Raw genomic sequence first — 141,356 nt, forward strand, 5'->3', positions numbered from 1 at the left:
GATAGAAATTAGCCTTTAAAATTCCTTCTCACCAGACTTATCAGACTCAGCAGTTCTCAGTACAGACTTGTTTGTATTAGTCTAGAAAGAGATAAAACAACAAGAAAAAGTCATGTATTGTCCTGAAGTTGGGTCCAGAAAAGGTGTCAATGGTTGCAGCAAAATAGAAGTGGTGGGGGTTGGGGTATGGGGGTGGAGTGGGTAGTTGGGAAACATAGCATATCTGGTAAAGTGGAAAATGGCTCCTGTAAGCTGAGAGTGTTGTGGGAGTGTTGGGAAGTAAACCTGCTGGTCTATGGGGATAGGTCTGGGGAGTGAGATTGAGAGGATTGTTCCGCGGATAGCTGGCATAGACTTGATGGGCTAAATCGCCTCTTTCTGTGCCATAAATGATTCTATGACACCCCCATTCCACTGGCCTTGTACATAATAACATAAGAAATAGGAGCAGGAGTAGGCCATTCGGCCCCTCAAGCCTGCCCCGCCATTCAATAAGATCATGGCTGGTCTGCCCCAGACCTCAACTCCTCTTTTGTGCCAGCTCCTCATAGCCCTCAACTCCCTGATATTTCAAAAATCTATCTACCTCCTCTTTAAATACTTTCAGTGAACTAGCCTCTACAACTCTCTGGGGTAGAGAATTCCAGACATTCACTATCCTCTGAGAGAAGAAATTCCTTTGCATCTCGGTTTTAAATGAGTGTCCCCTTATTCTGCAACCACGTCCCCTACTTCGAGATCCCCCCACTAGTGGAAATATCTTCTCAACATCTGCCCTGTCAAGCCCCCTCAGAATCTTTCATCTTTGGTCAGCTATGTGGCCTGGTCCAATCTATATCTCCTTTGTTATCTCTTGCCCCACCCCCACTTCACTTGCTTATAACCTGTGACTTTTCTAATATTTGTAACTTATAACCTGTGACCTTTCTAATATTTGTCAGTTCCGATGAAGGGTCGCTGACCCGAAACGTTAACTCTGCTTCTCTTTCCACAGATGCTGCCAGACCTGCTGAGTGATTCCAGCATTTCTTGTTTTTATTTCAGATTTCCAGCATCCGCAGTATTTTGCTTTTATTCAATAGATTTTTGCTGGGTAAGGGTATCGAGGGACATTGAACAAAGATGGGTAAACAGGATTAAGGTACTGATCGGCCATGATCTTATTGTGTGGCTGAGCAGGCTTGATGGGCTGAATTAAAAGCAAAATACTGCAGATGCTGGAAATCTGAAATAAAAACAAGAAATGCTGGAAATACTCAGCAGGTCTGGCAGCATCTGTGGAGAGAGAAGCAGAGTTAACCATTATATCCTTCCTGAGATGCAGTGGGCCAACTCCGTTTCCGAAGAAGGGTCACCGACCTGAAACGTTAACTCTGCTTCTCTCTCCACAGATGCTGCCAAACCTGCTGAGTGGTTCCAGCATTTCTTGTTTTTACCTCAACCATCACCCTCTGCCTCCTGCCACTCAGCCAATTTTGGATCCAATTTGCCTGGATCCCATGGGCTCTTACCTTCTTAACCAATCTCCCATATGGGACCTTATCAAAGGCCTTACTAAATTCCATGTAGACTACATCAACTGCTTTACCCTCATCTACACATCTAGTCACCTCCTCAAAAAATTCAATCAACTTTGTTAGACATGATGTCCCCCTGACAAAGCCATGCTGACTATTCTTGATTAATCCCTGACTCTCCAAGTGCAGATTAATCCGGTCGCTCAGAATTTTTTCCAATAGTTTCCCTACCACTGATGTTAGATTCACTGGCCTGTAATTACCTGGTTTAGCCCTGCTACCCTCCTTGAATAACTACACCATTCACTGTCCTCCAGTCCTCTGACACCTATTTGTATGTCTCTCTCTGTCCCTCTATCTGCATGTGTCCTCCTATTTGCATCTGTCTTTCTATCTGTGTGTGTGTGTGTGTGTCCCTCCATTTGTGTGTGTGTCTATCTGTGTGTCTCCCTCTACCTGTGTGTGTCCCTCTATTTGTGTGTGTTTCTCGATCTGTGTGTCTCCCTCTACCTGTGCGTGTCCCCCTCTATTTGTGTGTGTTTCTCTATCTGTGTGTCTCCCTCTACCTGTGTGTGTGTCCCTCTATTTGTGTGTGTGTCTATCTGTGTGTCTCCCTCTACCTGTGTGTGTGTCCCTCTATTTGTGTGTGTTTCTCTATCTGTGTGTCTCCCTCTACCTGTGTGTGTGTCCCTCTATTTGTCTGTGTTTCTCTATCTGTGCGTCTCCCTCTACCTGTGTGTGTCCCTCTATTTGTCTGTGTTTCTCTATCTGTGTGTCTCCCTCTACCTGTGTGTGTGTCCCTCTATTTGTGTGTGTGTCTATCTGTGTGTCTCCCTCTACCTGTGTGTGTGTCCCTCTATTTGTGTGTGTTTCTCTATCTGTGTGTCTCCCTCTACCTGTGTGTGTGTCCCTCTATTTGTCTGTGTTTCTCTATCTGTGTGTCTCCCTCTACCTGTGTGTGTGTCCCTCTATTTGTGTGTGTGTCTATCTGTGTGTCTCCCTCTACCTGTGTGTGTGTCCCTCTATTTGTGTGTGTTTCTCGATCTGTGTGTCTACCTCTACCTGTGCGTGTCCCCCTCTATTTGTGTGTGTTTCTCTATCTGTGTGTCTCCCTCTACCTGTGTGTGTGTCCCTCTATTTGTGTGTGTGTCTATCTGTGTGTCTCCCTCTACCTGTGTGTGTGTCCCTCTATTTGTCTGTGTTTCTCTATCTGTGTGTCTCCCTCTACCTGTGTGTGTGTCCCTCTATTTGTGTGTGTTTCTCTATCTGTGTGTCTCCCTCTACCTGTTTGTGTGTCCCTCTATTTGTGTTTGTTTCTCGTTCTGTGTGCCTCCCTCTACCAGTGTGTGTGTCCCTCTATTTGTGTGTGTCTCTCTATCTGTGTGTCTCCCTCTACCTGTGTGTGTGTCCCTCTATTTGTGTGTGTCTCTCTATCTGTGTGTCTCCCTCTACCTGTGTGTGTTTCTCTATTTGTGTGTGTGTCTATCTGTCTGTGTCCCTCTACCTGTGTGTGTGTCCCTCTATTTGTGTGTGTGTCTATCTGTGTGTCTCCTTCTACCTGTGTGTGTCCCTCTATTTGTGTGTGTGTCTATCTGTGTGTCTCCTTCTACCTGTGTGTGTCCCTCTATTTGTGTGCGTCCCTCGACCTGAGTGTGTGTCCCTCTATTTGTGTGTGTCTCTCTATCTGTGTGTCTCCCTCTACCTGTGCGTGTGTCCCTCTATTTGTGTCTCTCCCTCAATCTGTGTGCGTGTCCCTCTATTTGTGTGTGTGTCTATCTGTGTGTCTCCCTCTACCTGTGTGTGTGTCCCTCTATTTGTGTGTGTATCTATCTGTGTGTCTCCATCTACCTGTGTGTGTCCATCTATTTGTGTGTGTGTCTATCTGTGTGTCTCCCTCGACCTGTGTGTGTGTCCGTCTATTTGTGTGTGTGTCTATCTGTGTGTCTCCCTCTACCTGTGAGTGTGTCCCTCTATTTGTGTGTGTGTCTATCTGTGTGTCTCCCTCTACCTGTGTGTGTGTCCGTCTATTTGTGTGTGTGTCTATCTGTGTGTCTCCCTCTACCTGTGTGTGTGTCCCTCTATTTGTGTGTGTCTCTCTATCTGTGTGTCTCCCTCTGCCTGTGTGCGTGTCCCTCTATTTGTGTGTGTGTCTATCTGTGTGTCTCCCTCTACCTGTGTGTGTGTCCCTCTATTTGTGTGTGTCTCTCTATCTGTGTGTCTCCCTCTGCCTGTGTGCGTGTCCCTCTATTTGTGTGTGTGTCTATCTGTGTGTCTCCCTCTACCTGTGCGTGTGTCCCTCTATTTGTGTGTGTTTCTCAATCTGTGTGTCTCCCTCTACCTGTGTGTGTGTCCCTCTATTTGTGTGTGTGTCTGTCTGTGTGTCTCCCTCTACCTGTGTGTGTGTCCCTCTATTTGTGTGTGTGTCTCTATCTGTGTGTCTCCCTCTACCTGTGTGTGTGTCCCTCTATTTGTCTGTGTTTCTCTATCTGTGCGTCTCCCTCTACCTGTGTGTGTCCCTCTATTTGTCTGTGTTTCTCTATCTGTGTGTCTCCCTCTACCTGTGTGTGTGTCCCTCTATTTGTGTGTGTGTCTATCTGTGTGTCTCCCTCTACCTGTGTGTGTGTCCCTCTATTTGTGTGTGTTTCTCTATCTGTGTGTCTCCCTCTACCTGTGTGTGTATCCCTCTATTTGTCTGTGTTTCTCTATCTGTGTGTCTCCCTCTACCTGTGTGTGTGTCCCTCTATTTGTGTGTGTGTCTATCTGTGTGTCTCCCTCTACCTGTGTGTGTGTCCCTCTATTTGTGTGTGTTTCTCGATCTGTGTGTCTACCTCTACCTGTGCGTGTCCCCCTCTATTTGTGTGTGTTTCTCTATCTGTGTGTCTCCCTCTACCTGTGTGTGTGTCCCTCTATTTGTGTGTGTGTCTATCTGTGTGTCTCCCTCTACCTGTGTGTGTGTCCCTCTATTTGTCTGTGTTTCTCTATCTGTGTGTCTCCCTCTACCTGTGTGTGTGTCCCTCTATTTGTGTGTGTTTCTCTATCTGTGTGTCTCCCTCTACCTGTTTGTGTGTCCCTCTATTTGTGTTTGTTTCTCGTTCTGTGTGCCTCCCTCTACCAGTGTGTGTGTCCCTCTATTTGTGTGTGTCTCTCTATCTGTGTGTCTCCCTCTACCTGTGTGTGTGTCCCTCTATTTGTGTGTGTCTCTCTATCTGTGTGTCTCCCTCTACCTGTGTGTGTTTCTCTATTTGTGTGTGTGTCTATCTGTCTGTGTCCCTCTACCTGTGTGTGTGTCCCTCTATTTGTGTGTGTGTCTATCTGTGTGTCTCCTTCTACCTGTGTGTGTCCCTCTATTTGTGTGTGTGTCTATCTGTGTGTCTCCTTCTACCTGTGTGTGTCCCTCTATTTGTGTGCGTCCCTCGACCTGAGTGTGTGTCCCTCTATTTGTGTGTGTCTCTCTATCTGTGTGTCTCCCTCTACCTGTGCGTGTGTCCCTCTATTTGTGTCTCTCCCTCAATCTGTGTGCGTGTCCCTCTATTTGTGTGTGTGTCTATCTGTGTGTCTCCCTCTACCTGTGTGTGTGTCCCTCTATTTGTGTGTGTATCTATCTGTGTGTCTCCATCTACCTGTGTGTGTCCATCTATTTGTGTGTGTGTCTATCTGTGTGTCTCCCTCGACCTGTGTGTGTGTCCGTCTATTTGTGTGTGTGTCTATCTGTGTGTCTCCCTCTACCTGTGAGTGTGTCCCTCTATTTGTGTGTGTGTCTATCTGTGTGTCTCCCTCTACCTGTGTGTGTGTCCGTCTATTTGTGTGTGTGTCTATCTGTGTGTCTCCCTCTACCTGTGTGTGTGTCCCTCTATTTGTGTGTGTCTCTCTATCTGTGTGTGTTTCTCTATCTGTGTGTCTCCCTCTCCCTGTGTGTTCCCTCTATTTGTCTGTGTTTCTCTATCTGTGTGTCTCCCTCTACCTGTGTGTGTGTCCCTCTATTTGTGTGTGTTTCTCGATCTGTGTGTCTCCCTCTACCTGTGCGTGTATCCCTCTATTTGTGTGTGTTTCTCTATCTGTGTGTCTCACTCTACCTGTGTGTGTGTCCCTCTATTTGTGTGTGTTTCTCTATCTGTGTGTCTCCCTCTACCTGTGTGTGTCCCTCTATTTGTGTGTGTGTCTATCTGTCTGTGTCCCTCTACCTGTGTGTGTCTCCCTCTACCTGTGTGTGTGTCCCTCTATTTGTGTGTGTCTCTCTATCTGTGTGTCTCCCTCTACCTGTGTGTGTCCCTCTATTTGTGTGTGTGTCTATCTGTCTGTGTCCCTCTACCTGTGTGTGTGTCCCTCTATTTGTGTGTGTGTCCCTCTATTTGTGTGTGTCTATCTGTGTGTCTCCCTCTACCTGTGTGTGTGTCCCTCTATTTGTGTGTGTGTCTATCTGTGTGTCTCCCTCTACCTGTGTGTGTGTCCCTCTATTTGTCTGTGTTTCTCTATCTGTGTGTCTCCCTCTCCCTGTACGTGTATCCCTCTATTTGTGTGTGTTTCTCTATCTGTGTGTCTCCCTCTATTTGTGTGTGTTTCTCTATCTGTGTGTCTCCCTCTATTTGTGTGTGTTTCTCTATCTGTGTGTCTCCCTCTATTTGTGTGTGTTTCTCTATCTGTGTGTCTCCCTCTCCCTGTGTGTTCCCTCTATTTGTGTGTGTTTCTCTATCTGTGTGTCTCCCTCTACCTGTGCGTGTGTCCCTCTATTTGTGTGTGTTTCTCTATCTGTGTGTCTCCCTCTACCTGTGTGTGTGTCCCTCTATTTGAGTGTGTGTCTATCTGTGTGTCTCCCTCTACCTGTGTGTGTGTCCCTCTATTTGTGTGTGTGTCTATCTGTGTGTCTCCCTCTACCTGTGTGTGTGTCCCTCTATTTGTCTGTGTTTCTCTATCTGTGTGTCTCCCTCTCCCTGTACGTGTATCCCTCTATTTGTGTGTGTTTCTCTATCTGTGTGTCTCCCTCTATTTGTGTGTGTTTCTCTATCTGTGTGTCTCCCTCTATTTGTGTGTGTTTCTCTATCTGTGTGTCTCCCTCTATTTGTGTGTGTTTCTCTATCTGTGTGTCTCCCTCTATTTGTGTGTGTTTCTCTATCTGTGTGTCTCCCTCTATTTGTGTGTGTTTCTCTATCTGTGTGTCTCCCTCTATTTGTGTGTGTTTCTCTATCTGTGTGTCTCCCTCTATTTGTGTGTGTTTCTCTATCTGTGTGTCTCCCTCTATTTGTCTGTGTTTCTCTATCTGTGTGTCTCCCTCTCCCTGTACGTGTATCCCTCTATTTGTGTGTGTTTCTCTATCTGTGTGTCTCCCTCTATTTGTGTGTGTTTCTCTATCTGTGTGTCTCCCTCTATTTGTGTGTGTTTCTCTATCTGTGTGTCTCCCTCTATTTGTGTGTGTTTCTCTATCTGTGTGTCTCCCTCTATTTGTGTGTGTTTCTCTATCTGTGTGTCTCCCTCTATTTGTGTGTGTTTCTCTATCTGTGTGTCTCCCTCTATTTGTGTGTGTTTCTCTATCTGTGTGTCTCCCTCTATTTGTGTGTGTTTCTCTATCTGTGTGTCTCCCTCTATTTGTGTGTGTTTCTCTATCTGTGTGTCTCCCTCTATTTGTGTGTGTTTCTCTATCTGTGTGTCTCCCTCTACCTGTGTGTGTGTCCCTCTATTTGTGTGTGTTTCTCTATCTGTGTGTCTCCCTCTATTTGTGTGTGTTTCTCTATCTGTGTGTCTCCCTCTATTTGTGTGTTTTTCTCTATCTGTGTGTCTCCCTCTATTTGTGTGTGTTTCTCTATCTGTGTGTCTCCCTCTCCCTGTACGTGTATCCCTCTATTTGTCTGTGTTTCTCTATCTGTGTGTCTCCCTCTCCCTGTACGTGTATCCCTCTATTTGTGTGTGTTTCTCTATCTGTGTGTCTCCCTCTATTTGTGTGTGTTTCTCTATCTGTGTGTCTCCCTCTATTTGTGTGTGTTTCTCTATCTGTGTGTCTCCCTCTATTTGTGTGTGTTTCTCTATCTGTGTGTCTCCCTCTATTTGTGTGTGTTTCTCTATCTGTGTGTCTCCCTCTATTTGTGTGTGTTTCTCTATCTGTGTGTCTCCCTCTATTTGTGTGTGTTTCTCTATCTGTGTGTCTCCCTCTATTTGTGTGTGTTTCTCTATCTGTGTGTCTCCCTCTATTTGTGTGTGTTTCTCTATCTGTGTGTCTCCCTCTATTTGTGTGTGTTTCTCTATCTGTGTGTCTCCCTCTACCTGTGTGTGTCTCCCTCTATTTGTGTGTCTCTCTCTATCTGTGTGTTTCCCTCTATTTGTGTGTGTTTCTCTATCTGTGTGTCTCCCTCTACCTGTGTGTGTCTCCCTCTATTTGTGTGTCTCTCTCTATCTGTGTGTTTCCCTCTATTTGTGTGTGTTTCTCTATCTGTGTGTCTCCCTCTACCTGTGTGTGTATCCCTCTATTTGTGTGTGTTTCTCTATCTGTGTGTCTCCCTCTATTTGTGTGTGTTTCTCTATCTGTGTGTCTCCCTCTCCCTGTGTGTTTCCCTCTATTTGTGTGTGTTTCTCTATCTGTGTGTCTCCCTCTACCTGTGTGTGTATCCCTCTATTTGTGTGTCTCTCTCTATCTGTGTGTTTCCCTCTATTTGTGTGTGTTTCTCTATCTGTGTGTCTCCCTCTATTTGTGTGTGTTTCTCTATCGGTGTGTCTCCCTCTCCCTGTGTGTTCCCTCTATTTGTGTGTGTTTCTCTATCTGTGTGTCCCTCTACCTGTGTGTGTCTCCCTCTATTTGTGTGTCTCTCTCTATCTGTGTGTCTCCCTCTATTTGTGTGTGTTTCTCTATCTGTGTGTCTCCCTCTATTTGTGTGTGTTTCTCTATCTGTGTGTCTCCCTCTATTTGTGTGTGTTTCTCTATCTGTGTGTTTCCCTCTATTTGTGTGTGTTTCTCTATCTGTGTGTCTCCCTCTATTTGTGTGTGTTTCTCTATCTGTGTGTCCCTCTACCTGTGTGTGTCTCCCTCTATTTGTGTGTCTCTCTCTATCTGTGTGTTTCCCTCTATTTGTGTCTGTTTCTCTATCTGTGTGTCTCCCTCTACCTGTGTGTGTCTCCCTCTATTTGTGTGTGTTTCTCTATCTGTGTGTCCCTCTACCTGTGTGTGTGTCCCTCTATTTGTGTGTGTCTCTCTATCTGTGTGTTTCCCTCTATTTGTGTCTGTTTCTCTATCTGTGTGTCTCCCTCTACCTGTGTGTGTCTCCCTTTATTTGTGTGTCTCTCTCTATCTGTGTGTCTCCCTCTATTTGTGTGTGTTTCTCTATCTGTGTGTCTCCCTCTATTTGTGTGTGTTTCTCTATCTGTGTGTCCCTCTACCTGTGTGTGTCTCCCTCTATTTGTGTGTCTCTCTCTATCTGTGTGTTTCCCTCTATTTGTGTCTGTTTCTCGATCTGTGTGTCTCCCTCTACCTGTGTGTGTCTCCCTCTATTTGTGTGTGTTTCTCTATCTGTGTGTCCCTCTACCTGTGTGTGTGTCCCTCTATTTGTGTGTCTCTCTCTATCTGTGTGTTTCCCTCTATTTGTGTCTGTTTCTCTATCTGTGTGTCTCCCTCTACCTGTGTGTGTCTCCCTTTATTTGTGTGTCTCTCTCTATCTGTGTGTCTCCCTCTATTTGTGTGTGTTTCTCTATCTGTGTGTCTCCCTCTATTTGTGTGTGTTTCTCTATCTGTGTGTCCCTCTACCTGTGTGTGTCTCCCTTTATTTGTGTGTCTCTCTCTATCTGTGTGTCTCCCTCGATTTGTGTGTGTTTCTCTATCTGTGTGTCTCCCTCTATTTGTGTGTGTTTCTCTATCTGTGTGTCCCTCTACCTGTGTGTGTCTCCCTTTATTTGTGTGTCTCTCTCTATCTGTGTGTCTCCCTCTATTTGTGTGTGTTTCTCTATCTGTGTGTCTCCCTCTATTTGTGTGTGTTTCTCTATCTGTGTGTCCCTCTACCTGTGTGTGTCTCCCTCTATTTGTGTGTCTCTCTCTATCTGTGTGTTTCCCTCTATTTGTGTCTGTTTCTCTATCTGTGTGTCCCTCTACCTGTGTGTGTGTCCCTCTATTTGTGTGTCTCTCTCTATCTGTGTGTTTCCCTCTATTTGTGTGTGTTTCTCTATCTGTGTGTCTCCCTCTACCTGTGTGTGTCTCCCTCTATTTGTGTGTCTCTCTCTATCTGTGTGTTTCCCTCTATTTGTGTGTGTTTCTCTATCTGTGTGTCTCCCTCTATTTGTGTGTGTTTCTCTATCTGTGTGTCTCCCTCTATTTGTGTGTGTTTCTCTATCTGTGTGTCTCCCTCTATTTGTGTGTGTTTCTCTATCTGTGTATCTCCCTCTACCTGTGTGTGTGTCCGTCTATTTGTGTGTGTTTCTCTATCTGTGTGTCTCCCTCTATTTGTGTGTGTTTCTCTATCTGTGTGTCTCCCTCTCCCTGTGTGTTTCCCTCTATTTGTGTGTGTTTCTCTATCTGTGTGTCTCCCTCTACCTGTGTGTGTATCCCTCTATTTGTGTGTCTCTCTCTATCTGTGTGTTTCCCTCTATTTGTGTGTGTTTCTCTATCTGTGTGTCTCCCTCTATTTGTGTGTGTTTCTCTATCTGTGTGTCTCCCTCTATTTGTGTCTGTTTCTCTATCTGTGTGTCTCCCTCTACCTGTGTGTTTCCCTCTATTTGTGTGTGTTTCTCTATCTGTGTGTCTCCCTCTATTTGTGTGTCTCTCTCTATCTGTGTGTTTCCCTCTATTTGTGTCTGTTTCTCTATCTGTGTGTTTCCCTCTATTTGTGTGTGTTTCTCTATCTGTGTGTCTCCCTCTATTTGTGTGTGTTTCTCTATCTGTGTGTCTCCCTCTATTTGTGTGTGTTTCTCTATCTGTGTGTCTCCCTCTACCTGTGTGTTTCCCTCTATTTGTGTGTGTCTCCCTCTATTTGTGTGTGTTTCTCTATCTGTGTGTTTCCCTCTATTTGTGTCTGTTTCTCTATCTGTGTGTTTCCCTCTATTTGTGTGTGTTTCTCTATCTGTGTGTCTCCCTCTATTTGTGTGTCTCTCTCTATCTGTGTGTTTCCCTCTATTTGTGTGTGTTTCTCTATCTGTGTGTCTCCCTCTATTTGTGTGTGTTTCTCTATCTGTGTGTCTCCCTCTATTTGTGTGTGTTTCTCTATCTGTGTGTCTCCCTCTATTTGTGTCTGTTTCTCTATCTGTGTGTCTCCCTCTACCTGTGTGTTTCCCTCTATTTGTGTGTGTTTCTCTATCTGTGTGTCTCCCTCTATTTGTGTGTGTTTCTCTATCTGTGTGTCTCCCTCTATTTGTGTGTGTTTCTCTATCTGTGTGTCTCCCTCTATTTGTGTCTGTTTCTCTATCTGTGTGTCTCCCTCTATCTGTGTGTCTCCCTCTATTTGTGTGTGTTTCTCTATCTGTGTGTCTCCCTCTATTTGTGTGTGTTTCTCTATCTGTGTGTCTCCCTCTATTTGTGTCTGTTTCTCTATCTGTGTGTTTCCCTCTATTTGTGTGTGTTTCTCTATCTGTGTGTCTCCCTCTATTTGTGTGTCTCTCTCTATCTGTGTGTTTCCCTCTATTTGTGTGTGTTTCTCTATCTGTGTGTCTCCCTCTATTTGTGTGTGTTTCTCTATCTGTGTGTTTCCCTCTATTTGTGTGTGTTTCTCTATCTGTGTGTCTCCCTCTATTTGTGTGTCTCTCTCTATCTGTGTGTTTCCCTCTATTTGTGTGTGTTTCTCTATCTGTGTGTCTCCCTCTATTTGTGTGTCTCTCTCTATCTGTGTGTTTCCCTCTATTTGTGTGTGTTTCTCTATCTGTGTGTCTCCCTCTATTTGTGTGTGTTTCTCTATCTGTGTGTCTCCCTCTATTTGTGTGTGTTTCTCTATCTGTGTGTTTCCCTCTATTTGTGTGTGTTTCTCTATCTGTGTGTCTCCCTCTATTTGTGTGTCTCTCTCTATCTGTGTGTTTCCCTCTATTTGTGTCTGTTTCTCTATCTGTGTGTCTCCCTCTATTTGTGTCTGTTTCTCTATCTGTGTGTCTCCCTCTACCTGTGTGTTTCCCTCTATTTGTGTGTGTTTCTCTATCTGTGTGTCTCCCTCTATTTGTGTGTCTCTCTCTATCTGTGTGTTTCCCTCTATTTGTGTGTGTTTCTCTATCTGTGTGTCTCCCTCTATTTGTGTGTCTCTCTCTATCTGTGTGTTTCCCTCTATTTGTGTGTGTTTCTCTATCTGTGTGTCTCCCTCTATTTGTGTGTGTTTCTCTATCTGTGTGTCTCCCTCTATTTGTGTGTGTTTCTCTATCTGTGTGTTTCCCTCTATTTGTGTGTGTTTCTCTATCTGTGTGTCTCCCTCTATTTGTGTGTCTCTCTCTATCTGTGTGTTTCCCTCTATTTGTGTCTGTTTCTCTATCTGTGTGTCTCCCTCTATTTGTGTGTCTCTCTCTATCTGTTTGTCTCCCTCTATTTGTGTGTCTCCCTCTATCTGTGTGTTTCCCTCTATTTGTGTGTGTTTCTCTATCTGTGTGTCTCCCTCTATTTGTGTGTCTCTCTCTATCTGTGTGTTTCCCTCTATTTGTGTGTGTTTCTCTATCTGTGTGTCTCCCTCTATTTGTGTGTGTTTCTCTATCTGTGTGTCTCCCTCTATTTGTGTGTGTTTCTCTATCTGTGTGTTTCCCTCTATTTGTGTGTGTTTCTCTATCTGTGTGTCTCCCTCTATTTGTGTGTCTCTCTCTATCTGTGTGTTTCCCTCTATTTGTGTCTGTTTCTCTATCTGTGTGTCTCCCTCTATTTGTGTGTCTCTCTCTATCTGTGTGTCTCCCTCTATTTGTGTGTGTTTCTCTATCTGTGTGTCTCCCTCTATTTGTGTGTGTTTCTCTATCTGTGTGTCTCCCTCTATTTGTGTGTGTTTCTCTATCTGTGTGTTTCCCTCTATTTGTGTGTGTTTCTCTATCTGTGTGTCTCCCTCTATTTGTGTGTCTCTCTCTATCTGTGTGTTTCCCTCTATTTGTGTCTGTTTCTCTATCTGTGTGTCTCCCTCTATTTGTGTGTCTCTCTCTATCTGTGTGTCTCCCTCTATCTGTGTGTCTCCCTCTACCTGTGTCTCCCTCTATTTGTGTGTGTTTCTCTATCTGTGTGTCTCTCTCTATCTGTGTCTCCCTCTATTTGTGTGTCTCTCTCTATTTGTGTGTTTCCCTCTATTTGTGTGTGTTTCTCTATCTGTGTGTTTCCCTCTATTTGTGTGTCTCTCTCTATCTGTGTGTTCCCTCTATTTGTGTGTGTTTCTCTATCTGTGTGTTTCCCTCTATTTGTGTGTCTCTCTCTATCTGTGTGTTTCCCTCTATTTGTGTGTGTTTCTCTATCTGTGTGTCTCCCTCTATTTGTGTGTCTCTCTCTATCTGTGTGTTTCCCTCTATTTGTGTGTCTCTCTCTATCTGTGTGTTTCCCTCTATTTGTGTGTGTTTCTCTATCTGTGTGTTTCCCTCTATTTGTGTGTGTTTCTCTATCTGTGTGTTTCCCTCTATTTGTGTGTGTTTCTCTATCTGTGTGTCTCCCTCTATTTGTGTGTGTTTCTCTATCTGTGTGTCTCCCTCTATTTGTGTGTGTTTCTCTATCTGTGTGTTTCCCTCTATTTGTGTGTGTTTCTCTATCTGTGTGTCTCCCTCTATTTGTGTGTCTCTCTCTATCTGTGTGTTTCCCTCTATTTGTGTCTGTTTCTCTATCTGTGTGTCTCCCTCTATTTGTGTGTCTCTCTCTATCTGTGTGTCTCCCTCTATTTGTGTGTGTTTCTCTATCTGTGTGTCTCCCTCTATTTGTGTGTGTTTCTCTATCTGTGTGTCTCCCTCTATTTGTGTGTGTTTCTCTATCTGTGTGTTTCCCTCTATTTGTGTGTGTTTCTCTATCTGTGTGTCTCCCTCTATTTGTGTGTCTCTCTCTATCTGTGTGTTTCCCTCTATTTGTGTCTGTTTCTCTATCTGTGTGTCTCCCTCTATTTGTGTGTCTCTCTCTATCTGTGTGTCTCCCTCTATCTGTGTGTCTCCCTCTACCTGTGTCTCCCTCTATTTGTGTGTGTTTCTCTATCTGTGTGTCTCTCTCTATCTGTGTCTCCCTCTATTTGTGTGTCTCTCTCTATTTGTGTGTTTCCCTCTATTTGTGTGTGTTTCTCTATCTGTGTGTTTCCCTCTATTTGTGTGTCTCTCTCTATCTGTGTGTTCCCTCTATTTGTGTGTGTTTCTCTATCTGTGTGTTTCCCTCTATTTGTGTGTCTCTCTCTATCTGTGTGTTTCCCTCTATTTGTGTGTGTTTCTCTATCTGTGTGTCTCCCTCTATTTGTGTGTCTCTCTCTATCTGTGTGTTTCCCTCTATTTGTGTGTCTCTCTCGATCTGTGTGTTTCCCTCTATTTGTGTGTGTTTCTCTATCTGTGTGTTTCCCTCTATTTGTGTGTGTTTCTCTATCTGTGTGTTTCCCTCTATTTGTGTGTGTTTCTCTATCTGTGTGTTTCCCTCTATTTGTGTGTGTTTCTCTATCTGTGTGTTTCCCTCTATTTGTGTGTGTTTCTCTATCTGTGTGTCTCCCTCTATTTGTGTGTGTTTCTCTATCTGTGTGTCTCCCTCTATTTGTGTGTGTTTCTCTATCTGTGTGTCTCCCTCTATTTGTGTGTCTCTCTCTATCTGTGTGTTTCCCTCTATTTGTGTGTGTTTCTCTATCTGTGTGTTTCCCTCTATTTGTGTGTGTTTCTCTATCTGTGTGTCTCCCTCTATTTGTGTGTGTTTCTCTATCTGTGTGTTTCCCTCTATTTGTGTGTGTTTCTCTATCTGTGTGTTTCCCTCTATTTGTGTGTGTTTCTCTATCTGTGTGTCTCCCTCTATTTGTGTGTGTTTCTCTATCTGTGTGTTTCCCTCTATTTGTGTGTGTTTCTCTATCTGTGTGTTTCCCTCTATTTGTGTGTGTTTCTCTATCTGTGTGTTTCCCTCTATTTGTGTGTGTTTCTCTATCTGTGTGTTTCCCTCTATTTGTGTGTGTTTCTCTATCTGTGTGTCTCCCTCTATTTGTGTGTGTTTCTCTATCTGTGTGTTTCCCTCTATTTGTGTGTGTTTCTCTATCTGTGTGTTTCCCTCTATTTGTGTGTGTTTCTCTATCTGTGTGTTTCCCTCTATTTGTGTGTGTTTCTCTATCTGTGTGTTTCCCTCTATTTGTGTGTGTTTCTCTATCTGTGTGTCCCCCTCTATTTGTGTGTGTTTCTCTATCTGTGTGTTTCCCTCTATTTGTGTGTGTTTCTCTACCTGTGTGTCTCTCTCTATCTGTGTGTCTCTCTCTATCTGTGTGTCTCCCTCTATTTGTGTGTCTCTCTCTATCTGTGTGTTTCCCTCTATTTGTGTGTGTTTCTCTATCTGTGTGTTTCCCTCTATTTGTGTGTGTTTCTCTATCTGTGTGTTTCCCTCTATTTGTGTGTGTTTCTCTATCTGTGTGTCCCCCTCTATTTGTGTGTGTTTCTCTATCTGTGTGTTTCCCTCTATTTGTGTGTGTTTCTCTACCTGTGTGTCTCTCTCTATCTGTGTGTCTCTCTCTATCTGTGTGTCTCCCTCTATTTGTGTGTCTCTCTCTATCTGTGTGTTTCCCTCTATTTGTGTGTGTTTCTCTATCTGTGTGTTTCCCTCTATTTGTGTGTGTTTCTCTATCTGTGTGTCTCCCTCTATTTGTGTGTGTTTCTCTATCTGTGTGTTTCCCTCTATTTGTGTGTGTTTCTCTATCTGTGTGTTTCCCTCTATTTGTGTGTGTTTCTCTATCTGTGTGTTTCCCTCTATTTGTCTGTGTTTCTCTATCTGTGTGTTTCCCTCTATTTGTGTGTGTTTCTCTATCTGTGTGTCCCCCTCTATTTGTGTGTGTTTCTCTATCTGTGTGTTTCCCTCTATTTGTGTGTGTTTCTCTACCTGTGTGTCTCTCTCTATCTGTGTGTCTCTCTCTATCTGTGTGTCTCCCTCTATTTGTGTGTCTCTCTCTATCTGTGTGTTTCCCTCTATTTGTGTGTGCTCCTCTGTGCGTCTGTCTCTTAATGTGTTTGTGTGACCGTGTGTGTGTGTCTTTCGATGTGTCTGTGAGTGATCCTTTCGCTCTGTGTTTGTCCCTCCATGTTGTGATCGGTTTATGTTGGAATCTGCGGAGGTCGCTCTGCCCCTGAACTCACCCTTTGGCCCCTCCCATTAATTAAATCGGTTCTCTCCGCGTTTCGTTCAGTGAAGCTGCTTTTTTCCGCTAACACTCCGAAGTTGAGGATTTCCAAGTTGACACTGAGCTACTTTCACTTAACAGCTAATAAACTCTGACACTCTGATTAAACTTGAAACTGATTGTTGGGCTCAACCTTCGGGTGGGGTCAGAGAGCACTGCCTCCAGTTTCTGACACATTCCTCTTACATGAGGTGAGAGAATGAGAGGTTTCAGCTCTTGAGAAGGGAGGTTTCACTAATCAATGATTTCCACTGGAGTTAGATGGGCATCTTGATCCAGAATGATCATTTGATTAAGGGGCTAATCATTTATTCTGACAGACTGATGTGACAATGTGTGAGTTTGAGAGGTTTGTGTGGAGTTTGTCCTTTAGGATGAAAGATCGATGTAGCACATAAGAAGGCTATTCGGCCATCTCTTTGAGTTATCCAATTAGCTCCACTCTTCAATAACAAGGAAATAGAAATAAAATACTGCAGATGCTGGACATCTGAAATAAAAACAAAAAGTGCTGGAAATACTCAGCAGGTCTGGCAACATCTGTGGAGAGAGAAACAGAGTTAACGTTTCAGGTCAGTGACCTTTCTGATGACCTTTCTGATGACCTGAAACGTTAACTCTGTTTCTGTCTCCACAGCTGTTGCCAGACCTGCTGAGTATTTCCAGCACTTTTTGTTTTTACTTCAATAACAAGGGTTTGGAGTCGAATAGTTGACCATGGTGAGTACGGTATGAATTTAAAGCTTATTGCGAGTGGCCTTTATTACATGCTGTCCCATCGAAATAAGTCACAACCCCCAGTGTCCAAACCTGCAGCACCTGCATTGTTCTTTGTTGTGGAGCCTCACCGTCCGGTGTTCTAGATGAAGGTCCATCCAATGAATAAGCAATTCCTTTCCTCTTGAGACGCTTCCAGATTGACCCGAGTCCCCTCTCGCATTCCAACAGCTCATCAATCTCCCTGCCCACTTTCACAACACAATGGGGCTTTTCTGGCAGGGACAAGCTGACATTCTTCACACCTTTACTTGTGTGAAGATAAAGGACTCGAGGTATTGTCCAGCTCGCTGCCCCTATTACCCGTAAAGAGGACAGCATCCTTTCATTCTGACAAGCTTCCACTTATCTTGTCAAAACACACCGACATCTAAATAACAATTACTGCTGGTGTAATATATTCATGAGCTCTCACCATCCGAACCGTGCCGACAAGCTATTATTTCTCAAGTTTCTTCCGCTCGATTAGCAGAAACATCTGTACAAAAATCCCGAAGATCCCCTTTCAACCTTCCCATATTTTCCCAATCCACAGCAGTACACGGATTCGAAATAAAGTTATTTCGGCCATTCGGTCTTTTGCCAGCAAACTATCCCGAGAAATAACTCAGTTCGTCATATTTAGCCTTAAAATATTTATTGTCCGATATAATTTCATTTCGGCTGCAGGTCTGCCTGAGACCATCCATAAATAACAACAAAACCTAATCATTGGCATTTTGAATCGAGACATTTCCACTCACTGCACAGAAATCTGACGAATAAAAACAGAAAATGCTGGAAATTCTCAGCAGGTCTGGCAACATCTGTGGAGAGAGAAATGTTTACCCCTTGTTGATACAGTTAGGTTTTTGGTGAAAGAGTTTTGCAGACTCCGACCTTGCGGTCATTTGAAATTCTAACAGGTCAGCAGAACTGGGCGAACCATTGACAAAGGCATTTTTCAAAATAGTGACAAAGTCTGAATTGTTTGTTTCCTGGATTTCAATTTTCAAAGGAATCTTTGCTGGTTAATTTGATTATCTCCTTGTTGTAAATAGACAATTTTTTCCCTAGACAATGAGCTCATTATGTCCCATCAATGAAAACTGAAATTTAGTTTAATTATTAGACTGGTACTGACTATTGTTCTGTTAACTGTTTTTATGCAGAGAGGTATATTTCATGTATTTAAATATTTAATTGATAAGTGACAGCGATATCAGTAAAATTATTGATGGTTTGAGTCTGTAAATCTCTCTAACATCCGCCATTTCAGTGGGGGTTCGTTGTAAAAATCTCTTAAATGCAATGGACCGACGGCTACACTGAGCTGAGTATTAGTTATTGAGGTAAACACCTGTCTGAACAGAACATTTGAATCACAGACGGAACACGGTATTAAAACCACAAACTATACAATTATTCAGAAGCCAATCTTTACCTGGGAAACATTCCCTAATTCTGCACTACTCAGCCTCTGCCTTCACAATCTTATACAACCCGATCTGGATCACTTAGTTCTCTATAGGAACCCAGTCCATTCCCAATGTCCCACTAGATTCAACGGTCAAAGAGTTTTATCCATAAGACCCTGACATGTACATTTCTGATGGACCCTGTACCCTCTCCCGCCTTTGGACAGGACCAACTTGTTAGTGAAACCACCCCCACTCCCCATTTCCTCCACGATGGTCCCTTCACAAACCCAGAACACACAGACCGAAAGAACTGATTAGCCTCATTCATCTTCCCATCTATAATAACAGCCACGATAAGAACAAAGCTGGAAGTGAAGTCAAAGAATGGGCGCTCTGGTCATAAATTAGACGGAGTCCCTCAGAGGTGTCGCATTATTGAAATGTCAACAACGAAACTCAAATCATTAAGTACAGGAAAATAGAACAATTAAAGACTTCACTGCATTTACTACATTCATTCGCGGTGGACTTGCTCCAATATCCAATCATAGGGAGCAACTGCCAAAACGCGATAAGGTTTGAGAACATTGAGAACCCATGGACATTATCTCAATCTTCGTCACGCCGGTAATGATTGGGTTGGATTATATGTCTGAGCTGTACGTAAATGCTTGATCTCTCTTGGGAGCCCTCCTCCTGACGTGTGCTCAGGGTGTGAGAGCAGCTTTAAAAGGACCTCCCCGGATAGAGGAGTTAGAAGAAGCGGAGCTGTCCACAGACCGAGTGCTGAAACTCCCGCCAAATTTCAGTTTGCAAGCTGTGCTTCTTTCTTCCTCCCTTTCCAAGTTGTCTCCCTTTGTGCAGAGATGTGGTGCAGTCGTGTTCAGTGCGCCCTGGCTCTCCTCTCCATCGCCCTGGCAGTGCTGAGTGTGGGCTCGGCCCCCACAGCCGACAGGTATCGCGAAATCCTCCAGAGATCGATGGTAGCCGCAGGAGCCAGGGGTAAAGCGGTAAGAATGCAGCACAGAGAACTCATAATTAGTAGAACAAATGAAATGTTTGAAATGTTCATGCAGTCTATTTGGAATAGAGCTAAGGACCGATAGTTAACTGTATTTCATTTCTAACCTGGTTAGGAAGATCTACTCTGAATGCGATGATATATTAGATTAGTGACTCTGCTTTTTGCATGGATTTCTCGGGTTTAGGAAAGGATCTGACCGGTCTTGATTCCACCGAGAGGGTTTCAGGAGATCACTCGGCTTCCTAGATCAGTTCTCTTTCTCTCCAGTCCATATTCGCACTCCACACGAGTATCAGACTAGAAGCGAAGCCTTTTGCATTTCTCCGCAATTCCAGGGCGACTGCTCCAACCGACACAGCCCCCCCAATCCCCCTCCCCACCTAACCCCGTGACTCCGACCCCGATCCATTCCGTCCGTTCCAATATATAATTGCATGAATTTCGACAAGCGCCTGGGCTTTTCTCAGGCGCCTCCAATCACTCATCTAGAATCGGGAAGATTGACTCCAAACCTAGAAGTGAAGCTACCTTGGTTGAATCAAGAATTTATTCAAATGACATTATCAGTTGTAGATTTTCTATATGTTGGAAAGAACCTCCCAGCCCCAGCATTTAGCTAAATTGCCTTTTCTCTCTAATGTTTCTGCATCACCATGAAAACAAAGTATTAGGAAACCGATTCTCCCAGGGTGTTCTGTCTTTGCAATGTCCTTACTGAATCTGCCTTTCCGTTCACACTTTGGTCGGAGTTGCACTTTTTTAAAATTACTATTTATTTGCTGATTTGGAGGTTGGAACCCGGCTGGAGTCGGGAAATATGAAGAGGAATGAAAATAGTTGTAAAAGTTTGACACTAGTGTAGACATCTCCCGCAGCTACAGGTTCAATGACAGAACCCAGGGTTCCCTGCATTTATTCGTGCTAATAGGCGGGAATTCCTGCCCTAATTTCTTAACTGTGCTTGTTCACAGGAGTTGACAAAATACACCCTCGCCCAACTTCTGTCCGAGCTGGCGAACGCCGAGAACGAAGCGCTGGAAGCGGACGATATGCCCCGAATGGGCGAACAAGACGAGGTGAGGGTCGAGCTCGAGAGATCCGCCAACCCCAATTTGGCCCAAAGAGAGCGAAAAGCGGGATGCAAGAACTTCTTCTGGAAAACCTTCACATCCTGTTAATCTCAGACCCTTCCATACTATCACACGCGCACCTGCTCCATCTCAACCATACGGTCGGATGTGACATTAGCAGAACTGTAAATAAATAATGTGATGGATGATTCCATTTGATTTATGTAAGAGAAGATCTTTAGTTTGAATTGTACCAGACCAGTCTGGATTGTGACTAGGTAGAGTCCCACCAATCACGCTGGTTAAAGAGGTACTATTTTTCATTGATATGTTGCAATAAAATCTATGTTTGAAAGTGGAATGCTTGTTCGCCTTTTCTCTCTGACAGTTTCCGGCAATGTAACTTGAATGGGCAAAAACAATTCAAGTACTTCCACAAACATAGAAATATGGAAAATAGGAGCAGGAGTAGGCCATTCGGCCCTTCGAGCCTGCTCCGCCATTCATTATGATCATGGCTGATCATCCAACTCAGTAACCTGTTCCCGCTTTCACACCATATCCTTTGATCCCTTTTGACCCCAAAAGCCATATCTAACTCCTCCTTGAAAACATACAATGTTTTGGCCTCGACTGCTTTCTGTGGTAACGAATTCCACAGGCTCACCACCCTCTGGGTGAAGTAATGTTGCCTCATCTCAGTCCTGAAAAGTTTACTCTGTATCCTTAGACTATGACCCCTGGTTCTGGACTCCCCCACCATTGGGAACATCCTTCCTGCATCTACCCTGTCAAGTCCTGTGAGAATTTTATAGGTTTCTATGAGATCCTCTCTCACTCTTCTGAACTCCAGTGAATATAATCCTAACCGACTCAATCTCTCCTCATACGTCAGTCCTTCCATCCCAGGAATCAGTCTGGTAAACCTTCGCTGCACACCCTCTATAGCAAGAACATCCTTCCTCAGATAAGGAGACCAAAACTGCACACAATATTCCAGGTGTGGCCTCACCAAGGCCCTATATAATTGCAGCAAGACATCCCTGCTCCTGTACTCGAATCCTCTCACTATGAAGGCCAACATACCATTTGCCTTTTTTACCACCTGTTGCACCTGCATGCTTACCTTCAGCGACTTGTGTACGAGAACACCCAGGTCTCGCTGCATATTCCTCTCTCAGTTTATAACCATTCAGATAATCATCTGCCTTCCTGTTTTTGCTACCAAAGTGGATAATCTCAGATTTATCCACATTATACTGCATCTGCCATGCATTTGCCCACTCACTTAACTTGTCCAAATCATCCTGAAGCCTCTCTGCATCCTCCTCACAACTCACCCTCCCACCCAGTTTTGTGTCATCTGCAAATTTGGAGTGGATACATTTAGTTCCCTCATCTAAATCATTAATATATATTATGAATAGCTGGGGTCCTAGCACCGATTCCTGCGATACCCCACTAGTCACTGCCTGCCATTCGGAAAAAGACCCATTTATCCCTACTCTTTGTTTCCTGTCTGCCAACCAATTTTCTATTCATTGCAATACACTACCCCCAATCCCATGTGCTTTAATTTTACATGCTAATCTCTTAGGTGGGACTTGGTCGAAAGCCTTCTGAAAGTCCAAATAAACCACATCTACCGGCTCCCCCTCATCAACTCTACTAGTTTCATCCTCGAAGAATTCTAGTAGATTTGTCAAGCATGATTTCCCTTTCATAAATCCATGCTGACTCTGCCCGATTCTACCACTGTTCTCTAAGTGCTCTGCTATAAAATCTTTTATAACGGTCTCTAGAATTTTCCCTACTACCGATGTCAGGCTGACCGGTCTATAATTCCCTGCTTTCTCTCTACCTCCCTTCTTAAATAGTGGGGTTACATTAGCTACCCTCCAATCTGTAGGAACTGTTCCAGAGTCTATAGAATCTTGGAAGATGACCACCAATGCATCCACTATTTCTAGGGCCACTTCCTTAAGTACTCTGGGATGCAGACCATCAGGCCCTGGGGATTTATCGGCCTTCAATCCCCAATTTCCCCACCACCATTTCATTACTAATGCTGATTTCCTTCAGTTCCTCCCTCTCACTAAACCCTGTGTTCCCCAACATTTCTGGTATGAAACACCTGTGTGTCTCCAAAAAAGTTGTCCAGAAGTGTAACATTATAGATCCGCATTATTGACCCCCCAAACAGTCAGAGGGAGATAAAAGAACAGATATGTAGGTAAATCTCTGAGAAGTGCAAGAACAATAGGGCAATAATAGTAGGGGATTTTAATTACCCCAATATTAACTGGGATAGTTTTAGTGTGAAAGGAATTGAGGGAGCAGAATTCTTGAGGTGCATTCAGGTGAACTTTTTTGCCCAGTCTGTAGCAAGTCCAACAAGAGAGGGCACAGTTTTAGACTTAGTTTTAGGAAATGAAGATGGGCAGGTGGAAGGAGTGGCAGTGGGAGCAGGTGGTAGTGATCATAATTCAGTCAGTTTGAACATAATTATGGAAAAGGACAGAGATAGAACAGGAGTTAGAGTTTTCAATTGGGGCAAGGCCAATTTTACTAAACTGAGGAGTGATTTAGTGAAAGTGAACTGGAAACAGCCACTTGAAGTAAATCAGTGTCAGAGCAGTGGGAGGCATTCAAAGGGGAGATTGAAGGGGTTCAGAGTAAACATGTTCCCACAAAGAAAAAGGGTGAGACGATCAAATCTACAGCCCCATGATTGTCAAGGAGCTTACAGGGTAAGATAAGGCAGAAAAGGAAAACTTATGTCCGACACCGAGAACTCAGTACTACAGAAAGCCGAGAGGAGTATAGAAAGTGGAGGGGTGAAATCAAAAAGGAAATTAGGAAAGCAAAGAGAGGCCATGAAAGAATATTGGCAAGTAAAATCAAAGTGAACTTAAAGATGTTTTATCAATACATTAAGAGTAAGAAGATAACTAAGGAGAGAGTAAGGCCCATAAAAGATCAAAATGGTAACCTATGTGTAGGGGCGGAAGATATTGATATGGTTCTTAATGAATACTTTGTGTCTGTCTTCACAAAAGAGGGGGATGATGCAGATATTGTAGTTAAGGAGGAGGAGTGTGAAGTATTGGATGTGATAAACATAGGGAGAGAGGAAGTATTAATGGGATTAGCATCCTTGAAAGTTGATAAATCACCAGGGCTAGATGGAATGTATCCTAGGCTGTTAAAAGAAGCAAGAGAGGAAATAGCAGAAGGTCTGACCATCATCTTCCAGTCCTCACTGGATACAAGTGTGGTGCCGGATGATTGGAGAACTGCTAATGTTTTACCTTTGTTTAAAAAGGGAGGGAAGGATAGACTGAATATTTACAGGCTAGTCAGTCTAACCTCAGTAATGGGCAAATTATTGGAATCTGTTCTGAGAGACAGGATAAACTGTCACTTAGAAAAGCACAGGTTAATCAAGGATAGTCTGCATGGATTTGTTAAGGGAAGATCTTGATTGACTAACTTGATCGAATTTTTTGAAGAAGTAGCAAGGAAGATAGATGATGTTGATGTGGTCTACATGGATTTAAGCAAGGCTTTTGACAATGTCCCACATGCCAGACTAGTCAAAAAAATAATATCCCATGGGATCCAGGGAAATGCAGCAAGGTGGATACAAATTTGGCTTGGTGGCAGGAAACAAAGGGTAATTGTTGACGGCTGTTTTAGCGACTGGAGGGCTGTTTCCAGTGGCATTCCGTAGGGCTCAGTACTGGGTCCCCTGCTTTTTGTGGTATATATTAACGATTTGGACATAAATGCAGGGTGCACAAAGATTGACCATGTGGTAGATCGCAAAGAGGATAGTTGTATGCTGCAGGAAGATATTGATGGTTGGATCAGATGGGCAGAAAAGTGGCAAATGGAATTCAACCCAGAGAAGTGTGAGGTGATGCATTTGGGGAGGTCAAACAAGACAAAGGAATACACGATTAATGGGAAAATACTGAGAAGTGTAAAGAAAGTAAGGGACCTTGGAGTGAATGTTCACAGATCCCTGAAGGTTTATTAGCTGAGGTATAGAATATAAGAGCAGGGAGGTTATGCTGGAACTGTATAATTCATTGGGTAGGCCACAACTTGAGTACTGTGTGCAGTTCTGGTCACCTCATTACAGAAAGGATGTAAATGCACTAGAGAGGGTACAGAGGAGATTTACGAGGATGTTGGCAGGACTGGAAAAATGCAGCTATGAGGAAAGATTGAATAGGCTGGAGTTGTTCTCCTTGGAACAGAGAAGGCTGAGGGGAGATCTGATTGAAATGTACAAAATTCTGGATAGAGTGGAGGTGAAGGGTTTATTCACCTTGGCAGATAGGTCAGTGACGAGGGGGCATAGATTTAAAGTGATTGGTAGAAAAATTAGAGGGGAGATGAGGAAAAACTTTTTCACCCAGAGGGTGGTGCGGGTCTGGAACTCACTGCCTGAAAGGGTAGTTGAGGCAGAAACCCTCAACTCATTCAAAAGAAGTCTGGATATGCACCTCAAGTGCTGTAAGGTGCGGGGCTACGGACCAAATGATGGAAGATGGGATTAGGATACGTAGATCGTTTTCTAGCCAGCACAGACATCATGGGCCAAGTGGCCTCTTTCTGTGCCTTAAACGTTCTATGATTCTATTCTATCGGTGGGAATTGCCTGGGGCCACATACCCAGATGTAGCAAATGTGGAATTGCAAGTTCCTCCTCAGAAGGAGATGGAGACAATCAACGTGCCTACATGAAGGAGGATCCGCCCCATGCCTGTGTGCACTCTGTGGACTGCAATCTGCAGCAGAGCAACCCATTCAAACAGGCGCCAGCAACAATCTTGGAACAGCCCAACCTGGTCAATGAAACTAGTAATCCGCAAACAAAAAATCGGCAAATCCCAAACCGGCTCCGAGCCTTCAGCTGTAAACTTGTTTTCCAGTAAAACCTGTCAATTGATTTTGCACCATGTATAACCAGTCAGTGCAGTGCTGCACAATATTAGTGCTCTATCGTGTTATCATGCTCTATCGTGTCATATTCTGGTCCATCGTCTTCGACAATTCCCCATATTTTATATAAAAGTAGGCGGAAACATAGAGAAAAGAAAACAGACGGGCCTATCAGCAATTGCCCAGGCATTGAATGAGGGCATGAATCAACACAAGACTTCAGCAAGTTCAACTCATTGACTCTTAAAACGCCTCCTCACTGACAGCTGGAAATTGGTGGTCAAATTGGGAGACTTGTCCCAGAGATGAGCTCGGCAACAGCCTGACATACTTGCACCAATAGAATAACATCTAATAATAGACTTCTCCAACATCATCTCTGGGTGTGTCCTGCGCCACCAGCAGGACAGACCCACCAGTGACAAAGTTATGGGTGTGCGGGGGGAGGGGCGGAGCAGGAGAATGTCCTCTGGAGTTCACAACATTGACTCCAGTCTCTATTAAGTTTCAGGACTTCAGGTCAAACAAGGTCAAAGCAACCTCTTGATAACTATCATCCACCTCCTCCCTCAACTAACTAATCAGTACTTCACTATGTTGAACAGGACCAAGAAGAAGCTTTGAGGGAAACAAGGGGATAGAATGATTTCAATGGCTTGGTAGTGCCACCACTCACATGTATCATGAGAGATGACATTACAACCGATTTTACCCTATCGGCACCAACATGCATGTCACAGACACATCTGTCCATGATACCATTGGTTGGAATGACCACCACATACTCCTTGTGAAGACAAAGTATTCTGCTTCGAAATTCTTCATTGTGCATTGTGCATTACACTATCACTGTGTGTAGTGGAACAGGCTAATAGCAGATCTTGCCATCCTTTATAAAGCTCTGGTCAGGACCCAACTGGAATATTGTGTCCAGTTCTGGTAACCACACTGCAGGAAGGATATGAGGGGCCTTGACAGGGTGCAAAAGAGATTTAACAGAATGGTTCCAGCCATGAAGGATTTTAGTTACAGAGATAGGTTGGAAAAGCTGTGTTTGTTCTCCTTAGAACAAAAGAGATTGATGGGAGATTTAACAGAAGTGTACAAGATTATCACAGACTTAGATAAGTTAGACAAGGAAAAACTGTTCCCATTAACAAATGGTACAAGGACTAGGAGACACAGATTGAACGTTTTGGGCAAGAGATGCAAGGGGAATGTGAGGAAGAGCTTTTTTACGCAGTGGGTGGGAATGACCTGGAAATCACTGCCCACAAGGGTGGTGGCAGCAGAGACAATCAGTGACTTCAAGAGGAAGTTGGATGGTCACCTGAGAGAAATGGGGCGGCACAGTGGCGCATTGGTTAGCACCGCAGCCTCACAGCTCCAGCGACCTGGGTTCAGTTCTGGGTACTGCCTGTGTGAAGTTTGCAAGTTCTCCCTGTGACTGCGTGGGTTTTCGCCAGGTGCTCCGCTTTCCTCCCAAAGCACAAAGATTTGCAGGTGATAGGTAAATCGGCTGCAGAAAATTGCCCCCCGTGGTTCAGTTTGTAGAACTCTTACCTCCATCTGTAGCTCAGTTTGTAGAACGCTTACCTCCATCTGTAGCTCAGTTTGTAGAACTCTTACCTCCATCTGTAGCTCAGTTTGTAGAACTCTTACCTCCATCTGTAGCTCAGTTTGTAGAACTCTTACCTCCATCTGTAGCTCAGTTTGTAGAACTCTTACCTCCATCTGTAGCTCAGTTTGTAGAACCCTTACCTCCATCTGTGGCTCCGTTTGTAGAACTCTTACCTCCATCTGCAGCTCAGTTTGTAGAACGCTTACCTCCTTCTGCGGCTCAGTGGGGAGCACACTTACTTCCAGCTGTGGCTCAATTTGTCGAACCCTTACCTCCAGCTGTGGCTCAGTGGGGAGCACCTTTAATTCCAGCAGTAGCTCAGTATGTAGAAACCTTACCTCCAGCTGTGGCTCAGTAGAGGACACCCTTTCTTCCTGCTGTGCCTCAGTTTGTAGAACCCTTACCTCCATCTGTGGCTCAGTTTGTAGAACCCTTACCTCCATCTGTGGCTCTGTTTGTAGAAAAGTTACCTCCATCTGTGGCTCTGTTTGTTGTACCCTTACCTCCATCTGTGGCTCTGTTTGTAGAACCCTTACCTCCATCTGTGGCTCTGTTTGTAGAAAAGTTACCTCCATCTGTGGCTCTGTTTGTTGTACCCTTACCTCCATCTGTGGCTCTGTTTGTAGAACCCTTACCTCCATCTGTGGCTCTGTTTGTAGAAAAGTTACCTCCATCTGTGGCTCAGTTTGTAGAACCCTTACCTCCATCTGTGGCTCTGTTTGTAGAAAAGTTACCTCCATCTGTGGCTCTGTTTGTTGTACCCTTACCTCCATCTGTGGCTCTGTTTGTAGAACCCTTACCTCCATCTGTGGCTCGGTTTGGAGATCCCTTCCCTCCATCTGTGGCTCAGTTTGTAGATCCCTTACCTCCAGCTGTGGCTCAGTGTGTAGAACCCTTAACTCCATCTGTGGCTCTGTTTGTCGAATCCTTACCTCCATCTGTGGCTCGGTTTGTAGATCCCTTACCTCCATCTGTGGCTCAGTTTGTAGATCCCTTAACTCCATCTGTGGCTCTGTTTGTAGAACCCTTTCCTCCATCTGTGGATCAGTGGTGAGCACCCTTACTTCCAGCTGTACCTCAGTTTGTAGAAACCTTACCTCCATCTGTGGCTTAGTTTGTAGAACGCTTACTTGCAGCTGTGGGCCAGTGGGGAGCACCCTTACCTCCAGCTGTGGCTCAGTTTGTAGAACCTTTATCTCCATCTGTGGCTCAGTGGGGAGCACCCTTACTTCCAGCTGTACCTCAGTTTGTAGAAACCTTACCTCCAGCTGTGGCTCAGTTTGTGGAACCCTTACCTCCAGCTGTGGCTCAGTGGGGAGCAACCTTACTTCCAATGTGGCTCAGTTTGTAGAACCCTTACCTCCAGCTGTGGGTCAGTGGGGAGGACCCTTACTTCCAATGTGGCTCAGTTGTAGAACCCTTACCTCCAGCTGTGGGACAGTGGGGAGCACCCTTACTTCCAGCTGTGGCTCTGTTTGGAGAACCCTTACCAGCATCTGTGGCTCAGTTTGTAGAACCCTTACCTCCATCTGTGGCTCTGTTTGTAGAAAACTTACCTCCATCTGTGGTTGTGTTTGTAGAACCCTTACCTCCATCTGTGGCTCAGTTTGTAGAACCCTTACCACCATCTGTGGCTCAGTTTGTAGAACCCTTACCTCCATCTGTGGCTCAGTATGTAGAACCCTTACCTCCATCTGTGGCTCTGTTTGTAGATCCCTTACCTCCATCTGTGGCTCTGTTTGTAGATCCCTTACCTCCATCTGTGGCTCAGTTTGTAGAACCCTTACCTCCATCTGTGGCTCAGTTTGTAGAACCCTTACCTCCATCTGCGGCTCAGTTTGTTGAACCCTTACCTCCATCTGTGGCTCTGTTTGTAGAACCCTTACCTCCAGCTTTGGGTCAGTGGGGAGCACCCTTTCTTCCAATGTGGCTCAGTTTCTACAACTCTTACCTCCAGCTGTGGCTCAGTGGAGGGCACCCTTACTTCCAGCTGTGCCTGTGTTTGTAGAACCCTAACATCCAGCTGTGGCTCAGTTAGTGGAATCCTTACCTCCAGCTGCAGCTCAGTTTGTCGAACCCTTACCTCCAGCTGTGGCTCAGTGGGGAGCACCCTTAATTCCAGCAGTAGCTCAGTTTGTAGAAACCTTACCTCCAGCTGTGGCTCAGTTTGTAGAACCCTTACCTCCAGCTGTGGGTCATTGGGGAGGACCCTTACTTCCAATGTGGCTCAGTTGTAGAACCCTTACCTCCAGCTGTGGGACATTGGGGAGCACCCTTACTTCCAGCTGTGGCTCAGTTTGTGGAAACCTTACCTCCAGCTGTGGATCAGTGAGGAGCACCCTTACTTCCAGCTGTGGCTCAGTTTGTAGAACCCTTACCTCCATCTGTGGCTCAGTTTGTAGAACACTTACCTCCATCTGTGGCTCTGTTTGTTGAAAACTTACCTCCATCTGCGGCTCAGTTTGTAGAACCCTTACCTCCATCTGTGGCTCAGTTTGTAGAACCCTTACCTCCATCTGTGGCTCTGTTTGTAGATCCCTTACCTGCATCTGTGGCTCTGTTTGTAGATCCCTTACCTCCATCTGTGGCTCAGTTTGTTGAACCCTTACCTCCATCTGTGGCTCTGTTTGTAGAACCCTTACCTCCAGCTTTGGGTCAGTGGGGAGCACCCTTCCTTCCAATGTGGCTCAGTTTCTACAACTCTAACCTCCAGCTGTGGCTCAGTGGAGGGCACCCTTACTTCCAGCTGTGGCTTTGTTTCTAGAACCCTTACTTCCAGCTGTGGCTCAGTTTGTAGAACCCTTACCTCCAGCTGTGGCTCAGTGGGGAGCACCCTTACTTCCAGCTGTGGCTCAGTTTGTGGAACCCTTACCTCCAGCTGTGGCTTAGTATGTAGAACCATTATCTCCAGCTGTGGCGCAGTGGGGAGCACCCTTACTTCCAGCTGTGGCTCAGTTTGTAGAACCCTTACCTCCAGCTGTGGCTCTGTGGGGAGCACCCTTACTTCAAGCTGTGGCTCAGTTTGTAGAACCCTTACCTCCAGCTGTGGCTCAGTTTGTAGAACCCTTACCTCCGTCTGTGGCTCTGTTTTTAGAAACCTGACCTCCAGCTGTCGCTCTGTTTGTAGAACCCTTACCTCCATCTGAGGCTCAGTTAGTAGAACCCTTTCCTCCAGCTGTGGCTCAGTTTGTAGAACCCTTACCTCCATCTGTGGTTCAGTTTGTGGAACCCATACCTCCATCTGTGGCTCAGTTTGTAGAACCCTTACCTCCATCTGTGGCTCAGTTTGTAGAAGCCTTCCCTCCTTCTGTGGCTCAGTGGGGAGCACCCTTACTTCCAGCTGTGGCTCAGTTTGTGGAATCATTACCTCCATCTGTGGATCAGTTTCTAGAACACTTACCTCCAGCTGTGGTTCAGTGGGAAGCACCCTTACTTCCAATGTGGCTCAGTTTGTAGAACTCTTACCTCCAGCTGTGGCCCAGTGGGGAGCACCCTTACTTCCAATGTGGCTCAGTTTGTAGAACTCTTACCTCCAGCTGTGGCCCAGTGGGAAGCACACTTACTTCCATCTGTGGCTCAGTTAGGAGAACCCTTTCCTCCGTCTGTGGCTCAGTTTGTAGAACCCTTACCTCCGTCTGTGGCTCTGTTTTTAGAAACCTGACCTCCAGCTGTGGCTCTGTTTGTAGAAACCTTACCTCCATCTGAGGCTCAGTTAGTAGAACCCTTTCCTCCAGCTGTGGCTCAGTTTGTAGAACCCTTACCTCCATCTGTGGCTCAGTTTGTAGAACCCTTACCTCCTTCTGTGGCTCAGTGGGGAGCACCCTTACTTCCAGCTGTGGCTCAATTTGTCGAACCCTTACCTCCAGCTGTGGCTCAGTGGGGAGCACCCTTAATTCCAGCAGTAGCTCAGTTTGTAGAAACCTTACCTCCAGCTGTGGCTCAGTAGAGGGCACCCTTTCTTCCTGCTGTGCCTCAGTTTGTAGAACCCTTACCTCCATCTGTGGCTCAGTTTGTAGAACCCTTACCTCCATCAGTGGCTCGGTTTGGAGATCCCTTACCTCCATCTGTGGCTCAGTTTGTAGATCCCTTACCTCCAGCTGTGGCTCAGTGTGTAGAACCCTTACCTCCATCTGTGGCTCTGTTTGTAGAATCCTTACCTCCATCTGTGCCTCGGTTTGTCGATCCCTTACCTCCATCTGTGGCTCAGTTTGTAGAAAAGTTACCTCCATCTGTGGCTCTGTTTGTTGTACCCTTACCTCCATCTGTGGCTCTGTTTGTAGAACCCTTACCTCCATCAGTGGCTCGGTTTGGAGATCCCTTACCTCCATCTGTGGCTCAGTTTGTAGATCCCTTACCTCCAGCTGTGGCTCAGTGTGTAGAACCCTTACCTCCATCTGTGGCTCTGTTTGTAGAATCCTTACCTCCATCTGTGCCTCGGTTTGTCGATCCCTTACCTCCATCTGTGGCTCAGTTTGTAGATCCCTTAACTCCATCTGTGGCTCTGTTTGTAGAACCCTTACCTCCATCTGTGGATCAGTGGTGAGCACCCTTACTTCCAGCTGTACCTCAGTTTGTAGAACCCTTACCTCCATCTGTGGCTTAGTTTGTAGAACCCTTACTTCCAGCTGTGGCTCAGTTTGTAGAACCCTTATCTCCATCTGTGGCTCAGTGGGGAGCACCCTTACTTACAGCTGTACCTCAGTTTGTAGAAACCTTACCTCCAGCTGTGGCTCAGTTTGTGGAACCCTTACCTCCAGCTGTGGCTCAGTGGGGAGCAACCTTACTTCCAATGTGGCTCAGTTTGTAGAACCCTTACCTCCAGCTGTGGGTCAGTGGGGAGGACCCTTACTTCCAATGTGGCTCAGTTGTAGAACCCTTACCTCCAGCTGTGGGACAGTGGGGAGCACCATTACTTCCAGCTGTGGCTCTGTTTGTAGAACCCTTACCTGCATCAGAGGCTCAGTTTGTAGAACCCTTACCTCCATCTGTGGCTCTGTTTGTAGAAAACTTACCTCCATCTGTGGTTGTGTTTGTAGAACCCTTACCTCCATCTGTGGCTCAGTTTGTAGAACCCTTACCACCATCTGTGGCTCAGTTTGTAGAACCCTTACCTCCATCTGTGGCTCAGTATGTAGAACCCTTACCTCCATCTGTGGCTCTGTTTGTAGATCCCTTACCTCCATCTGTGGCTCTGTTTGTAGATCCCTTACCTCCATCTGTGGCTCAGTTTGTAGAACCCTTACCTCCATCTGTGGCTCAGTTTGTAGAACCCATACTTCCATCTGCGGCTCAGTTTGTTGAACCCTTACCTCCATCTGTGGCTCTGTTTGTAGAACCCTTACCTCCAGCTTTGGGTCAGTGGAGAGCACCCTTACTTCCAATGTGGCTCAGTTTCTACAACTCTTACCTCCAGCTGTGGCTCAGTGGAGCGCACCCTTACTTCCATCTGTGCCTGTGTTTGTAGAACCCTTACCTCCATCTGTGGCTCAGTTTGTGGAACCCTTACCACCATCTGTGGCTCAGTTTGTAGAACCCTTACCTCCATCTGTGGCTCAGTTTGTAGAACCCATACCTCCATCTGTGGCTCAGTTTGTAGAATCCTTTCCTCCAGCTGTGGCTCAGTGGGGAGCACCCTAACATCCAGCTGTGGCTCAGTTTGTGGAATCCTTACCTCCAGCTGTGGCTTAGTTTGTAGAACCCTTACCTTCAGCTGTGGCTCAGTGGGGAGCACCCTTACTTCCAGCTGTGACTCAGTTTGTAGAACACTTACCTCCATGTGGCTCAGTTTGTAGACCCCTTACCTCCATCTGTTGCTCAGTTTGTAGAACCCTGACCTCCTTCTGTGGCTCAGTGGGGAGCACCCTTACGTCCAGCTGTGGCTCAGTTTGTAGAACCCTTACCTCCAGCTGCAGCTCAGTTTGTCGAACCCTTACCTCCAGCTGTGGCTCAGTTTGTAGAACCCTTACCTCCAGCTGTGGCTCAGTGGGGAACAACCTTACTTCCAATGTGGCTGAGTTTGTAGTACCCTTACCTCCAGCTGTGGGTGATTGGGGAGGATCCTTACTTCCAATGTGGCTCAGTTGTAGAACCCTTACCTCCAGCTGTGGGACATTGGGGAGCACCCTTACTTCCAGCTGTGGCTCAGTTTGTGGAAACCTTACCTCCAGCTGTGGATCAGTGAGGAGCACCCTTACTTCCAGCTGTGGCTCAGTTTGTAGAACCCTTACCTCCATCTGTGGCTCAGTTTGTAGAACACTTACCTCCATCTGTGGCTCTGTTTGTTGAAAACTTACCTCCATCTGCGGCTCAGTTTGTAGAACACTTACCTCCATCTGTGGCTCAGTTTGTAGAACCCTTACCTCCATCTGTGGCTCTGTTTGTAGATCCCTTACCTGCATCTGTGGCTCTGTTTGTAGATCCCTTACCTCCATCTGTGGCTCAGTTTGTTGAACCCTTACCTCCATCTGTGGCTCTGTTTGTAGAACCGTTACCTCCAGCTTTGGGTCAGTGGGGAGCACCCTTACTTCCAATGTGGCTCAGTTTCTACAACTCTAACCTCCAGCTGTGGCTCAGTGGAGGGCACCCTTACTTCCAGCTGTGGCTTTGTTTCTAGAACCCTTACTTCCAGCTGTGGCTCAGTTTGTAGAACCCTTACCTCCAGCTGTGGCTCAGTGGGGAGCACCCTTACTTCCAGCTGTGGCTCAGTTTGTGGAACCCTTACCTCCAGCTGTGGCTTAGTATGTAGAACCATTATCTCCAGCTGTGGCGCAGTGGGGAGCACCCTTACTTCCAGCTGTGGCTCAGTTTGTAGAACCCTTTACCTCCAGCTGTGGCTCTGTGGGGAGCACCCTTACTTCCAGCTGTGGCTCAGTTTGTCGAACCCTTACCTCCAGCTGTGGCTCAGTTTGTAGAACCCTTACCTCCATCTGTGGCTCTGTTTGTAGAATCCTTACCTCCATCGGTGGCTCAGTTTGTAGATCCCTTACCTCCATCTGTGGCTCAGTTTGTAGATCCCTTACCTCCATCTGTGGCTCTGTTTGTAGAACCCTTTCCTCCATCTGTGGATCAGTGGGGAGCACCCTTACTTACAGCTGTACCTCAGTTTGTAGAAACCTTACCTCCATCTGTGGCTTTGTTTGTAGAACCCTTACTTCCAGCTGTGGGCCAGTGGGAGCACCCTTACTTCCAGCTGTGGCTCAGTTTGTAGAACCCTTACCTCCATCTGTGGCTCAGTTTGTAGAACACTTACCTCCATCTGTGGCTCTGTTTGTTGAAAACTTACCTCCATCTGCGGCTCAGTTTGTAGAACACTTACCTCCATCTGTGGCTCAGTTTGTAGAACCCTTACCTCCATCTGTGGCTCTGTTTGTAGATCCCTTACCTGCATCTGTGGCTCTGTTTGTAGATCCCTTACCTCCATCTGTGGCTCAGTTTGTTGAACCCTTACCTCCATCTGTGGCTCTGTTTGTAGAACCGTTACCTCCAGCTTTGGGTCAGTGGGGAGCACCCTTACTTCCAATGTGGCTCAGTTTCTACAACTCTAACCTCCAGCTGTGGCTCAGTGGAGGGCACCCTTACTTCCAGCTGTGGCTTTGTTTCTAGAACCCTTACTTCCAGCTGTGGCTCAGTTTGTAGAACCCTTACCTCCAGCTGTGGCTCAGTGGGGAGCACCCTTACTTCCAGCTGTGGCTCAGTTTGTGGAACCCTTACCTCCAGCTGTGGCTTAGTATGTAGAACCATTATCTCCAGCTGTGGCGCAGTGGGGAGCACCCTTACTTCCAGCTGTGGCTCAGTTTGTAGAACCCTTTACCTCCAGCTGTGGCTCTGTGGGGAGCACCCTTACTTCCAGCTGTGGCTCAGTTTGTCGAACCCTTACCTCCAGCTGTGGCTCAGTTTGTAGAACCCTTACCTCCATCTGTGGCTCTGTTTGTAGAATCCTTACCTCCATCGGTGGCTCAGTTTGTAGATCCCTTACCTCCATCTGTGGCTCAGTTTGTAGATCCCTTACCTCCATCTGTGGCTCTGTTTGTAGAACCCTTTCCTCCATCTGTGGATCAGTGGGGAGCACCCTTACTTACAGCTGTACCTCAGTTTGTAGAAACCTTACCTCCATCTGTGGCTTTGTTTGTAGAACCCTTACTTCCAGCTGTGGGCCAGTGGGAGCACCCTTACTTCCAGCTGTGGCTCAGTTTGTAGAACCCTTACCTGCATCGGTGGCTCAGTTTGTCGAACCCTTACCTCCATCTGTGGCTCTGTTTGTGGAAAACTTTCCTCCCTCTGTGGCTGTGTTTGTAGAACCCTTACCTCCAGCTGTGGCTCAGTTTGTAGAACCCTTACCACCATCTGTGGCTCAGTTTGTAGAACCCTTACCTCCATCTGTGGATCAGTTTGTCGAACCCTTACCTCCATCTGTGGCTCTGTTTGTAGTTCCCTTACCTCCATCTGTGGGTCTGTTTGGAGATCCCTTACCTCCATCTGTGGCTCAGTTTGTAGAACCCTGACCTCCATCTGGGGCTCAGTTTGTAGAACCCTTACCTCCATCTGGGGCTCAGTTTGTAGAACCCTTACCTCCATCTGTGGCTCAGTTTGTAGAACCCTTACCTCTAGCTGTGGCTCAGTTTGTAGAACCCTTACCTCCAGCTGTGGCTCAGTGGGGAGCACCCTTACTTCCAGCTGTAGCTCTGTTTGTAGAACCCTTACCTCCATGTGGCTCAGTTTGTAGACCCCTTACCTCCATCTGTGGCTCAGTTTGCAGAACCCTTACCTCCTTCTGTGGCTCAGTGGGGAGCTCCGTTACTTCCAGCTGTGGTTCAGCTTGTCGAACCCTAACCTCCAGCTGTAGCTCAGTTTGTAGAACCCTTACCTCCAGCTGTAGCTCAGTTTGTAGAACCCTTACCTCCATCTGTGGCTCAGTTTGTAGAACCCTTACCTCCATCTGTGGCTCAGTTTGCAGAACTCATACCTCAAGCTGTGGCTCAGTGGGGAGCACCCTTACCTCCTGCTGTGGCTCAGATTGTAGAACCCTTACCTCCATCTGTGGCGCAGTTTGTAGAACCCTTACCTCCATCTGTGGCTCAGTTTGTAGAACCCTTACCTCCATCTGTGACTCAGTTTGCAGAACCCTTACCTCCAGCTGTAGCTCAGTTTGTTGAACCCTTACCTCCAGCTGTAGCACAGTTTGTAGAACCCTTACCTCCATCTGTGGCTCAGTTAGTAGAAGCCTTTCCTCCGTCTGTGGCTCAGTTTTTAGAACCCTTACCTCCGTCTGTGGCTCTATTTGAAGAAACCTTACCTCCAGCTGTGGCTCTGTTTGGAGAACCCTTACCTCCATCTGAGGCTCAGTTAGTAGAACCCTTTCCTCCAGCTGTGGCTCAGTTTGTAGAACCCTTACTTCCGTCTGTGGCTCTGTTTGTTGTACCCTTACCTCCATCTTTGGCTCTGTTTGTAGTACCCTTACCTCCATCTGAGGCTCAGTTAGTAGAACCCTTTCCTCCAGCTGTGGCTCAGTTTGTAGAACCCTTACCTCCATCTGTGGTTCAGATTGTGGAACCCTTACCTCCATCTGTGGCTCTGTTTGTAGAACCCTTTCCTCCATCTGTGGATCAGTGGGGAGCACCCTTACTTACAGCTGTACCTCAGTTTGTAGAAACCTTACCTCCATCTGTGGCTTTGTTTGTAGAACCCTTACTTCCAGCTGTGGGCCAGTGGGAGCACCCTTACTTCCAGCTGTGGCTCAGTTTGTAGAACCCTTACCTGCATCGGTGGCTCAGTTTGTAGAACCCTTACCTCCATCTGTGGCTCTGTTTGTGGAAAACTTACCTCCCTCTGTGGCTGTGTTTGTAGAACCCTTACCTCCAGCTGTGGCTCAGTTTGTAGAACCCTTACCACCATCTGTGGCTCAGTTTGTAGAACCCTTACCTCGATCTGTGGATCAGTTTGTCGAACCCTTACCTCCATCTGTGGCTCTGTTTGTAGTTCCCTTACCTCCATCTGTGGGTCTGTTTGTAGATCCCTTACCTCCATCTGTGGCTCAGTTTGTAGAACCCTGACCTCCATCTGGGGCTCAGTTTGTAGAACCCTTACCTACATCTGTGGCTCAGTTTGTTGAACGCTTCCCTCCAGCTGTGGCTCAGTGGGGAGCACCCTTACTTCCAGCTGTGGCTCAGTTTGTAGAACCCTTACCTCCAGCTGTGGCTCAGTTTGTAGAACCCTTACCTCCAGCTATGGCTCAGTGGGGAGCACCCTTACTTCCAGCTGTAGCTCAGTTTGTAGAACCCTTACCTCCATGTGGCTCAGTTTGTAGACCCCTTACCTCCATCTGTGGCTCAGTTTGTAGAACCCTTACCTCCTTCTGTGGCTCAGTGGGGAGCTCCGTTACTTCCAGCTGTGGCTCAGCTTGTTGAGCCCTAACCTCCAGCTGTAGCTCAGTTTGTAGAACCCTTACCTCCAGCTGTAGCTCAGTATGTAGAACCCTTACCTCCATCTGTGGCTCTGTTTGTAGATCCCTTACCACAATCTGTGGCTCTGTTTGTAGAACCCTTACCTCCATCTGTGGCTCGGTTTGGAGATCCCTTCCCTCCATCTGTGGCTCAGTTTGTAGATCCCTTACCTCCAGCTGTGGCTCAGTGTGTAGAACCCTTAACTCCATCTGTGGCTCTGTTTGTCGAATCCTTACCTCCATCTGTGGCTCGGTTTGTAGATCCCTTACCTCCATCTGTGGCTCAGTTTGTAGATCCCTTAACTCCATCTGTGGCTCTGTTTGTAGAACCCTTTCCTCCATCTGTGGATCAGTGGTGAGCACCCTTACTTCCAGCTGTACCTCAGTTTGTAGAAACCTTACCTCCATCTGTGGCTTAGTTTGTAGAACGCTTACTTGCAGCTGTGGGCCAGTGGGGAGCACCCTTACCTCCAGCTGTGGCTCAGTTTGTAGAACCTTTATCTCCATCTGTGGCTCAGTGGGGAGCACCCTTACTTCCAGCTGTACCTCAGTTTGTAGAAACCTTACCTCCAGCTGTGGCTCAGTTTGTGGAACCCTTACCTCCAGCTGTGGCTCAGTGGGGAGCAACCTTACTTCCAATGTGGCTCAGTTTGTAGAACCCTTACCTCCAGCTGTGGGTCAGTGGGGAGGACCCTTACTTCCAATGTGGCTCAGTTGTAGAACCCTTACCTCCAGCTGTGGGACAGTGGGGAGCACCCTTACTTCCAGCTGTGGCTCTGTTTGGAGAACCCTTACCAGCATCTGTGGCTCAGTTTGTAGAACCCTTACCTCCATCTGTGGCTCTGTTTGTAGAAAACTTACCTCCATCTGTGGTTGTGTTTGTAGAACCCTTACCTCCATCTGTGGCTCAGTTTGTAGAACCCTTACCACCATCTGTTGCTCAGTTTGTAGAACCCTTACCTCCATCTGTGGCTCAGTATGTAGAACCCTTACCTCCATCTGTGGCTCTGTTTGTAGATCCCTTACCTCCATCTGTGGCTCTGTTTGTAGATCCCTTACCTCCATCTGTGGCTCAGTTTGTAGAACCCTTACCTCCATCTGTGGCTCAGTTTGTAGAACCCTTACCTCCATCTGCGGCTCAGTTTGTTGAACCCTCACCTCCATCTGTGGCTCTGTTTGTAGAACCCTTACCTCCAGCTTTGGGTCAGTGGGGAGCACCCTTTCTTCCAATGTGGCTCAGTTTCTACAACTCTTACCTCCAGCTGTGGCTCAGTGGAGAGCACCCTTACTTCCAGCTGTGCCTGTGTTTGTAGAACCCTAACATCCAGCTGTGGCTCAGTTAGTGGAATCCTTACCTCCAGCTGCAGCTCAGTTTGTCGAACCCTTACCTCCAGCTGTGGCTCAGTGGGGAGCACCCTTAATTCCAGCAGTAGCTCAGTTTGTAGAAACCTTACCTCCAGCTGTGGCTCAGTTTGTAGAACCCTTACCTCCAGCTGTGGGTCATTGGGGAGGACCCTTACTTCCAATGTGGCTCAGTTGTAGAACCCTTACCTCCAGCTGTGGGACATTGGGGAGCACCCTTACTTCCAGCTGTGGCTCAGTTTGTGGAAACCTTACCTCCAGCTGTGGATCAGTGAGGAGCACCCTTACTTCCAGCTGTGGCTCAGTTTGTAGAACCCTTACCTCCATCTGTGGCTCAGTTTGTAGAACACTTACCTCCATCTGTGGCTCTGTTTGTTGAAAACTTACCTCCATCTGCGGCTCAGTTTGTAGAACCCTTACCTCCATCTGTGGCTCAGTTTGTAGAACCCTTACCTCCATCTGTGGCTCTGTTTGTAGATCCCTTACCTGCATCTGTGGCTCTGTTTGTAGATCCCTTACCTCCATCTGTGGCTCAGTTTGTTGAACCCTTACCTCCATCTGTGGCTCTGTTTGTAGAACCCTTACCTCCAGCTTTGGGTCAGTGGGGAGCACCCTTCCTTCCAATGTGGCTCAGTTTCTACAACTCTAACCTCCAGCTGTGGCTCAGTGGAGGGCACCCTTACTTCCAGCTGTGGCTTTGTTTCTAGAACCCTTACTTCCAGCTGTGGCTCAGTTTGTAGAACCCTTACCTCCAGCTGTGGCTCAGTGGGGAGCACCCTTACTTCCAGCTGTGGCTCAGTTTGTGGAACCCTTACCTCCAGCTGTGGCTTAGTATGTAGAACCATTATCTCCAGCTGTGGCGCAGTGGGGAGCACCCTTACTTCCAGCTGTGGCTCAGTTTGTAGAACCCTTACCTCCAGCTGTGGCTCTGTGGGGAGCACCCTTACTTCAAGCTGTGGCTCAGTTTGTAGAACCCTTACCTCCAGCTGTGGCTCAGTTTGTAGAACCCTTACCTCCGTCTGTGGCTCTGTTTTTAGAAACCTGACCTCCAGCTGTCGCTCTGTTTGTAGAACCCTTACCTCCATCTGAGGCTCAGTTAGTAGAACCCTTTCCTCCAGCTGTGGCTCAGTTTGTAGAACCCTTACCTCCATCTGTGGTTCAGTTTGTGGAACCCATACCTCCATCTGTGGCTCAGTTTGTAGAACCCTTACCTCCATCTGTGGCTCAGTTTGTAGAACCCTTCCCTCCTTCTGTGGCTCAGTGGGGAGCACCCTTACTTCCAGCTGTGGCTCAGTTTGTGGAATCATTACCTCCATCTGTGGATCAGTTTCTAGAACACTTACCTCCAGCTGTGGTTCAGTGGGAAGCACCCTTACTTCCAATGTGGCTCAGTTTGTAGAACTCTTACCTCCAGCTGTGGCCCAGTGGGAAGCACACTTACTTCCATCTGTGGCTCAGTTAGGAGAACCCTTTCCTCCGTCTGTGGCTCAGTTTGTAGAACCCTTACCTCCGTCTGTGGCTCTGTTTTTAGAAACCTGACCTCCAGCTGTGGCTCTGTTTGTAGAAACCTTACCTCCATCTGAGGCTCAGTTAGTAGAACCCTTTCCTCCAGCTGTGGCTCAGTTTGTAGAACCCTTACCTCCATCTGTGGCTCAGTTTGTAGAACCCTTACCTCCTTCTGTGGCTCAGTGGGGAGCACCCTTACTTCCAGCTGTGGCTCAATTTGTCGAACCCTTACCTCCAGCTGTGGCTCAGTGGGGAGCACCCTTAATTCCAGCAGTAGCTCAGTTTGTAGAAACCTTACCTCCAGCTGTGGCTCAGTAGAGGGCACCCTTTCTTCCTGCTGTGCCTCAGTTTGTAGAACCCTTACCTCCATCTGTGGCTCAGTTTGTAGAACCCTTACCTCCATCAGTGGCTCGGTTTGGAGATCCCTTACCTCCATCTGTGGCTCAGTTTGTAGATCCCTTACCTCCAGCTGTGGCTCAGTGTGTAGAACCCTTACCTCCATCTGTGGCTCTGTTTGTAGAATCCTTACCTCCATCTGTGCCTCGGTTTGTCGATCCCTTACCTCCATCTGTGGCTCAGTTTGTAGAAAAGTTACCTCCATCTGTGGCTCTGTTTGTTGTACCCTTACCTCCATCTGTGGCTCTGTTTGTAGAACCCTTACCTCCATCAGTGGCTCGGTTTGGAGATCCCTTACCTCCATCTGTGGCTCAGTTTGTAGATCCCTTACCTCCAGCTGTGGCTCAGTGTGTAGAACCCTTACCTACATCTGTGGCTCTGTTTGTAGAATCCTTACCTCCATCTGTGCCTCGGTTTGTCGATCCCTTACCTCCATCTGTGGCTCAGTTTGTAGATCCCTTAACTCCATCTGTGGCTCTGTTTGTAGAACCCTTACCTCCATCTGTGGATCAGTGGTGAGCACCCTTACTTCCAGCTGTACCTCAGTTTGTAGAACCCTTACCTCCATCTGTGGCTTAGTTTGTAGAACCCTTACTTGCAGCTGTGGGCCAGTGGGGAGCACCCTTACTTCCAGCTGTGGCTCAGTTTGTAGAACCCTTATCTCCATCTGTGGCTCAGTGGGGAGCACCCTTACTTACAGCTGTACCTCAGTTTGTAGAAACCTTACCTCCAGCTGTGGCTCAGTTTGTGGAACCCTTACCTCCAGCTGTGGCTCAGTGGGGAGCAACCTTACTTCCAATGTGGCTCAGTTTGTAGAACCCTTACCTCCAGCTGTGGGTCAGTGGGGAGGACCCTTACTTCCAATGTGGCTCAGTTGTAGAACCCTTACCTCCAGCTGTGGGACAGTGGGGAGCACCATTACTTCCAGCTGTGGCTCTGTTTGTAGAACCCTTACCTGCATCAGAGGCTCAGTTTGTAGAACCCTTACCTCCATCTGTGGCTCTGTTTGTAGAAAACTTACCTCCATCTGTGGTTGTGTTTGTAGAACCCTTACCTCCATCTGTGGCTCAGTTTGTAGAACCCTTACCACCATCTGTGGCTCAGTTTGTAGAACCCTTACCTCCATCTGTGGCTCAGTATGTAGAACCCTTACCTCCATCTGTGGCTCCGTTTGTAGATCCCTTACCTCCATCTGTGGCTCTGTTTGTAGATCCCTGACCTCCATCTGTGGCTCAGTTTGTAGAACCCTTACCTCCATCTGTGGCTCAGTTTGTAGAACCCATACTTCCATCTGCGGCTCAGTTTGTTGAACCCTTACCTCCATCTGTGGCTCTGTTTGTAGAACCCTTACCTCCAGCTTTGGGTCAGTGGAGAGCACCCTTACTTCCAATGTGGCTCAGTTTCTACAACTCTTACCTCCAGCTGTGGCTCAGTGGAGCGCACCCTTACTTCCATCTGTGCCTGTGTTTGTAGAACCCTTACCTCCATCTGTGGCTCAGTTTGTGGAACCCTTACCACCATCTGTGGCTCAGTTTGTAGAACCCTTACCTCCATCTGTGGCTCAGTTTGTAGAACCCATACCTCCATCTGTGGCTCAGTTTGTAGAATCCTTTCCTCCAGCTGTGGCTCAGTGGGGAGCACCCTAACATCCAGCTGTGGCTCAGTTTGTGGAATCCTTACCTCCAGCTGTGGCTTAGTTTGTAGAACCCTTACCTTCAGCTGTGGCTCAGTGGGGAGCACCCTTACTTCCAGCTGTGACTCAGTTTGTAGAACACTTACCTCCATGTGGCTCAGTTTGTAGACCCCTTACCTCCATCTGTTGCTCAGTTTGTAGAACCCTGACCTCCTTCTGTGGCTCAGTGGGGAGCACCCTTACGTCCAGCTGTGGCTCAGTTTGTAGAACCCTTACCTCCAGCTGCAGCTCAGTTTGTCGAACCCTTACCTCCAGCTGTGGCTCAGTTTGTAGAACCCTTACCTCCAGCTGTGGCTCAGTGGGGAGCAACCTTACTTCCAATGTGGCTGAGTTTGTAGTACCCTTACCTCCAGCTGTGGGTGATTGGGGAGGACCCTTACTTCCAATGTGGCTCAGTTGTAGAACCCTTACCTCCAGCTGTGGGACATTGGGGAGCACCCTTACTTCCAGCTGTGGCTCAGTTTGTGGAAACCTTACCTCCAGCTGTGGATCAGTGAGGAGCACCCTTACTTCCAGCTGTGGCTCAGTTTGTAGAACCCTTACCTCCATCTGTGGCTCAGTTTGTAGAACACTTACCTCCATCTGTGGCTCTGTTTGTTGAAAACTTACCTCCATCTGCGGCTCAGTTTGTAGAACACTTACCTCCATCTGTGGCTCAGTTTGTAGAACCCTTACCTCCATCTGTGGCTCTGTTTGTAGATCCCTTACCTGCATCTGTGGCTCAGTTTGTTGAACCCTTACCTCCATCTGTGGCTCTGTTTGTAGAACCGTTACCTCCAGCTTTGGGTCAGTGGGGAGCACCCTTACTTCCAATGTGGCTCAGTTTCTACAACTCTAACCTCCAGCTGTGGCTCAGTGGAGGGCACCCTTACTTCCAGCTGTGGCTTTGTTTCTAGAACCCTTACTTCCAGCTGTGGCTCATTTTGTAGAACCCTTACCTCCAGCTGTGGCTCAGTGGGGAGCACCCTTACTTCCAGCTGTGGCTCAGTTTGTGGAACCCTTACCTCCAGCTGTGGCTTAGTATGTAGAACCATTATCTCCAGCTGTGGCGCAGTGGGGAGCACCCTTACTTCCAGCTGTGGCTCAGTTTGTAGAACCCTTTACCTCCAGCTGTGGCTCTGTAGGGAGCACCCTTACTTCCAGCTGTGGCTCAGTTTGTCGAACCCTTACCTCCAGCTGTGGCTCAGTTTGTAGAACCCTTACCTCCATCTGTGGCTCTGTTTGTAGAATCCTTACCTCCATCGGTGGCTCAGTTTGTAGATCCCTTACCTCCATCTGTGGCTCAGTTTGTAGATCCCTTACCTCCATCTGTGGCTCTGTTTGTAGAACCCTTTCCTCCATCTGTGGATCAGTGGGGAGCACCCTTACTTACAGCTGTACCTCAGTTTGTAGAAACCTTACCTCCATCTGTGGCTTTGTTTGTAGAACCCTTACTTCCAGCTGTGGGCCAGTGGGAGCACCCTTACTTCCAGCTGTGGCTCAGTTTGTAGAACCCTTACCTGCATCGGTGGCTCAGTTTGTCGAACCCTTACCTCCATCTGTGGATCAGTTTGTCGAACCCTTACCTCCATCTGTGGCTCTGTTTGTAGTTCCCTTACCTCCATCTGTGGGTCTGTTTGTAGATCCCTTACCTCCATCTGTGGCTCAGTTTGTAGAACCCTGACCTCCATCTGGGGCTCAGTTTGTAGAACCCTTACCTCCATCTGGGGCTCAGTTTGTAGAACCCTTACCTCCATCTGTGGCTCAGTTTGTAGAACCCTTACCTCTAGCTGTGGCTCAGTTTGTAGAACCCTTACCTCCAGCTGTGGCTCAGTGGGGAGCACCCTTACTTCCAGCTGTAGCTCTGTTTGTAGAACCCTTACCTCCATGTGGCTCAGTTTGTAGACCCCTTACCTCCATCTGTGGCTCAGTTTGCAGAACCCTTACCTCCTTCTGTGGCTCAGTGGGGAGCTCCGTTACTTCCAGCTGTGGTTCAGCTTGTCGAACCCTAACCTCCAGCTGTAGCTCAGTTTGTAGAACCTTTACCTCCAGCTGTAGCTCAGTTTGTAGAACCCTTACCTCCATCTGTGGCTCAGTTTGTAGAACCCTTACCTCCATCTGTGGCTCAGTTTGCAGAACTCATACCTCAAGCTGTGGCTCAGTGGGGAGCACCCTTACCTCCTGCTGTGGCTCAGATTGTAGAACCCTTACCTCCATCTGTGGCTCAGTTTGTAGAACCCTTACCGCCATCTGTGGCTCAGTTTGTAGAACCCTTACCTCCATCTGTGACTCAGTTTGCAGAACCCTTACCTCCAGCTGTAGCTCAGTTTGTTGAACCCTTACCTCCAGCTGTAGCACAGTTTGTAGAACCCTTACCTCCATCTGTGGCTCAGTTAGTAGAAGCCTTTCCTCCGTCTGTGGCTCAGTTTTTAGAACCCTTACCTCCGTCTGTGGCTCTATTTGAAGAAACCTTACCTCCAGCTGTGGCTCTGTTTGGAGAACCCTTACCTCCATCTGAGGCTCAGTTAGTAGAACCCTTTCCTCCAGCTGTGGCTCAGTTTGTAGAACCCTTACTTCCGTCTGTGGCTCTGTTTGTAGAACCCTTTCCTCCATCAGTGGCTCTGTTTGTTGTACCCTTACCTCCATCTTTGGCTCTGTTTGTAGTACCCTTACCTCCATCTGAGGCTCAGTTAGTAGAACCCTTTCCTCCAGCTGTGGCTCAGTTTGTAGAACCCTTACCTCCATCTGTGGTTCAGATTGTGGAACCCTTACCTCCATCTGTGGCTCTGTTTGTAGAACCCTTTCCTCCATCTGTGGATCAGTTGGGAGCAGCCTTACTTACAGCTGTACCTCAGTTTGTAGAAACCTTACCTCCATCTGTGGCTTTGTTTGTAGAACCCTTACTTCCAGCTGTGGGCCAGTGGGAGCACCCTTACTTCCAGCTGTGGCTCAGTTTGTAGAACCCTTACCTGCATCGGTGGCTCAGTTTGTAGAACCCTTACCTCCATCTGTGGCTCTGTTTGTGGAAAACTTACCTCCCTCTGTGGCTGTGTTTGTAGAACCCTTACCTCCAGCTGTGGCTCAGTTTGTAGAATCCTTACCACCATCTGTGGCTCAGTTTGTAGAACCCTTACCTCCATCTGTGGATCAGTTTGTCGAACCCTTACCTCCATCTGTGGCTCTGTTTGTAGTTCCCTTACCTCCATCTGTGGGTCTGTTTGTAGATCCCTTACCTCCATCTGTGGCTCTGTTTGTGGAAAACTTACCTCCCTCTGTGGCTGTGTTTGTAGAACCCTTACCTCCAGCTGTGGCTCAGTTTGTAGAATCCTTACCACCATCTGTGGCTCAGTTTGTAGAACCCTGACCTCCATCTGGGGCTCAGTTTGTAGAACCCTTAGCTCCATCTGTGGCTCAGTTTGTTGAACGCTTCCCTCCAGCTGTGGCTCAGTGGGGAGCACCCTTACTTCCAGCTGTGGCTCAGTTTGTAGAACCCTTACCTCCAGCTGTGGCTCAGTTTGTAGAACCCTTACCTCCAGCTATGGCTCAGTGGGGAGCACCCTTACTTCCAGCTGTAGCTCAGTTTGTAGAACCCTTACCTCCATGTGGCTCAGTTTGTAGACCCCTTACCTCCATCTGTGGCTCAGTTTGTAGAACCCTTACCTCCTTCTGTGGCTCAGTGGGGAGCTCCGTTACTTCCAGCTGTGGCTCAGCTTGTTGAGCCCTAACCTCCAGCTGTAGCTCAGTTTGTAGAACCCTTACCTCCAGCTGTAGCTCAGTTTGTAGAACCCTTACCTCCATCTGTGGCTCAGTTTGTAGAACCCTTACCTCCATCTGTGGCTCAGTTTGCAGAACCCTTACCTCCAGCTGTGGCTCAGTGGGGAGCACCCTTACCTCCGGCTGTGGCTCAGATTGTAGAACCCCTACCTCCATCTGTGGCTCAGTTTGTAGAACCCTTACCTCCAGCTGTAGCTCAGTTTGTAGAACCCTTACCTCCATCTGTGGCTCAGTTAGTAGAAGCCTTTCCTCCGTCTGTGGCTCAGTTTGTAGAACCCTTACTTCCGTCTGTGGCTCTGTTTGTAGAAACCATACCTCCAGCTGTGGCTCTGTTTGTAGAACCCTTACCTCCATCTGAGGCTCAGTTAGTAGAACCCTTTCCTCCAGCTGTGGCTCAGTTTGTTGAACACTTTCCTCCGTCTGTGGCTCAGTTTGTCGAACCCTTACCTCCGTCTGTGTCTCTGTTTGTAGAACCCTTTCCTCCATCTGTGGCTCTGTTTGTATTACCCTTCCCTCCATCAGAGGGTCAGTCAGTAGAACCCTTTCCTCCAGCTGTGGCTCAGTTTGTAGAACCCTTATCTCCAGCTGTCGCTCAGTTTGTCGAACCCTTACCTCCATCTGTGGCTCAGTTTGTAGAACCCTTACCACCATCTGTGGCTCAGTTTGTAGAACCGTTACCTCCATCTGTGGCTCAGTATGTAGAACCCTTACCTCCATCTGTGGCTCTGTTTGTAGATCCCTTACCTCCATCTGTGGCTCTGTTTGTAGATCCCTTACCTCCATCTGTGGCTCAGTTTGTAGAACCCTTACCTCCATCTGCGGCTCAGTTTGTTGAACCCTTACCTCCATCTGTGGCTCTGTTTGTAGAACCCTTACCTCCAGCTTTGGGTCAGTGGAGAGCACCCTTACTTCCAATGTGGCTCAGTTTCTACAACTCTTACCTCCAGCTGTGGCTCAGTGGAGCGCACCCTTACTTCCAGCTGTGCCTGTGTTTGTAGAACCCTTACCTCCATCTGTGGCTCAGTTTGTGGAACCCTTACCACCATCTGTGGCTCAGTTTGTAGAACCCTTACCTCCATCTGTGGCTCAGTTTGTAGAACCCATACCTCCATCTGTGGCTCAGTTTGTAGAATCCTTTCCTCCAGCTGTGGCTCAGTGGGGAGCACCCTAACATCCAGCTGTGGCTCAGTTTGTGGAATCCTTACCTCCAGCTGTGGCTTAGTTTGTAGAACCCTTACCTTCAGCTGTGGCTCAGTGGGGAGCACCCTTACTTCCAGCTGTGACTCAGTTTGTAGAACACTTACCTCCATGTGGCTCAGTTTGTAGACCCCTTACCTCCATCTGTTGCTCAGTTTGTAGAACCCTGACCTCCTTCTGTGGCTCAGTGGGGAGCACCCTTACATCCAGCTGTGGCTCAGTTTGTAGAACCCTTACCTCCAGCTGCAGCTCAGTTTGTCGAACCCTTACCTCCAGCTGTGGCTCAGTTTGTAGAACCCTTACCTCCAGCTGTGGCTCAGTGGGGAGCAACCTTACTTCCAATGTGGCTGAGTTTGTAGTACCCTTACCTCCAGCTGTGGGTCATTGGGGAGGATCCTTACTTCCAATGTGGCTCAGTTGTAGAACCCTTACCTCCAGCTGTGGGACATTGGGGAGCACCCTTACTTCCAGCTGTGGCTCAGTTTGTGGAAACCTTACCTCCAGCTGTGGATCAGTGAGGAGCACCCTTACTTCCAGCTGTGGCTCAGTTTGTAGAACCCTTACATCCATCTGTGGCTCAGTTTGTAGAACACTTACCTCCATCTGTGGCTCTGTTTGTTGAAAACTTACCTCCATCTGCGGCTCAGTTTGTAGAACACTTACCTCCATCTGTGGCTCAGTTTGTAGAACCCTTACCTCCATCTGTGGCTCTGTTTGTAGATCCCTTACCTGCATCTGTGGCTCTGTTTGTAGATCCCTTACCTCCATCTGTGGCTCAGTTTGTTGAACCCTTACCTCCATCTGTGGCTCTGTTTGTAGAACCGTTACCTCCAGCTTTGGGTCAGTGGGGAGCACCCTTACTTCCAATGTGGCTCAGTTTCTACAACTCTAACCTCCAGCTGTGGCTCAGTGGAGGGCACCCTTACTTCCAGCTGTGGCTTTATTTCTAGAACCCTTACTTCCAGCTGTGGCTCAGTTTGTAGAACCCTTACCTCCAGCTGTGGCTCAGTGGGGAGCACCCTTACTTCCAGCTGTGGCTCAGTTTGTGGAACCCTTACCTCCAGCTGTGGCTTAGTATGTAGAACCATTATCTCCAGCTGTGGCGCAGTGGGGAGCACCCTTACTTCCAGCTGTGGCTCAGTTTGTAGAACCCTTTACCTCCAGCTGTGGCTCTGTGGGGAGCACCCTTACTTCCAGCTGTGGCTCAGTTTGTCGAACCCTTACCTCCAGCTGTGGCTCAGTTTGTAGAACCCTTACCTCCATCTGTGGCTCTGTTTGTAGAATCCTTACCTCCATCTGTGGCTCGGTTTGTAGATCCCTTACCTCCATCTGTGGCTCAGTTTGTAGATCCCTTACCTCCATCTGTGGCTCTGTTTGTAGAACCCTTTCCTCCATCTGTGGATCAGTGGGGAGCACCCTTACTTCCAGCTGTACCTCAGTTTGTAGAAACCTTACCTCCATCTGTGGCTTTGTTTGTAGAACCCTTACTTCCAGCTGTGGGCCAGTGGGAGCACCCTTACTTCCAGCTGTGGCTCAGTTTGTAGAACCCTTACCTGCATCGGTGGCTCAGTTTGTAGAACCCTTACCTCCATCTGTGGCTCTGTTTGTGGAAAACTTACCTCCCTCTGTGGCTGTGTTTGTAGAACCCTTACCTCCAGCTGTGGCTCAGTTTGTAGAACCCTTACCACCATCTGTGGCTCAGTTTGTAGAACCCTTACCTCCATCTGTGGATCAGTTTGTCGAACCCTTACCTCCATCTGTGGCTCTGTTTGTAGTTCCCTTACCTCCATCTGTGGGTCTGTTTGTAGATCCCTTACCTCCATCTGTGGCTCAGTTTGTAGAACCCTGACCTCCATCTGGGGCTCAGTTTGTAGAACCCTTACCTCCATCTGTGGCTCAGTTTGTTGAACGCTTACCTCCAGCTGTGGCTCAGTGGGGAGCACCCTTACTTCCAGCTGTGGCTCAGTTTGTAGAACCCTTACCTCCAGCTGTGGCTCAGTTTGTAGAACCCTTACCTCCATCTGTGGCTCAGTTTGTAGAACCCTTACCTCCTTCTGTGGCTCAGTGGGGAGCTCCGTTACTTCCAGCTGTGGTTCAGCTTGTCGAACCCTAACCTCCAGCTGTAGCTCAGTTTGTAGAACCCTTACCTCCAGCTGTAGCTCAGTTTGTAGAACCTTTACCTCCATCTGTGGCTCAGTTTGTAGAACCCTTACCTCCATCTGTGGCTCAGTTTGTAGAACCCTTACCTCCATCTGTGGCTCAGTTTGCAGAACCCTTACCTCAAGCTGTGGCTCAGTGGGGAGCACCCTTACCTCCGGCTGTGGCTCAGATTGTAGAACCCTTACCTCCATCTGTGGCTCAGTTTGTAGAACCCTTACCTCCATCTGTGGCTCAGTTTGTAGAACCCTTACCTCCATCTGTGACTCAGTTTGCAGAACCCTTACCTCCAGCTGTAGCTCAGTTTGTTGAACCCTGACCTCCAGCTGTAGCACAGTTTGTAGAACCCTTACCTCCATCTGTGGCTCAGTTAGTAGAAGCCTTTCCTCCGTCTGTGGCTCAGTTTTTAGAACACTTACCTCCGTCTGTGGCTCTATTTGAAGAAACCTTACCTCCAGCTGTGGCTCTGTTTGGAGAACCCTTACCTCCATCTGAGGCTCAGTTAGTAGAACCCTTTCCTCCAGCTGTGGCTCAGTTTGTAGAACCCTTACCTCCGTCTGTGGCTCTGTTTGTAGAACCCTTTCCTCCATCAGTGGCTCTGTTTGTTGTACCCTTACCTCCATCTGAGGCTCAGTTAGTAGATCCCTTTCCTCCAGCTGTGGCCCAGTTTGTAGAACCCTTACCTCCATCTGTGGTTCAGATTGTGGAACCCTTACCTCCATCTGTGGCTCTGTTTGTAGAACCCTTTCCTCCATCTGTGGATCAGTGGGGAGCACCCTTACTTACAGCTGTACCTCAGTTTGTAGAAACCTTACCTCCATCTGTGGCTTTGTTTGTAGAACCCTTACTTCCAGCTGTGGGCCAGTGGGAGCACCCTTACTTCCAGCTGTGGCTCAGTTTGTAGAACCCTTACCTGCATCGGTGGCTCAGTTTGTAGAACCCTTACCTCCATCTGTGGCTCTGTTTGTGGAAAACTTACCTCCCTCTGTGGCTGTGTTTGTAGAACCCTTACCTCCAGCTGTGGCTCAGTTTGTAGAACCCTTACCACCATCTGTGGCTCAGTTTGTAGAACCCTTACCTCCATCTGTGGCTCAGTTTGTAGAACCCTGACCTCCATCTGGGGCTCAGTTTGTAGAACCCTTACCTCCATCTGTGGCTCAGTTTGTTGAACGCTTCCCTCCAGCTGTGGCTCAGTGGGGAGCACCCTTACTTCCAGCTGTGGCTCAGTTTGTAGAACCCTTACCTCCAGCTGTGGCTCAGTTTGTAGAACCCTTACCTCCAGCTATGGCTCAGTGGGGAGCACCCTTACTTCCAGCTGTAGCTCAGTTTGTAGAACCCTTACCTCCATGTGGCTCAGTTTGTAGACCCCTTACCTCCATCTGTGGCTCAGTTTGTAGAACCCTTACCTCCTTCTGTGGCTCAGTGGGGAGCTCCGTTACTTCCAGCTGTGGCTCAGCTTGTCGAGCCCTAACCTCCAGCTGTAGCTCAGTTTGTAGAACCCTTACCTCCATCTGTGGCTCAGTTTGTAGAACCCTTACCTCCATCTGTGGCTCAGTTTGTAGAACCCTTACCTCCATCTGTGGCTCAGTTTGCAGAACCCTTACCTCCAGCTGTGGCTCAGTGGGGAGCACCCTTACCTCCGGCTGTGGCTCAGATTGTAGAACCCCTACCTCCATCTGTGGCTCAGTTTGTAGAATCCTTACCTCCAGCTGTAGCTCAGTTTGTAGAACCCTTACCTCCATCTGTGGCTCAGTTAGTAGAAGCCTTTCCTCCGTCTGTGGCTCAGTTTGTAGAACCCTTACTTCCGTCTGTGGCTCTGTTTGTAGAAACCATACCTCCAGCTGTGGCTCTGTTTGTAGAACCCTTACCTCCATCTGAGGCTCAGTTAGTAGAACCCTTTCCTCCAGCTGTGGCTCAGTTTGTTGAACACTTTCCTCCGTCTGTGGCTCAGTTTGTCGAACCCTTACCTCCGTCTGTGTCTCTGTTTGTAGAACCCTTTCCTCCATCTGTGGCTCTGTTTGTATTACCCTTCCCTCCATCTGAGGGTCAGTCAGTAGAACCCTTTCCTCCAGCTGTGGCTCAGTTTGTAGAACCCTTATCTCCAGCTGTCGCTCAGTTTGTCGTACCCTTACCTCCATCTGTGGCTCAGTTTGTAGAACCCTTACCACCATCTGTGGCTCAGTTTGTAGAACCGTTACCTCCATCTGTGGCTCAGTATGTAGAACCCTTACCTCCATCTGTGGCTCTGTTTGTAGATCCCTTACCTCCATCTGTGGCTCTGTTTGTAGATCCCTTACCTCCATCTGTGGCTCAGTTTGTAGAACCCTTACCTCCATCTGCGGCTCAGTTTGTTGAACCCTTACCTCCATCTGTGGCTCTGTTTGTAGAACCCTTACCTCCAGCTTTGGGTCAGTGGAGAGCACCCTTACTTCCAATGTGGCTCAGTTTCTACAACTCTTACCTCCAGCTGTGGCTCAGTGGAGCGCCCCCTTACTTCCAGCTGTGCCTGTGTTTGTAGAACCCTTACCTCCATCTGTGGCTCAGTTTGTGGAACCCTTACCACCATCTGTGGCTCAGTTTGTAGAACCCTTACCTCCATCTGTGGCTCAGTTTGTAGAACCCATACCTCCATCTGTGGCTCAGTTTGTAGAATCCTTTCCTCCAGCTGTGGCTCAGTGGGGAGCACCCTAACATCCAGCTGTGGCTCAGTTTGTGGAATCCTTACCTCCAGCTGTGGCTTAGTTTGTAGAACCCTTACCTTCAGCTGTGGCTCAGTGGGGAGCACCCTTACTTCCAGCTGTGACTCAGTTTGTAGAACACTTACCTCCATGTGGCTCAGTTTGTAGACCCCTTACCTCCATCTGTTGCTCAGTTTGTAGAACCCTGACCTCCTTCTGTGGCTCAGTGGGGAGCACCCTTACATCCAGCTGTGGCTCAGTTTGTAGAACCCTTACCTCCAGCTGCAGCTCAGTTTGTCGAACCCTTACCTCCAGCTGTGGCTCAGTTTGTAGAACCCTTACCTCCAGCTGTGGCTCAGTGGGGAGCAACCTTACTTCCAATGTGGCTGAGTTTGTAGTACCCTTACCTCCAGCTGTGGGTCATTGGGGAGGATCCTTACTTCCAATGTGGCTCAGTTGTAGAACCCTTACCTCCAGCTGTGGGACATTGGGGAGCACCCTTACTTCCAGCTGTGGCTCAGTTTGTGGAAACCTTACCTCCAGCTGTGGATCAGTGAGGAGCACCCTTACTTCCAGCTGTGGCTCAGTTTGTAGAACCCTTACCTCCATCTGTGGCTCAGTTTGTAGAACACTTACCTCCATCTGTGGCTCTGTTTGTTGAAAACTTACCTCCATCTGCGGCTCAGTTTGTAGAACACTTACCTCCATCTGTGGCTCAGTTTGTAGAACCCTTACCTCCATCTGTGGCTCTGTTTGTAGATCCCTTACCTGCATCTGTGGCTCTGTTTGTAGATCCCTTACCTCCATCTGTGGCTCAGTTTGTTGAACCCTTACCTCCATCTGTGCCTCTGTTTGTAGAACCGTTACCTCCAGCTTTGGGTCAGTGGGGAGCACCCTTACTTCCAATGTGGCTCAGTTTCTACAACTCTAACCTCCAGCTGTGGCTCAGTGGAGGGCACCCTTACTTCCAGCTGTGGCTTTGTTTCTAGAACCCTTACTTCCAGCTGTGGCTCAGTTTGTAGAACCCTTACCTCCAGCTGTGGCTCAGTGGGGAGCACCCTTACTTCCAGCTGTGGCTCAGTTTGTGGAACCCTTACCTCCAGCTGTGGCTTAGTATGTAGAACCATTATCTCCAGCTGTGGCGCAGTGGGGAGCACCCTTACTTCCAGCTGTGGCTCAGTTTGTAGAACCCTTTACCTCCAGCTGTGGCTCTGTGGGGAGCACCCTTACTTCCAGCTGTGGCTCAGTTTGTCGAACCCTTACCTCCAGCTGTGGCTCAGTTTGTAGAACCCTTACCTCCATCTGTGGCTCTGTTTGTAGAATCCTTACCTCCATCTGTGGCTCGGTTTGTAGATCCCTTACCTCCATCTGTGGCTCAGTTTGTAGATCCCTTACCTCCATCTGTGGCTCTGTTTGTAGAACCCTTTCCTCCATCTGTGGATCAGTGGGGAGCACCCTTACTTCCAGCTGTACCTCAGTTTGTAGAAACCTTACCTCCATCTGTGGCTTTGTTTGTAGAACCCTTACTTCCAGCTGTGGGCCAGTGGGAGCACCCTTACTTCCAGCTGTGGCTCAGTTTGTAGAACCCTTACCTGCATCGGTGGCTCAGTTTGTAGAACCCTTACCTCCATCTGTGGCTCTGTTTGTGGAAAACTTACCTCCCTCTGTGGCTGTGTTTGTAGAACCCTTACCTCCAGCTGTGGCTCAGTTTGTAGAACCCTTACCACCATCTGTGGCTCAGTTTGTAGAACCCTTACCTCCATCTGTGGATCAGTTTGTCGAACCCTTACCTCCATCTGTGGCTCTGTTTGTAGTTCCCTTACCTCCATCTGTGGCTCAGTTTGTAGAACCCTGACCTCCATCTGGGGCTCAGTTTGTAGAACCCTTACCTCCATCTGTGGCTCAGTTTGTTGAACGCTTACCTCCAGCTGTGGCTCAGTGGGGAGCACCCTTACTTCCAGCTGTGGCTCAGTTTGTAGAACCCTTACCTCTAGCTGTGGCTCAGTTTGTAGAACCCTTACCTCCATGTGGCTCAGTTTGTAGACCCCTTACCTCCATCTGTGGCTCAGTTTGTAGAACCCTTACCTCCAGCTGTGGCTCAGTGGGGAGCACCCTTACTTCCAGCTGTAGCTCAGTTTGTAGAACCCTTACCTCCATGTGGCTCAGTTTGTAGACCCCTTACCTCCATCTGTGGCTCAGTTTGTAGAACCTTTACCTCCATCTGTGGCTCAGTTTGTAGAACCCTAACCTCCATCTGTGGCTCAGTTTGTAGAACCCTTACCTCCATCTGTGGCTCAGTTTGCAGAACCCTTACCTCAAGCTGTGGCTCAGTGGGGAGCACCCTTACCTCCGGCTGTGGCTCAGATTGTAGAACCCTTACCTCCATCTGTGGCTCAGTTTGTAGAACCCTTACCTCCATCTGTGGCTCAGTTTGTAGAACCCTTACCTCCATCTGTGACTCAGTTTGCAGAACCCTTACCTCCAGCTGTAGCTCAGTTTGTTGAACCCTTACCTCCAGCTGTAGCACAGTTTGTAGAACCCTTACCTCCATCTGTGGCTCAGTTAGTAGAAGCCTTTCCTCCGTCTGTGGCTCAGTTTTTAGAACACTTACCTCCGTCTGTGGCTCTATTTGAAGAAACCTTACCTCCAGCTGTGGCTCTGTTTGGAGAACCCTTACCTCCATCTGAGGCTCAGTTAGTAGAACCCTTTCCTCCAGCTGTGGCTCAGTTTGTAGAACCCTTACCTCCATCTGTGGTTCAGATTGTGGAACCCTTACCCATCTGTGGCTCTGTTTGTAGAACCCTTTCCTCCATCTGTGGATCAGTGGGGAGCACCCTTACTTACAGCTGTACCTCAGTTTGTAGAAACCTTACCTCCATCTGTGGCTTTGTTTGTAGAACCCTTACTTCCAGCTGTGGGCCAGTGGGAGCACCCTTACTTCCAGCTGTGGCTCAGTTTGTAGAACCCTTACCTGCATCGGTGGCTCAGTTTGTAGAACCCTTACCTCCATCTGTGGCTCTGTTTGTGGAAAACTTACCTCCCTCTGTGGCTGTGTTTGTAGAACCCTTACCTCCAGCTGTGGCTCAGTTTGTAGAACCCTTACCACCATCTGTGGCTCAGTTTGTAGAACCCTTACCTCCATCTGTGGATCAGTTTGTCGAACCCTTACCTCCATCTGTGGCTCTGTTTGTAGTTCCCTTACCTCCATCTGTGGGTCTGTTTGTAGATCCCTTACCTCCATCTGTGGCTCAGTTTGTAGAACCCTGACCTCCATCTGGGGGTCAGTTTGTAGAACCCTTACCTCCATCTGTGGCTCAGTTTGTTGAACGCTTCCCTCCAGCTGTGGCTCAGTGGGGAGCACCCTTACTTCCAGCTGTGGCTCAGTTTGTAGAACCCTTACCTCCAGCTGTGGCTCAGTTTGTAGAACCCTTACCTCCTTCTGTGGCTCAGTGGGGAGCTCCGTTACTTCCAGCTGTGGCTCAGCTTGTCGAGCCCTAACCTCCAGCTGTAGCTCAGTTTGTAGAACCCTTACCTCCAGCTGTAGCTCAGTTTGTAGAACCCTTACCTCCATCTGTGGCTCAGTTTGTAGAACCCTTACCTCCATCTGTGGCTCAGTTTGCAGAACCCTTACCTCCAGCTGTGGCTCAGTGGGGAGCACCCTTACCTCCGGCTGTGTCTCAGATTGTAGAACCCTTACCTCCATCTGTGGCTCAGTTTGTAGAACCCTTACCTCCAGCTGTAGCTCAGTTTGTAGAACCCTTACCTCCATCTGTGTCTCAGTTAGTAGAAGCCTTTCCTCCGTCTGTGGCTCAGTTTGTAGAACCCTTACTTCCGTCTGTGGCTCTGTTTGTAGAAACCATACCTCCAGCTGTGGCTCTGTTTGTCGAACCCTTACCTCCATCTGAGGCTCAGTTAGTAGAACCCTTTCCTCCAGCTGTGGCTCAGTTTGTTGAACACTTTCCTCCGTCTGTGGCTCAGTTTGTCGAACCCTTACCTCCGTCTGTGTCTCTGTTTGTAGAACCCTTTCCTCCATCTGTGGCTCTGTTTGTATTACCCTTCCCTCCATCTGAGGGTCAGTCAGTAGAACCCTTTCCTCCAGCTGTGGCTCAGTTTGTAGAACCCTTATCTCCAGCTGTCGCTCAGTTTGTCGAACCCTTACCTCCATCTGTGGCTCAGTTTGTAGAACCCTTACCACCATCTGTGGCTCAGTTTGTAGAACCGTTACCTCCATCTGTGGCTCAGTATGTAGAACCCTTACCTCCATCTGTGGCTCTGTTTGTAGATCCCTTCCCTCCATCTGTGGCTCTGTTTGTAGATCCCTTACCTCCATCTGTGGCTCAGTTTGTAGAACCCTTACCTCCATCTGCGGCTCAGTTTGTTGAACCCTTACCTCCATCTGTGGCTCTGTTTGTAGAACCCTTACCTCCAGCTTTGGGTCAGTGGAGAGCACCCTTACTTCCAATGTGGCTCAGTTTCTACAACTCTTACCTCCAGCTGTGGCTCAGTGGAGCGCACCCTTACTTCCAGCTGTGCCTGTGTTTGTAGAACCCTTACCTCCATCTGTGGCTCAGTTTGTGGAACCCTTACCACCATCGGTGGCTCAGTTTGTAGAACCCTTACCTCCATCTGTGGCTCAGTTTGTAGAACCCATACCTCCATCTGTGGCTCAGTTTGTAGAATCCTTTCCTCCAGCTGTGGCTCAGTGGGGAGCACCCTAACATCCAGCTGTGGCTCAGTATGTGGAACCCTTACCTCCAGCTGTGACTCAGTTTGTAGAACACTTACCTCCATGTGGCTCAGTTTGTAGACCCCTTACCTCCATCTGTTGCTCAGTTTGTAGAACCCTGACCTCCTTCTGTGGCTCAGTGGGGAGCACCCTTACATCCAGCTGTGGCTCAGTTTGTAGAACCCTTACCTCCAGCTGCAGCTCAGTTTGTCGAACCCTTACCTCCAGCTGTGGCTCAGTTTGTAGAACCCTTACCTCCAGCTGTGGCTCAGTGGGGAGCAACCTTACTTCCAATGTGGCTGAGTTTGTAGTACCCTTACCTCCAGCTGTGGGTCATTGGGGAGGATCCTTACTTCCAATGTGGCTCAGTTGTAGAACCCTTACCTCCAGCTGTGGGACATTGGGGAGCACCCTTACTTCCAGCTGTGGCTCAGTTTGTGGAAACCTTACCTCCAGCTGTGGATCAGTGAGGAGCACCCTTACTTCCAGCTGTGGCTCAGTTTGTAGAACCCTTACCTCCATCTGTGGCTCAGTTTGTAGAACACTTACCTCCATCTGTGGCTCTGTTTGTTGAAAACTTACCTCCATCTGCGGCTCAGTTTGTAGAACACTTACCTCCATCTGTGGCTCTGTTTGTAGAACCCTTACCTCCATCTGTGGCTCTGTTTGTAGATCCCTTACCTGCATCTGTGGCTCTGTTTGTAGATCCCTTACCTCCATCTGTGGCTCAGTTTGTTGAACCCTTACCTCCATCTGTGGCTCTGTTTGTAGAACCGTTACCTCCAGCTTTGGGTCAGTGGGGAGCACCCTTACTTCCAATGTGGCTCAGTTTCTACAACTCTAACCTCCAGCTGTGGCTCAGTGGAGGGCACCCTTACTTCCAGCTGTGGCTTTGTTTCTCGAACCCTTACTTCCAGCTGTGGCTCAGTTTGTAGAACCCTTACCTCCAGCTGTGGCTCAGTGGGGAGCACCCTTACTTCCAGCTGTGGCTCAGTTTGTGGAACCCTTACCTCCAGATGTGGCTTAGTATGTAGAACCATTATCTCCAGCTGTGGCGCAGTGGGGAGCACCCTTACTTCCAGCTGTGGCTCAGTTTGTAGAACCCTTTACCTCCAGCTGTGGCTCTGTGGGGAGCACCCTTACTTCCAGCTGTGGCTCAGTTTGTCGAACCCTTACCTCCAGCTGTGGCTCAGTTTGTAGAACCCTTACCTCCATCTGTGGCTCTGTTTGTAGAATCCTTACCTCCATCTGTGGCTCGGTTTGTAGATCCCTTACCTCCATCTGTGGCTCAGTTTGTAGATCCCTTACCTCCATCTGTGGCTCTGTTTGTAGAACCCTTTCCTCCATCTGTGGATCAGTGGGGAGCACCCTTACTTCCAGCTGTACCTCAGTTTGTAGAAACCTTACCTCCATCTGTGGCTTTGTTTGTAGAACCCTTACTTCCAGCTGTGGGCCAGTGGGAGCACCCTTACTTCCAGCTGTGGCTCAGTTTGTAGAACCCTTACCTGCATCGGTGGCTCAGTTTGTAGAACCCTTACCTCCATCTGTGGCTCTGTTTGTGGAAAACTTACCTCCCTCTGTGGCTGTGTTTGTAGAACCCTTACCTCCAGCTGTGGCTCAGTTTGTAGAACCCTTACCACCATCTGTGGCTCAGTTTGTAGAACCCTTACCTCCATCTGTGGATCAGTTTGTCGAACCCTTACCTCCATCTGTGGCTCTGTTTGTAGTTCCCTTACCTCCATCTGTGGGTCTGTTTGTAGATCCCTTACCTCCATCTGTGGCTCTGTTTGTAGTTCCCTTACCTCCATCTGTGGGTCTGTTTGTAGATCCCTTACCTCCATCTGGGGCTCAGTTTGTAGAACCCTTACTTCCAGCTGTGGCTCAGTTTGTAGAACCCTTACTTCCAGCTGTAGCTCTGTTTGTAGAACCCTTACCTCCATCTGTGGCTCAGTTTGTAGAACCCTTACCTCCTTCTGTGGCTCAGTGGGGAGCTCCGTTACTTCCAGCTGTGGTTCAGCTTGTCGAACCCTAACCTCCAGCTGTAGCTCAGTTTGTAGAACCCTTACCTCCAGCTGTAGCTCAGTTTGTAGAACCTTTACCTCCATCTGTGGCTCAGTTTGTAGAACCCTTACCTCCATCTGTGGCTCAGTTTGTAGAACCCTTACCTCCATCTGTGGCTCAGTTTGCAGAACCCTTACCTCAAGCTGTGGCTCAGTGGGGAGCACCCTTACCTCCGGCTGTGGCTCAGATTGTAGAACCCTTACCTCCATCTGTGGCTCAGTTTGTAGAACCCTTACCTCCATCTGTGGCTCAGTTTGTAGAACCGTTACCTCCATCTGTGACTCAGTTTGCAGAACCCTTACCTCCAGCTGTAGCTCAGTTTGTTGAACCCTTACCTCCAGCTGTAGCACAGTTTGTAGAACCCTTACCTCCATCTGTGGCTCAGTTAGTAGAAGCCTTTCCTCCGTCTGTGGCTCAGTTTGTAGAACCCTTACCTCCGTCTGTGGCTCTGTTTGTAGAACCCTTTCCTCCATCAGTGGCTCTGTTTGTTGTACCCTTACCTCCATCTTTGGCTCTGTTTGTAGTACCCTTACCTCCATCTGAGGCTCAGTTAGTAGAACCCTTTCCTCCAGCTGTGGCTCAGTTTGTAGAACCCTTACCTCCATCTGTGGTTCAGATTGTGGAACCCTTACCTCCATCTGTGGCTCTGTTTGTAGAACCCTTTCCTCCATCTGTGGATCAGTGGGGAGCACCCTTACTTACAGCTGTACCTCAGTTTGTAGAAACCTTACCTCCATCTGTGGCTTTGTTTGTAGAACCCTTACTTCCATCTGTGGCTCTGTTTGTGGAAAACTTACCTCCCTCTGTGGCTGTGTTTGTAGAACCCTTACCTCCAGCTGTGGCTCAGTTTGTAGAACCCTTACCACCATCTGTGGCTCAGTTTGTAGAACCCTTACCTCCATCTGTGGATCAGTTTGTCGAACCCTTACCTCCATCTGTGGCTCTGTTTGTAGTTCCCTTACCTCCATCTGTGGGTCTGTTTGTAGATCCCTTACCTCCATCTGTGGCTCAGTTTGTAGAACCCTGACCTCCATCTGTGGCTCAGTTTGTAGAACCCTTACCTCCATCTGTGGCTCAGTTTGTTGAACGCTTCCCTCCAGCTGTGGCTCAGTGGGGAGCACCCTTACTTCCAGCTGTGGCTCAGTTTGTAGAACCCTTACCTCCAGCTGTGGCTCAGTTTGTAGAACCCTTACCTCCAGCTATGGCTCAGTGGGGAGCACCCTTACTTCCAGCTGTAGCTCAGTTTGTAGAACCCTTACCTCCATGTGGCTCAGTTTGTAGACCCCTTAACTCCATCTGTGGCTCAGTTTGTAGAACCCTTACCTCCTTCTGTGGCTCAGTGGGGAGCTCCGTTACTTCCAGCTGTGGCTCAGCTTGTCGAGCCCTAACCTCCAGCTGTAGCTCAGTTTGTAGAACCCTTACCTCCAGCTGTAGCTCTGTTTGTAGAACCCTTACCTCCATCTGTGGCTCAGTTTGTAGAACCCTTACCTCCATCTGTGGCTCAGTTTGCAGAACCCTCACCTCCAGCTGTGGCTCAGTGGGGAGCACCCTTACCTCCGGCTGTGTCTCAGATTGTAGAACCCTTACCTCCATCTGTGGCTCAGTTTGTAGAACCCTTACCTCCAGCTGTAGCTCAGTTTGTAGGACCCTTACCTCCATCTGTGGCTCAGTTAGTAGAAGCCTTTCCTCCGTCTTTGGCTCAGTTTGTAGAACCCTTACTTCCGTCTGTGGCTCTGTTTGTAGAAACCATACCTCCAGCTGTGGCTCTGTTTGTAGAACCCTTACCTCCATCTGAGGCTCAGTTAGTAGAACCCTTTCCTCCAGCTGTGGCTCAGTTTGTTGAACACTTTTCTCCGTCTGTGGCTCTGTTTGTAGAACCCTTTCCTCCATCTGTGGCTCTGTTTGTATTACCCTTCCCTCCATCTGAGGGTCAGTCAGTAGAACCCTTTCCTCCAGCTGTGGCTCAGTTTGTAGAACCCTTACCTCCAGCTGTGGCTCAGTGGGGAGCACCCTTAATTCCAGCAGTAGCTCAGTTTGTAGAAACCTTACCTCCAGCTGTGTCTCAGTGGGGGGCACCCTTAATTTCTGCTGTGGCTCAGTTTGTAGAACCCTTACCTCCATCTGTGGCTCAGTTTGTAGAACCCTTACCTCCATCTGTGGCTCTGTTTGTAGAAAGCTTATCTCCATCTGTGGCTCTGTTTGTTGTACCCTTACGTCCATCTGTGGCTCAGTTTGTAGATCCCTTACCTCCATCTGTGGCTCAGTTTGTAGAACCCTTACCTCCATCTGTGGCTCTGTTTGTAGAAAGCTTATCTCCATCTGTGGCTCTGTTTGTTGTACCCTTACGTCCATCTGTGGCTCAGTTTGTAGATCCCTTACCTCCATCTGTGGCTCAGTTTGTAGATCCCTTACCTCCAGCTGTACCTCAGTTTGTAGAAACCTTACCTGCATCTGTGGCTTAGTTTGTAGAAACCTTACCTCCATCTGTGGCTTAGTTTGTAGAACCCTTACCTCCAGCTGTGGCTCAGTGGGGAGCACCCTTACTTCCAGCTGTACCTCAGTTTGTAGAAACCATTCCTCCATCTGTGGATCAGTTTCTAGAACACTTACCTCCAGCTGTGGTTCAGTGGGGAGCACCCTTACTTCCATCTGTGGCTCAGTTAGTAGAAACCTTTCCTCAGTCTGTGGCTCAGTTTGTAGAACCCTTACCTCCGTCTGAGGCTTTGTTTTTAGAAACCTTACCTCCAGCTGTGGCTCTGTTTGTAGAACCCTTACCTCCATCTGAGGCTCAGTTAGTAGTACCCTTTCCTCCAGCTGTGGCTCAGTTTGTAGAACACTTACCTCCATCTGTGGTTCAGTTTGTGGAACCCTTACCTCCATCTGTGGCTCAGTTTGTAGAACCCTTACCTCCATCTGTGGCTCAGTTTGTAGAACCCTTACCTCCATCTGTGGCTCAGTTTGTAGAACGTTTACCTCCATCTGTGGCTCAGTTTGTAGAACCCTTACCTCCATCTGTGGCTCAGTGGGGAGCACCCTTAATTCCAGCAGTAGCTCAGTTTGTAGAAACCTTACCTCCAGCTGTGGCTCAGTGGGGGGCACCCTTACTTCCTGCTGTGCCTCAGTTTGTAGAACCCTTACCTCCATCTGTGGCTCAGTTTGTAGAACCCTTACCTCCATCTGTGGCTCTGTTTGTAGAAAACGTACCTCCTTCTGTGTCTCTGTTTGTTGTACACTTACCTCCATCTGTGGCTCTGTTTGTAGAACCCTTACCTCCATCTGTGGCTCGGTTTGTAGATCCCTTACCTCCATCTGTGGCTCAGTTTGTAGATCCCTTACCTCCAGCTGTAGCTCAGTTTGTAGAACCCTTACCTCCACCTGTGGCTCTGTTTGTAGAACCCTTACCTCCATCTGTGGCTCAGTTTGTAGATCCCTTGCCTCCATCTGTGGCTCTGTTTGTGGAAACCTTACCTCCATCTGTGGATCAGTGGTGAGCACCCTTACTTCCAGCTGTACCTCAGTTTGTAGAAACCTTACCTCCATCTGTGGCTTAGTTTGTAGAACCCTTTCTACCAGCTGTGGGTCAGTGGGGAGCACCCTTACTTCCAGCTGTGGCTCAGTTTGTAGAACCCTTATCTCCATCTGTGGCTCAGTGGGGAGCACCCTGACTTCCAGCTGTACCTCAGTTTGCAGAAACCTTACCTCCAGCTGTGGCTCAGTTTGTAGAACCCTTACCTCCAGCTGTGGCTCAGTGGGGAGCAACCTTACTTCCAATGTGGCTCAGTTTGTAGAACCCTTACCTCCATCCGTGGGTCAGTGGGGAGGACCCTTACTTCCAATGTGGCTCAGTTGTAGAACCCTTACCTCCAGCTGTGGGACAGTGGGGAGCACCCTTACTTCCTGCTGTGGCTCTGTTTGTAGAACCCTTACCTGCATCAGTGGCTCAGTTTGTAGAACCCTTACCTCCATCTGTGGCTCTGTTTGTAGAAAACTTACCTCCATCTGTGGCTGTGTTTGTAGAACCCTTACCTCCATCTGTGGCTCAGTTTGTAGAACCCTTACTACCATCTGTGGCACTGTTGGTAGAACCCTTACCTCCATCTGTGGCTCGGTTTGTAGAACCCTTACCTTCATCTGTGGCTCTTTGTAGATGCCTTACCTCCATCTGTGGCTCAGTTTGTAGAACCCTTACCTCCATCTGTGGCTCAGTTTGTAGAACCCTTACCTCCATCTGTGGCTCAGTTTGTAGAACCCTTACCTCCTTCTGTGGCGCGGTGGGGAGCTCCGTTACTTCCATCTGTGGCTCAGTTTGTCGAACCCTTACCTCCAGCTGTAGCTCAGTTTGTAGAACCCTTACCTCCATCAGTGGCTCAGTTTGTAGAACCCTTACCTCCATCTGTGGCTCAGTTTGCAGAACCCTTACCTCCAGCTGTGGCTCAGTGAGGAGCACCCTTACCTCCGGCTGTGGCTCAGTTTGTAGAACCCTTACCTCCATCTGTGGCTCAGTTTGGAGAACCCTTACCTCCATCTGTGGCTCAGTTTGTAGAACCCTTACCTCCATCTGTGACAGTTTGCAGAACCCTTACCTCCAGCTGTAGCTCAGTTTGTTGAACCCTTACCTCCAGCTGTAGCACAGTTTGTAGAACCTTTACCTCCATCTGTGGCTCAGTTAGTAGAAGCCTTTCCTCCGTCTGTGGCTCAGTTTTTAGAACCCTTACCTCCGTCTGTGGCTCTATTTGAAGAAACCTTACCTCCAGCTGTGGCTCTGTTTGGAGAACCCTTACCTCCATCTGAGGCTCAGTTAGTAGAACCCTTTCCTCCAGCTGTGGCTCAGTTTGTAGAACCCTTTCCTCCATTAGTGGCTCTGTTTGTTGTACCCTTACCTCCATCTTTGGCTCTGTTTGTAGTACCCTTACCTCCATCTGAGGCTCAGTTAGTAGAACCCTTTCCTCCAGCTGTGGCTCAGTTTGTAGAACCCTTACCTCCATCTGTGGTTCAGATTGTGGAACCCTTACCTCCATCAGTGGCTCAGTTTGTAGAACCCTTACCTCCATCTATGGCTCAGTTTGTAGAACCCTTACCTCCTTCTGTGGCTCAGTGGGGAGCACCCTTACTTCCTGCTGTGGCTCAGTTTGTAGAACCCTTACCTCCATCTGTGGCTCAGTTTGCAGAACCCTTACCTCCATCTGTGGCTCTGTTTGTAGAAAACTTATCTCCATCTGTGGCTCGGTTTGTAGATCCCTTACCTCCATCTGTGGATCAGTTTGTAGATCCCTTACCTCCATCTGTGGCTCAGTTTGTAGAACCCTTACATCCATCTGTGGCTCTGTTTGTAGATCCCTTACCTCCATCTGTGGCTCAGTTTGTAGAACCCTTACCTCCATCTGTGGCTCTGTTTGTAGAAAACTTATCTCCATCTGTGGCTCGGTTTGTAGATCCCTTACCTCCATCTGTGGCTCAGTTTGTAGATCCCTTACCTCCATCTGTGGCTCAGTTTGTAGACCCCTTACCTCCATCTGTGGCTCTGTTTGTGGAAAACCTATCTCCATCTGTGGCTCGGTTTGTAGATCCCTTACCTCCATCTGTGGATCAGTTTGTAGAACCCTTACCTCCATCTGTGGCTCAGTTTGTAGATCCCTTACCTCCATCTGTGGTTCAGTTTGTAGATCCCTTACCTCCATCTGTGGCTCAGTTTGTAGAACCCTTACCTCCATCTGTGGTTCAGTTTGTAGACCCCTTACCTACATCTGTGGCTCAGTTTGTCGAACCCTTACCTCCATCTGTGGCTCTGTTTGTAGAAAACTTACCTCCATCTGTGGCTCGGTTTGTAGATCCCTTACCTCCATCTGTGGATCAGTTTGTAGAACCCTTACCTCCATCTGTGGTTCTGTTTGTAGAATCCTTACCTCCATCTGTGGCTCGGTTTGTAGATCCCTTACCTCCATCTGTGGTTCTGTTTCTGGAATCCTTACCTCCAGCTGTGGCTCAGTTTGTAGAACCCTTACCTCCATCTGTGGTTCCGTTTGTAGAATCCTTACCTCCATTTGTGGCTCAGTTTGTAGATCCCTTGCCTCCATCTGTGGATCAGTTTCTAGAACACTTACCTCCAGCTGTGGTTCATTGGGGAGCACCCTTACTTCCAGCTGTGGCTCAGTTTGTTGAACCCTTACTTCCATCTGTGTCTCAGTTAGTAGAACCCTTTCCTCCGTCTGTGGCTCAGTTTGTAGAACCCTTACCTCCATCTGTGGCTCTGTTTGTGGAACCCTTACCTCCATCTGAGGCTCAGTTAGTAGAGCCCTTTCCTCCAGCTGTGGCTCAGTTTGTAGAACCCTTACCTCCATCTGTGGTTCAGTTTGTGGAACCCTTACCTCCATCTGTAGCTCAGTTTGTAGAACCCTGACCTCCATCTGTGGCTCAGTTTGTAGAACCCTTACCTCCTTCTGTGGCTCAGTTTGTAGAACCCTTACCTGCATCTGTGGCTCAGTTTGTAGAACCCTTACCTCCATCTGTTGCTCAGTTTGTGGAACCCTTACCTCCTTCTGTGGCTCATTGGGGAGCACCCTTACTTCCAGCTGTGGCTCAGTTTGTAGAAACCTTACCTCCAGCTGTGGCTCAGTGGGGGGCACCCTTTCTTCCTGCTGTGCCTCAGTTTGTAGAACCCTTACCTCCATCTGTGGCTCAGTTTGTAGAACCCTTTCCTCCATCTGTGGCTCTGTTTGCAGAAAAGTTACCTCCATCTGTGGCTCTGTTTGTTGTACCCTTACCTCAATCTGTGGCTCTGTTTGTAGAAGCCTTTCCTCCGTCTGTGGCTCAGTTTGTAGAACCCTTACTTCCGTCTGTGGCTCTGTTTGTAGAAACCATACCTCCAGCTGTGGCTCTGTTTGTAGAACCCTTACCTCCATCTGAGGCTCAGTTAGTAGAACCCTTTCCTCCAGCTGTGGCTCAGTTTGTTGAACACTTTCCTCCGTCTGTGGCTCAGTTTGTCGAACCCTTACCTCCGTCTGTGGCTCTGTTTGTAGAACCCTTTCCTCCATCTGTGGCTCTGTTTGTATTACCCTTCCCTCCATCTGAGGGTCAGTCAGTAGAACCCTTTCCTCCAGCTGTGGCTCAGTTTGTAGAACCCTTATCTCCAGCTGTCACTCAGTTTGTCGAACCCTTACCTCCAGCTGTGGCTCAGTGGGGAGCACCCTTAATTTCTGCTGTGGCTCAGTTTGTAGAACCCTTACCTCCATCTGTGGCTCAGTTTGTAGAACCCTTACCTCCATCTGTGGCTCTGTTTGTAGAACCCTTACCTCCAGCTGTGTCTCAGTGGGGGGCACCCTTAATTTCTGCTGTGGCTCAGTTTGTAGAACCCTTACCTCCATCTGTGGCTCAGTTTGTAGAACCCTTACCTCCATCTGTGGCTCTGTTTGTAGAAAGCTTATCTCCATCTGTGGCTCTGTTTGTTGTACCCTTACGTCCATCTGTGGCTCTGTTTGTAGAAACCTTACCTCCATCTGTGGCTCGGTTTGTAGAACCCTTACCTCCATCTGTGGCTCAGTTTGTAGATCCCTTACCTCCAGCTGTGGCTCAGTTTGTAGAACCCTTACCTCCATCTGTGGTTCTGTTTGTAGAACCCTTACTTCCAGCTTTGGTCAGTGGGGAGCACCCTTACTTCCAAGCTTGGCTCAGTTAGTAGAACCCTTATCTTCATCTGTGGCTCAGTGGGGAGCACCCTTACTTCCAGCTGTTCCTCAGTTTGTAGAAACCTTACGTCCATCTGTGGCTTAGTTTGTAGAAACCTTACCTCCATCTGTGGCTTAGTTTGTAGAACCCTTACCTCCAGCTGTGGCTCAGTGGGGAGCACCCTTACTTCCAGCTGTACCTCAGTTTGTAGAAACCATTCCTCCATCTGTGGATCAGTTTCTAGAACACTTACCTCCAGCTGTGGTTCAGTGGGGAGCACCCTTACTTCCATCTGTGGCTCAGTTAGTAGAAACCTTTCCTCAGTCTGTGGCTCAGTTTGTAGAACCCTTACCTCCGTCTGAGGCTTTGTTTTTAGAAACCTTACCTCCAGCTGTGGCTCTGTTTGTGGAACCCTTACCTCCATCTGAGGCTCAGTTAGTAGTACCCTTTCCTCCAGCTGTGGCTCAGTTTGTAGAACACTTACCTCCATCTGTGGTTCAGTTTGTGGAACCCTTACCTCCATCTGTGGCTCAGTTTGTAGAACCCTTACCTCCATCTGTGGCTCAGTTTGTAGAAACCTTACCTCCAGCTGTGGCTCAGTGGGGGGCACCCTTACTTCCTGCTGTGCCTCAGTTTGTAGAACCCTTACCTCCATCTGTGGCTCTGTTTGTAGAAAACGTACCTCCTTCTGTGTCTCTGTTTGTTGTACCCTTACCTCCATCTGTGGCTCTGTTTGTAGAACCCTTACCTCCATCTGTGGCTCGGTTTGTAGATCCCTTGCCTCCATCTGTGGCTCAGTTTGTAGATCCCTTACCTCCAGCTGTAGCTCAGTTTGTAGAACCCTTACCTCCACCTGTGGCTCTGTTTGTAGAACCCTTACCTCCATCTGTGGCTCGGTTTGTAGATCCCTTACCTCCATCTGTGGCTCAGTTTGTAGATCCCTTGCCTCCATCTGTGGCTCTGTTTGTGGAAACCTTACCTCCATCTGTGGATCAGTGGTGAGCACCCTTACTTCCAGCTGTACCTCAGTTTGTAGAAACCTTACCTCCATCTGTGGCTTAGTTTGTAGAACCCTTTCTACCAGCTGTGGGTCAGTGGGGAGAACCCTTACTTCCAGCTGTGGCTCAGTTTGTAGAACCCTTATCTCCATCTGTGGCTCAGTGGGGAGCACCCTGACTTCCAGCTGTACCTCAGTTTGCAGAAACCTTACCTCCAGCTGTGGCTCAGTTTGTAGAACCCTTACCTCCAGCTGTGGCTCAGTGGGGAGCAACCTTACTTCCAATGTGGCTCAGTTTGTAGAACCCTTACCTCCATCCGTGGGTCAGTGGGGAGGACCCTTACTTCCAATGTGGCTCAGTTGTAGAACCCTTACCTCCAGCTGTGGGACAGTGGGGAGCACCCTTACTTCCTGCTGTGGCTCAGTTTGTAGAACCCTTACCTGCATCTGTGGCTCAGTTTGTAGAACCCTTACCTCCATCTGTGGCTCTGTTTGTAGAAAACTTACCTCCATCTGTGGCTGTGTTTGTAGAAGCCTTACCTCCATCTGTGGCTCAGTTTGTAGAACCCTTACTACCATCTGTGGCTCTGTTGGTAGAACCCTTACCTCCATTTGTGGCTCGGTTTGTAGAACCCTTACCTCCATCTGTGGCTCATTGTAGATGCCTTACCTCCATCTGTGGCTCAGTTTGTAGAACCCTTACCTCCATCTGTGGCTCAGTTTGTAGAACCCTTACCTCCATCTGTGGCTCAGTTTGTAGAACCCTTACCTCCTTCTGTGGCGCAGTGGGGAGCTCCGTTACTTCCATCTGTGGCTCAGTTTGTCGAACCCTTACCTCCAGCTGTGGCTCAGTTTGTAGAACCCTTTCCTCCATCTGTGGCTCTGTTTGCAGAAAAGTTACCTCCATCTGTGGCTCTGGTTGTTGTACCCTTACCTCCATCTGTGGCTCTGTTTGTAGAAGCCTTTCCTCCGTCTGTGGCTCAGTTTGTAGAACCCTTACTTCCGTCTGTGGCTCTGTTTGTAGAAACCATACCTCCAGCTGTGGCTCTGTTTGTAGAACCCTTACCTCCATCTGAGGCTCAGTTAGTAGAACCCTTTCCTCCAGCTGTGGCTCAGTTTGTTGAACACTTTCCTCCGTCTGTGGCTCAGTTTGTCGAACCCTTACCTCCGTCTGTGGCTCTGTTTGTAGAACCCTTTCCTCCATCTGTGGCTCTGTTTGTATTACCCTTCCCTCCATCTGAGGGTCAGTCAGTAGAACCCTTTCCTCCAGCTGTGGCTCAGTTTGTAGAACCCTTATCTCCAGCAGTAGCTCAGTTTGTAGAAACCTTACCTCCAGCTGTGTCTCAGTGGGGGGCACCCTTAATTTCTGCTGTGGCTCAGTTTGTAGAACCCTTACCTCCATCTGTGGCTCAGTTTGTAGAACCCTTACCTCCATCTGTGGCTCTGTTTGTAGAAAGCTTATCTCCATCTGTGGCTCTGTTTGTTGTACCCTTACGTCCATCTGTGGCTCTGTTTGTAGAAACCTTACCTCCATCTGTGGCTCGGTTTGTAGATCCCTTACCTCCATCTGTGGCTCAGTTTGTAGATCCCTTACCTCCAGCTGTGGCTCAGTTTGTAGAACCCTTACCTCCATCTGTGGTTCTGTTTGTAGATCCCTTACCTCCATCTGTGGCTCGGTTTGTAGATCCCTTACCTCCATCTGTGGCTCAGTTTGTAGATCCCTTACCTCCATCTGTGGCTCTGTTTGTAGAACCCTTACCTCCATCTGTGGATCAGTGGGGAGCACCCTTACTTCCAGCTGTACCTCAGTTTGTAGAAACCTTACCTCCATCTGTGGCTTAGTTTGTAGAAACCTTACCTCCATCTGTGGCTCAGTTTGTAGATCCCTTACCTCCATCTCTGGCTCAGTTTGTAGATCCCTTACCTCCATCTGTGGCTTAGTTTGTAGAACCCTTACTTCCAGCTTTGGTCAGTGGGGAGCACCCTTACTTCCAAGCTTGGCTCAGTTAGTAGAACCCTTATCTCCATCTGTGGCTCAGTGGGGAGCACCCTTACTTCCAGCTGTTCCTCAGTTTGTAGAAACCTTACCTCCATCTGTGGCTTAGTTTGTAGAAACCTTACCTCCATCTGTGGCTTAGTTTGTAGAACCCTTACCTCCAGCTGTGGCTCAGTGGGGAGCACCCTTACTTCCAGCTGTACCTCAGTTTGTAGAAACCATTCCTCCATCTGTGGATCAGTTTCTAGAACACTTACCTCCAGCTGTGGTTCAGTGGGGACCACCCTTACTTCCAATGTGGCTCAGTTAGTAGAAACCTTTCCTCAGTCTGTGGCTCAGTTTGTAGAACCCTTACCTCAGTCTGAGGCTTTGTTTTTAGAAACCTTACCTCCAGCTGTGGCTCTGTTTGTGGAACCCTTACCTCCATCTGAGGCTCAGTTAGTAGTACCCTTTCCTCCAGCTGTGGCTCAGTTTGTAGAACACTTACCTCCATCTGTGGTTCAGTTTGTGGAACCCTTACCTCCATCTGTGGCTCAGTTTGTCGAACCCTTACCTCCATCTGTGGCTCAGTTTGTAGAAACCTTACCTCCAGCTGTGGCTCAGTGGGGGGCACCCTTACTTCCTGCTGTGCCTCAGTTTGTAGAACCCTTACCTCCATCTGTGGCTCTGTTTGTAGAAAACGTACCTCCTTCTGTGTCTCTGTTTGTTGTACCCTTACCTCCATCTGTGGCTCTGTTTGTAGAACCCTTACCTCCATCTGTGGCTCGGTTTGTAGATCCCTTGCCTCCATCTGTGGCTCAGTTTGTAGATCCCTTACCTCCAGCTGTAGCTCAGTTTGTAGAACCCTTACCTCCACCTGTGGCTCTGTTTGTAGAACCCTTACCTCCATCTGTGGCTCGGTTTGTAGATCCCTTACCTCCATCTGTGGCTCAGTTTGTAGATCCCTTGCCTCCATCTGTGGCTGTGTTTGTGGAAACCTTACCTCCATCTGTGGATCAGTGGTGAGCACCCTTACTTCCAGCTGTACCTCAGTTTGTAGAAACCTTACCTCCATCTGTGGCTTAGTTTGTAGAACCCTTTCTACCAGCTGTGGGTCAGTGGGGAGCACCCTTACTTCCAGCTGTGGCTCAGTTTGTAGAACCCTTATCTCCATCTGTGGCTCAGTGGGGAGCACCCTGACTTCCAGCTGTACCTCAGTTTGCAGAAACCTTACCTCCAGCTGTGGTTCAGTTTGTAGAACCCTTACCTCCAGCTGTGGCTCAGTGGGGAGCAACCTTACTTCCAATGTGGCTCAGTTGTAGAACCCTTACCTCCAGCTGTGGGACAGTGGGGAGCACCCTTACTTCCTGCTGTGGCTCAGTTTGTAGAACCCTTACCTGCATCTGTGGCTCAGTTTGTAGAACCCTTACCTCCATCTGTGGCTCTGTTTGTAGAAAACTTACCTCCATCTGTGGCTGTGTTTGTAGAACCCTTACCTCCATCTGTGGCTCAGTTTGTAGAACCCTTATTACCATCTGTGGCTCTGTTGGTAGAACCCTTACCTCCATCTGTGGCTCGGTTTGTAGAACCCTTACCTCCATCTGTGGCTCATTGTAGATGCCTTACCTCCATCTGTGGCTCAGTTTGTAGAACCCTTACCTCCATCTGTGGCTCAGTTTGTAGAACCCTTACCTCCATCTGTGGCTCAGTTTGTAGAACCCTTACCTCCTTCTGTGGCGCAGTGGGGAGCTCCGTTACTTCCATCTGTGGCTCAGTTTGTCGAACCCTTACCTCCAGCTGTGGCTCAGTTTGTAGAACCCTTACCTCCATCAGTGGCTCAGTTTGTAGAACCCTTACCTCCATCTGTGGCTCTGTTTGTAGAACCCTTACCTCCATCTGAGGCTCAGTTAGTAGTACCCTTTCCTCCAGCTGTGGCTCAGTTTGTAGAACACTTACCTCCATCTGTGGCTCAGTTTGGAGAACCCTTACCTCCATCTGTGGCTCAGTTTGTAGAACCCTTACCTCCATCTGTGACTCAGTTTGCAGAAACCTTACCTCCAGCTGTAGCTCAGATTGTTGAACCCTTACCTCCAGCTGTAGCACAGTTTGTAGAACCTTTACCTCCATCTGTGGCTCAGTTAGTAGAAGCCTTTCCTCCGTCTGTGGCTCAGTTTTTAGAACCCTTACCTCCGTCTGTGGCTCTATTTGAAGAAACCTTACCTCCAGCTGTGGCTCTGTTTGGAGAACCCTTACCTCCATCTGAGGCTCAGTTAGTAGAACCCTTTCCTCCAGCTGTGGCTCAGTTTGTAGAACCCTTACCTCCGTCTGTGGCTCTGTTTGTAGAACCCTTTCCTCCATCAGTGGCTCTGTTTGTTGCACCCTTACCTCCATCTTTGGCTCTGTTTGTAGTACCCTTACCTCCATCTGAGGCTCAGTTAGTAGAACCCTTTCCTCCAGCGTTGGCTCAGTTTGTAGAACCCTTACCTCCATCTGTGGTTCAGATTGTGGAACCCTTACCTCCATCTGTGGCTCAGTTTGTAGAACCCTTACCTCCATCTATGGCTCAGTTTGTACAACCCTTACCTCCTTCTGTGGCTCAGTGGGGAGCACCCTTACTTCCTGCTGTGGCTCAGTTTGTAGAACCCTTACCTCCATCTGTGGCTCAGTTTGTAGAACCCTTACCTCCATCTGTGGCTCTGTTTGTAGAAAACTTATCTCCATCTGTGGCTCGGTTTGTAGATCCCTTACCTCAATCTGTGGATCTGTTTGTAGATCCCTTACCTCCATCTGTGGCTCAGTTTGTAGAACCCTTACATCCATCTGTGGCTCTGTTTGTAGATCCCTTACCTCCATCTGTGGCTCAGTTTGTAGAACCCTTACCTCCATCTGTGGCTCTGTTTGTAGAAAACTTATCTCCATCTGTGGCTCGGTTTGTAGATCCCTTAGCTCCATCTGTGGCTCAGTTTGTAGATCCCTTACCTCCATCTGTGGCTCAGTTTGTAGACCCCTTACCTCCATCTGTGGCTCTGTTTGTGGAAAACTTATCTCCATCTGTGGCTCGGTTTGTAGATCCCTTTCCTCCATCTGTGGATCAGTTTGTAGAACCCTTACCTCCATCTGTGGTTCAGTTTGTAGATCCCTTACCTCCATCTGTGGTTCAGTTTGTAGATCCCTTACCTCCATCTGTGGCTCGGTTTGTAGATCCCTTACCTCCATCTGTGGTTCAGTTTGTAGATCCCTTACCTCCATCTGTGGCTCAGTTTGTAGAACCCTTACCTCGATCTGTGGCTCTGTTTGTAGAAAACTTACCTCCATCTGTGGCTCGGTTTGTAGATCCCTTACCTCCATCTGTGGATCAGTTTGTAGAACCCTTACCTCCATCTGTGGTTCTGTTTGTAGAATCCTTACCTCCATCTGTGGCTCGGTTTGTAGATCCCTTACCTCCAGCTGTGGCTCAGTTTGTAGAACCCTTACCTCCGTCTGTGGTTCCGTTTGTAGAATCCTTACCTCCATTTGTGGCTCAGTTTGTAGATCCCTTACCTCCATCTGTGGATCAGTTTCTAGAACACTTACCTCCAGCTGTGGTTCATTGGGGAGCACCCTTACTTCCAAATGTGGCTCAGTTAGTAGAACCCTTTCCTCCGTCTGCGGCTCAGTTTGTAGAACCCTTACCTCCATCTGTGGCTCTGTTTGTGGAACCCTTACCTCCATCTGAGTCTCAGTTAGTAGAGCCCTTTCCTCCAGCTGTGGCTCAGTTTGTAGAACCCTTATCTCCATCTGTGGTTCAGTTTGTGGAACCCTTACCTCCATCTGTAGCTCAGTTTGTAGAACCCTTACCTCCATCTGTGGCTCAGTTTGTAGAACCCTTACCTCCTTCTGTGGCTCAGTTTGTAGAACCCTTACCTGCATCTGTGGCTCAGTTTGTAGAACCCTTACCTCCATCTTTGGCTCTGTTTGTAGTACCCTTACCTCCATCTGAGGCTCAGTTAGTAGAACCCTTTCCTCCAGCGTTGGCTCAGTTTGTAGAACCCTTACCTCCATCTGTGGTTCAGATTCTGTAACCCTTACCTCCATCTGTGGCTCAGTTTGTAGAACCCTTACCTCCATCTATGGCTCAGTTTGTACAACCCTTACCTCCTTCTGTGGCTCAGTGGGGAGCACCCTTACTTCCTGCTGTGGCTCAGTTTGTAGAACCCTTACCTCCATCTGTGGCTCAGTTTGTAGAACCCTTACCTCCATCTGTGGCTCTGTTTGTAGAAAACTTATCTCCATCTGTGGCTCGGTTTGTAGATCCCTTACCTCAATCTGTGGATCAGTTTGTAGATCCCTTACCTCCATCTGTGGCTCAGTTTGTAGAACCCTTACATCCATCTGTGGCTCTGTTTGTAGATCCCTTACCTCCATCTGTGGCTCAGTTTGTAGAACCCTTACCTGCATCTGTGGCTCTGTTTGTAGAAAACTTATCTCCATCTGTGGCTCGGTTTGTAGATCCCTTACCTCCATCTGTGGCTGAGTTTGTAGATCCCTTACCTCCATCTGTGGCTCAGTTTGTAGACCCCTTACCTCCATCTGTGGCTCTGTTTGTGGAAAACTTATCTCCATCTGTGGCTCGGTTTGTAGAACCCTTACCTCCAGCTGTGGCTCAGTGGGGAGCAACCTTACTTCCAATGTGGCTCAGTTGTAGAACCCTTACCTCCAGTTGTGGGACAGTGGGGAGCACCCTTACTTCCTGCTGTGGCTCAGTTTGTAGAACCCTTACCTGCATCTGTGGCTCAGTTTGTAGAACCCTTACCTCCATCTGTGGCTCTGTTTGTAGAAAACTTACCTCCATCTGTGGCTGTGTTTGTAGAACCCTTACCTCCATCTGTGGCTCAGTTTGTAGAACCCTTATTACCATCTGTGGCTCTGTTGGTAGAACCCTTACCTCCATCTGTGGCTCGGTTTGTAGAACCCTTACCTCCATCTGTGGCTCATTGTAGATGCCTTACCTCCATCTGTGGCTCAGTTTGTAGAACCCTTACCTCCATCTGTGGTTCAGTTTGTAGATCCCTTACCTCCATCTGTGGCTCAGTTTGTAGAACCCTTACCTCCATCTGTGGCTCTGTTTGTAGAAAACTTACCTCCATCTGTGGCTCGGTTTGTAGATCCCTTACCTCCATCTGTGGATCAGTTTGTAGAACACTTACCTCCATCTGTGGTTCTGTTTGTAGAATCCTTACCTCCATCTGTGGCTCGGTTTGTAGATCCCTTACCTCCATCTGTGGTTCTGTTTCTGGAATCCTTACCTCCAGCTGTGGCTCAGTTTGTAGAACCCTTACCTCCGTCTGTGGTTCCGTTTGTAGAATCCTTACCTCCATTTGTGGCTCAGTTTGTAGATCCCTTACCTCCATCTGTGGATCAGTTTCTAGAACACTTACCTCCAGCTGTGGTTCATTGCGGAGCTCCCTTACTTCCAAATGTGGCTCAGTTAGTAGAACCCTTTCCTCCGTCTGCGGCTCAGTTTGTAGAACCCTTACCTCCATCTGTGGCTCTGTTTGTGGAACCCTTACCTCCATCTGAGTCTCAGTTAGTAGAGCCCTTTCCTCCAGCTGTGGCTCAGTTTGTAGAACCCTTACCTCCATCTGTGGTTCAGTTTGTGGAACCCTTACCTCCATCTGTAGCTCAGTTTGTAGAACCCTTACCTCCATCTGTGGCTCAGTTTGTAGAACCCTTACCTCCTTCTGTGGCTCAGTTTGTAGAACCCTTACCTGCATCTGTGGCTCAGTTTGTAGAACCCTTACCTCCATCTTTGGCTCTGTTTGTAGTACCCTTACCTCCATCTGAGGCTCAGTTAGTAGAACCCTTTCCTCCAGCGTTGGCTCAGTTTGTAGAACCCTTACCTCCATCTGTGGTTCAGATTGTGTAACCCTTACCTCCATCTGTGGCTCAGTTTGTAGAACCCTTACCTCCATCTATGGCTCAGTTTGTACAACCCTTACCTCCTTCTGTGGCTCAGTGGGGAGCACCCTTACTTCCTGCTGTGGCTCAGTTTGTAGAACCCTTACCTCCATCTGTGGCTCAGTTTGTAGAACCCTTACCTCCATCTGTGGCTCTGTTTGTAGAAAACTTATCTCCATCTGTGGCTCGGTTTGTAGATCCCTTACCTCAATCTGTGGATCAGTTTGTAGATCCCTTACCTCCATCTGTGGCTCAGTTTGTAGAACCCTTACATCCATCTGTGGCTCTGTTTGTAGATCCCTTACCTCCATCTGTGGCTCAGTTTGTAGAACCCTTACCTGCATCTGTGGCTCTGTTTGTAGAAAACTTATCTCCATCTGTGGCTCGGTTTGTAGATCCCTTACCTCCATCTGTGGCTCAGTTTGTAGATCCCTTACCTCCATCTGTGGCTCAGTTTGTAGACCCCTTACCTCCATCTGTGGCTCTGTTTGTGGAAAACTTATCTCCATCTGTGGCTCGGTTTGTAGATCCCCTACCTCCATCTGTGGATCAGTTTGTAGAACCCTTACCTCCATCTGTGGCTCTGTTTGTAGAACCCTTACCTCCAGCTGTGGCTCAGTGGGGAGCAACCTTACTTCCAATGTGGCTCAGTTGTAGAACCCTTACCTCCAGCTGTGGGACAGTGGGGAGCACCCTTACTTCCTGCTGTGGCTCAGTTTGTAGAACCCTTACCTGCATCTGTGGCTCAGTTTGTAGAACCCTTACCTCCATCTGTGGCTCTGTTTGTAGAAAACTTACCTCCATCTGTGGCTGTGTTTGTAGAACCCTTACCTCCATCTGTGGCTCAGTTTGTAGAACCCTTATTACCATCTGTGGCTCTGTTGGTAGAACCCTTACCTCCATCTGTGGCTCGGTTTGTAGAACCCTTACCTCCATCTGTGGCTCATTGTAGATGCCTTACCTCCATCTGTGGCTCAGTTTGTAGAACCCTGACCTCCATCTGTGGCTCAGTTTGTAGAACCCTTACCTCCATCTGTGGCTCAGTTTGTAGACCCCTTACCTCCTTCTGTGGCGCAGTGGGGAGCTCCGTTACTTCCATCTGTGGCTCAGTTTGTCGAACCCTTACCTCCAGCTGTGGCTCAGTTTGTAGAACCCTTACCTCCATCAGTGGCTCAGTTTGTAGAACCCTTACCTCCATCTGTGTCTCTGTTTGTAGAACCCTTACCTCCATCTGAGTCTCAGTTAGTAGTACCCTTTCCTCCAGCTGTGGCTCAGTTTGTAGAACACTTACCTCCATCTGTGGCTCAGTTTGGAGAACCCTTACCTCCATCTGTGGCTCAGTTTGTAGAACCCTTACCTCCATCTGTGACTCAGTTTGCAGAAACCTTACCTCCAGCTGTAGCTCAGTTTGTTGAACCCTTACCTCCAGCTGTAGCACAGTTTGTAGAACCTTTACCTCCATCTGTGGCTCAGTTAGTAGAAGCCTTTCCTCCGTCTGTGGCTCAGTTTTTAGAACCCTTACCTCCGTCTGTGGCTCTATTTGAAGAAACATTACCTCCAGCTGTGGCTCTGTTTGGAGAACCCTTACCTCCATCTGAGGCTCAGTTAGTAGAACCCTTTCCTCCAGCTGTGGCTCAGTTTGTAGAACCCTTACCTCCGTCTGTGGCTCTGTTTGTAGAACCCTTTCCTCCATCAGTGGCTCTGTTTGTTGTACCCTTACCTCCATCTTTGGCTCTGTTTGTAGTACCCTTACCTCCATCTGAGGCTCAGATAGTAGAACCCTTTCCTCCAGCGTTGGCTCAGTTTGTAGAACCCTTACCTCCATCTGTGGTTCAGATTGTGGAACCCTTACCTCCATCTGTGGCTCAGTTTGTAGAACCCTTACCTCCATCTATGGCTCAGTTTGTACAACCCTTACCTCCTTCTGTGGCTCAGTGGGGAGCACCCTGACTTCCTGCTGTGGCTCAGTTTGTAGAACCCTTACCTCCATCTGTGGCTCAGTTTGTAGAACCCTTACCTCCATCTGTGGCTCTGTTTGTAGAAAACTTATCTCCATCTGTGGCTCGGTTTGTAGATCCCTTACCTCAATCTGTGGATCAGTTTGTAGATCCCTTACCTCCATCTGTGGCTCAGTTTGTAGAACCCTTACATCCATCTGTGGCTCTGTTTGTAGATCCCTTACCTCCATCTGTGGCTCAGTTTGTAGAACCCTTACCTCCATCTGTGGCTCTGTTTGTAGAAAACTTATCTCCATCTGTGGCTCGGTTTGTAGATCCCTTAGCTCCATCTGTGGCTCAGTTTGTAGATCCCTTACCTCCATCTGTGGCTCAGTTTGTAGACCCCTTACCTCCATCTGTGGCTCTGTTTGTGGAAAACTTATCTCCATCTGTGGCTCGGTTTGTAGATCCCTTACCTCCATCTGTGGTTCAGTTTGTGGAACCCTTACCTCCATCTGTAGCTCAGTTTGTAGAACCCTTACCTCCATCTGTGGCTCAGTTTGTAGAACCCTTTCCTCCGTCTGCGGCTCAGTTTGTAGATCCCTTACCTCCATCTGTGGCTCTGTTTGTGGAACCCTTACCTCCATCTGAGTCTCAGTTAGTAGAGCCCTTTCCTCCAGCTGTGGCTCAGTTTGTAGAACCCTTATCTCCATCTGTGGTTCAGTTTGTGGAACCCTTACCTCCATCTGTAGCTCAGTTTGTAGAACCCTTACCTCCATCTGTGGCTCAGTTTGTAGAACCCTTACCTCCTTCTGTGGCTCAGTTTGTAGAACCCTTACCTGCATCTGTGGCTCAGTTTGTAGAACCCTTACCTCCATCTTTGGCTCTGTTTGTAGTACCCTTACCTCCATCTGAGGCTCAGTTAGTAGAACCCTTTCCTCCAGCGTTGGCTCAGTTTGTAGAACCCTTACCTCCATCTGTGGTTCAGATTCTGTAACCCTTACCTCCATCTGTGGCTCAGTTTGTAGAACCCTTACCTCCATCTATGGCTCAGTTTGTACAACCCTTACCTCCTTCTGTGGCTCAGTGGGGAGCACCCTTACTTCCTGCTGTGGCTCAGTTTGTAGAACCCTTACCTCCATCTGTGGCTCAGTTTGTAGAACCCTTACCTCCATCTGTGGCTCTGTTTGTAGAAAACTTATCTCCATCTGTGGCTCGGTTTGTAGATCCCTTACCTCAATCTGTGGATCAGTTTGTAGATCCCTTACCTCCATCTGTGGCTCAGTTTGTAGAACCCTTACATCCATCTGTGGCTCTGTTTGTAGATCCCTTACCTCCATCTGTGGCTCAGTTTGTAGAACCCTTACCTGCATCTGTGGCTCTGTTTGTAGAAAACTTATCTCCATCTGTGGCTCGGTTTGTAGATCCCTTACCTCCATCTGTGGCTCAGTTTGTAGATCCCTTACCTCCATCTGTGGCTCAGTTTGTAGACCCCTTACCTCCATCTGTGGCTCTGTTTGTGGAAAACTTATCTCCATCTGTGGCTCGGTTTGTAGAACCCTTACCTCCAGCTGTGGCTCAGTGGGGAGCAACCTTACTTCCAATGTGGCTCAGTTGTAGAACCCTTACCTCCAGTTGTGGGACAGTGGGGAGCACCCTTACTTCCTGCTGTGGCTCAGTTTGTAGAACCCTTACCTGCATCTGTGGCTCAGTTTGTAGAACCCTTACCTCCATCTGTGGCTCTGTTTGTAGAAAACTTACCTCCATCTGTGGCTGTGTTTGTAGAACCCTTACCTCCATCTGTGGCTCAGTTTGTAGAACCCTTATTACCATCTGTGGCTCTGTTGGTAGAACCCTTACCTCCATCTGTGGCTCGGTTTGTAGAACCCTTACCTCCATCTGTGGCTCATTGTAGATGCCTTACCTCCATCTGTGGCTCAGTTTGTAGAACCCTTACCTCCATCTGTGGTTCAGTTTGTAGATCCCTTACCTCCATCTGTGGCTCAGTTTGTAGAACCCTTACCTCCATCTGTGGCTCTGTTTGTAGAAAACTTACCTCCATCTGTGGCTCGGTTTGTAGATCCCTTACCTCCATCTGTGGATCAGTTTGTAGAACACTTACCTCCATCTGTGGTTCTGTTTGTAGAATCCTTACCTCCATCTGTGGCTCGGTTTGTAGATCCCTTACCTCCATCTGTGGTTCTGTTTCTGGAATCCTTACCTCCAGCTGTGGCTCAGTTTGTAGAACCCTTACCTCCGTCTGTGGTTCCGTTTGTAGAATCCTTACCTCCATTTGTGGCTCAGTTTGTAGATCCCTTACCTCCATCTGTGGATCAGTTTCTAGAACACTTACCTCCAGCTGTGGTTCATTGCGGAGCTCCCTTACTTCCAAATGTGGCTCAGTTAGTAGAACCCTTTCCTCCGTCTGCGGCTCAGTTTGTAGAACCCTTACCTCCATCTGTGGCTCTGTTTGTGGAACCCTTACCTCCATCTGAGTCTCAGTTAGTAGAGCCCTTTCCTCCAGCTGTGGCTCAGTTTGTAGAACCCTTACCTCCATCTGTGGTTCAGTTTGTGGAACCCTTACCTCCATCTGTAGCTCAGTTTGTAGAACCCTTACCTCCATCTGTGGCTCAGTTTGTAGAACCCTTACCTCCTTCTGTGGCTCAGTTTGTAGAACCCTTACCTGCATCTGTGGCTCAGTTTGTAGAACCCTTACCTCCATCTTTGGCTCTGTTTGTAGTACCCTTACCTCCATCTGAGGCTCAGTTAGTAGAACCCTTTCCTCCAGCGTTGGCTCAGTTTGTAGAACCCTTACCTCCATCTGTGGTTCAGATTGTGTAACCCTTACCTCCATCTGTGGCTCAGTTTGTAGAACCCTTACCTCCATCTATGGCTCAGTTTGTACAACCCTTACCTCCTTCTGTGGCTCAGTGGGGAGCACCCTTACTTCCTGCTGTGGCTCAGTTTGTAGAACCCTTACCTCCATCTGTGGCTCAGTTTGTAGAACCCTTACCTCCATCTGTGGCTCTGTTTGTAGAAAACTTATCTCCATCTGTGGCTCGGTTTGTAGATCCCTTACCTCAATCTGTGGATCAGTTTGTAGATCCCTTACCTCCATCTGTGGCTCAGTTTGTAGAACCCTTACATCCATCTGTGGCTCTGTTTGTAGATCCCTTACCTCCATCTGTGGCTCAGTTTGTAGAACCCTTACCTGCATCTGTGGCTCTGTTTGTAGAAAACTTATCTCCATCTGTGGCTCGGTTTGTAGATCCCTTACCTCCATCTGTGGCTCAGTTTGTAGATCCCTTACCTCCATCTGTGGCTCAGTTTGTAGACCCCTTACCTCCATCTGTGGCTCTGTTTGTGGAAAACTTATCTCCATCTGTGGCTCGGTTTGTAGATCCCCTACCTCCATCTGTGGATCAGTTTGTAGAACCCTTACCTCCATCTGTGGCTCAGTTTGTAGAACCCTTACCTCCAGCTGTGGCTCAGTGGGGAGCAACCTTACTTCCAATGTGGCTCAGTTGTAGAACCCTTACCTCCAGCTGTGGGACAGTGGGGAGCACCCTTACTTCCTGCTGTGGCTCAGTTTGTAGAACCCTTACCTGCATCTGTGGCTCAGTTTGTAGAACCCTTACCTCCATCTGTGGCTCTGTTTGTAGAAAACTTACCTCCATCTGTGGCTGTGTTTGTAGAACCCTTACCTCCATCTGTGGCTCAGTTTGTAGAACCCTTATTACCATCTGTGGCTCTGTTGGTAGAACCCTTACCTCCATCTGTGGCTCGGTTTGTAGAAAACTTACCTCCATCTGTGGCTGTGTTTGTAGAACCCTTACCTCCATCTGTGGCTCAGTTTGTAGAACCCTTATTACCATCTGTGGCTCTGTTGGTAGAACCCTTACCTCCATCTGTGGCTCAGTTTGTAGAACCCTGACCTCCATCTGTGGCTCAGTTTGTAGAACCCTTACCTCCATCTGTGGCTCAGTTTGTAGAACCCTTACCTCCTTCTGTGGCACAGTGGGGAGCTCCGTTACTTCCATCTGTGGCTCAGTTTGTCGAACCCTTACCTCCAGCTGTGGCTCAGTTTGTAGAACCCTTACCTCCATCAGTGGCTCAGTTTGTAGAACCCTTACCTCCATCTGTGTCTCTGTTTGTAGAACCCTTACCTCCATCTGAGTCTCAGTTAGTAGTACCCTTTCCTCCAGCTGTGGCTCAGTTTGTAGAACACTTACCTCCATCTGTGGCTCAGTTTGGAGAACCCTTACCTCCATCTGTGGCTCAGTTTGTAGAACCCTTACCTCCATCTGTGACTCAGTTTGCAGAAACCTTACCTCCAGCTGTAGCTCAGTTTGTTGAACCCTTACCTCCAGCTGTAGCACAGTTTGTAGAACCTTTACCTCCATCTGTGGCTCAGTTAGTAGAAGCCTTTCCTCCGTCTGTGGCTCAGTTTTTAGAACCCTTACCTCCGTCTGTGGCTCTATTTGAAGAAACCTTACCTCCAGCTGTGGCTCTGTTTGGAGAACCCTTACCTCCATCTGAGGCTCAGTTAGTAGAACCCTTTCCTCCAGCTGTGGCTCAGTTTGTAGAACCCTTACCTCCGTCTGTGGCTCTGTTTGTAGAACCCTTTCCTCCATCAGTGGCTCTGTTTGTTGTACCCTTACCTCCATCTTTGGCTCTGTTTGTAGTACCCTTACCTCCATCTGAGGCTCAGATAGTAGAACCCTTTCCTCCAGCGTTGGCTCAGTTTGTAGAACCCTTACCTCCATCTGTGGTTCAGATTGTGGAACCCTTACCTCCATCTGTGGCTCAGTTTGTAGAACCCTTACCTCCATCTATGGCTCAGTTTGTACAACCCTTACCTCCTTCTGTGGCTCAGTGGGGAGCACCCTGACTTCCTGCTGTGGCTCAGTTTGTAGAACCCTTACCTCAATCTGTGGATCAGTTTGTAGATCCCTTACCTCCATCTGTGGCTCAGTTTGTAGAACCCTTACATCCATCTGTGGCTCTGTTTGTAGATCCCTTACCTCCATCTGTGGCTCAGTTTGTAGAACCCTTACCTCCATCTGTGGCTCTGTTTGTAGAAAACTTATCTCCATCTGTGGCTCGGTTTGTAGATCCCTTAGCTCCATCTGTGGCTCAGTTTGTAGATCCTTTACCTCCATCTGTGGCTCAGTTTGTAGACCCCTTACCTCCATCTGTGGCTCTGTTTGTGGAAAACTTATCTCCATCTGTGGCTCGGTTTGTAGATCCCTTACCTCCATCTGTGGATCAGTTTGTAGAACCCTTACCTCCATCTGTGGCTCAGTTTGTAGATCCCTTACCTCCATCTGTGGTTCAGTTTGTAGATCCCTTACCTCCATCTGTGGCTCGGTTTGTAGATCCCTTACCTCCATCTGTGGTTCAGTTTGTAGATCCCTTACCTCCATCTGTGGCTCAGTTTGTAGAACCCTTACCTCCATCTGTGGCTCTGTTTGTAGAAAACTTACCTCCATCTGTGGCTCGGTTTGTAGATCCCTTCCCTCCATCTGTGGATCAGTTTGTAGAACCCTTACCTCCATCTGTGGTTCTGTTTGTAGAATCCTTACCTCCATCTGTGGCTCGGTTTGTAGACCCCTTACCTCCATCTGTGGTTCTGTTTCTGGAATCCTTACCTCCAGCTGTGGCTCAGTTTGTAGAACCCTTACCTCCGTCTGTGGTTCCGTTTGTAGAATCCTTACTTCCATTTGTGGCTCAGTTTGTAGATCCCTTACCTCCATCTGTGGATCAGTTTCTAGAACACTTACCTCCAGCTGTGGTTCATTGGGGAGCACCCTTACTTCCATCTGTGGCTCAGTTAGTAGAACCCTTTCCTCCGTCTGTGGCTCAGTTTGTAGAACCCTTACCTCCATCTGTGGCTCTGTTTGTAGAAAACTTATCTCCATCTGTGGCTCGGTTTGTAGATCCCTTAGCTCCATCTGTGGCTCAGTTTGTAGATCCCTTACCTCCATCTGTGGCTCAGTTTGTAGACCCCTTACCTCCATCTGTGGCTCTGTTTGTGGAAAACTTATCTCCATCTGTGGCTCGGTTTGTAGATCCTTTACCTCCATCTGTGGATCAGTTTGTAGAACCCTTACCTCCATCTGTGGCTCAGTTTGTAGATCCCTTACCTCCATCTGTGGTTCAGTTTGTAGATCCCTTACCTCCATCTGTGGCTCGGTTTGTAGATCCCTTACCTCCATCTGTGGTTCAGTTTGTAGATCCCTTACCTCCATCTGTGGCTCAGTTTGTAGAACCCTTACCTCCATCTGTGGCTCTGTTTGTAGAAAACTTACCTCCATCTGTGGCTCGGTTTGTAGATCCCTTCCCTCCATCTGTGGATCAGTTTGTAGAACCCTTACCTCCATCTGTGGTTCTGTTTGTAGAATCCTTACCTCCATCTGTGGCTCGGTTTGTAGATCCCTTACCTCCATCTGTGGTTCTGTTTCTGGAATCCTTACCTCCAGCTGTGGCTCAGTTTGTAGAACCCTTACCTCCGTCTGTGGTTCCGTTTGTAGAATCCTTACTTCCATTTGTGGCTCAGTTTGTAGATCCCTTACCTCCATCTGTGGATCAGTTTCTAGAACACTTACCTCCAGCTGTGGTTCATTGGGGAGCACCCTTACTTCCATCTGTGGCTCAGTTAGTAGAACCCTTTCCTCCGTCTGTGGCTCAGTTTGTAGAACCCTTACCTCCATCTGTGGCTCTGTTTGTGGAACCCTTACCTCCATCTGAGTCTCAGTTAGTAGAGCCCTTTCCTCCAGCTGTGGCTCAGTTTGTAGAACCCTTACCTCCATCTGTGGTTCAGTTTGTGGAACCCTTACCTCCATCTGCAGCTCAGTTTGCAGAACCCTTACCTCCATCTGTGGCTCAGTTTGTAGAACCCTTACCTCCTTCTGTGGCTCAGTTTGTAGAACCCTTACCTGCATCTGTGGCTCAGTTTGTAGAACCCTTACCTCCATCTGTGGCTCAGTCTGTAGAACCCTTACCTCCTTCTGGGGCTCATTGGGGAGCACCCTTACTTCCAGCTGTGGCTCAGTTTGTAGAAACCTTACCTCCAGCTGTGGCTCAGTGGGGGGCACCCTTTCTTCCTGCTGTGCCTCAGTTTGTAGAACCCTTACCTCCATCTGTGGCTCAGTTTGTAGAACCCTTTCCTCCATCTGTGGCTCTGTTTGCAGAAAACTTACCTCCATCTGTGGCTCTGTTTGTTGTACCCTTACCTCCATCTGTGGCTCTGTTTGTAGAACCCTTACCTCCATCTGTGGCTCGGTTTGGAGAACCCTTACCTCCATCTGTGGCTCAGTTTGTAGATCCCTTACCTCCAGCTTGGCTCTGTTTGTAGAATCCTTACCTCCATCTGTGGCTCGGTTTGTAGATCCCTTACCTCCATCTGTGGCTCAGTATGTAGATCCCTTACCTCCATCAGTGGCTCTGTTTGTAGAACCCTTACCTCCATCTGTGGATCAGTGGTGAGCACCCTTACTTCCAGCTGTACCTCAGTTTGTAGAAACCTTACCTCCATCTGTGGCTTAGTTTGTAGAACCCTTACTTGCAGCTGTGGGCCAGTGGGGAGCACCCTTACTTCCAGCTGTGGCGCAGTTTGATAGAACCCTTATCTCCATCTGTGGCTCAGTGGGGACCACCCTTACTTCCAGCTGTTCCTCAGTTTGTAGAAACCTTACCTCCAACTGTGGCTCAGTTTGTAGAACCCTTACCTCCAGCTGTGGCTCAGTGGGGAGCAACCTTACTTCCAATGTGGCTCAGTTTGTAGAACCCTTACCTCCATCCGTGGGTCAAAAGGGAGGACCTTTACTTCCAATGTGGCTCAGTTGTAGAACCCTTACCTCCAGCTGTGGGACAGTGGGGAGCACCCTTACTTCCAGCTGTGGCTCAGTTTGTAGAACCCTTACCTGCATCTGTGGCTCAGTTTGGAGAACCCTTACCTCCATCTGTGGCTCTGTTTGCTGAAAACTTACCTCCGTCTGTGGCTGTGTTTGTGGTACCCTTACCTCCATCTGTGGCTCAGTTTGTAGAACCCTTACCTCCATCTGTGGCTCAGTTTGTAGAACCCTTACCTCCATCTGTGGCTCAGTTTGTAGAACCCTTACCTCCATCTGTGGCTCTGTTTGTAGATCCCTTACCTTCATCTGTGGCTCTGTTTGTAGATCCCTTACCTCCATCTGTGGCTCTGTTTGTGGAACCCTTACCTCCATCTGTGGCTCAGTTTGTAAAACCCTTACCTCCATCTGTGGCTCAGGTTGTTGAACCCTTACCTCCATCTGTGGCTCTGTTTGTAGAACCCTTACCTCCAGCTTTGGGTCAGTGGGGAGCACCCTTACTTCCAATGTGGCTCAGTTTCTACAACCCTTACCTCCAGCTGTGGCTCAGTGGGGAGCACCCTGACATCCAGCTGTGGCTCAGTTTGTGGAACCCTTACCTCCAGCTGCATCTCAGTTTGTCGAACCCTTACCTCCAGCTGTGGCTCAGTGGGGAGCACCCTTAATTCCAGCAGCAGCTCAGTTTGTAGAAACCTTACCTCCAGCTGTGGCTCAGTTTGTAGAACCCTTACCTCCAGCTGTGGCTCACTGGGGAGCAACCTTACTTCCAATGTGGCTCAGTTGTAGAACCCTTACCTCCAGCTGTGGGACAGTGGGGAGCACCCTTACTTCCAGCTGAGGCTCAGTTTGTGGAAACCTTACCTCCAGCTGTGGATCAGTGAGGAGCACCCTTAGCTCCAGCTGTGGCTCAGTTTGTAGAACCCTGACCTGCATCTGTGGCTCAGTTTGTAGAACCTTTACCTCCATCTGTGGCTCTGTTTGTTGAAACCTTACCTCCATCTGTGGCTCTGTTTGTCGAACCCTTACCTCCATCTGTGGCTCAGTTTGTAGAACCCTTACCTCCATCTGTGGCTCTGTTTGTAGATCCCTTACCTCCATCTGTGGCTCTGTTTGCAGATCCCTTTCCTCCAGCTGTGGCTCAGTTTGTAGAACCCTTACCTCCATCTGTGGTTCAGTTTGTGGAACCCTTACCTCCATCTGTGGCTCAGTTTGTTGAACCCTTACCTCCATCTGTGGCTCAGTTCGTAGAACCCTTACCTCCATCTGTGGTTCAGTTTGTGGAACCCTTACCTCCATCTGTGGCTCAGTTTGTTGAACCCTTACCTCCATCTGTGGCTCAGTTTGTGGAACCCTTACCTCCAGCTGTGGCTCAGTTTGTAAAACCCTTACCTCCATCTGTGGCTCAGTTTGTCGAACCCTTACCTCCAGCTGTGGCTCAGTGGGGAGCACCCTTAATTCCAGCAGTAGCTCAGTTTATCGAAACCTTACCTCCAGCTGTGGCTCAGTGGGGGGCACCCTTTCTTCCTGCTGTGCCTCAGTTTGTAGAACCCTTACCGCCATCTGTGGCTCAGTTTGTAGAACCCTTACCTCCATCTGTGGCTCTGTTTGTAGAAAAGTTACCTCGATCTGTGGCTCTGTTTGTTGTACCCTTACCTCCATCTGTGGCTCTGTTTGTAGAAGCCTTACCTCCATCTGTGGCTCGGTTTGGAGATTCCTTACCTCCATCTGTGGCTCAGTTTGTAGATCCCTTACCTCCAGCTGTGGCTCAGTTTGTAGAACCTTTACCTCCATCTGTGGTTCTGTTTGTAGAATCCTTACCTCCATCTGTGGCTCGGTTTGCAGATCCCTTACCTCCATCTGTGGCTCAGTTTGTAGATCCCTTACCTCCATCTGTGGCTCTGTTTGTAGAACCCTTACCTCCATCTGTGGATCAGTGGTGAGCACCCTTACTTCCAGCTATACCTCAGTTTGTAGAAACCTTACCTCCATCTGTGGCTTAGTTTGTAGAACCCTTTCTTCCAGCTGTGGGTCAGTGGGGAGGACCCTTACTTCCAGCTGTACCTCAGTTTGTAGAAACCTTACCTCCAGCTGTGGCTTAGTTTGTAGAACCCTTACCTCCAGCTGTGGGTCAGTGGGGAGGACCCTTACTTCCAATGTGGCTCAGTTGTAGAACCCTTACCTCCAGCTGTGGGATAGTGGGGAGCACCCTTACTTCCAGCTGTGGCTCAGTTTGTAGAAGCCCTACCTGCATCTGTGGCTCAGTTTGTAGAACCCTTACCTCCAACTGTGGCTCTGTTTGTAGATCCCTTACCTTCATCTGTGGCTCTGTTTGTAGATCCCTTACCTCCATCTGTGGCTCTGTTTGTGGAACCCTTACCTCCATCTGTGGCTCAGTTTGTAGAAAACTTACCTCCATCTGTGGATAAGTTTGTAGAAGCCCTACCTGCATCTGTGGCTCAGTTTGTAGAACACTTACCTCCATCTGATGCTCTGTTTGTAGAACCCTTACCTCCATCTGTGGCTCTGTTTGTAGATCCCTTACCTTCATCTGTGGCTCTGTTTGTGGAACCCTTACCTCCATCTGTGGCTGTGTTTGTAGAAAACTTACCTCCATCTGTGGCTGTGTTTGTAGAAAACTTACCTCCATCTGTGGCTCAGTTTGTAGAACCCTTACCTCCATCTGTGGCTCTGTTTGTAGATCCCTTACCTTCATCTGTGGCTCTGTTTGTAGATCCCTTACCTCCATCTGTGGCTCTGTTTGTGGAACCCTTACCTCCATCTGTGGCTCAGTTTGTAAAACCCTTACCTCCATCTGTGGCTCAGGTTGTTGAACCCTTACCTCCATCTGTGGCTGTGTTTGTAGAAAACTTACCTCCATCTGTGGCTCAGTTTGTAGAACCCTTACCTCCATCTGTGGCTCTGTTTGTAGATCCCTTACCTTCATCTGTGGCTCTGTTTGTAGATCCCTTACCTCCATCTGTGGCTCTGTTTGTGGAACCCTTACCTCCAGCTGTGGCTCAGTTTGTAGAACCTTTACCTCCATCTGTGGTTCTGTTTGTAGAATCCTTACCTCCATCTGTGGCTCGGTTTGTAGATCCCTTACCTCCATCTGTGGCTCAGTTTGTAGATCCCTTACCTCCATCTGTGGTTCTGTTTGTAGAACCCTTACCTCCATCTGTGGTTCTGTTTGTAGAACCCTTACCTCCATCTGTGGATCAGTGGTGAGCACCCTTACTTCCAGCTGTACCTCTGTTTGTAGAAACCTTACCTCCAGCTGTGGCTCAGTTTGTAGAACCCTTACCTCCAACTGTGGCTCTGTTTGTAGAAAGCTTACCTCCATCTGTGGCTGTGTTTGTAGAAACCTTACCTCCATCTGTGGCTCAGTTTGTCGAATCCTTACCACCATCTGTGGCTCTGTTTGTAGAACCCTTACCTCCATCTGTGGCTCAGTTTGTAGAACCCTTACCTCCATCTGTGGCTCTGTTTGTAGAAAACTTACCTCCATCTGTGGCTCGGTTTGTAGATCCCTTACCTCCATCTGTGGCTCTGTTTTTAGAAAACTTACCTTTATCTGTGGCTCGGTTTGTAGATCCCTTACCTCCATCTGTGGATCAGTTTGTAGAATCCTTACCTCCATCTGTGGCTCGGTTTGTAGAATCCTTACCTCCATCTGTCGCTCGGTTTGTAGATCCCTTACCTGCGTCTGTGGCTCAGTTTGTAGAACCCTTACCTCCATCTGTGGCTCAGTTTGTAGAACCCTTACCTCCTTCTGTGGCTCATTGGGGAGCACCGTTACTTCCAGCTGTGGCTCAGTTTGTAGAACCCTTACCTCCTTCTGTGGCTCAGTGGGGAGCACCGTTACTTCCAGCTGTGGCTCAGTTTGTAGAACCCTTACCTCCATCTGTGGCTCAGTTTGTAGAAGCCTTACCTCCATCTGTGGCTCAGTTTGTAGAATCCTTACCTGCGTCTGTGGCTCAGTTTGTAGAACCCTTACCTCCATCTGTGGCTCAGTTTGTAGAACCCTTACCTCCTTCTGTGGCTCATTGGGGAGCACCGTTACTTCCAGCTGTGGCTCAGTTTGTAGAACCGTTACCTCCAGCTGTGGCTCAGTGGGGAGCACCCTTAATTCCAGCAGTAGCTCAGTTTGTAGAAACTTTACCTGCAGCTGTGGCTCAGTGGGGGGCACCCTTTCTTCCTGCTGTGCCTCAGTTTGTAGATCCCTTACCTCCATCTGTGGCTCAGTTTGTGGAACCCTTTCCTCCATCTGTGGCTCTGTTTGCAGAAAAGTTACCTCCATCTGTGGCTCTGTTTGTTGTACCCTTACCTCCATCTGTGGCTCAGTTTGTAGATCCCTTACCTCCAGCTGTGGCTCAGTTTGTAGAACCCTTACCTCCATCTGTGGCTCTGTTTGTAGAATCCTTATCTCCATCTGTGGCTCGGTTTGTAGATCCCTTACCTCCATCTGTGGCTCAGTTTGTAGATCCCTTACCTCCATCTGTGGCTCTGTTTGTAGAACCCTTACCTCCATCTGTGGATCAGTGGTGAGCACCCTTACTTCCAGCTGCACCTCAGTTTGTAGAAACCTTACCTCCATCTGTGGCTTAGTTTGTAGAACCCTTACTTGCATCTTTGGGCCAGTGGGGAGCACCCTTACTTCCAGCTGTACCTCAGTTTGTAGAAACCTTACCTACAACTGTGGCTCAGTTTGTAGAACCCTTACCTCCAACTGTGGCTCTGTTTGTAGAAAACTTACCTCCATCTGTGGCTGTGTTTGTAGAAACCTTACCTCCATCTGTGGCCCAGTTTGTAGAACCCTTACCTCCATCTGTGGCTCAGTATGTTGAACCCTTACCTCCATCTGTGGCTCAGTTTGTAGAACCCTTACCTCCAGCTGTGGGACAGTGGGGAGCACCCTTACTTCCAGCTGTGGCTCAGTTTGTAGAACCCTTACCTCCATCTGTGGCTCAGTTTGTCGAACCCTTACCTCCATCTGTGGCTCTGTTTGTAGAAAACTTACCTCCATCTGTGGCTCGGTTTGTAGATCCCTTACCTCCATCTGTGGCTCTGTTTGTAGAAAACTTACCTTTATCTGTGGCTCGGTTTGTAGATCCCTTACCTCCATCTGTGGATCAATTTGTAGAATCCTTACCTCCATCTGTGGCTCGGATTGTAGATCCCTTACCTCCATCTGTGGCTCTGTTTGTCGAACCCTTACCTCCATCTGTGGATCAGTGGGGAGCACCCTTACTTCCAGCTGTACCTCAGTTTGCAGAAACCTTTCCTCCAGCTGTGGCTCAGTTTGTAGATCCCTTACCTCCATCTGTGGATCAGTGGGGAGCACCCTTACTTCCAGCTGTACCTCAGTTTGCAGAAAACTTTCCTCCAGCTGTGGCTCAGTTTGCAGAACCCTTACCTCCATCTGTGGTTCTGTTTGTAGAATCCTTACCTCCATCTGTGGCTCAGTTTGTAGATCCCTTACCTCCATCTGTGGATCAGTGGGGAGCACCCTTACTTCCAGCTGTACCTCAGTTTGCAGAAAACTTTCCTCCAGCTGTGGCTCAGTTTGCAGAACCCTTACCTCCATCTGTGGCTCGGTTTGTAGATCCCTTACCTCCATCTGTGGCTCAGTTTGTCGAACCATTACCTCCATCTGTGGATCAGTTTCTAGAACACTTACCTCCAGCTGTGGTTCATTGGGGAGCACCCTTACTTCCAGCTGTGGCTCAGTTTGTTGAACCCTTACTTCCATCTTTGGCTCAGTTAGTAGAACCCTTTCCTCCGTCTGTGGCTCAGTTTGTAGAACCCTTACCTCCATCTGTGGCTTTGTTTTTAGAAACCTGACCTCCAGCTGTGGCGCTGTTTGTGGAACCCTGACCTCCATCTGAGGCTCAGTTAGTAGAACCCTTTCCACCATCTGTGGTTCAGTTTGTGGAACCCTTACCTCCATCTGTGGCTCAGTTTGTAGAACCCTTCCCTCCATCTGTGGCTCAGTTTGTAGAACCCTTACCTTCTTCTGTGGCTCAGTTTGTAGAACCCTTACCTGCATCTGTGGCTCAGTTTGTAGAACCCTTACCTCCATCTGTGGCTCAGTTTGTAGAACCCTTACCTTCTTCTGTGGCTCAGTTTGTAGAACCCTTACCTGCATCTGTGGCTCAGTTTGTAGAACCCTTACCTCCATCTGTGGCTCAGTTTGTGGAACCCTGACCTCCATCTGAGGCTCAGTTAGTAGAACCCTTTCCACCATCTGTGGTTCAGTTTGTGGAACCCTTACCTCCATCTGTGGCTCAGTTTGTAGAACCCTTCCCTCCATCTGTGGCTCAGTTTGCAGAACCCTTACCTTCTTCTGTGGCTCAGTTTGTAGAACCCTTACCTCCATCTGTGGCTCAGTGGGGAGCACCGTTACTTCCAGCTGTGGCTCAGTTTGTAGAACCCTTACCTCCTTCTGTGGCTCAGTGGGGAGCACCCTTAATTCCAGCAGTAGCTCAGTTTGTAGAAACTTTACCTGCAGCTGTGGCTCAGTGGGGGGCACCCTTTCTTCCTGCTGTGCCTCAGTTTGTAGAACCCTTACCTCCATCTGTGGCTCAGTTTGTGGAACCCTTTCCTCCATCTGTGGCTCTGTTTGCAGAAAAGTTACCTCCATCTGTGGCTCTGTTTGTTGTACCCTTACCTCCATCTTTGGCTCAGTTTGTAGATCCCTTACCTCCAGCTGTGGCTCAGTTTGTAGAACCCTTACCTCCATCTGTGGCTCTGTTTGTAGAATCCTTACCTCCATCTGTGGCTCGGTTTGTAGATCCCTTACCTCCATCTGTGGCTCAGTTTGTAGATCCCTTACCTCCATCTGTGGCTCTGTTTGTAGAACCCTTACCTCCATCTGTGGATCAGTGGTGAGCACCCTTACTTCCAGCTGCACCTCAGTTTGTAGAAACCTTACCTCCATCTGTGGCTTAGTTTGTAGAACCCTTACTTCCAGCTGTACCTCAGTTTGTAGAAACCTTACCTCCAACTGTGGCTCAGTTTGTAGAACCCTTACCTCCAGCTGTGGCTCAGTGGGGAGCAACCTTACTTCCAATGTGGCTCAGTTTGTAGAACCCTTACCTCCAGCTGTGGGTCAGTGGGGAGGACCCTTACTTCCAATGTGGCTCAGTTGTAGAACCCTTACCTCCAGCTGTGGGACAGTGGGGAGCACCCTTACTTCCAGCTGTGGCTCAGTTTGTAGAACCCTTACCTGCATCTGTGGCTCAGTTTGTAGAACCCTTCCCTCCATCGGTGGCTCTGTTTGCAGAAAACTTACCTCCATCTGTGGCTGTGTTTGTGGTACCCTTACCTCCATCTGTGGCTCAGTTTGTAGAACCCTTACCTCCTTCTGTGGCTCAGTTTGTAGAACCCTTACCTCCATCTGTGGCTCAGTTTGTAGAACCCTTACCTCCATCTGTGGCTCTGTTTGTAGATCCCTTACCTTCATCTGTGGCTCTGTTTGTAGATCCCTTACCTCCATCTGTGGCTCAGTTTGTGGAACCCTTACCTCCATCTGTGGCTCAGTTTGTAAAACCCTTACCTCCATCTGTCGCTCTGTTTGTAGAACCCTTACCTCCAGCTTTGGGTCAGTGGGGAGCACCCTTATTTCCAATGTGGCTCAGTTTCTACAACCCTTACCTCCAGCTGTGGCTCAGTTTGTAGAACCCTTACCTCCATCTCTGGCTCTGTTTGTCGATCCCTTACCTTCATCTGTGGCTCTGTTTGTAGATCCCTTACCTCCATCTGTGGCTCAGTTTGTGGAACCGTTACCTCCATCTGTGGCTCAGTTTGTAAAACCCTTACCTCCATCTGTGGCTCTGTTTGTAGAACCCTTACCTCCAGCTTTGGGTCAGTGGGGAGCACCCTTATTTCCAATGTGGCTGAGTTTGTAGAACGCTTACCTCCAGCTGTGGCTCAGTGGGGAGCACCCTTACTTCCAGCTGTGGCTCAGTTTGTAGAACCCTTACCTCCAGCTGCAGTTCAGTTTGTCGAACCCTTACCTCCAGCTGTGGCTCAGTGGGGAGCACCCTTAATTCCAGCAGTAGCTCAGTTTGTAGAAACCTTACTTCCAATGTGGCTCAGTTGTAGAACCCTTACCTCCAGCTGTGGGACAGTGGGGAGCAGCCTTACTTCCAGCTGAGGCTCAGTTTGTGGAAACCTTACCTCCAGCTGTGGATCAGTGAGGAGCACCCTTACTTCCAGCTGTGGCTCAGTTTGTAAACCCTGACCTGCATCTGTGACTCAGTTTGCAGAACCCTTACCTCCATCTGTGGCTCTGTTTGTTGAAAACTTACCTCCATCTGTGGCTCTGTTTGTCGAACCCTTACCTCCATCTGTGGCTCAGTTTGTAGAGCCCTTACCACCATCTGCGGCTCAGATTGTAGAACCCTTACCTCCATCTGTGGCTCAGTTTGTAGAACCCTAACCTCCATCTGTGGCTCTGTTTGTAGATCCCTTACCTCCATCTGTGGCTCAGTTTGTTGAACCCTTACCTACATCTGTGGCTCTGTTTGTAGAACCCTTATCTCCAGCTTTGGGTCAGTGGGGTGCACCCTTACTTCCAATTTGACTCAGTTTCTACAACTCTAACCTCCAGCTGTGGCACAGTGGAGGGCACCCTTACTTCCAGCTGTGGCTCAGTTTGTGGAACCCTTACCTCCAGCTGTGGCTTAGTATGTAGAACCATTACCTCCAGCTGTGGCTCAGTGGGGAGCACCCTTACTTCCAGCTGTGGCTCAGCTTGTAGAACCCTTACCTCCAGCTGTGGCACAGTTTGTAGAACCCTTACCTCCAGCTGTGGCTCAGTGGGGAGCACCCTAACTTCCAGCTGTGGCTCAGTTTGTAGAACCCTTACCTCCAGCTGTGGCTCAGTTTGTAGAACCCTTACCTCCGTCTGTGGCTCTGTTGGTAGAACCCTTACCTCCATCTGAGACTCAGTTAGTAGAACCCTTTCCTCCAGCTGTGGCTCAGTTTGTAGAACCCTTACCTCCATCTGTGGCTCAGTTTGTAGAACCCTTACCTCCAACTGTGGCTCAGTTTGTAGAACCCTTACCTCCAGCTGTGGGACAGTGGGGAGCAGCCTTACTTCCAGCTGAGGTTCAGTTTGTGGAAACCTTACCTCCAGCTGTGGATCAGTGAGGAGCACCCTTACTTCCAGCTGTGGCTCAGTTTGTAGAAACCTGACCTGCATCTGTGACTCAGTTTGCAGAACCCTTACCTCCATCTGTGGCTCTGTTTGTAGAACCCTTACCTTCTTCTGTGGCTCAGTTTGTAGAACCCTTACCTCCATCTGTGGCTCAGTGGGGAGCACCGTTACTTCCAGCTGTGGCTCAGTTTGTAGAACCCTTACCTCCTTCTGTGGCTCAGTGGGGAGCACCCTTAATTCCAGCAGTAGCTCAGTTTGTAGAAACTTTACCTGCAGCTGTGGCTCAGTGGGGGGCACCCTTTCTTCCTGCTGTGCCTCAGTTTGTAGAACCCTTACCTCCATCTGTGGCTCAGTTTGTGGAACCCTTTCCTCCATCTGTGGCTCTGTTTGCAGAAAAGTTACCTCCATCTGTGGCTCTGTTTGTTGTACCCTTACCTCCATCTTTGGCTCAGTTTGTAGATCCCTTACCTCCAGCTGTGGCTCAGTTTGTAGAACCCTTACCTCCATCTGTGGCTCTGTTTGTAGAATCCTTACCTCCATCTGTGGCTCGGTTTGTAGATCCCTTACCTCCATCTGTGGCTCAGTTTGTAGATCCCTTACCTCCATCTGTGGCTCTGTTTGTAGAACCCTTACCTCCATCTGTGGATCAGTGGTGAGCACCCTTACTTCCAGCTGTACCTCAGTTTGTAGAAACCTTACCTCCAACTGTGGCTCAGTTTGTAGAACCCTTACCTCCAGCTGTGGCTCAGTGGGGAGCAACCTTACTTCCAATGTGGCTCAGTTTGTAGAACCCTTACCTCCAGCTGTGGGTCAGTGGGGAGGACCCTTACTTCCAATGTGGCTCAGTTGTAGAACCCTTACCTCCAGCTGTGGGACAGTGGGGAGCACCCTTACTTCCAGCTGTGGCTCAGTTTGTAGAACCCTTACCTGCATCTGTGGCTCAGTTTGTAGAACCCTTCCCTCCATCGGTGGCTCTGTTTGCAGAAAACTTACCTCCATCTGTGGCTGTGTTTGTGGTACCCTTACCTCCATCTGTGGCTCAGTTTGTAGAACCCTTACCTCCTTCTGTGGCTCAGTTTGTAGAACCCTTACCTCCATCTGTGGCTCAGTTTGTAGAACCCTTACCTCCATCTGTGGCTCTGTTTGTAGATCCCTTACCTTCATCTGTGGCTCTGTTTGTAGATCCCTTACCTCCATCTGTGGCTCAGTTTGTGGAACCCTTACCTCCATCTGTGGCTCAGTTTGTAAAACCCTTACCTCCATCTGTCGCTCTGTTTGTAGAACCCTTACCTCCAGCTTTGGGTCAGTGGGGAGCACCCTTATTTCCAATGTGGCTCAGTTTCTACAACCCTTACCTCCAGCTGTGGCTCAGTTTGTAGAACCCTTACCTCCATCTCTGGCTCTGTTTGTCGATCCCTTACCTTCATCTGTGGCTCTGTTTGTAGATCCCTTACCTCCATCTGTGGCTCAGTTTGTGGAACCGTTACCTCCATCTGTGGCTCAGTTTGTAAAACCCTTACCTCCATCTGTGGCTCTGTTTGTAGAACCCTTACCTCCAGCTTTGGGTCAGTGGGGAGCACCCTTATTTCCAATGTGGCTGAGTTTGTAGAACGCTTACCTCCAGCTGTGGCTCAGTGGGGAGCACCCTTACTTCCAGCTGTGGCTCAGTTTGTAGAACACTTACCTCCATGTGGCTCAGTTTGTAGACCCCTTACCTCCATCTGTGGCTCAGTTTGTAGATCCCTTACCTACTTCTGTGGCTCAGTGGGGAGCACCCTTACTTCCAGCTGTGGCTCAGTTTGTAGAACCCTTACCTCCAGCTGCAGTTCAGTTTGTCGAACCCTTACCTCCAGCTGTGGCTCAGTGGGGAGCACCCTTAATTCCAGCAGTAGCTCAGTTTGTAGAAACCTTACTTCCAATGTGGCTCAGTTGTAGAACCCTTACCTCCAGCTGTGGGACAGTGGGGAGCAGCCTTACTTCCAGCTGAGGCTCAGTTTGTGGAAACCTTACCTCCAGCTGTGGATCAGTGAGGAGCACCCTTACTTCCAGCTGTGGCTCAGTTTGTAAACCCTGACCTGCATCTGTGACTCAGTTTGCAGAACCCTTACCTCCATCTGTGGCTCTGTTTGTTGAAAACTTACCTCCATCTGTGGCTCTGTTTGTCGAACCCTTACCTCCATCTGTGGCTCAGTTTGTAGAGCCCTTACCACCATCTGCGGCTCAGTTTGTAGAACCCTTACCTCCATCTGTGGCTCAGTTTGTAGAACCCTAACCTCCATCTGTGGCTCTGTTTGTAGATCCCTTACCTCCATCTGTGGCTCAGTTTGTTGAACCCTTACCTACATCTGTGGCTCTGTTTGTAGAACCCTTATCTCCAGCTTTGGGTCAGTGGGGTGCACCCTTACTTCCAATTTGACTCAGTTTCTACAACTCTAACCTCCAGCTGTGGCACAGTGGAGGGCACCCTTACTTCCAGCTGTGGCTCAGTTTGTGGAACCCTTACCTCCAGCTGTGGCTTAGTATGTAGAACCATTACCTCCAGCTGTGGCTCAGTGGGGAGCACCCTTACTTCCAGCTGTGGCTCAGCTTGTAGAACCCTTACCTCCAGCTGTGGCACAGTTTGTAGAACCCTTACCTCCAGCTGTGGCTCAGTGGGGAGCACCCTAACTTCCAGCTGTGGCTCAGTTTGTAGAACCCTTACCTCCAGCTGTGGCTCAGTTTGTAGAACCCTTACCTCCGTCTGTGGCTCTGTTGGTAGAACCCTTACCTCCATCTGAGACTCAGTCAGTAGAACCCTTTCCTCCAGCTGTGGCTCAGTTTGTAGAACCCTTACCTCCATCAGTGGCTCAGTTTGTAGAACCCCTACCTCCATCTGTGGCTCAGTATGTTGAACCCTTACCTCCATCTGTGGCTCTGTTTGTAGAACCCTTACCTCCAGCTTTGGGTCAGTGGGGAGCACCCTTACTTCCAATGTGGCTCAGTTTCTACAACTCTTACCTCCAGCTGTGGCTCAGTGGAGGGCACCCATACTTCCAGCTGTGGCTGTGTTTGTTGAACCCTTACCTCTATCTGTGGCTCAGTTTGTCGAACCCTTACCACCATCTGTGGCTCAGTTTGTTGAACCCTTACCTCCATCTGTGGCTCAGTTTGTAGAACCCTTACCTCCAGCTGTGGCTCAGTGGGGAACACCCTTACATCCAGCTGTGGCTCAGTTTGTGGAACCCTTACTTCCAGCTGTGGCTTAGTTTGTAGAACCCTTACCTCAAGCTGTGGCTCCGTGGGGAGCACCCTTACTTCCAGCTGTGGCTCAGTTTGTAGAACACTTACCTCCATCTGTGGCTCAGTTTGTAGACCCCTCACCTCCATCTGTGGCTCAGTTTGTGGAACCCTTACCTCCAGCTGTGGCTCAGGGGAGCACCCTTACCTCCAGCTGTGGCTCAGTTTGTAGAACCCTTACCTCCAGCTGCAGCTCAGTTTGTCGAACCCTTACCTCCAGCTGTGGCTCAGTGGGGAGCAACCTTACTTCCAGTGTGGCTCAGTTTGTAGAACCCATCCCTCCAGCTGTGGGTCATTGGGGAGGACACTTACTTCCAATGTGGCTCAGTTGTAGAACTCTTACCTCCAGCTGTGGGACAGTGGGGAGCACCCTTACTTCCAGCTGTGGCTCAGTTTGTGGAAACCTTACCTCCAGCTGTGGATCAGTGAGGAGCACCCTTACTTCCAGCTGTGGCTCAGTTTGTAGAACCCTTCCCTGCATCTGTGGCTCAGTTTGTGGAACCCTTACCTCCATCTGTGGCTCTGTTTGTTGATAACTTACCTCCATCTGTGTCTCTGTTTGTAGAACCCTTACCTCCATCTGTAGCTCAGTTTGTAGAACCCTTACCACCATCTGTGGCTCAGTTTGTAGAACCCTTACCTCCATCTGTGGCTCAGTTTGTAGAACCCTTACCTCCATCTGTGGCTCTGTTTGTAGATCCCTTACCTCCATCTGTGGCTCAGTTTGTTGAATCCTTACCTCCATCTGTGGCTCTGTTTGTAGAACCCTTACCTCCAGCTTTGGGTCAGTGCGGAGCACCCTTACTTCCAATGTGGCACAGTTTCTACAACTCTAACCTCCAGCTGTGGCTCAGTGGAGGGCACCCTTACTTCCAGCTGTGGCTTTGTTTGTAGAACCCTTACTTCCAGCTGTGGCTCAGTTTGTAGAACCCTTACCTCCAGCTGTGGCTCAGTGGGGAGCACACTTACTTCCAGCTGTGGCTCAGTTTGTAGAACACTTACCTCCAGCTGTGGCTTAGTTTGGAGAACCCTTACCTCCAGCTGTGGCTCAGTGGTGTGCACCCTTACTTCCAGATGTGGCTCAGTTTGTAGAACCCTTACCTCCAGCTGTGTCTCAGTTTGTAGAACCCTTACCTCCAGCTGTGGCTCAGTGGGGAGCACCCTGACTTCCAGCTGTGGCTTCGTTTGCAGAACCCTTACTTCCAGCTGTGGCTCAGTGGGGAGCACCCTTACTTCCAGGTGTGGCTCAGTTTGTAGAACACTTACTTCCAGCTGTGGCTTAGTTTGTAGAACCCTTACCTCCAGCTGTGGCTCAGTGGGAAGCACCCTTAATTCCAGCAGTAGCTCAGTTTGTAGAAACCGTACCTCCAGCATGGCTCAGTTTGTAGAACCCTTACCTCCAGCTGTGGCTCAGTGGGGAGCAACCTTACTTCCAATGTGGCTCAGTTTGTAGAACCCATACCTCCAGCTGTGGGTCATTGGGGAGGACACTTACTTCCAATGTGGCTCAGTTGTAGAACTCTTACCTCCAGCTGTGGGACAGTGGGGAGCACCCTTACTTCCAGCTGTGGCTCAGTTGGTGGAAACCTTACCTCCAGCTGTGGATCAGTGAGGAGCACCCTTACTTCCAGCTGTGGGTCAGTTTGTAGAACCCTTACCACCATCTGTGGCTCAGTTTGTAGAACCCTTACCTCCATCTGTGGCTCAGTTTGTAGAACCCTTACCACCATCTGTGGCTCAGTTTGTAGAACCCTTACCTCCATCTGTGGCTCAGTTTGTAGAACCCTTACCTCCATCTGTGGCTCTGTTTGTCGATCCCTTACCTCCATCTGTGGCTCAGTTTGTTGAATCCTTACCTCCATCTGTGGCTCTGTTTGTAGAACCCTTACCTCCAGCTTTGGGTCAGTGCGGAGCACCCTTACTTCCAATGTGGCACAGTTTCTACAACTCTAACCTCCAGCTGTGGCTCAGTGGAGGGCACCCTTACTTCCAGCTGTGGCTCAGTTTGTAGAACCCTTACCTCCAGCTGTGGCTCAGTGGGGAGCCCACTTACTTCCAGCTGTGGCTCAGTTTGTAGAACCCTTACCTCCAGCTGTGGCTTAGTTTGTAGAACCCTTACCTCCAGCTGTGGCTCAGTGGGGAGCACCCTTACTTCCAGCTCTGGCTCAGTTTGTCGAACCCTTACCTCCAGCTGTGGCTTAGTTTGTAGAACCCTTTCCTCCAGCTGTGGCTCAGTGGTGTGCACCCTTACTTCCAGCTGTGGCTCAGTTTGTAGAACCCTTACCTCCAGCTGTGTCTCAGTTTGTAGAACCCTTACCTCCAGCTGTGGCTCAGTGGGGAGCACCCTGACTTCCAGCTGTGGCTTCGTTTGCAGAAACCTTACTTCCAGCTGTGGCTCAGTGGGGAGCACCCTTACTTCCAGGTGTGGCTCAGTTTGTAGAACACTTACTTCCAGCTGTGGCTTAGTTTGCAGAACCCTTACCTCCAGCTGTGGCTCAGTGGGAAGCACCCTTAATTCCAGCAGTAGCTCAGTTTGTAGAAACCGTACCTCCAGCATGGCTCAGTTTGTAGAACACTTACCTCCAGCTGTGGCTCAGTGGGGAGCAACCTTACTTCCAATGTGGCTCAGTTTGTAGAACCCATACCTCCAGCTGTGGGTCATTGGGGAGCACCCTTACTTCCAGCTGTGGCTCAGTTTGTGGAAACCTTACCTCCAGCTGTGGATCAGTGAGGAGCACCCTTACTTCCAGCTGTGGCTCAGTTTGTAGAACCCTTCCCTGCATCTGTGGCTCAGTTTGTCGAACCCTTCCCTCCATCTGTGGCTCTGTTTGTTGAAAACTTACCTCCATCTGTGGCTCTGTTTGTAGAACCCTTACCTCCATCTGTGGCTCAGTTTGTAGAACCCTTACCACCATCTGTGGCTCAGTTTGTAGAACCCTTACCTCCATCTGTGGCTCAGTTTGTAGAACCCTTACCTCCATCTGTGGCTCTGTTTGTAGATCCCTTACCTCCATCTGTGGCTCAGTTTGTTGAATCCTTACCTCCATCTGTGGCTCTGTTTGTAGAACCCTTACCTCCAGCTTTGGGTCAGTGCGGAGCACCCTTACTTCCAATGTGGCACAGTTTCTACAACTCTAACCTCCAGCTGTGGCTCAGTGGAGGGCACCCTTACTTCCAGCTTTGTCTTTGTTTGTAGAACCCTTACTTCCAGCTGTGGCTCAGTTTGTAGAACCCTTACCTCCAGCTGTGGCTCAGTGGGGAGCACAATTACTTCCAGCTGTGGCTCAGTTTGTCGAACCCTTACCTCCAGCTGTGGCTTAGTTTGTAGAACCCTTACCTCCAGCTGTGGCTCAGTGGGGAGCACCCTTACTTCCAGCTGTGGCTCAGTTTGTAGAACCCTTACCTCCAGCTGTGGCTTAGTTTGTAGAACCCTTACCTCCAGCTGTGGCTCAGTGGTGTGCACCCTTACTTCCAGCTGTGGCTCAGTTTGTTGAACCCTTACCTCCAGCTGTGTCTCAGTTTGTAGAACCCTTACCTCCAGCTGTGGCTCAGTTTGTAGAACCCTTACCTCCAGCTGTGGCTCAGTGGGGAGCACCCTGACTTCCAGCTGTGGCTTCGTTTGCAGAACCCTTACTTCCAGCTGTGGCTCAGTGGGGAGCACCCTTACTTCCAGGTGTGGCTCAGTTTGTAGAACACTTACTTCCAGCTGTGGCTTAGTTTGTAGAACCCTTACCTCCAGCTGTGGCTCATTGGGAAGCACCCTTCCGTCCAACTGTGACTCAGTTTGTAGGACCCTTACTTCCAGCTGTGGCTTAGTTTGTAGAACCCTTACCTCCAGCTGTGGCACAGTGGGGAGCACCCTAACTTCCAGCTGTGGCTCAGTTTGTAGAACCCTTACCTCCAGCTGTGGCTCAGTTTGTAGAACCCTTACCTCCAGCAGTGACTCAGTGGGGAGCACCCTTACTTCCAATGTGGCTCAGTTTGTAGAAACCTGACCTCCAGCTGTGTCTCAGTTGGTAGAACCCTTACTTCCAGCTGTGGCTCCATTTGTCGAACCCTTACCTCCAGCTGTGGCTCAGTGGGGAGCACCCTTACTTCCAATGTGGCTCAGTTTGTAGAACACTTACCTCCATCCGTGGCTCAGTTTGTTGACCCCTTACCTCCGTCTGTTCCTCTGTTTGTAGAACCCTTACCTCCATCTGTGGCTCAGTTTGGAGAACCCTTACCTCCATCTGTGGCTCAGTTTGTAGAACCCTTACCTCCATCTGTGGCTCAGTTTGTAGAACCCTTACCTCCATCTGTAGCTCAGTATGTTGAAACCTTACTTCCAGCTGTAGCTCAGTTTGTAGAAACCTTACCTCCATCTGTAGCTCAGTATGTTGAAACCTTACTTCCAGCTGTAGCTCAGTTTGTAGATGCCTTATCTCCATGTGGCTCAGTTTGTAGACCCCTTACCTCCATCTGTGGCTCAGTTTGTAGAACCCTTACCTCCTTCAGTGGCTCAGTGGGGAGCTACGTTACTTCCAGCTGTGGCTCAGTTTGTCGAACCCTTATCTCCAGCTGTGGCTCAGTGGGGAGCACCCTTAATTCCAGCAGTAGCTCAGTTTGTAGAAACCTTACCTCCAGCTGTGGCTCAGTTTGTAGAACCCTTACCTCCAGCTGTGGGTCATTGGGGAGCACCCTTACTTCCAATGTGGCTCAGTTGTAGAACTCTTACCTCCAGCTGTGGGACAGTGGGGAGCACCCTTACTTCCAGCTGTGGCTCAGTTTGTGGATACCTTACCTCCAGCTCTGGATCAGTGGGGAGCACCCTTACTTCCAGCTTTGGCTCAGTTTGTAGAACCCTTACCTGAATCTGTGGCTCAGTTTGTAGAACCCTTACCTCCATCTGTGGCTCTGTTTGTAGAAAACTTACCTCCATCTGTGGCTCTGTTTGTAGAACCCTTACCTCCATCTGTGGCTCAGTTTGTAGAACCCTTACCACCATCTGTGGCTCAGTTTGTGGAACCCTTATCTCCATCTGTGGCTCAGTTTGTAGAACCCTTACCTCCATCTGTGGCTCTGATTGTCGAACCCTTACCTCCATCTGTGGCTCAGTTTGTTGAACCCTTACCTCCATCTGTGGCTCAGTTTGTAGAACCCTTACCTCCAGCTTTGGGTCAGTGGGGAGCACCCTTACTTCCAGCTGTGGCTCTGTTTGTAGAAACCTTACCTCCAGCTGTGGCTCAGTGGGGAGCACCCTTACTTCCAGCTGCGGCTCAGTTTGTAGAACCCTTACTTCCAGCTGTGGCTTAGTTTGTAGAACCCTTACTTCCCGCTGTGGCTCAGTTTGTAGAAACCTTACCTCCAGCTGTGGCTCAGTGGGGAGCACCCTTACTTCCAGCTGTGGCTCAGTTTGTAGAACCCTTATCTCCAGCTGTGGCTCAGTGGGGAGCACCCTTACTTCCAGCTGTACCTCAGTTTGTAGAAACCTTACCTCCAGCTGAAGCTTAGTTTGTAGAACCCTTACCTCCATCTGTGGCTCTGTTTGTAGAACCCTTACCTCCAGCTTTGGGTCAGTGGGGAGCACCCTTACCTCCAGCTGTGGCTCTGTTTGTAGAAACCTTACCTCCAGCTGTGGCTCAGTGGGGAGCACCCTTACTTCCAGCTGTGGCTCAGTTTGTAGAACCCTTATCTCCATCTGTGGCTCAGTGGGGAGCACCCTTACTTCCAGCTGTACCTCAGTTTGTAGAACCCTTACCTCCAGCTATACCTCAGTTTGTAGAACCCTTACCTCCAGCTGTACCTCAGTTTGGAGAAACCTTACCTCCAGCTGTACCTCAGTTTGTAGAACCCTTACCTCCAGCTGTACCTCAGTTTGTAGAAACCTTACCTCAAGCTGTACCTCAGTTTGTATAAACCTTACCTCCATCTGTGGCACATTTTGTAGAACACTTACCTCCAGCTGTAGCTCTGTTTGTAGACCCCTTATCTCCATCTGTGGCTCAGTTTGTAGAACCCTTACGTCCAACTGTGGCTCAGGTTGTAGAACCCTTACCTCCATCTGTGGCTCAGTTTGTAGAACCCTTACCTCCATCTGTGGCTCAGTTTGTCGAACCCTTTCCTCCAACTGTTACCCAGTTTGTAGAACCCTTACCTCCATCTGTGGCTCTGTTTGTAGAACCCTTACCACCATCTGTGGCTCAGTTTGTAGAACCCTTACCTCCATCTGTGGCTCAGTTTGCAGAACCCTTACCTCCAGCTGTGGCTCAGTGGGGAGCACCCTTACCTCCGGCTGTGGCTCAGTTTGTAGAACCCTGACCTCCATCCGTGGCTCAGTTTGTAGAACCCTTACCTCCAGCTGTAGCTCAGTTTGTAGGACCCTTACCTCCATCTGCGGCTGTGGCTCAGTTTGTAGAACCCTTACCTCCTTCTGTGACTCAGTTTGCAGAACACTTACTTCCAGCTGTCGCTCAGTTTGTTGAACCCTTACTTCCAGCTGTACCTCAGTTTGTAGAACCCTTACCTCAATCTGTGGCTCAGTTTGTAGAACCCTTACCTCCAGCTGTGGCTCAGTGGGGAGCACCCTAACTTCCAGCTATGGCTCAGTTTGTAGAACCCTTACCTCAATCTGTGGCTCAGTTTGTAGAACCCTTACCACCATCTGTGGCTCAGTTTGTAGATCCCTTACCTCCATCTGTGGCTCAGTTTGTTGAATCCTTACCTCCATCTGTGGCTCTGTTTGTAGAACCCTTACCTCCAGCTTTGGGTCAGTGCGGAGCACCCTTACTTCCAATGTGGCACAGTTTCTACAACTCTAACCTCCAGCTGTGGCTCAGTGGAGGGCACCCTTACTTCCAGCTGTGGCTCAGTTTGTAGAACCCTTACCTCCAGCTGTGGCTCAGTGGGGAGCACACTTACTTCCAGCTGTGGCTCAGTTTGTAGAACCCTTACCTCCAGCTGTGGCTTAGTTTGTAGAACCCTTACCTCCAGCTGTGGCTCAGTGGGGAGCACCCTTACTTCCAGCTGTGGCTCAGTTTGTCGAACCCTTACCTCCAGCTGTGGCTTAGTTTGTAGAACCCTTACCTCCAGCTGTGGCTCACTGGTGTGCACCCTTACTTCCAGCTGTGGCTCAGTTTGTAGAACCCTTACCTCCAGCTGTGGCTTAGTTTGTAGAACCCTTACCTCCAGCTGTGGCTCAGTGGGGAGCACCCTTACTTCCAGCTGTGGCTCAGTTTGTCGAACCCTTACCTCCAGCTGTGGCTTAGTTTGTAGAAACCTTACCTCCAGCTGTGGCTCAGTTTGTAGAACCCTTACCTCCAGCTGTGGGTCATTGGGGAGCACCCTTACTTCCAATGTGGCTCAGTTGTAGAACTCTTACCTCCAGCTGTGGGACAGTGGGGAGCACCCTTACTTCCAGCTGTGGCTCAGTTTGTGGATACCTTACCTCCAGCTCTGGATCAGTGGGGAGCACCCTTACTTCCAGCTTTGGCTCAGTTTGTAGAACCCTTACCTGAATCTGTGGCTCAGTTTGTAGAACCCTTACCTCCATCTGTGGCTCTGTTTGTAGATAACTTACCTCCATCTGTGGCTCTGTTTGTAGAACCCTTACCTCCATCTGTGGCTCAGTTTGTAGAACCCTTACCACCATCTGTGGCTCAGTTTGTGGAACCCTTATCTCCATCTGTGGCTCAGTTTGTAGAACCCTTACCTCCATCTGTGGCTCTGATTGTCGAACCCTTACCTCCATCTGTGGCTCAGTTTGTTGAACCCTTACCTCCATCTGTGGCTCAGTTTGTAGAACCCTTACCTCCAGCTTTGGGTCAGTGGGGAGCACCCTTACTTCCAGCTGTGGCTCTGTTTGTAGAAACCTTACCTCCAGCTGTGGCTCAGTGGGGAGCACCCTTACTTCCAGCTGCGGCTCAGTTTGTAGAACCCTTACTTCCAGCTGTGGCTTAGTTTGTAGAACCCTTACTTCCCGCTGTGGCTCAGTTTGTAGAAACCTTACCTCCAGCTGTGGCTCAGTGGGGAGCACCCTTACTTCCAGCTGTGGCTCAGTTTGTAGAACCCTTATCTCCAGCTGTGGCTCAGTGGGGAGCACCCTTACTTCCAGCTGTACCTCAGTTTGTAGAAACCTTACCTCCAGCTGAAGCTTAGTTTGTAGAACCCTTACCTCCATCTGTGGCTCTGTTTGTAGAACCCTTACCTCCAGCTTTGGGTCAGTGGGGAGCACCCTTACCTCCAGCTGTGGCTCTGTTTGTAGAAACCTTACCTCCAGCTGTGGCTCAGTGGGGAGCACCCTTACTTCCAGCTGTGGCTCAGTTTGTAGAACCCTTATCTCCATCTGTGGCTCAGTGGGGAGCACCCTTACTTCCAGCTGTACCTCAGTTTGTAGAACCCTTACCTCCAGCTATACCTCAGTTTGTAGAACCCTTACCTCCAGCTGTACCTCAGTTTGGAGAAACCTTACCTCCAGCTGTACCTCAGTTTGTAGAACCCTTACCTCCAGCTGTACCTCAGTTTGTAGAAACCTTACCTCAAGCTGTACCTCAGTTTGTATAAACCTTACCTCCATCTGTGGCACATTTTGTAGAACACTTACCTCCAGCTGTAGCTCTGTTTGTAGACCCCTTATCTCCATCTGTGGCTCAGTTTGTAGAACCCTTACGTCCAACTGTGGCTCAGGTTGTAGAACCCTTACCTCCATCTGTGGCTCAGTTTGTAGAACCCTTACCTCCATCTGTGGCTCAGTTTGTCGAACCCTTTCCTCCAACTGTTACCCAGTTTGTAGAACCCTTACCTCCATCTGTGGCTCTGTTTGTAGAACCCTTACCACCATCTGTGGCTCAGTTTGTAGAACCCTTACCTCCATCTGTGGCTCAGTTTGCAGAACCCTTACCTCCAGCTGTGGCTCAGTGGGGAGCACCCTTACCTCCGGCTGTGGCTCAGTTTGTAGAACCCTGACCTCCATCCGTGGCTCAGTTTGTAGAACCCTTACCTCCAGCTGTAGCTCAGTTTGTAGGACCCTTACCTCCATCTGCGGCTGTGGCTCAGTTTGTAGAACCCTTACCTCCTTCTGTGACTCAGTTTGCAGAACACTTACTTCCAGCTGTCGCTCAGTTTGTTGAACCCTTACTTCCAGCTGTACCTCAGTTCGTAGAACCCTTACCTCAATCTGTGGCTCAGTTTGTAGAACCCTTACCTCCAGCTGTGGCTCAGTGGGGAGCACCCTAACTTCCAGCTATGGCTCAGTTTGTAGAACCCTTACCTCAATCTGTGGCTCAGTTTGTAGAACCCTTACCACCATCTGTGGCTCAGTTTGTAGATCCCTTACCTCCATCTGTGGCTCAGTTTGTTGAATCCTTACCTCCATCTGTGGCTCTGTTTGTAGAACCCTTACCTCCAGCTTTGGGTCAGTGCGGAGCACCCTTACTTCCAATGTGGCACAGTTTCTACAACTCTCACCTCCAGCTGTGGCTCAGTGGAGGGCACCCTTACTTCCAGCTGTGGCTCAGTTTGTAGAACCCTTACCTCCAGCTGTGGCTCAGTGGGGAGCACACTTACTTCCAGCTGTGGCTCAGTTTGGAGAACCGTTACCTCCAGCTGTGGCTTAGTTTGTAGAACCCTTACCTCCAGCTGTGGCTCAGTGGGGAGCACCCTTACTTCCAGCTGTGGCTCAGTTTGTCGAACCCTTACCTCCAGCTGTGGCTTAGTTTGTAGAACCCTTACCTCCAGCTGTGGCTCACTGGTGTGCACCCTTACTTCCAGCTGTGGCTCAGTTTGTAGAACCCTTACCTCCAGCTGTGTCTCAGTTTGTAGAACCCTTACCTCCAGCTGTGGCTCAGTTTGTAGAACCCTTACCTCCAGCTGTGGCTCAGTGGGGAGCACCCTGACTTCCAGCTGTGGCTTCGTTTGCAGAAACCTTACTTCCAGCTGTGGCTCAGTGGGGAGCACCCTTACTTCCAGGTGTGGCTCAGTTTGTAGAACACTTACTTCCAGCTGTGGCTTAGTTTGCAGAACCCTTACCTCCAGCTGTGGCTCAGTGGGAAGCACCCTTAATTCCAGCAGTAGCTCAGTTTGTAGAAACCGTACCTCCAGCATGGCTCAGTTTGTAGAACCCTTACCTCCAGCTGTGGCTCAGTGGGGAGCAACCTTACTTCCAATGTGGCTCAGTTTGTAGAACCCATACCTCCAGCTGTGGGTCATTGGGGAGGACACTTACTTCCAATGTGGCTCAGTTGTAGAACTCTTACCTCCAGCTGTGGGACAGTGGGGAGCTCCCTTACCTCCAGCTGTGAATCAGTGAGGAGCACCCTTACTTCCAGCTGTGGCTCAGTTTGTAGAACCCTTCCCTGCATCTGTGGCTCAGTTTGTAGAACCCTTACCTCCATCTGTGGCTCTGTTTGTAGAACCCTTACCTCCATCTGTGGCTCAGTTTGTAGAACCCTTACCACCATCTGTGGCTCAGTTTGTAGAACCCTTACCTCCATCTGTGGCTCAGTTTGCAGAACCCTTACCTCCAGCTGTGGCTCAGTGGGGAGCACCCTTACCTCCGGCTGTGGCTCAGTTTGTAGAACCCTTACCTCCATCCGTGGCTCAGTTTGTAGAACCCTTACCTCCAGCTGTAGCTCAGTTTGTAGAACCCTTACCTCCATCTGCGGCTGTGGCTCAGTTTGTAGAACCCTTACCTCCTTCTGTGACTCAGTTTGCAGAACACTTACTTCCAGCTGTCGCTCAGTTTGTTGAACCCTTACTTCCAGCTGTACCTCAGTTCGTAGAACCCTTACCTCAATCTGTGGCTCAGTTTGTAGAACCCTTACCTCCAGCTGTGGCTCAGTGGGGAGCACCCTAACTTCCAGCTATGGCTCAGTTTGTAGAACCCTTACCTCAATCTGTGGCTCAGTTTGTAGAACCCTTACCACCATCTGTGGCTCAGTTTGTAGATCCCTTACCTCCATCTGTGGCTCAGTTTGTTGAATCCTTACCTCCATCTGTGGCTCTGTTTGTAGAACCCTTACCTCCAGCTTTGGGTCAGTGCGGAGCACCCTTACTTCCAATGTGGCACAGTTTCTACAACTCTCACCTCCAGCTGTGGCTCAGTGGAGGGCACCCTTACTTCCAGCTGTGGCTCAGTTTGTAGAACCCTTACCTCCAGCTGTGGCTCAGTGGGGAGCACACTTACTTCCAGCTGTGGCTCAGTTTGGAGAACCGTTACCTCCAGCTGTGGCTTAGTTTGTAGAACCCTTACCTCCAGCTGTGGCTCAGTGGGGAGCACCCTTACTTCCAGCTGTGGCTCAGTTTGTCGAACCCTTACCTCCAGCTGTGGCTTAGTTTGTAGAACCCTTACCTCCAGCTGTGGCTCACTGGTGTGCACCCTTACTTCCAGCTGTGGCTCAGTTTGTAGAACCCTTACCTCCAGCTGTGTCTCAGTTTGTAGAACCCTTACCTCCAGCTGTGGCTCAGTTTGTAGAACCCTTACCTCCAGCTGTGGCTCAGTGGGGAGCACCCTGACTTCCAGCTGTGGCTTCGTTTGCAGAAACCTTACTTCCAGCTGTGGCTCAGTGGGGAGCACCCTTACTTCCAGGTGTGGCTCAGTTTGTAGAACACTTACTTCCAGCTGTGGCTTAGTTTGCAGAACCCTTACCTCCAGCTGTGGCTCAGTGGGAAGCACCCTTAATTCCAGCAGTAGCTCAGTTTGTAGAAACCGTACCTCCAGCATGGCTCAGTTTGTAGAACCCTTACCTCCAGCTGTGGCTCAGTGGGGAGCAACCTTACTTCCAATGTGGCTCAGTTTGTAGAACCCATACCTCCAGCTGTGGGTCATTGGGGAGGACACTTACTTCCAATGTGGCTCAGTTGTAGAACTCTTACCTCCAGCTGTGGGACAGTGGGGAGCTCCCTTACCTCCAGCTGTGAATCAGTGAGGAGCACCCTTACTTCCAGCTGTGGCTCAGTTTGTAGAACCCTTCCCTGCATCTGTGGCTCAGTTTGTAGAACCCTTACCTCCATCTGTGGCTCTGTTTGTAGAACCCTTACCTCCATCTGTGGCTCAGTTTGTAGAACCCTTACCACCATCTGTGGCTCAGTTTGTAGAACCCTTACCTCCATCTGTGGCTCAGTTTGCAGAACCCTTACCTCCAGCTGTGGCTCAGTGGGGAGCACCCTTACCTCCGGCTGTGGCTCAGTTTGTAGAACCCTTACCTCCATCCGTGGCTCAGTTTGTAGAACCCTTACCTCCAGCTGTAGCTCAGTTTGTAGAACCCTTACCTCCATCTGCGGCTGTGGCTCAGTTTGTAGAACCCTTACCTCCTTCTGTGACTCAGTTTGCAGAACCCTTACTTCCAGCTGTCGCTCAGTTTGTTGAACCCTTACTTCCAGCTGTACCTCAGTTTGTAGAACCCTTACCTCAATCTGTGGCTCAGTTTGTAGAACCCTTACCTCCAGCTGTGGCTCAGTGGGGAGCACCGTTACCTCCGGCTATGGCTCAGTTTGTAGAACCCTTACCTCAATCTGTGGCTCAGTTTGTAGAACCCTTACCTCCAGCTGTAGCTCAGTTTGTTCAACCCTTACCTCCAGCTGTAGCTCAGTTTGTAGAACCCTTACCTCCAGCTGTGGCTCAGTTTGTTGAACACTTTCCTCCATCTGTGGCTCTGTTTGTAGTACCCTTACCTCCATCTGTGGCTCAGTTAGCAGAACCCTTTCCTCCAGCTGTGGCTCAGTTTGTTGAACACTTTCCTCCATCTGTGGCTCTGTTTGTAGTACCCTTACCTCCATCTGAGGCTCAGTTAGTAGAACCCTTTCCTCCAGCTGTGGCTCAGTTTGTAGAACCCTTACCTCCATCTGTGGCTCAGTTTGTCGAACCCTTACCTCCATCTGTGCAGCAGCTTTTTCGGGAGCAGAGAGTGAGCGAGTGAGCAGCTGGGAAGGTCAGTTTGAAAGTCAATTTAATTTCCTTTTGTTTTTCGGCGGAGGCCAGGGGGCTGCTGGGTACGTAAAACACTATATATTTGGGCGGTTTAAAATAACTTTCCTTTCATTGCAGCAGCTTTTTCGGGAGCAGAGTGTGAGCGAGTGAGCAGCTGGGAAGGTCAGTTTGAAAGTCAATTTAATTTCCTTTTGTTTTTCGGCGGAGGCCAGGGGGCTGCTGGGTAAGTAAAACACTATATATTTGGGCAGTTTAAAATAACTTTCCTTTCATTGCAGCAGCTTTTTCGGGAGCAGAGAGTGAGCGAGTGAGCAGCTGGGAAGGTCAGTTTGAAAGTTAATTTAATTTCCTTTTGTTTTTCGGCGGAGGCCGGGGGCTGCTGGGTAAGTAAAACACGATATATTTGGGCAGTTTCTGAACCCGAGACACCACACTTGTCGTGTCTCCCACCCACCCTCCTCCTCTAACCAAAAAAAAAAGGACTCGGTGTGGTGTATATAAGGTAAGGCTTTTTCGATTTCTCTGGTTTTATTGTGATTGGTAAAAACTTTTCGTTCCTTTTTCATTTAACTAATTTAAGCTTAAGATTAAAAATGGCAGGAGATCTCAGACCCGTGTCATGCTCCTCTTGCTCAATGTGGGAGCTCAGGGACATGGCTGATGTCCCTGACTCCTTCACGTGCAGGAAGTGTCCAACTGCAGCTCTTGTTAGACCGCATGACGGCTCTGGAGCTGCGGATGGACTCACTTTGGAGCATGCGCGATGCTGAGGAGGTCGTGGATAGCACGTTTAGTGAATTGGTCACACTGCAGATTAGGATTGCTGAGGGAGAAAGGGAATGGGTGAGCAAAAGGCAGAGAAAGAGCAGGAAGGCAGCGCAGGAGTCCCCTGCGGTCATCTCCCTCCAAAACAAGTATACCGTTTTGGATACTGTTGGGGGAGATGGCTCACCAGGGGAAGGCAGCAGTAGCCAGGTCCATGGCACCGTGGCTGGCTCTGCTGTTCAGAAGGGCGGGAAAAAGAGTGGAAGGGCTATAGTCGTAGGGGATTCGATTGTAAGGGGAGTAGATAGGCGGTTCTGTGGTCGAAAACGAGGCTTCCGAATGGTATGTTGCCTCCCAGGTGCACGGGTCAGGGATGTCTGAGATCGGCTGCAGAGCATTCTAAAGGGGGAGGGTGAACAGCCAGTTGTCATTGTGCACATAGGCACTAATGATATAGGTAAGAAACGGGATGAGGTCCTACAAGCAGAGTTTAGGGAGTTCGGAGCCAAGTTAAAAAGTAGGACCTCAGTCGTAGTAATCTCAGGATTACTACCAGTGCCACGTGATAGTCAGAGTAAAAATGAAAGAATAGTCAGGATGAATGCGTGGCTTGAGAGATGGTGCAGGAAGGAGGGGTTCAGATTTTTGGGACATTGGGACCGGTTCTGGGGGAGGTGGGACTATTACAAATTGGACGGTCTACACCTGGGCCGGACTGGAACCAATGTCCTTGGAGGTGCTTTTGCTAACGCTGTTGGGGAGGGTTTAAACTAATGTGGCAGGGGGATGGGAACCAATTGAGGTCAGTTGACAGTAAGGAGGTAGTAACAAAAGCCTGTAAGGAACTAGATAATGAAGTCAGTGCGACTAAGGGGAAGAACAGGCAGGGAGCAGATGATGAATATAAAGGGACTGGTGGTCTGAGGTGCATTTGTTTTAATGCAAGAAGTGTAGTAGGTAAGGCAGATGAACTTAGGGCTTGGATTAGTACCTGGGAGTATGATGTTATTGCTATTACTGAGACTTGGTTGAGGGAAGGGCATGATTGGCAACTAAATATCCCAGGATATCGATGCTTCAGGCGGGATAGAGAGGGAGGTAAAAGGGGTGGAGGAGTTGCATTACTGGTCAAAGAGGATATCACAGCTGTGCTGAAGGAGGGCACTATGGAGGACTCGAGCAGTGAGGCAATATGGGCAGAACTCAGAAATAGGAAGGGTGCGGTAACAATGTTGGGGCTGTACTACAGGCCTCCCAACAGCGAGCGTGAGATAGAGGTACAAATATGTAAACAGATTATGGAAAGATGTAGGAGCAACAGGGTGGTGGTGATAGGAGATTTTAATTTTCCCAACATTGACTGGGATTCGCTTAGTGTTAGAGGTCCAGATGGAGCAGAATTTGAAAGGAGCATCCAGGAGGGTTTTCTAGAGCAGTATGTAAATAGTCCAACTCGGGAAGGGGCCATACTGGACCTGGTGTTGGGGAATGAGCCCGGCCAGGTGGTTGAAGTTTCAGTAGGGGACTACTTTGGGAATAGTGATCACAATTCCGTAAGCTCTAAAATACTCATGGACAAAGACGAGAGTGGTCCTAAAGGAAGAGTGCTAAATTGGGGGAAGGCCAACTATACCAAAATTCGGCAGGAGCTGGGAAATGTAGATTGGGAGCAGCTGTTTGAAGGTAAATCCACATGTGATATGTGGGAGGCTTTTAAAGAGAGGTTGATTAGCGTTCAGGAGAGACATGTTCCTGTGAAAATGAGGGATAGAAATGGCAAGATTAGGGAACCATGGATGACAGGTGAAATTGTGAGACTAGCTAAGAGGAAAAAGGAAGCATACATAAGGTGTAGGCGGCTGATGAAAGACGAAGCTTTGAAAGAATATCGGGAATGTAGGACCAATCTGAAACGAGGAATTAAGAGGGCTAAAAGGGTCATGAAATATCTTTAGCAAACAGGGTTAAGGAAAATCCCAAAGCCTTTTATTCATATATAAGGAGAAAGAGGGTAACTAGAGAAAGGATTGGCCCACTCAAGGACAAAGGAGGAATGTTATGCTTGGACTCAGAGAAAATGGGTGAGATTCTAAACGAGTACTTTGCATCGGTATTCACCGAGGAGAGGGACATGACGGATGTTGAGGTTTGGAACAGATGTTTGATTACTCTAGGTCAAGTCGGCATAAGGAGGGAGGAAGTGTTGGGTATTCTAAAGGGCATTAAGGTGGACAAGTCCCCAGGTCCGGATGGGATCTATCCCAGGTTACTGAGGGAAGCGAGAGAGGAAATAGCTGGGGCCTTAACAGATATCTTTGCAGCATCCTTAAACACGAGTGAGGTCCCGGAGGACTGGAGAATTGCTAATGTTGTCCCCTTGTTTAAGAAGGGTAGCAGGGATAATCCAGGTAATTATAGACCGGTGAGCCTGACGTCAGTGGTAGGGAAGCTGCTGGAGAAGATACTGAGGGATAGGATCTATTCCCATTTGGAAGAAAATGGGCTCAGTGATAGGCAACATGGTTTTGTGCAGGGAAGGTCATGTCTTACCAACTTAATAGAATTCTTTGAGGAAGTGACAAAGTTGATTGATGAGGGAAGGGTTGTCGATGTCATATACATGGACTTCAGTAAGGCGTTTGATAAGGTTCCCCATGGCAGGCTGATGGAGAAAGTGAAGGCGCTTGGGGTCCAAGGTGTACTAGCTAGATGGATAAAGAACTGGCTGGGCAACAGGAGACAGAGAGTAGCAGTAGAGGGGAGTTTCTCAAAATGGAGACGTGTGACCAGTGGTGTTCCACAGGGATCCGTGCTGGGACCACTGTTGTTTGTGATATACATTAATGATTTGGAGGAAAGTATAGGTGGACTGATTAGCAAGTTTGCAGACGACAGTAAGATTGGTGGAGTAGCATATAGTGAAGGGGACTGTCAGAGAATACAGCAGAATATAGATAGATTAGAGAGTTGGGCAGAGAAATGGCAGATGGAGTTCAATCAGGGCAAATGCGAGGTGATGCATTTTGGAAGATCCAATTCAAGAGTGAACTATACAGTAAATGGAAAAGTCCTGGCGAAAATTGATGTCCAGAGAGATCTGGGTGATCAGGTCCACTGTTCCCTGAAGGTGGCAACGCAGGTAAATAGAGTGGTCAAGAAGGCATAGGGCATGCTTTCCTTCATCGGACGGGGCATTGAGTACAAGAGTTGGCAGGTCATGTAACAGTTGTATAGGACTTTGGTTCGGCCACATTTGGAATACTGCGTACAGTTCTGGTCGCCACATTATCAAAAGGATGTGGATGCTTTGGAGAGGGTGCAGAGGAGGTTCACCAGGATGTTGCCTGGTATGGAGGGCACTAGCTATGAAGAGAGGTTGAGTAGATTAGGATTATTTTCATTAGAAAGACGGAGGTTGAGGGGGGACCTGATTGAGGTGTACAAAATCATGAGAGGTATAGACAGGGTGGACAGCAAGAGGCTTTTTCCCAGAGTGGGGGTTTCAATCACTAGAGGACACAAGTTCAAAGTGAAAGGGGAAATGTTTAGGGGGGATATGCGTGGAAAGTTCTTTACGCAGAAGGTGGTGGGCACCTGGAACGCGTTGCCAGCGGAGGTGGTAGACGCGGGCACGATGGAGTCTTTTAAGATGTATCTAGCCAGATACATGAATGGGCAGGAAGAAAAGAGATACAGAACCTTAGAAAATAGGCGACATGTTTAGAAAGAGGATCTGGATCGGCGCAGGCTTGGAGGGCCGAAGGGCCTGTTCCTGTGCTGTTATTATCTTTGTTCTTTGTTCTTTGTTTGTTCTTACCTCCATCTGTGGTTCTGTTTGTAGAATCCTTACCTCCATCTGTGGCTCGGTTTGTAGATCCCTTACGTCCATCTGTGGCTCAGTTTGTAGATCCCTTACCTCCATCTGTGGCTCTGTTTGTAGATCCCTTACCTCCATCTGTGGATCAGTGGGGAGCACCCTTACTTCCAGCTGTACCTCAGTTTGTAGAAATCTTACCTCCATCTGTGAGTTAGTTTGTAGAACCCTTACTTCCAGCTGTGGCTCAGTTAGTAGAACCCTTATCTCCATCTGTGGCTCAGTGGGGAGCACCCTTACTTCCAGCTGCACCTCAGTTTGTAGAAACCTTTCCTCCATCTGTGGCTTAGTTTTTAGAAACCTTACATCCATCTGTGGCTCAGTTTGTAGAAACCTTACTTCCAGCTGTGGCTCAGTGGGGAGCACCCTTACTTCCAGCTGTACCTCAGTTTGTAGAAACCTTTCCTCCAGCTGTGGCTCAGTTTGTAGAACCATTACCTCCATCTGTGGATCAGTTTCTAGAACACTTGCTTCCATCTGTGGCTCAGTTAGTCGAACCCTATCCTCCGTCTGTGGCTCAGTTTGTAGAATCCTTACCTCCGTCTGTGGCTCTGTTTGTAGAAACCTTACCTCCTGCTGTGTCTCTGTTTGTAGAACCCTTACCTCCATCTGAGGCTCAGTTAGTAGAACCCTTTCCTCCAGCTGTGGCTCAGTTTGTTGAACCCTTTCCTCCGTCTGTGGCTCAGTTTGTAGAACCCTTACCTCCAGCTTTGGCTCAGTTTGTTGAACCCTTACCTCCGTCTGTGGCTCTGTTTGTCGAACCCTTACCTCCATCTGTGGCTCTGTTTGTTGTACCCTTACCTCCATCTGAGGCTCAGTTAGTAGAACCCTTTCCTCCAGCTGTGTCTCAGTTTGTAGAACCCTTACCTCCATCTGTGGTTCAGTTTGTGGAACCCTTACCTCCTTCTGTGGCTCAGTGGGGAGCACCCTTACTTCCAGCTGTGGATGAGTTTGTCGAACCCTTACCTCCAGCTGTGGCTCAGTGGGGAGCACCCTTAATTCCAGCAGTAGCTCAGTTTGTAGAAACATTACCACCAGCTGTGTCTCAGTGGGGGGCACCCTTACTTCCTGCTGTGGCTCAGTTTGTAGAACCCTTACCTCCATCTGTGGCTCAGTTTGTAGAATCCTTACCTCCATCTGTGGCTCTGTTTGTAGAAAACTTACCTCCATCTGTGGCTCTGTTTGTTGTACCCTTACCTCCATCTGTGGCTCTGTTTGTAGAACCCTTACCTCCATCTGTGGCTCTGTTTGTAAAATCCTTACCTCAATCTGTGGCTCAGTTTGTAGATCCCTTACCTCCATCTGTGGCTCTGTTTGTAGAACCCTTACCTCCATCTGTGGATCAGTGGTGAGCACCCTTACTTCCAGCTGTACCTCAGTTTGTAGAAACCTTACCTCCACCTGTGGCTTAATTTGTAAAATCCTTACCTCCATCTGTGGCTCTGTTTGTAGAACCCTTAACACCAGCTGTGGCACAGTTTGTAGAACCCTTACCTCCATCTGTGGCTCTGTTTGCAGTACCCTTACCTCCATCTGTGGCTCAGTTTGTAGAACCCTTACCTCCATCTGTGGCTCAGTTTGCAGAACCCTTACCTCCAGCTGTGGCTCAGTGGGGAGCACCCTTACCTTCGGCTTTGGCTCAGTTTGGAGAACCCTTACCTCCATCTGTGGCTCAGTTTGTAGAACCCTAACCTCCATCTGTGGCTCAGTTTGTAGAACCCTTACCTCCATCTGTGACTCAGTTTGCAGAACCCTTACCTCCAGCTGTAGCTCAGTTTGTTGAACCCTTACCTCCAGCTGTAGCTCAGTTTGTAGAACCCTTCCCTCCATCTGTGGCTCAGTTTGTAGACTCGTTACCTCCATCTGTGGCTCAGTTTGCAGAACCCTAACCTCCATCTGTGACTCAGTTTGCAGAACCCTTACCTCCAGCTGTAGCTCAGTTTGTTGAACCCTTACCTCCATCTGTGACTCAGTTTGCAGAACCCTTACCTCCAGCTGTAGCTCAGTTTGTTGAACCCTTACCTCCATCTGTGTCTCAGTTTGTAGAACCCTTACCTCCATCTGTGGCTCAGTTTGTAGAACCCTTACCTCCATCTGTGGCTCAGTTTGTAGAACCCTTACCTCCATCTGTGGCTCAGTTTGTAGAACCCTTACCTCCATCTGTGGCTCAGTTTGTAGAATTGTTACCTCCATCTGTGGCTCAGTTTGTAGAACCCTTAGCTCCATCTGTGGCTCAGTTTGTAGAACCCTTACCTCCAGCTGTATCTCAGTTTGTAGAACCCTGACCTCCATCTATGGCTCAGTTTGTAGAACCCTTACCTCCATCTGTGGCTCAGTTTGTAGATCCTTTACCTCCATCTGTGGCTCTGTTTGTAGATCCCTTACCTCCATCTGTGGCTCTGTTTGTAGATCCCTTACCTCCATCTGTGGCTCAGTTTGTAGATCCCTTACCACCAACTGTGGCTCAGTTTGTAGATCCCTTACCTCCATCTGTGGCTCTGTTTGTAGATCCCTTACCTCCATCTGTGGCTCAGTTTGTAGAACCCTTACCTCCAGCTTTGGGTCAGTGGGGAGCACCCTTACTTCCAGCTGTGGCTCAGTTTGTAGAACCCTTACCTCCAGCTTTGGGTCAGTGGGGAGCACCCTTACTTCCAGCTGTGGCTCAGTTTGTAGAACCCTTACCTCCATCTGTGGCTCAGTTTGTAGAACCCTTACCTCCATCTGTAGCTGAGTTTGTAGAACCCTTACCTCCATCTGTAGCTCAGTATGTTGAAACCTTACTTCCAGCTGTAGCTCAGTTTGTAGAACCCTTACCTCCATCTGTAGCTCAGTATGTTGAAACCTTACTTCCAGCTGTAGCTCAGTTTGTAGAGCCCTTACCACCATCTGTAGCTCAGTATGTTGAAACCTTACCTCCAGCTGTGGCTCAGTTTGTAGAACCCTTACCTCCTTCTGTGGCTCAGTGGGGAGCTCCGTTACTTCCAGCTGTGGCTCAGTTTGTCGAACCCTTACCTCCAGCTGTGGCTCAGTGGGGAGCACCCTTAATTCCAGCAGTAGCTCAGTTTATAGAAACCTTACCTCCAGCTGTGGCTCAGTTTGTAGAACCCATACCTCCAGCTGTGGCTCAGTGGGGAGCAACCTTACTTCCAATGTGGCTCAGTTTGTGGAACCCTTACCTCCAGCTGTGGGTCAGTGGGGAGGACCCTTACCTCCAATGTGGCTCAGTTGTAGAACCCTTACCTCCAGCTGTGGGACAGTGGGGAGCTCCCTTACTTCCAGCTGTGGCTCATTGTGGAAACCCTACCTCCAGCTGTGGATCAGTGGGGAGCACCCTTACTTCCATCTGTGGCTCTGTTTGCAGAAAACTTACCTCCATCTGTGGCTCTGTTTGTAGAACCCTTACCTCCATCTGTGGCTCAGTTTGTAGAACCCTTACCACCAACTGTGGCTCAGTTTGTAGAACCCTTACCTCCATCTGTGGCTCAGTTTGTCGAACCCTTACCTCCATCTGTGGCTCTGTTTGTAGATCCCTAACCTCCATCTGTGGCTCAGTTTGTAGAACCCATACCTCCATCTGTGGCTCTGTTTGTAGAACCCTTACCTCCAGCTGTGGCTCAGTTTGTAGAAACCTTACCTCCAGCTTTGGGTCAGTGGGGAGCACCCTTACTTCCAGATGTGGCTCAGTTTGTAGAACCCATACCTCCATCTGTGGCTCTGTTTGTAGAAACCTTACCTCCAGCTTTGGGTAAGTGGGGAGCACCCTTACTTCCAGCTGCGGCTCAGTTTGTAGAACCCTTACTTACAGCTGTGGCTTAGTTTGTAGAACCCTTACTTCCAGCTGTGGCTCAGTTTGTTGAAACCTTACCTCCAGCTGTAGCTCAGTGGGGAGTACCCTTACTTCCAGCTGTACCTCAGTTTGTAGAACCCTACCTCCATCTGTGGCACATTTTGTCGAACACTTACCTCCAGCTCTGGCTCAGTTTGTAGAATCCTTACCTCCAGCTGTACCTCAGTTTGTAGAAACCTTTCCTCCAGCTGTGGCTCAGTTTGTAGAAACCTTACCTCCAGCTGTACCTCAGTTTGTAGAAACCTTTCCTCCATCTGTGGCTCATTTTGTAGAACCCTTACCTCCAGCTGTAGCTCATTTGTGGAAACCTTACCTCCAGCTGTACCTCAGTTTGTAGAACCCTTACCTCCAGCTGTACCTCAGTTTGTAGAAACCTTCCCTCCAGCTGTACCTCAGTTTGTCGAAACCTTACCTCCATCTCTGGCACATTTTGTAGAACACTTACCTCCAGCTGTAGGTCTGTTTGTAGAAGCCTTTCCTCCGTCTGTGGCTCTGTTTGTAGAACCCTTACCTCCGTCTGTGGCTCAGTTTGTAGAACCCTTACCTCCAGCTGTGGCTCAGTGGGGAGCACCCTTACCTCCGGCTTTGGCTCAGTTTGGAGAACCCTTACCTCCATCTGTGGCTCAGTTTGTAGAACCCTTACCTCCAGCTGTGGGTCAGTGGGGAGGACCCTTACTTCCAATGTGGCTCAGTTGTAGAACCCTTACCTCCAGCTGTGGGACAGTGGGGAGCACCCTTACTTCCAGCTGTGGCTCAGTTTGTGGAAACCTTACCTCCAGCTGTGGATCAGTGGGGAGCACCCTTACTTCCATCTGTGGCTCTGTTTGCAGAAAACTTACCTCCATCTGTGGCTCTGTTTGTCGAACCCTTACCTCCATCTGTGGCTCTGTTTGTCGATCCCTTACCTCCATCTGTGGCTCTGTTTGTAGATCCCTAACCTCCATCTGTGGCTCAGTTTGTAGAACCCTTACCTCCATCTGTGGCTCTGTTTGTAGAACCCTTACCTCCAGCTGTGGCTCAGTGGGGAGCACCCTGACTTCCAGCTGCGGCTCAGTTTGTAGAACCCTTACTTCCAGCTGTGGCTTAGTTTGTAGAACCCTTACTTCCAGCTGTGGCTCAGTTTGTTGAAACCTTACCTCCAGCTGTTGCTCAGTGGGGAGCACCCTTACTTCCAGCTGTGGCTCAGTTTGTAGAACCCCTATCTCCAGCTGTGCCTCAGTGGGGAGCACCCTTACTTCCAGCTGTACCTCAGTTTGTAGAAACCTTACCTCCAGCTGTAGCTCAGTTTGTAGAACCCTACCTCCATCTGTGGCACATTTTATCGAACACTTACCTCCAGCTTTGGCTTAGTTTGTAGAACCCTTACTTCCAGCTGTGGCTCAGTTTGTAGAATCCTTACCTCCAGCTGTGACTCAGTTTGTAGAACCCTTACCTCCAGCTGTAGCTCAGTTTGTAGAAACCTTACCTCCAGCTGTACCTCAGTTTGTAGAAACCTTTCCTCCATCTGTGGCTCAGTTTGTACAACCCTTACCTCCAGCTGTAGCTCATTTGTGGAAACCTTACCTCCAGCTGTACCTCAGTTTGTAGAACCCTTACCTCCAGCTGTACCTCAGTTTGTAGAAACCTTACCTCCAGCTGTACCTCAGTTTGTCGAAACCTTACCTCCATCTCTGGCACATTTTGTAGAACACTTACCTCCAGCTGTAGGTCTGTTTGTAGAAGCCTTTCCTCCGTCTGTGGCTCTGTTTGTAGAACCCTTACCTCCGTCTGTGGCTCAGTTTGCAGAACCCTTACCTCCAGCTGTGGCTCAGTGGGGAGCACCCTTATCTCCGGCTTTGGCTCAGTTTGGAGAACCCTTACCTCCATCTGTGGCTCAGTTTGTAGAACCCTTACCTCCATCTGTGGCTCAGTTTGCAGAACCCTTACCTCCATCTGTGACTCAGTTTGCAGAACCCTTACCTCCAGCTGTCGCTCAGTTTGTTGAACCCTTACCTCCAGCTGTAGCTCAGTTTGTTGAACCCTTACCTCCATCTGTGGCTCAGTTTGTAGAATCGTTACCTCCATCTGTGGCTCAGTTTGTAGAACCCTTACTTCCAGCTGTAGCTCAGTTTGTAGAACCCTTACCTCCATCTGTGGCTCAGTTTGTAGAACCCTTACCTCCATCTGTGGCTCAGTTTGTAGAACCCTTATCTCCATCTGTGGCTCAGTTTGTAGAACCCTTACCTCCATCTGTGGCTCAGTTTGTAGAACCCTTACCTCCATCTGTGGCTCAGTTTGTAGAACCCTTACCTCCAGCTGTAGCTCAGTTTGTGGAACCCTTACCTCCATCTGTGGCTCAGTTTGTAGAACCCTTACCTCCATCTGTGGCTCAGTTTGTAGAACATTTACCTCCATCTGTGGCTCAGTTTGTAGAACTCTTACCTCCATCTGTGCTGCGTGTGGAGCACTCTGATCTGCTAAAACCACTCCTTGTGATTTCAAATCTAACATGAGCAGAAAACCCAGTCTGACTCTCCAGTGCTCTTCCTCTGTAGGTGATGTCTTCTGGATCAGGTGTTAAACCAAGCCTCTTTCTGCCCTCTTATGTGGACATCAAAGATCCGATGGTGCTATTCGAAGAAGAGCAGGGGAGTTATCCCCATGTGCTAGTTAATATTTATCCCTCAACCAACAAATTATTTAAACAGATTATCCTATTGCTATTTGTGGGACTTTACAATCTGCGAATTGGCTGACATTTGCTAACATCACCACAGTGACTGCACTTCAGATAAAATGTCGCAATGGCTGCAAAGTGCTTTGGGACACCCTGAGATTGTGAAAAACATATAGAAATGCAAGTCCTTTTTCCTCCAAGGACAACTTCAGGGACATTTATTAATTATGTTAACCAACTGACTAAAGTTGCTGTTATGCTGGAAGAAAATCAAGGAGCATTGATAAATATTCATTCATCATATTTAAATTAATTAATTCCAAGGAGCCAGGAATCCATTGGTAGCTCTGCACTGTGCCTCTGATCTTCTTCAACAATGATCAAAAAGCAATCAGAACACTTTGAGATTACACAGTTTGCAAAACCTCTATTATTTTTGAAGCCAAGATATTCCATCAATGACATCAGACAGTTACATATCCAATACCCAGGGATTGCAGCTTTCTAAACACAAAAGGGGTAGATTTTCACCATGCTGCCCGGGCATGGAGCTAGTGTTGTGGATTGACCACTCACTATAGAAACTGCCTGACTTTCATGTCCACTTTGTCAGATACCAAATGGAAAATTTACCTCAAAGAGAATCTAATGATCAAAATCACTTTTTGGGATCTTGAAATAAATATGAGTACAGGATTCAAATTCGTTTGTCTAAAAAATGTCTTTCCTTATGTTTTTGAGTGCTCATCGAATGCCCCAGCATCCTATCCCAGTGGACCATCTAATGCCCCCAGGATCCTTTTTTAATTCATTCATGGAATGTGGGCATTTTGCCCATCACTAATTCCCCTTGAGAAGGTGGTGGTGAGCTGCCTTCTTTAACTGCTGCAGTACTTGAGGTGTAGATACACCCACAGTGCTGTTAGGAAGGGAGTTCCAGGATTTTGACCCAGCGACAGTGAATGAACGGTGATGTAGTTCCAAGTCAGGATGGTGTGTGACTTGGAGGGGAATTTGCAGGTGGTGGTGTTCCCATGCATCTGCTGCCCTTGTCCTTCTAGGTGGTAGAGGTTGCGGGTTTGTAAGGAGCTGTCTAAGGAGCCTTGGTGAGTTGCTACAGTGCACCTTGTAGATGATACACACTGCTGCCACTGTGCGTCGGTGGTGGAGGGAGTGAATGTTTGTGGATGGGGTGCCAATCAAGCGGGCTGCTTTGCCCTGGATGGTGTTGAGCTTCTTGAGTGTTGTTGAAGCTGCACCCATCCAGGCAAGTGGCGAGTATTCCATCACACTCCTGACTTGTGCCTTGTAGATGGTGGACAGGCTTCGGGGAGTCAGGAGGTGAGTTACTTGCTGCAAGATTCCTAGCCTCTGACCTGCTCTTGCAGCCACGGGTATTTATATGGCTACTCCAGTTCAGTTTCTGGTCAATGGTAACCCCTAGGATGTTGGTAGTGGAGGATGCAGCGATGGTAATGCCATTAAGCATCCAGGGGAGATGGTTAGATTCTCTCTTGTTGGAGATAGTCATTGCCTGGCACATATGTGGCACGAATGTTACTTGCCACTTATCAGCCAAAGCCTTGATATTGTCCAGGTCTTGCTGCATTTCTGCATGGATTGCTTCAGTATCTGAGGTGCTGAATGATGCTGAACATTGTGCAATCATCAGCGAACATCTCCATTTCTGACCTTATGATTGAAGGAAGGTCATTGATGAAGCAGCTGAAGATGGTTGAGCCTAGGACACTACCCTGAGGAACTCCTGCAGTGATGTCCTGCAACTGAGATGATTGACCTCCAACAACATTTAGAGTCCATTCTGTGCCCTTGCTACCCTCAGTACTTCTTCCAATTGGTTTTAAACATGGAAGAGTACTGATTCATCAGCTGAGTGTGGGGTGGTAAGTGGTAATCAGCTATCTTCCTTTGTGTTAGGTATGACTCCAACCAGCAGAGATTTTTCCCTATGATTCCCATTGACTCCAATTTGCTCGGGCTCCTTGATGCCATACTCGGTCAAATGCTGGTTTGATGTCACCTCACTTCTTGAGATCAGCTGTTTTGTCCATGTTTGGACAAAGGCTGTAATGGGGTCAGGAGCTGAGTGGCCCTGGCGGAACCCAAACTGAGCATCAGTGAGCAGGTTATTGCTGAGCAAGTGCTGCTTAATAGCACTGTTGATGACACCTTCTATCACTTTACTGACGATCAAGAGTAGTCTAATTGGGCGGTAATTGGCTGGGTTGGACTTGTCCTGCTTTTTGCGCACAGGACATACTTGGGCAATTTTCCACATTTCCGGGTAGATGCCAGTGTTGTAGCTGTACTAGAACAGCTTTGCACTATCGAGTGCCTTCAATCGTTTCTTGATATCACGTGGAGTGAATCGGTTTGGCTGAAGACTGGCATCTGTGATGCTGGGGACCTCAGATGGAGGCCAAGATGGATCATCCACTCGGCACTTCTGGCTGAAGATCGATGTAAATGCTTCAGCCTTATCTTTTGCACTGATGTGCTGGGCTCCCCCATCATTGAGGATGGAGATATCTGTGGAGCCTCCTCCTGTCAGTTATTTAATTGTCCATCACCATTCGCAACTGGATGTGGCAGGACTGCAGAGCTTCGATCTGATCTGTTGGTTGTAGGATTACTTAGCCCGCGATTTACTTGTACTTCTTTCAATGTAGTATACTGTATTCGCTGCTCACAGTGTGGTCTCCTCTACATTGGGGAGACCAAGCGCAGACTGGGTGACCGCTTTGCGGAACATCTCCGCTCAGTCTGCGAGCAGGACCCTGAGCTTCCGGTTGCTTGCCATTTCAACACTCCCCCCTGCTCTCATGCTCACATCTCTGTCCTGGGATTGCTGCAGTGTTCCAGTGAACATCAACGCAAGCTCGAGGAACAGCATCTCATCTACCGATTAGGCACACTACAGCCTGCCGGACTGAACATTGAGTTCAATAATTTCAGAGCATGACAGCCCCCCACTTTACTTTCATTTTTAGTCATTTTTAGTTATTTTTTCTTCCTTTTTTTTTTGCATTCCTTTTTGCATTTTTTACAATCTTTTTTTGCATTTATTTCATTTCATCTTAGTTTGTTCAGTTTGCTTACCCACTGTTTTTTTCAGGTTGTTTTTCTTCAGGTTTGCACTTGCTGCTGTTCAATATTCAGTATATTCACACCTAATCTGTACTAATGCTTTGTCTTTCAACACATCATTAACATATTGTTTGCCTTTGCTCCGTGACCTTTTGGTCAGCTATGTGGCCTGGTCCAATCTGCACCTTCTCCTTTGTTATCTCTTGCCCAACCCCCACCTCACTTGTTTATAATCTGTGACTTTTCTAATATTTGTCAGTTCCGAAGAAGGGTCACTGACCCGAAACGTTAACTCTGCTTCTCTTTCCACAGATGCTGCCAGACCTGCTGAGTGAATCCAGCATTTCTTGTTTTTGTTTCAGATTTCCAGCATCCGCAGTATTTTGCTTTTACTTAGCCCTGTCTATCGCATGCTGCTTCCGCTGTTTGGCATGCAAGTAGTCCTGGGTTGTAGCTTCACCAGGATGACACCTCATTTTTAGATATGCCTGGTGCTGCTTCTGGCATGCCCTCCCGCACTCTTCATTGAACCGGGGTTAGTCCCCCAGCTTGATGGTAATGGTAGAGTGGGGGATATGCCAGGCCATGAGGTTGCAGGTTGTGGTTGAATACAATTCTGTTGCTGATGATGGCCCACAGTGCCTCATGGATGCCCAGTATGAGCTGCTAGATCGGTTTGAAATTGGTTCGTCTCCACAAGGACTGTGCGGTGGTCACTCCTACCAATACTGTCATGGACAGATGGCATCTGCGACAGGTAGATTGGTGAAGACAAGGCCAAGTCGGTTTTTCCCTCTTGTTGGTTCCCTCACCACCTGCCGCAGACCCAGTCTAGCAGCTATGTCCTTTAGAACTCGGTCAGCTCAGTCAGTAGTGGTGCTACCGAGCCCTCTTGGGGATGGACATTGAAGTCCCCACTCAGAGTACATTCTGTGCCCTTACTACCCTCAATACTTCTTCCAATTGGCTTTAAACATGCAGGAGTACTGATTCATCAGCTGAGTGGGGGTGGTAAGTAGTAATCAGCAGTAGGTTTCCTTGCCCATGTTTGACCTGATGCCATGAGTCTTCATGGGGTCCAGAGTCAATCTTGAGGACTCCCAGAGAAACTCCGACCCGACTGTATACCACTGTGCCGCCACCCCTGCTGGGTCTGTCCTGCTGGTTGGACAAGACATACCCAGGGATGGTGTTGGTGGTGCCTGGGACATTGTCTGCAAGGTATGATTCATGAATTTGACTATGATAGGTTGTTGCTTGACCAGTCTGTGGGAGCTCTCCCAATTTTGGCACAAGCCCCCAGTTGTTAGTCAGGAGGACTTTACAGGATCGACAGGGTTGTCCGTCTGGGTTTGCCGTTGTCATTCCTGGTGCCTAGGTTGATGCCGGGATGTCCGTCTGGTTTCATTCCTTTTCTTAGATTTTGTAGCAGTTTGATACAACTAGGTGGCTTGCTAGGCCATTTCAGAGGGCATTAAGAGTCAACCACATTGTTGTGGGTCTGGAGTCACATGTTGATCTGACCAGGTAAGGTCAGCAGATTTCCTTCCCGAAAGGATATTAGTGAACCAGATGGGTTTTTACAACAATTGACAATGGTTTCATGATCACTACTAGACTAGCTTTTTAATTCCAGATTTATTGATTGAATTCAAATTCCACCATCTGCCGTGGTGGGATTTGAACCCATAGCCCCAGAGCATTAGCCTGGATCTCTGGGTTACTAGTCTAGTGACAGTAGCACTACGCCACTGCCTCCCCCCATTACTCCGATGGCTCATCTAATGCCACAAGGATCCTACCCCAATGGCCCATCCAATACTCCCAGGATCCTACCCCAATGGCCCATCCAATACTCCCAGGATCCTACCCCAATGGCCCATCCAATACTCCCAGGATCCTACCCCAATGGCCCATTCAATACTCCCAGGATATTACTCCAATACCCATTTAATGTCCCCAGGATATTACCTCTCTGTCCATCTACTGGGACAGGAACCTACCCCAAAGGCCCATTACATTTTGAAGCTTTACTCCCATCCCCATCAAGCATCCCAGAGATTTGTCTCCATCCAGTGCCCCTTGAAATAAACCTCCAGGATATCCAATGCCCTCGGAAATCTATCGGAGTCCAATTCGTGCCCAATCAAATCATTGGCCATCCAAAAACCAGTCAAACGTGACCCTGGGATCATCAAGTGCCACAGAAAGATACCCCAGGTACTATAATGTGTCCGCCTTCAACCCTCGTCCAGGTCTGAGACTGAGCCTGTGTAACACATTGTTTGGACTGAGCCAGTGTAACACATTGTTTGGACTGAGCCACTGTAGCACGGTGCATGGAATGAGCCAGTGTAACACATTGTTTGGACTGAGCCCATGTAACACGGTGCTCAGATTGAGCCAGTGCAAGACATTGTTTGGACTGAGCTATGGACCACCTTGTTTGGACTGAGCCAGTGTAACACATTGTTTGAATTGAGCCATTGTAACGCGGTGCTCGCAGTGAGCCAGTGTAACTCGGAGCTCGGACTGAGCCAGTGTAAGACATTGTTTGGAATGAGCCAGTGAAACTCGGTGCTTGGACTGAGCCAGTGTAACACGGTGCTCGGACTGAGCCAGTGTAACACGTTGTTTGGACTGAGCCAGTGAATCTCGGAGCTCGGACTGAGCCAGTGTAACACGGTGCTCGGACTGAGCCAGTGTAACACGTTGTTTGGACTGAGCCAGTGTAACTCGGTGCTCGGACTGAGCCAGTGAAACTCATTGCCTGGACTGAGCCAGAGTAACTCGGTGCTCGGACTGAGCCAGTGTAACACATTGTTTGGACTGAGCCAGTGTAACGCGGTGCTCGGACTGAGCCAGTGTAACTCGGTGCTCGGACTGAGCCAGTGAAACTCATTGCCTGGACTGAGCCAGAGTAACTCGGTGCTCGGACTGAGCCAGTGTAACTCAGTGCCTGGACTGAGCCAGTGTAACTCAGTGCCTGGACTGAGCCAGTGTAACTCGCTGCTCGGACTGAGCCAGTGTAACTCGGTGCTCGGACTGAGCCAGTGGAACTCAGTGCCTGGACTGAGCCAGTGTAACTCGCTGCTCGGACTGAGCCAGTGTAACTCGGTGCTCGGACTGAGCCAGTGTAACTCGGTGCTCGGACTGAGCCACTGAAACTCATTGCCTGGACGTAGCCAGAGTAACTCGGTGCTCGGACTGAGCTAGTGTAACTCATTGTTTGGACGGAGCCAGTGTAAATCAGTGACTGGACTGAATCAGTGTAACTCGGTGCTCGGACTGAGCCAGTGTAACACGTTGTTTGGACTGAGCCAGTGTACCTCGCTGCTCGGACTGAGCCAGTGTAACTCGCTGCTCGGACTGAGCCAGTGTAAATCATTGCTCGGACTGAGCCAGTGTAACTCAGTGCCTGGACTGAGCCAGTGTAACTCGCTGCTCGGACTGAGCCAATGGAACTCAGTGCCTGGACTGAGCCAGTGTTACTCGGTGCTCGGACTGAGCCAGTGTTACTCGGTGCTCGGACTGAGCCAGTGTTACTCGGTGCTCGGACTGAGCCAGTGCAACTCAGTGCTCGGACTCAGCCAGTGTAACACGTTGTTTGGACTGAGCGAATGGAACACGTTGTTTGGACAGAGCCAGTGCAACACGTTGTTTGGACAGAGCCAGTGCAACACGTTGTTTGGACTGAGCCATTGTAAAACGTTGTTTGGACTGAGCCAGTGCAACACTTTGTTTGGACAGAGCCAGTGTAACACGTTGTTTGGACTGAGCCAGTGTAACACGGTGCTCGGACTGAGCCAGTGTAATACATTGTTTGGACTGAGCCAATGTAACACGTTGTTTGGACAAGCCAGTGTAACACGTTGTTTGGACTGAGCCAGTGTAACACGCTGTTTGGACTGAGCCAGCGTAACACGTTGTTTGGACTGAGCCAGCGTAACACGTTGTTTGGACAGAGCCAATGTAACACGTTGTTTGGCCTGAGCCAGAGTAACACGTTGTTTGGACTGAGCCAGTGTAACACTTTGTTTGGACTGAGCCAGTGCAACACGTTGTTTGGACAGAGCCAGTGTAACACATTGTTTGGACTGAGCCAGTGCAACACGTTGTTTGGACTGAGCCAATGTAACACATTGTTTGGACTGAGCCAGAGTAACACGTTGTTTGGACTGAGCCAGTGTAACACTTTGGACAGAGCCAGTGTAACACATTGTTTGGACTGAGCCAGTGCAACACGTTGTTTTGACTGAGCCCGTGTAACACATTGTTTGGACTGAGCCAGTGCAACACGTTGTTTGGACTGAGCCAATGTAACACATTGTTTGGACTGAGCCAGAGTAACACGTTGTTTGGTCTGAGCCAGTGTAACACTTTGTTTGGACAGAGCCAGTGTAACACATTGTTTGGACTGAGCCAATGTAACACGTTGTTTGGCCTGAGCCAGTGTAACACATTGTTTGGACTGAGCAAGTGTAACACATTATTTGGACAGAGCCAGTAGAATTCAGTTCTCGGACCGAGCCAGTGGAACAGATTGTTTGGACTGAGCCAGTGTAACACATTGTTTGGACTGAGCCAATGTAAAACGTTGTTTGGACTGAGCCAATGTAACACGTTGTTTGGCCTGAGCCAGTGTAACACATTGTTTGGACTGAGCCAAAGGAATACGTTGTTTGGACTGAGCCAGTGTAACACGTTGTTTGGCCTGAGCCAGTGTAACACATTGTTTGGACTGAGCCAGAGTAACACGTTGTTTGGACTGAGCCAAAGGAATACATTGTTTTGACTGAGCCAGTGTAACACATTGTTTGGACTGAGCCAGTGTAACACGTTGTTTGGAATGAGCCAGTGTAACACGTTGTTTGGACGGAGCCAATAGAACACGTTGTTTGGACTGAGCCAATGGAACATGTTGTTTGGACTGAGCCAGTGTAACACGTTGTTTGGACTGAGCCAGTGTAACACAATGTTTGGACTGAGACAGTGTAACACATTATTTGGACAGAGCCAGTAGAATTCAGTTCTCGGACTGAGCCAGTGGAACAGATTGTTTGGACAGAGCCAGTGTAACACGTTGTTTGGACTGAGCCAGTGCAACACATTGTTTGGACTGAGCCAGTGTAACACATTGTTTGGACTGAGCCAGTGTAACAAGTTGTTTGGACTGAGCCAGTGTAACACATTGTTGGGACTGAGCCAGTGTAACACATTGTTTGGACTGAGCCCGTGTAATTCAGTGCTCGGACTGAGCCAGTGTAACACATTGTTGGGAGTGAGACAGTGTAACACATTGTTTGGACGGAGCCAGTGTAAATCAGTGACTGGAGTGAATCAGTGTAACTCGGTGCTCGGACTGAGCCAGTGTAACACATTGTTTGGACTGAGCCAGTGTAACGCGGTGCTCGGACTGAGCCAGTGTAACTCGGTGCTCGGACTGAGCCAGTGAAACTCATTGCCTGGACTGAGCCAGAGTAACTCGGTGCTCGGACTGAGCCAGTGTAACTCAGTGCCTGGACTGAGCCAGTGTAACTCGCTGCTCGGACTGAGCCAGTGTAACTCGGTGCTCGGACTGAGCCAGTGTAACTCAGTGCCTGGACTGAGCCAGTGTAACTCGCTGCTCGGACTGAGCCAGTGTAACTCGGTGCTCGGACTGAGCCAGTGTAACTCGGTGCTCGGACTGAGCCAGTGAAACTCATTGCCTGGACTGAGCCAGAGTAACTCGGTGCTCGGACTGAGCCAGTGTAACTCAGTGCCTGGACTGAGCCAGTGTAACTCAGTGCCTGGACTGAGCCAGTGTAACTCGCTGCTCGGACTGAGCCAGTGTAACTCGGTGCTCGGACTGAGCCAGTGGAACTCAGTGCCTGGACTGAGCCAGTGTAACTCGCTGCTCGGACTGAGCCAGTGTAACTCGGTGCTCGGACTGAGCCAGTGTAACTCGGTGCTCGGACTGAGCCACTGAAACTCATTGCCTGGACGTAGCCAGAGTAACTCGGTGCTCGGACTGAGCTAGTGTAACTCATTGTTTGGACGGAGCCAGTGTAAATCAGTGACTGGACTGAATCAGTGTAACTCGGTGCTCGGACTGAGCCAGTGTAACACGTTGTTTGGACTGAGCCAGTGTAACTCGCTGCTCGGACTGAGCCAGTGTAACTCGCTGCTCAGACTGAGCCAGTGTAAATCATTGCTCGGACTGAGCCAGTGTAACTCAGTGCCTGGACTGAGCCAGTGTAACTCGCTGCTCGGACTGAGCCAATGGAACTCAGTGCCTGGACTGAGCCAGTGTTACTCGGTGCTCGGACTGAGCCAGTGTTACCCGGTGCTCGGACTGAGCCAGTGTTACTCGGTGCTCGGACTGAGCCAGTGCAACTCAGTGCTCGGACTCAGCCAGTGTAACACGTTGTTTGGACTGAGCGAATGGAACACGTTGTTTGGACAGAGCCAGTGCAACACGTTGTTTGGACAGAGCCAGTGCAACACGTTGTTTGGACTGAGCCATTGTAAAACGTTGTTTGGACTGAGCCAGTGCAACACTTTGTTTGGACAGAGCCAGTGTAACACGTTGTTTGGACTGAGCCAGTGTAACACGGTGCTCGGACTGAGCCAGTGTAATACATTGTTTGGACTGAGCCAATGTAACACGTTGTTTGGACAAGCCAGTGTAACACGTTGTTTGGACTGAGCCAGTGTAACACGCTGTTTGGACTGAGCCAGCGTAACACGTTGTTTGGACTGAGCCAGCGTAACACGTTGTTTGGACAGAGCCAATGTAACACGTTGTTTGGCCTGAGCCAGAGTAACACGTTGTTTGGACTGAGCCAGTGTAACACTTTGTTTGGACTGAACCAGTGCAACACGTTGTTTGGACAGAGCCAGTGTAACACTTTGTTTGGACAGAGCAAGTGTAACACATTGTTTGGACTGAGCCAGTGCAACAAGTTGTTTGGACTGAGCCAATGTAACACATTGTTTGGACTGAGCCAGAGTAACACGTTGTTTGGACTGAGCCAGTGTAACACTTTGTTTGGACAGAGCCAGTGTAACACATTGTTTGGACTGAGCCAGTGCAACACGTTGTTTTGACTGAGCCCGTGTAACACATTGTTTGGACTGAGCCAGTGCAACACGTTGTTTGGACTGAGCCAATGTAACACATTGTTTGGACTGAGCCAGAGTAACACGTTGTTTGGACTGAGCCAGTGTAACACTTTGTTTGGACAGAGCCAGTGTAACACATTGTTTGGACTGAGCCAATGTAACACGTTGTTTTGACTGAGCCCGTGTAACACATTGTTTGGACTGAGCCAGTGCAACACGTTGTTTGGACTGAGCCAATGTAACACGTTGTTTGGACAAGCCAGTGTAACACGTTGTTTGGACTGAGCCAGTGTAACACGCTGTTTGGACTGAGCCAGCGTAACACGTTGTTTGGACTGAGCCAGCGTAACACGTTGTTTGGACAGAGCCAATGTAACACGTTGTTTGGCCTGAGCCAGAGTAACACGTTGTTTGGACTGAGCCAGTGTAACACTTTGTTTGGACTGAACCAGTGCAACACGTTGTTTGGACAGAGCCAGTGTAACACTTTGTTTGGACAGAGCAAGTGTAACACATTGTTTGGACTGAGCCAGTGCAACAAGTTGTTTGGACTGAGCCAATGTAACACATTGTTTGGACTGAGCCAGAGTAACACGTTGTTTGAACTGAGCCAGTGTAACACTTTGTTTGGACAGAGCCAGTGTAACACATTGTTTGGACTGAGCCAGTGCAACACGTTGTTTTGACTGAGCCCGTGTAACACATTGTTTGGACTGAGCCAGTGCAACACGTTGTTTGGACTGAGCCAATGTAACACATTGTTTGGACTGAGCCAGAGTAACACGTTGTTTGGACTGAGCCAGTGTAACACTTTGTTTGGACAGAGCCAGTGTAACACATTGTTTGGACTGAGCCAATGTAACACGTTGTTTGGCCTGAGCCAGTGTAACACATTGTTTGGACTGAGCAAGTGTAACACATTATTTGGACAGAGCCAGTAGAATTCAGTTCTCGGACCGAGCCAGTGGAACAGATTGTTTGGACTGAGCCAGTGTAACACATTGTTTGGACTGAGCCAATGTAAAACGTTGTTTGGACTGAGCCAATGTAACACGTTGTTTGGCCTGAGCCAGTGTAACACATTGTTTGGACTGAGCCAAAGGAATACGTTGTTTGGACTGAGCCAGTGTAACACGTTGTTTGGACTGAGCCAGAGTAACACTTTGTTTGGACAGAGCCAGTGTAACACATTGTTTGGACTGAGCCAAAGGAATACATTGTTTTGACTGAGCCAGTGTAACACATTGTTTGGACTGAGCCAGTGTAACACGTTGTTTGGAATGAGCCAGTGTAACACGTTGTTTGGACGGAGCCAATAGAACACGTTGTTTGGACTGAGCCAATGGAACATGTTGTTTGGACTGAGCCAGTGTAACACGTTGTTTGGACTGAGCCAGTGTAACACAATGTTTGGACTGAGACAGTGTAACACATTATTTGGACAGAGCCAGTAGAATTCAGTTCTCGGACTGAGCCAGTGTAACACATTGTTGGGAGTGAGACAGTGTAACACATTGTTTGGACGGAGCCAGTGTAAATCAGTGACTGGAGTGAATCAGTGTAACTCGGTGCTCGGACTGAGCCAGTGTAACACATTGTTTGGACTGAGCCAGTGTAACGCGGTGCTCGGACTGAGCCAGTGTAACTCGGTGCTCGGACTGAGCCAGTGAAACTCATTGCCTGGACTGAGCCAGAGTAACTCGCTGCTCGGACTGAGCCAGTGTAACTCAGTGCCTGGACTGAGCCAGTGTAACTCGCTGCTCGGACTGAGCCAGTGTAACTCGGTGCTCGGACTGAGCCAGTGTAACTCAGTGCCTGGACTGAGCCAGTGTAACTCGCTGCTCGGACTGAGCCAGTGTAACTCGGTGCTCGGACTGAGTCAGTGTAACTCGGTGCTCGGACTGAGCCACTGAAACTCATTGCCTGGACGTAGCCAGAGTAACTCGGTGCTCAGACTGAGCTAGTGTAACTCATTGTTTGGACGGAGCCAGTGTAACTCGCTGCTCGGACTGAGCCAGTGTAACACGTTGTTTGGACTGAGCCAGTATAACTCGCTGACCGGACTGAGCCAGTGTAAATCAGTGCTCGGACTGAGCCAGTGTAACTCAGTGCCTGGACTGAGCCAGTGTAACTCGCTGCTCGGACTGAGCCAGTGCAACTCGGTGCTCGGACTGAGCCAATGGAACTCAGTGCCTGGACTGAGCCAGAGTAACTCAGTGCCTGGACTGAGCCAGTGTTACTCGGTGCTCGGACTGAGCCAGTGTAACTCAGTGCTCGGACTGAGCCAGTGTTACTCGGTGCTCGGACTGAACCAGTGTAACTCCGTGCTCGGACTGAGCCAGTGCAACTCAGTGCTCGGACTCAGCCAGTGTAAATCGGTGCTCGGACAGAGCCAGTGTAACCCATTGTTTGGACTGAGCCAGTATAACTCAGTGCCTGGACTGAGCCAGTGTAACTCGCTGCTCGGACTGAGCCAGTGTAAATCAGTGCTCGGACTGAGCCAGTGTAACACGTTGTTTGGACTGAGCCAGTGTAACACATTGTTTGGACTGAGCCACTGTAGCACGGTGCATGGAATGAGCCAGTGGAACATATTGTTTGAATTGGGCCAGTGTAACTCGTGCTCGGACTGAGCCAGTGTAACACGGTGCTCGGACAGAGCCAGTGCAACACGTTGTTTGGACTGAGCCAGTGTAACACGTTGTTTGGACTGAGCCATTGTAAAACGTTGTTTGGACTGAGCCAGTGCAACACGTTGTTTGACCTGAGCCAATGTAACACGTTGTTTGGACTGAGCCAGAGTAACACGTTGTTTGGACTGAGCCAGTGTAACACTTTGTTTGGACAGAGCCAGTGTAACACGTTGTTTGGACTGAGCCAGTGTAACACGTTGTTTGGACTGAGCCAGTGTAACACGGTGCTCGGACTGAGCCAGTGTAATACATTGTTTGGACTGAGCCAGTGTAACACTTTGTTTGGACTCAGCCAATGTAACACATTGTTTGGACTGAGCCAGAGTAACACGTTGTTTGGACTGAGCCAGTGTAACACATTGTTTGGACTGAGCCAGTGTAACACGTTGTTTGGACTGAGCCACTGTAGCACGTTGTTTGGACAAGCCAGTGTAACACTTTGTTTGGACTCAGCCAATGTAACACATTGTTTGGACTGAGCCAGAGTAACACATTGTTTGGACTGAGCCAGAGTAACACGTTGTTTGGACTGAGCCAGTGTAACACATTGTTTGGACTGAGCCAGTGCAACACGTTGTTTGGACTGAGCCCGTGTAACACATTGTTTGGACTGAGCCAATGTAAAACGTTGTTTGGACTGAGCCAGAGTAACACGTTGTTTGGACTGAGCCAATGGTACACATTGTTTGGACTGAGCCAGTGCAACACGTTGTTTGGACTGAGCCAGTGTAACATATTGTTTGGCCTGAGCCAATGTAACACATTGTTTGGACTGAGCCAAAGGAATACGTTGTTTGGACTGAGCCAGAGTAACACTTTGTTTGGACAGAGCCAGTGTAATACGTTGTTTGGACTGAGCCAGTGTAACACGTTGTTTGGAATGATCCAGTGTAACACGTTGTTTGGACTGAGCCAGTGTAACACGTTGTTTGGACTGAGCCAGTGTAACACGTTGTTTGGACTGAGCCAGTGTAACACGGTGCTCGGACTGAGCCAGTGTAATACATTGTTTGGACTGAGCCAGTGTAACACTTTGTTTGGACTCAGCCAATGTAACACGTTGTTTGGACTGAGCCAGTGTAACACATTGTTTGGACTGAGCCAGTGTAACACGTTGTTTGGACTGAGCCACTGTAGCACGTTGTTTGGACAAGCCAGTGTAACACTTTGTTTGGACTCAGCCAATGTAACACATTGTTTGGACTGAGCCAGTGTAACACGTTGTTTGGACAAGCCAGTGTAACACTTTGTTTGGACTCAGCCAATGTAACACATTGTTTGGACTGAGCCAGAGTAACACGTTGTTTGGACTGAGCCAGAGTAACACGTTGTTTGGACTGAGCCAGTGTAACACATTGTTTGGACTGAGCCAGTGCAACACGTTGTTTGGACTGAGCCCGTGTAACACATTGTTTGGACTGAGCCAATGTAAAACGTTGTTTGGACTGAGCCAGAGTAACACGTTGTTTGGACTGAGCCAATGGTACACATTGTTTGGACTGAGCCAGTGCAACACGTTGTTTGGACTGAGCCAGTGTAACATATTGTTTGGCCTGAGCCAATGTAACACATTGTTTGGACTGAGCCAAAGGAATACGTTGTTTGGACTGAGCCAGTGTAACACGTTGTTTGGACTGAGCCAGTGTAACACTTTGTTTGGACAGAGCCAGTGTAACACGTTGTTTGGACTGAGCCAGTGTAACACGTTGTTTGGAATGATCCAGTGTAACACGTTGTTTGGACTGAGCCAGTGCAACACATTGTTTGGACTGAGCCAGTGTCACACGTTGTTTGGACTGAGCCAGTGTAACACAATGTTTGGAATGAGCAAGTGTAACACATTATTTGGACAGAGCCAGTAGAATTCAGTTCTCGGACTGAGCCAGTGGAACAGATTGTTTGGACTGAGCCAGTGTAACACATTGTTTGGACTGAGCTAGTGTAACACATTGTTTGGACTGAGCCAGTGTCACAAGTTGTTTGGACTGAGCCAGTGTAACACATTGTATGGACTGAGCTAGTGTAACACATTGTTTGGACTGAGCCAGTGTAACAAGTTGTTTGGACTGAGCCAGTGTAACACATTGTTTGGACTGAGCCAGTGTAACACATTGTTTGGAATGAGCCCGTGTAATTCAGTGCTCGGACTGAGCCAGTGTAACACATTGTTTGGACTGAGCCAGTGTAACAAGTTGTTTGGACTGAGCCAGTGTAACACATTGTTGGGACTGAGACAGTGTAACACATTGTTTGGACTGAGCCAATGTCACACATTGTTTGGACAGAGACAGTGTAACACAGTGTTTGGACTGAGCCAGTGTAACTCGGTGCTCGGACTGAGCCAGTGTAACACATTGTTTAGACTGAGCCAGTGTAATACGGTGCTCGGACTGAGCCAGTGTAACTCAGTGCCTGGACTGAGCCAGTGTAAATCGCTGCTCGGACTGAGCCAGTGTAAATCAGTGCTCGGACTGAGCCAGTGTAACTCGTTCTTTGGACTGAGCCAGTGTTCCACATTGTTTGGACGGAGCCATTGTAACTCGGTGCTCGGACTGAGCCAGTGTAACACATTATTTGGACTGAGCCAGTGAAACTCGGTGCTCGGACTGAGCCAGTGTAACTCGGTGCTCGGACTGAGCCAGTGTAACACATTGTTTAGACTGAGCCAGTGTAATACGGTGCTCGGACTGAGCCAATGTAACACGTTGTTTGGACTGAGCCAGTGTAACACATTGTTTGGACTGAGCCAGGATAACTCAGTGCTCGGACTGAGCCAGTGTAACTCAGTGCCTGGACTGAGCCAGTATAAATCGCTGCTCGGACTGAGCCAGTGTAAATCAGTGCTCGGACGGAGCCAGTGTAACACGTTCTTTGGACTGAGCCAGTGTTCCACATTGTTTGGACGGAGCCATTGTAACTCGGTGCTCGGACTGAGCCAGTGTAACACATTGTTTGGACTGAGCCAGTGTAACTCGGTGCTCGGACTGAGACAGTGTAACACATTGTTTGGACTGAGCCCATGTAACAAGGTGCTCAGATTGAGCCAGTGTAAGACATTGTTTGACTGAGCTATGGAACACATTGTTTGGACTGAGCCAGTGTAACACGTTGTTTGGGCTGAGCCAGTGTAACACGTTGTTTGGACTGAGCCAGTGCAACACGTTGTTTGGACTGAGCCAATGTAACACGTTGTTTGGACTGAGCCAGAGTAACACGTTGTTCGGACTGAGCCAGTGTAACACATTGTTTGGACTGAGCCAGTGTAACTCGGTGCTCGGACTGAGACAGTGTAACTCGGTGCTCTGACTGAGCCAGTGAAACTCATTGCCTGGACTGAGCCAGAGTAACTCGGTGCTCTGTCTGAGCCAGTGTAACTCGCTGCTCGGACTGAGCCAGTGTAACTAGGTGCTCGGACTGAGCCAGTGTAACACATTGATTGGACTGAGCCAATGTAAAACGTTGTTTGGACTGAGCCAATGTAACACGTTGTTTGGACTCAGCCAATGTAACACATTGTTTGGACTCAGCCAATGTAACACGTTGTTTGGACTGAGACAGTGTAACATGTTGTTTGGACTGAGGCAGTGTAACACATTGTTTGGACTGAGCTAGTGTAACAAGTTGTTTGGACAGAGCCAGTGAAATTCAGTTCTCGGACTGAGACGGTCGAACAGATTGTTTGGACTGAGACAGTGTAACACGTTGTTTGGACTGAGCCAGTGTAACACGTTGTTTGGACTCAGCCAATGTAACACGTTGTTTGGACTGAGACAGTGTAACGCCTTGTTTGGACTGAGGCAGTGTAACACATTGATTGGACTGAGCCAGTGTAACACCTTATTTGGACAGAGCCAGTGAAATTCAGTTCTCGGACTGAGACGGTCGAACAGATTGTTTGGACTGAGACAGTGTAACACATTGTTTGGACTGAGCCAGTGTGACACGTTGTTTGGATTGAGCCAGTGTAACACATTGTTTGGACTGAGCCAGTGTAACACGTTGTTTGGACTAAGCCAGTGTAATCAGTTGTTTGGACTGAGCCAGTGTCACACATTGTTTGGACTGAGCCAGTGTAAAATGTTGTTTGGACTGAGACAGAGTAATAAGTTGTTTGGACTGAGCCAGTGTAAATCATTGATTGGACTGAGCCAGTGTAACTGATTGTTTGGACTGAGCCAGTGTAACACGTTGTTTGGACTGAGACAGTGTAACACGTAGTTGGGACAGAGCTAGTGTAACTGATTGTTTGGACTGAGCGAGTGTAACACGTTGTTTGACTGAGCCAGTGTAAAACGCTGTTTGGACTGAGCCAGTGTAACTGATTGTTTGGACTGAGCCAGTGCAACACGGTGCTCGGACTGAGGCAGTGTAACTCGGTGCTCGGACTGAGCCAGTGTAACTCGGTGCTCGGACTGAGCCAGTGTAACACATTGTTTGGACTGAGCCAGTGTAACACATTGTTTGGACTGAGCCAGTGTAACACGGTGCTCGGACTGAGCCAGTGTAACTCGGTGCTCGACTAAGCCAGTGTAACACGATGCTCGGACTGAGCCAGTGTAACACATTGTTTGGACTGAGCCAGTGTAACACGGTGCTCGGATTGAGACAGTGTAACACATTGTTTGGATTGAGCCAGTGTAACCCGGTGCTCGGACTGAGCCAGTGTAACACATTGTTTGGACTGAGCCAGTGTAACACATTGTTTGGACTGAGGCAGTGTAACACGGTGCTCGTACTGAGCCAGTGCAATGCATAGTTTGGACTAAGCCAATGTAACACGTTATTTGGACTGAGCCAGTGTAACACATTATTTGGACTGAGACAGTGGAACACGTTGTTTGGACAAAGCCAGTGTAACACGTTATTTGGTCTGAGCCAGTGTAACACATTGTTTGGACTGAGGCAGTGTAACACGGTGCTCGTACTGAGCCAGTGCAATGCATAGTTTGGACTAAGCCAATGTAACACGTTATTTGGACTGAGCCAGTGTAACACATTATTTGGACTGAGACAGTGGAACACGTTGTTTGGACAGAGCCAGTGTAACACGTTGTATGGACTGAGCCAGTGTAACATGGTGCTCGGACTGAGCCAATGTAACACAGTGTTTCGACTGAGCCAGGATAACTCAGTGCTCGGACTGAGCCAGTGTAACTCGGTGCTCGGACTGAGCCAGTGTAACACATTGTTTGGACTGAGCCAGTGTAACACATTGTTTGGACTGAGCCAGTGTAACACGGTGCTCGGACTGAGCCAGTGTAACTCGGTGCTCGACTGAGCCAGTGTAACACGATGCTCGGACTGAGCCAGTGTAACACATTGTTTGGATCGAGCCAGTGTAACACGGTGCTCGGATTGAGACAGTGTAACACATTGTTTGGATTGAGCCAGTGTAACCCGGTGCTCGGACTGAGCCAGTGTAACACATTGTTTGGACTGAGCCAGTGTAACACATTGTTTGGACTGAGGCAGTGTAACACGGTGCTTGTACTGAGCCAGTGCAATGCATAGTTTGGACTAAGCCAATGTAACACATTATTTGGACTGAGCCAGTGTAACACATTATTTGGACTGTGACAGTGGAACACGTTGTTTGGACTGAGCCAGTGTAACACGTTGTATGGACTGAGCCAGTGTAACACATTGTTTGGACTGAGCCAATGTAACACGTTGTTTGGACAGAGCCAGTGTAATACATTGTTTGGGCTGAGCCAATGTAACACATTGTTTGGACTGAGCCAGGATAACTCAGTGCTCGGACTGAGCCAGTGTAACTCAGTGCCTGGACTGAGCCAGTGTAAATCAGTGCTCGGACTGAGCCAGTGTAACACGTTCTTTGGACTGAGCCAGTGTTCCACATTGTTTGGACGGAGCCATTGTAACTCGGTGCTCGGACTGAGCCAGTGTAACTAGGTGCTCGGACTGAGCCAGTGTAACACATTGTTTGGACTGAGCCCATGTAACAAAGTGCTCAGATTGAGCCAGTGTAAGACATTGTTTGGACTGAGCTATGGAACACATTGTTTGGACTGAGCCAGTGCAACACATTGTTTGGACTGAGCCAATGTAACACGTTGTTCGGACTGAGCCAGTGTAACAGATTGTTTGGACTGAGCCAGTGTAACACGTTGTTTGGACTGAGCCAGCGTAACAGATTGTTTGGACTGAGCCAGTGTAACACGTTATTTGGACTGAGCCAGTGTAACAGATTGTTTGGACTGAGCCAGTGTAACACGTTGTTTGGACTGAGCCAGTGTAACAGATTCTATCGACTGAGCCAGTGTAACACATTGTTTGCACTGAGCCAGTGTAATCCATTGTTTGGACTGAGCCAGTGTAATACATTGTTTGGACTAAGCCAGTGTAACACACAGTTTGGACTGAGCCAGTGTAACACGTTGTTTGGACTCAGCCAGTGCAACACATTGTTTGGACTGAGCCAATGTAATTCAGTGCTCGGTCTGAGCCAGTGTAACTCATTGTTTGGACGGAGCCAGTGTAACACGTTGTTTGGACTGAGCCAGTGTAACAGATTGTTTTGACTGAGCCAGTGTAACACATTGTTTGCACTGAGCCAGTGTAACTCATTGTTTGGCCGGAGCCTGTGTAACAAGTTATTTGGACTGCGCCAGAGTAACTCATTATTTGGACTGAGCCAGTGTAACTCGGTGCTCGGAATGATCCAGTGAATCTCGGTGCCTGGACTGAGCCAGTGTAACTCAGTGGCTGGAGGGAGCCAGTGTAACTCAGTGGCTGGACTGAGCCATTGTAACTCAGATCCAGGCCTGAACCAGTGTAACTTACTGCCTGGACTGAGCCAGTGGAACTCTGTGCCTGGACTGAGCCAGTGTAACTCATTGTTTCAACTGAGCCAGCGTAACTCATTGTTTGGACGGAGCCAGTATAACTAATTGTTTGGACTGAGCCAGTGTAACTCGGTGCTCGGAATGATCCAGTGTAACTCAATGCTCGGACTGAGCCAGTGTAACACATTGTTTGGACTAAGCCAGTGTAACCCATTGTTTGGACGGAGCCAGTGTAACACGTT

General features: G+C 48.6%; 1 protein-coding gene across 1 annotated transcript; it reads left to right on the forward strand.

Moving 5' to 3' along the window:
* Positions 1 to 18,791: 18,791 nt before the first annotated feature.
* On the forward strand, positions 18,792 to 20,127 carry sst1.1 (somatostatin 1, tandem duplicate 1). The gene is made up of 2 exons (XM_068041608.1): positions 18,792 to 18,935; positions 19,921 to 20,127. Exons 1-2 carry the CDS (start codon positions 18,792 to 18,794, stop codon positions 20,125 to 20,127), a joined length of 351 nt encoding a protein of 116 aa, XP_067897709.1.
* Positions 20,128 to 141,356: the final 121,229 nt, after the last annotated feature.

Source organism: Heterodontus francisci, chromosome 11, assembly GCF_036365525.1.
Source record: "Heterodontus francisci isolate sHetFra1 chromosome 11, sHetFra1.hap1, whole genome shotgun sequence".
In the NCBI taxonomy this organism is placed as follows: Eukaryota; Metazoa; Chordata; class Chondrichthyes; order Heterodontiformes; family Heterodontidae; genus Heterodontus; species Heterodontus francisci.

Excerpts from the sequence above, each read along its gene's own strand:
- sst1.1 (XM_068041608.1), top strand. The coding sequence starts at position 18,792 with ATGTGGTGCAGTCGTGTTCAGTGCGCCCTGGCTCTCCTCTCCATCGCC. Across the intron at positions 18,936-19,920 it reads CAGGAGCCAGGGGTAAAGCG|GAGTTGACAAAATACACCCT; the intron begins GTAAGAATGCAG and ends GCTTGTTCACAG.